Source organism: Indicator indicator, chromosome 1, assembly GCF_027791375.1.
Source record: "Indicator indicator isolate 239-I01 chromosome 1, UM_Iind_1.1, whole genome shotgun sequence".
Classification (NCBI taxonomy): Eukaryota; Metazoa; Chordata; class Aves; order Piciformes; family Indicatoridae; genus Indicator; species Indicator indicator.
The window spans coordinates 65,111,737-65,255,915 of NC_072010.1; the positions used below are offsets into that span (position 1 = coordinate 65,111,737).

Sequence of the window (144,179 nt, forward strand, 5' to 3'; positions counted from 1 at the left end):
TGTGAATTCCTGTGTCCCTAAGCACCATTGCTTTGTTATTCTCCTGATTGCCCTTTTTGTCTATATTTTGGGGGGAAGAGTCTGTATGAAGTGCTGCCTGCATAGCTTTCAGCCTTTCATTTAAAAAAAGGCAATGTTTGAAAGCTTTAGTTACCTCAGAAGTTAATTCTTTTGAACATTCAATGTGGCTGACAGGATTTAGCACTTCTGTAAATCTAACTAGCTCTTGCATACTGGTAGTGACTTATTTCTGGTCTTGTAATGTACTCTTAAGAAGTTTCGTTATAATCTGAGACTCAAAAAAGAAAAACAAAACCCAGAAAACCCCAGACACTAGCACTGCCCTCATAAATTATTTATTGCTGAGGGGGAATAAACATAGAGAATTGCATGGGCTTTGTTTTTCCCCTCCCCCTCTCCATTAATTAGACAATTTACACAAGAAAAACATGATTTCCTTTTTTCTTTTGAGAATAAACCAAATAGGACATTGTGTATGTAAAACAGCTCACTCACAGGAAAGCCAGAGTATGTATTACAAGCTGGTTGCTATTGACTACAAAATATTTCTCATCTGCACTCATCAAATGGTCTCTGATAGTAGAAAATGTTGCTTTTGGAGCATTTAAATTGTAGAAGTATGTTAGTGACTTAAAGTAGATCAAGAACTTCTAACCTTGTCATATTTAGCATATTTTCTGAGATGAGAGCTGCATAGTCACTTTTGTCTTTAGACAGCAATTTTTTTATGATATGTATGTGTTTATATATAATGTATTTCTGCTTTTATGCCTTTCCTAAAGCACCACAGTATCAATACTGAAAGCAAAAGGCTTTTTCAAAATGATTTTTAGGAATGGAGGAGGATGGGGTACAACTTAGCATGTTTATAGCTTACTATCTTTGGTGACTTTCTCACTGATTCTTTGCTCCTGTCAAACAGTAGTAATTGAAACAGGTAAAGTGGCAAGTTGGAACTGGATTTTCTAATGACAGCTTTTTAAACTGGGCTGACAAGTTAAATGTTCCACAAATACCATAGCTGACTATTGTTTGCGCTGTCTAGATAGGGTTAATAAACTTGCTAACTAGGTTTAAGTATGACTAGAAAACAGTTGTTGGTTTGTTGGTGGTGGTTTGGTTTTGGTTTTGGTTTTTTTTTTTTTTTGAGAAGCTGTAACCTGATTGATGGTGAGATGCCTCCTTCATGTCCCATGCAGGTGTGGCAGGGTGAGGAAACTGAGAAAAAACCATGGCACAGAAAAGACTGAGCAGATGTTTTAGCACCTGTTATGCAACTGGATTTAACTTTACTGTTTGTTTGTCTTTCTGTGGTTTTGTTTGGTTTGGGTTTTTTGTTTGTTTGTGTTTGGTGGTTTTTTGTTTGTTTTTTTTTTTTTTTTAGCAAAATAGCCTGCCTCTCCTCATGTAAATCTTTTAGTCAGATTATATTTTTCCAGAATAATGCTTCTTCTACTGGTTTACTATTATACAGGATAATGTAAGTATTTCTATTTGTGTAGTTATCAAGGGACATTTCAGTTGAAGTTCATCCTGAGCTATGAGGCAGACTGACACTGGAATGCCATTATCTGCTCTGCTGTAATTGCCATGGCAACAGCTGCAGGTAGACAAGGCAAACCAAGGATTCTTTTTCTGTATTATATGTACCCCAGTTGGTTGTTTTGGGGTTTTGTTCCTTTTTTTTTTTTTTCCCCTTCCTTTTCAGTAATGAAGCTAAGAAGCTTGTGGTACAAATGTCCCCTGAGTCGTCATGAAAAGTGTTTGGTGGGGTGTGGGGATTTTTTTTTTCTTTTCAGTTTAACTTTGATTTTAATTTTGTGAGTATTTGTGATACCATACTAAAATGCACTGTTTACAGAAAGAGCCTAGCCTGAATTGTTCTAGGAAATTGATGAGATGAGCCCAGTGGCTGGGGAGTTTGCTTAGAAGGTTGGAGACCACAGGCTGGTGAAACACGTAAATATCTTTGCAGATCAGAATGTAATTTCTGTGCACATTCAGCTTTCCTTGAGACAAGGCTGAGAGCGTTACCCAGCTCTTCCATAGAAGTTGTAAGAATAGTTTAATGCTTTCAGGTAATAAAGTTACTATGTTGCAAGAAAACTAGGTGTGGACTTAAGCCTATAATGACTGTGTCTTAGGGTTGCGTTTTTTTGCTGTTACTTCAGTGCTCTGTACTGCCTTTCCTGCTACTCACAATTGCCTCCCTTTATTCTTCCTTCTGTATACATGCACATGCAATTACATGCAAATGTGCATGTGTATTGCCTGAAATTGTATGTGGTTAATTGGCAATGTCAAGAATTGTACCAAGATTCATCTAGGATCCAGACTTGTATTGGTATTACCAAAGATAAAAAAAGGGAAGCTTTGTACTGGCTTTTTTGTCTGGTTATTGAGGTAGACTGTGAACTGTTCTAGGCTGCTTGCTCTTACTTCTGTTTTTCATGGCAATTAATACAAGCATGAAAATGTAACAGTTTGGGGTTTTTGTAGAGATGCTTTTCCATTTTTTCTGCACTTTCCTGTAGACTAATTTTCCTTTTTGAAATAGGAGACTGGTTAATTTGTTTCCTTCATTAATCATTGAATCATTTAGATATGGGGCATGGTGAGGGGGGAATAGTGGTTCTTTTTCCTGGTGGCACCGACTAATCTCTTTGCTTCAGTCAAAAGAGGATTTCATCTAACCTATTTTACATAGAGGATTGAGGACAATTAGGCTCTTCGTCTACTTTGCCACTAAGAGAGGATGTTGTGAAATCCTCTGAAAAGCATGTCTGCTGATGCTCTAGTGAAGTTTTTCAAAATTCATGTTAGCAGTCAAAATAGTTATGTGCAGAAAAAGAAACCTGAGTCTGAAGTTCTTGTTCAGAGAGAATTGTGTGCATGAACTGGGGAGAGGGGAAGAGTTGAACCTGCCTGAATTCATTCCTGTGTGATCTGGTACAGGTGATTCTGCTCTGGCAGGGGGGTTGAACTAGATGATCTTTCAAGGTCCCTTCCAGCCCCTAACATTCTGTGATTTCCCCAGTAGTTTTTTTAAAATATAATGCTTCTAATATATATTTTGAAATAGGCATGTAGATGAACTGAAATGGATTTTGTTATCTGAATTGCATTAGGAATTTGAGTTCATGCTTAACATTTTACATAGCCCTTTATGTCTTTTCATCAGGAAAAAGCTTTTCACCAAAAGATCCATCAAGCATTGGAACAGGCTTCCCAGAGAAGCAGAGTCAACATCCCTGGATACATTTAGGACACATACATGTATCACTTAGGGATGTGTTTTAGTGCTGGATTTTGCAGTGTTAGGTTAGCAGTTGAACTTGGTATCATAAAGGTCTTTTTCAACCCAAATATTTCTATGATTCAAAGTATTATTAAGGAGTTGTTTGAAGATACTATTGTAATAAAGTACAAATGCTAGTATCCATTATCTGAGCTCATGTAACTATTTTATGTCACTACAATGACTATGTGGCCTCTCTTCAGGTAGATGTAGAATCAGTAGTGGCATTTGATAGTTAACACTAAACTGCTATATGTGTCAGGAGGTCATTCCCAAACAAACCTATGAAAAATACTGCTGCTATTGAAACGTGTGTGACGTACATAAGACAGTATAATGATTAATATGGGGGGGGAAAGGGCTATGTGTATTTTGGAGAAGGTTTGGCTACCAAATTCATCCTGTAAATGGTAGAACTGGCTGACTTCCATGAATTGTGGGTAGTACACTGTGATGCTACAGAGATGACTGTTGAATAACACTTGCCCCTGAGAAACTGCTTTTGCAGTTCTCAGTTTATTACTAGTGAATACTGATAACCATAGTTTCTGTAGTTGTGTTTCCTGCAGAATACTAGTCTGGAAAGTTCAAAGTATTCTTATTTTTGGATTATAATACTTCTGAAGTAGGGTTGTCCAGAAAAAGCTGTAGTCTATTTACTTAATCTTATTCATGAGGTGACTTGCAGTTGAATAAACTTTAATTTCTCAGGCATAAACAGTTTCCTGAATGAGTGGAGTGTTTGACTCTGGGATCCCAAAGATGATTTCAAGGTGGGTTGTAGTCTTGTGTTTGTAATACAGCTGATGTATTTTCCTGTGGCTTTGACTTGATGCTCTCTGCCATTGTACACCTATCTTCAGCTGTTTTAATCCTGGTGCCTCTTAGGCTATCATTGTGACTTCAGCTGCGTAGATAGGCCAAGTATCAGATTCTACTGGTGAGTAACAGAAATGGCATACCAGTCACTGGATGCATTTGGAGTAGTGTAATAAAAAATGTGGAAGAGATGTTATTGGGAAAGTTGGTGTCCTCCTTATTCTATGGGAGGTGTTTTTGTTTGTTTTCTGCCAGAGGGAGAGGACATTTAAAATACAGGCCCTTAGAAACAAGGGTGCCATTTAATCTTACTATAAATGTGCCTGTGTGAAAATGTCTTCATTATGTGAAATGTATGTATGAGAGGATACTGCAAAGGTAGGCTAAAAACAGTTTAATGACCCCAGTGAAATTAAAATAATTAACTTTTATGGTGATAGCAGGAAATGCATTGTAAGTCAGTTCAGGCTGGACGTTTTGCTTTAGTCAAAAAGACTCTTTACCCTAGAAGTAGATTTTGATTGATTAATGTTGGTGCTTTTCTTCAGTTTAATGCTTAGCATTTTCTTGGTAAACATGGAATGTACTGAAATGTTATTCATTGGTGTTTTGTGTACATTGCAACTCCTTTCTAGTAAATTCTGTGGTTTTCTTTTCCTTGATTTATCACTGGAATTGCTGTAACTGTGTTGACTTTAAGAGTTATCTTAATCTTTTCAATTCTAGCCTCTTGATCACCAGTATGAAATCTGGAAAGCTTAACTGTTTAAAAAAACCCCTACCATTCGTCTATGCTTAAAACAACTCTCAGGTAACCACAAATATAACAAACCTTGTCATGTTAATGTTTAAAACCCAATATCTGTTTTTAAATGTGTTGTAGTATCTCATCTTTAAGAGTGTTTAGTATTTTTATTCTTTTGTACTGGATTCTGAGTACCTCACTACCTTAAACAGTTCTAGGTCTTTAAAGAAATTCACTCTTTTATGTTAACTTCCAAGTTCTTTGCAGGAATTTCTCCTTTGTACAACAGATATATAGCCACTTAAATATATGGATAGTCTTAAACATTGTAGTGGGCTGGATGAGGGCAGGTCTGTTAAAATTTTTATCTCAGCTTTAGTGACAGTCACTTTGTAAAATAAAAAATATCCCAAAACAAAACTAACCCACAGGGATGTGACTTAGCCTATGAATACTGTAGTATTAATTGCTTAAACAGTGTTAACTGACTGCTTACTATTTACAGTTGTCAGGTGACCAGATGTCCTAATTGGTAGGAGGTGCCTGTGCATTGGCACTGAGAGAGGGGGAGATGAAGGGAAGACTTTTAAAAAAACTACCAAACCCACCCACCACCCTGCAAAAAAACCTCCACTCAACAGCACCCCCCAACAACAACAAAAAACACCAACCAAAAAAAACCACCAAAACCCCTGCATGATCATTTGAAGGTGATTCACGAGTATGTTGACTTCTTGATGATGTAAACTTTTTGTCTGACGTATGGAGGTTAAAGTTGCATATTTAATGACATAGAAGAGTTTCACATGCTTTTTTGAACTAGTGCACCGTGAACACTGTGTTTATATCTGTCTATCTACACTGTGGTTTTACATCTTGTCTTGTTCTGTCAAAGAGGTTTCGAATCTGAAAGGCTTTTTTTCTTAAAAGAAAGTTCTTAAGCCTCTGACTTCGTCTTAAGAAATGAAACAGTTACCTTGAGCATTTTTATCCTGTTAATGGTTTCCACTCTAATTTCTTCAAAGAGCTTTTGTCAGTGTATATATATATGTATACATATAAAATAATTAAAAGAAAATTAAAAAGTCTTGGTTAGATTTCTGATGAAAATGTAGAATTAAAATACCAGTATGCATTTGCTATTTGCTTCCACATAAAAGCTGAAGATACTGCTTTTACATAAGCCTTTGCTTTTTTCATGCATTGGAAATGATAATAAAAGCCAAATAAAGTTTGATTGGTTCATTACATGCAACAACTGCAAATACTTGCAAACCTTTAAGGCTAATAAGACCATGGCATTGGCTTTTCTTCTTGTCTTCTCCCTCTGTCCTCAGACTGCTTAATTCTACTTGTAATGACTTGTTTTTGTTGCATAATAGCAGCTGCTTGGTTGAAGTGGCTTTTAGCTGATACTAGAAGAATATTATGATGAAGAGGAAAAGTGCCACTGCATATTCATATCAGTGTCTCAGGGATGCACAGGGGGAAAGCGGAAACTTGGCCTTTAGGACTCCCAGGCTTGATTACAGAGCTTCCCACCCAGTGCTGGGCAGTTAGACCAGCACAGAAGCGTAAAAATATCTTGAGGTGCTGCTGCGGGTCACAGGCAGCCACATCTTGTTGCATCTTAGTTAAACTGATTAAAGGTGTCATGCTCTTAAGTTTCTTGTAATATGTGGAAAAGATCGAAGCAGATATGTTAAGCAGGCTGATGCAGTGGCTTGTATTTATGGCATATATACGCCAGAAAGGACTCTGACAGTACAGACAGGTTTGCTTGCTGTGTTTCCTTCTATTTTGGACCTGCTCTTGGCTTGTTGACAGAGACAGCTGTTCTACTTCACTCTGAGTTATGAACCATTGGGCAATGAGTGTATGTGGGTGTATTCCTGAAAGTTAACTGCTCCTTTTGGGTTTGAAGTTGAAATGGATGAAATAGTAGAAAGTTTTGCTGTGAGGGGAAGAATGCTGCCAGGTGCTGCACTTCCATGTGGTTGTTCTAACTGGGATGCAGTGATGTCCCAGAGTGATGACTGAGTCAGAGCTGATTTGACAAGTTGCTGACATCCCTAGAACACTGACTTGTTTTGTGGGTAGCATCTGGCATCAGAGGAGGAGTTACTGGGAGAGGAGTGGGAGTTAACACTTTACATAAAAGCCAAGATGCTTTTAAAATTTATGGAATGAGGAGAAGCCTTTAGGGGACTACATACTTGAGGGAATGTAACTTCAGCCAACCAGGAAGTAACTCCAGCCTTTCCTCTCCAAACTAACCCTGAGATGTACTCTTTCTTGTAGCACTCAAGTGACCTTCCCAAAGTTCTAAGTGCAATCAAAGCATAATGATTTTGCAGGGAGAAATGGAACAGCCATTATGTTCTTAACGTTTCCTCCCATGTCTATATTAGAACATGTTATATTGAAATAATGATGCTAGCACAGGCATCCTTTGTTTAAATTATGAAAGCCTATAGCACCTTTAATTCTTTCACAGGCATCTGTGAGAGAGTAGTAAAGGAAGGTTTCTTTGGTTAAGTGTAAAGGTCATTGTCAAATGCATAAAAATCAAGGTTTTGTCTGCATGAAGACAAGGTGTATATGTGTCACTAAGGATATTTGGAATTAGTTTATTCTGAAAAAAATGTTTAAACTTGATATTTCTCAAACAGGTACCAAACCCAATTTGTTAATGTCAGACTAGTTTGAGAATGCTTCATGGTTTTTAACACTCTGTAAAAAGTGAATAGATGATCTGGTGAGACTCCTTCTAGCTTGTATTATTTTGATTCTAAAAGAAGAAACATTTTCTGCCAAATGTTAACTTAATAGAGAAAATATTCTCTTGCCTCTTCTGCAACTGTCTTGGTTTTCATCACTGAGATGTTGTAAGTTATAACAGGCTCTGTGGATAAAACTGCATAACAAAGTGATAACCTCAGAATGCCACAGGTTGTTACTCTCTGTAGTAATTATACCAAGTTTGTACATTCATGCTTTAAGATTGCCATAACAGAGGTTCACAACAACTTCCCTGTGTTCATCTGTTCAGTAAAAACTACTCTAGGTGGAGGTGAGGCTTTAATAGCAATGGCCCAGACCAGGTTAAAGTATTTATCCTGGTTCTGGTTGTTCCAGTTAAAATTACTGCAGTTAGCCTATACCCAGTTATTGCCCTCACTCCTTACTGGCTTTAACTGCTCACATATCTATTCTGAAACCTTTTTCCATTAAAAAATGTTCTTTCCTCAGACTGAGTAGTTTAAGCTGATTCATGTTCCTTAATTCCAATTTTGCTAATATATGAGGAAGCCCTAACCTTTGTGAAAGAGGATGGTAGTGAGTAGCTAACTGGGCAGGGAGCTGTGGATGGGACACTCTTCTGGAGCCTAAAGTGTCTGCATGTCTATAACTTAATTTGGAAGCTGCTCATGTGTGTGACTTAAAAGGCTGGAAAAGAAAAGCTGCTGGACTTCAGTAAAAAATAGCGTGAAAAAGCATTTGTTGTTGAGACTTAAGCTGGCCTGTCTTAGCTTTCGTGACAAGATAGATGTGTCACCATGGAGCACTGACTGTTGGTGCATATGCTCTGAGATGTTATTCTGGAACTAAATTTAGATATTGAAACTACATATGCATTCAGTTTGGGGACTATGGGAATGATAGTAAAACTGAAAATAGCATCTGTCTGTATAAACTTGCTTAAAGACTTATTCAATGCCATTACCATAAAAAAGAGTACTGGATCATGGTAATGGACTGTAAGCTGTGCTCTTTAAAGACTTCTTACTCTGTTATGAGCTGACTAGAGCTGGAAAGGTTCTTAGACCTTAATAATTTGAGTAAAAGGTAGTGAAGTTTATTTGACTGGAAGGAAAGTATGGAAGTAAACCCCCCTTGATCTCATCATACCTGTCTTAGGTTTTCTTAAAATAGTTTGTGGCATGTTAATGCAATGGGTTTCTATCTCCATTTTAAAATATCAGAGAGAAGAAAGGTGAAAGAATATTCCATAGAAGAAAGGGAGTCCTTGGCTGAAAGAGAAGCTGAAGCACTCGATACCACGTGTTTGAAGTCATGTATTGTAATGTGTCCTGTGGTTTCCGAGCTGGTGGTTGAGAGGGATCAAGCTATAAATACTTCATTGTTCTCCATTTACGTGGTCAGTTCAAGCTTGCTAGAGCTTTTATTTAGATTTTAACCACTAAATAGGTAAATCAGGCCAGAATTCCTGCTCCTGATTGAAGTTTGCTCTTAAAAAGGCAAGTGAATCTGATAGTTTAAGTGGTTTAAACTGTGGGATACACTCCTAAGAGACATTTTCTAAAAGAGGAGCTGGAAGCTTTGACAGACTGCTCCATGAGGAAGAATTGAAGAAGAATTCTGCAGGGATTGGAAGAGTTCCTTCCATGCTAGGCTCAGCCTTTTTATCAGTTTATATAAACAAGTGAGCTGTTGCTCTTCCGTAAAAATAGCAATATTAGCAAATGTGTTAAAACATTTGATCTCACCTTGCCCAGTTCACAGGTGTGCATTCTGTTCACAGCAGCCTTTCCAACATTGGAGGCATTCCTGAAAAGGCTTAAATTCTGAGCATGGCTCTTGCTATGATTGATACCAGAAAGTATGACACCCGAACTTCATCTGGCTACTGTAGTAAAAAAATTATGATAAACTGTTTACGTAATGGAACAAAAGGAGAACTAAGGAGAGCCTCCATGCTTTTTTTGATGCAGTGACAAAGGATGAGGAAACGATGATGTACTCAATACCTTTGTTGCTTGAGTCTTTAATAGTAAGACCCCTAAGCTGGAAGACAGGTACAGGGAGCAGTATGAAGTTCCCATAACCCAGGGGTCAGCCTGACCTCTCTGTCAGGGAAAGTTATGGAACAGATCATCTTGAATGTCATCACATGGCATGTAAAGGACAACCAGGCGATCAGACCGAGTCACCATGGGTTTGATAGGGATGTCCTGCTTGACTAACTTAATCTTCTTCGATGACAAGGTGACCAGCTTAGTGAATGAGGGAGAGGCTGTGAATATTGTCTAGCTGGACTTCAGTAGAGCACTTGAGACTGTTTCCAACAGCATTCCACTTGAAAAACTGGGTTCTCATGACTTGGACAGTCATAGACCGGGTAGGAAATTGGCTGGATTGCCAGTGCCAAAGAGTTGTGGTAATGGAGTCAGCCTGGCAGAAATGGTTGTGGGGGTGTTGATTGACAGCTGGCTAAATATGAGCCATCAGTGTACTCAGGTAGCCAAGAAGGCCAACAGCACCCTGGCCTCTGTCAGGAATAGTGGGGCCAGGAGGAGCGGGGGTGTAATCATCCCCATGTGCTGGGCACTGGTGAGGCTGTGCTATGAGTACTGTGTTTGGTTTTGGGACCTCAATACGAGTAAGGCATTGAGATACTGTAGTGTGTTTAAAGAATGGCAATGAAGCTGGTGAAGGGTCTGGAGAACAGGTCATATGAGAAGTGGCTGAGGGAATTGGGGTTGCTTAGTCTGGAGAAGAGGAGGCTGAGAGGAGACCTTACTGTTCTTTTCAACGACCTGAAAGGAGGTTGTAGGAAGGTGGGTGTCAGTCTCTTCTCCCCAGTATCAAGTGACAGCACAAGAGGATATGGCCTCAAGTTGTGCCAGGGGAGGTTTAGACAGGACATGTGGAAGTATTTCTTCACCAAAAGAGTTGTCAAATGTTGGAACAGGCTGCCCGGGGAAGTGATAGTGTCATGTCACTATTCCTAGAGAGGACATGGAGATGTGGCACATAGTGATGTGGTTTAAGTGGTGGACTTGGCAGTGCTGGGTTAATGGTTGGACTTAATTATCTTCAAGTTCTTATCTCAGGATAGTATATGAGTATTTAAGCCCAGACACACCAATTCCAGTGCCTTGGTTTTCCTTTAGTGCCGCTTCAGCTAATTTTACTACAGTTCCTGTCTCTCTGTTAAAGCCTTTCTGATAGGTCTTTTTCTGATCAGGGCCCTTGCTTCATTGATTCTCAGCTACCCTCCTCAAATCTGTATTCTTACACCACCAGGGTTTTGCTGTGGTTCTTTACTCCTGGCTTACCCATTTTTTCATGTCTCCCTTTCAAGAAGTTACAGGAAAAAACATAACTTCAAATGAATTCTCCTGCCTAACAGAAATTGCCTCTCTCCTTCCCACAGTCTGATGTGGATCATCTGATTCCCAGCTGATTAAATCAGTTGTTGCTGTGTGTGGGCTTTTTTTGCAGGAGACACAAATTGATCCTTGTTTCCTTTGAAGATCCAACTGACTTTGGTGCTTGGAAAACTACAGTCAAAAAAACATGCTTTTGTTATCCTCCTCAAACTGAACTGAAGCATGTGATGGAAAGGATTATGCCATACTAAGTTACTAAATGTATTTTTGCATGATTCTGTTGTACTAAAAACACCATGATAAGAATCTCCAGTAATGTTGGGAATACCTTCTCTCTCAGTGGCCATCAGTGCCAAAACTTTATTTTAGTACCTTCTCAGGTTATTGCAGAAAACGGTGCAGCTGTCCTGGCAGGCTGTGCTAGGAAGAAGTGCAGTTCCTTATTTAGTGGGTATCTGATTGATGCATGTGAAAGTGGTGGTTCAGACTGGCAGCAAAAGAGGATTGAAAGCTGGTGCTGAGCACAGTAGTGATTAGCTTATGGTAGCTCAGGGTTATTTAATTCTTTGCAATGAGGAAATGTTAGTGTGTTCACCCTATGCTCTTACAGAAATGGATTGCAGAATGGTCAGTGTTGCAGCCTGGTTGCTTGTTTCTCAGAATGCTGTTGGAATGTAAGGGCAGCTTTTGAAGTGGGTGCCTTGCTGTTCTGACACTGAAGGCCTTAAAACTTTGGCTTAGCCTACTAGGTAGAAAGTAAGCTTTGTAACTGTGAAAATCACCTGAAAACACTCCCAGTCAACATTATTTTAGCCTTCTCCAGGTCTGTTTTGGAAGATTTTTTTTGTTTATTTAAATAATGATCTGATGCTTAGGTTGAGAAGTTTTAGTGAGTGCAGTGATTGTGACTGCTTTACTTGAAGCACAACTTGATCTAAAAGCTTATCACTGGCACGTGGTTTTCTGAAGATTGCAATAGTTAATGTTCTCTTTTATTAGTTTTATAGAGGGAGCAGGTGGCTGTGGGAAGCATGTTCCTTTGGCCTCTTACTGGAGCTTCGCTGGGAAAAATCGTTACAGTGTGTGCTGAGTCCTGTCAGAAACCAATGATTGTGGTGGTTATTGCTGTAGTGCAAGTTGTAGGTCTGTCAATTGGGATAAGCAATTGTGCTTTTGAACCCAAAAATTTCAATGGGATTGCTGTGCCTTGTTGCTTTGAGATATGGTTATAGGAGTACTGACAGGACAGCTATGTAAAAGCATGGTGGAAAAATATATTTACCATAAGGTTGAAATGTTCCTTTGGTGAAAGGGGATGAAGACTGAAGATAGTACGGTACTTTAAGGCGCCTACACTCTGCATCATTTTTAGGTTGTTTTGTGGAAATCATACTCCAGGCTAGATTCATTAGGTTTGCTGTTTTGAAGGTAGAAATGCTGTTGACAGAGTGGGATAGATGCACTCATTGTGTACATGAAGTTAGTGAACGCTTGTGACTTTTCTAGGTTTGTAACATACTCTTAGGGAAATCTGTATGGAGAAACAAGTTGATTGTCGCTTTGTTTCATTAAAAATATTTTTACCTATTTTTTTCCAGGTAGTGACAAATGGTCATTGAATGGAAAACTATTTGATGTGTGTTGACCTTAAAGAAAAGGGTTAAGCTGTCTGTGGATGTTTTTCTGTCCTGGAAAGAATCAGCAGCAAAAGTCAGGCTGTCAGTTTTGTTAGTGTTTCTCAGGTGTTGTCGGCTTGCCAACATCTTCTAAATGTAGCTTTTATATTTTTCTAATGCATAACTTTTGGATGCCGTAATTCTTGTGATGATGCCAAAACAGCCATATAGTAAATATTTAATAAGAGTAGTAAAGATTTCTTGTTCTCAGCAGGCTAAAGTCCTCCTGATCTAAAGGAAATGAATTTGCCATTCTAAATTATTTATGGAATGCTTCACGTAAGATTTGGCTTGCTTGGTTTATGATACATAGATAGCAAAGAGTAATGGTCTTGACTTAGTTAAGACTTAAATGGTGAAGGTGGGTTTTAAAGTATGATAAAAAATCTAAGTAATCCCACTGTTACAGCAGAGGATGATACGTCTTTACCCAAGATGGTACCTGTAGTACCACTTAGCTGTTGGAAATTCTCCTGTTGCTCTGTACTTCAGCTGACTCAATTTTAAGAAAGTTTCCTTTGTAATCCTTTTTCTGAAAAGCATGAATTGTTTCCTTAAAAGTTTTAACAGTGTAACAATCACTTGTTAAAACCATTTATTTTTAAGATGGTAGGCATGGCTAGCAACTCTCATGGGAATGTAAATTTCCCTTGTGTCTTACCAGTATTTTAAGGTGATGATGGTTACTGGTATAGCTACGAGGAAAGTGTGTGAAGCAACTATGATTGCTGATTTGAATGTCTAACATCACACAAAAAGTAGTCTTTCTCCTGTTTGCTAAAATGCAAAATAAAAGTATTCAGACTGGGTGAGACCATGGAAGGAATGAAGAGAAGTGGTGAACTGTATAAGACACCGAAGTTGTTACAGAAGTAAAAAAGCCTATGTGGGTATCCCTCTGTTCTAAGACAAAGCTTGAAGAACAAGCCCTTGGATATTTAATTGGTTAAGGCACCCTGTACATGGCCCCTCTCTCCTCCTTCACTGTTACTGTTCCATTTCTGTTGAATGGAATGAACAGTGATAAAACTGATGAAAAATGTGAAGACTTCTTCAGAAGATAGGAGCTTACCTACTTCTCAGGCCAAGGGCCAGCCAACTGAGGAGGCAGCTGTCTGCTGAGTGTGCTTCCTTTCAACATTACTGTTTTCATAGGGATGTCTGTGTGTGTTTTTTTTTTCTTTCCTCCCCCTGGGGATAATAGCTCAATTTAGGGATAGTAAATCTTTATTTCAAAACTGAGTCTGTTAGTGATGAGAGGCATGTATAAAGATGGCTTTTACCCAGCTTACTTTAGGCTTTTAAATGTAGCCCTGGTCTGGTGAGAAGCTACTGTAGTTTTAAAAACATTATTGAAGAGAATAAACAAGATTTCCTGACAAACAAGTAAGGGCTGTACCTGAGAGGAATAATCCTTTTTTAAGTAAAAAGCTCAAACATAGTTTCTTTCATGCTTCAAATCTGCAGTTTACTTACAAAGTTGGGAATTATTTTCATGTACTACTATTAATTTCCTTTTTTTGCGTATTATGTACCAAACAAAAATATAGGTTGCCTTTTATAAGTTTGAGGGTATCTGGAGTTAAAAGCACGTTACCATCTTCAAAAATACATGAATGTATCCAGCAACTTTTAACATGAATTTTCCAAATTAACTTTTTTGCTAATGGAGAAAGACAGATGCAGAACACACCGTGAAAGTTAAGCAACATAAAAATGAAGTCACTACTTTATATTGCATCTCAGTGGGATGACAGTACTGTCTTTGCCTTTATTTCAAATAAATCCATTCTGAAGCCATTACAGTGTGTGTATTTAGCTGTTTTCCACTTTTGTACAAGAGAGTATTCAAAATAGTAGTTCAAGGCACAGACATATTGCTCTTCAAGTAATAATACCTCTGAAAATGCTGGCAATTACTCTGTTTCATGAGCCTGTTATGTTTCTGTTTTGGGTAAGACAGGAAGAAAATCCTTGTTATTGAGTTGCTTGGGTTTTTTACTTTTCTTTTTAGAGGCTAACATGGTCTTAATACATACATATCAATATTACAAAACATGTTGCAGAAACTTTAAAGATGTTTTATGATTTCTTTTTTTAATTGGTCATTAGATTTTACTTAAACCTACTGTTGCTGGTTTCAGAAGGTGGTGGTGACATGTATTTAAGTGGTGGGTGTTATGAAATGCAAGAAATGTGATGAAATCGAACTAACCTTTTTCATGGTGATTATCCTTCAATAGAAGAGGTATGAAAGCAGCTTTTGCCAATAGTATGCAGCCTTTCTGCCAACTGTTGATCTTTCCTGGGGGACTGCTAGGTAACGTTCTAACAGTTGTGCTTGTTGTATGCTTAGTGAAAGAAGTGATAGCAAATGTGTGCATGTTAATATTGCTGGAACTGGAAAAAGTTAAAGGACTTCTTTGTGTTTTGAAACATCCTATGGAATAGACCTGACTATTTTAAGCTTTTCTTTTTTTAGAAAGCTTTTCTTAGAGGGATAAAGGTATAACTCTATACTGTGCGTGTGTGCATATACACACATACATATGAAACCATTTTTGTGGAAATTGTGTGGTGTAAATACCAAGGATATAGATGGTCAGAGGAGGAAATGACATGTGATCAAAAGAGGTGCAACAACATTCTAAGTTTCCATATTCCTTCTCTGAGTAGGTCTCCCTTATTTGAATGCAACAGTTCTTTTGCTTTTAGAATAATTTGTCCTGTCAAATAACAAAATGTGTGGTTTTGTGTGGTGTGGTTGTTTTGGGTTTTTTTGGTGTGGGATGCTTTTCTGTGGGTTGTTTGTTTGTTTTTGTTTTCCTTTTTTTTTTTAATGCTGTCTTCTATGTCTACTGCAGAAAAAGCAAATGTCTTAAACAGCCAGTTCATGTCTGGCTGATTCCACACGGGTTTTCATGCCTCCTGAGCTTCTGAGAAACCTGTTTCTTTTTATAAGCAAATGTTTGCAGTTCTCTCCTGTCTTTTCCTGTCTGCATTTTGAGATGTCCTCCTGGTTCTGTTAGCATGCCATACTGTTAGTTTGCTCTTTTGTACTGTTCCTGTTATATTTAATTCCATGAATTAAGGAGAGAGACAAAAATAAAAGGGGAGAATCACTGGCTTGGGTAGCTTTGTGATAAAGCATCATCCTTGAGAAGGGATAACAAAGATGATTCTTCCAAAATGATCAGTAAATTATGCTTTCAGTAGAAAGACAAGCTTGAAACAGGTTGTCCATTGAGCAGGTACTTTTGTTGTAGAAGGTTTTAATATTCTTAAATATTTCTGGTTGATTAGTTGAAGGTGACTGCAGACTTCTGTGCTGTTCTTGAACTCTGCATGCTTTTAGTGGTTGATGGGTCATGCAGTTTTCCAATTCTGATATTATAAAGACAATTCTCATGGGAAAGTGGTAGGCAAGTGAAGAGCTTTGATTTGATGTGGAGGAGAAACAGGGAGAGTGTAAAGCTTTCAAAGTTACTTTAAACAGGGTATATTGTATTGTGGACTGGAACTTTAATTTCATACTTCAGCTATTTACGATATATGAAGAATTGAACACCTGTCACAGTTTAAGTGTAAAATTAAAAATTAAATGCCAGAGAATGCTTAGACCCAGTTCCACATGTCTGAAGGATGCTGTTCCCTGCATGGAGAGAACTCCCTCTGATACGTAGTTATCTGGAAAATACCAGGAGTTGAGAAGTGTGAGAAACTAAGCAAGCATTGGTTTTCTGTTTTTTTTTTTTTTCTGAAGAAGTCCCTGAAGGCTTCTTTTGAGGTACAGTTTGTTGAAAGATGCCTCCCTGATGAATACACTGTCAAGTATGTTTTGTTCTTTTGATTAGCCATATTGCTGTGTACTGCAGTACTAACATTAGACTTGTCTACTATTACAGAGATGTTGATAAAAGCCTAATCAGTAGAGGCAACTGCTCAGATAGTAATAACTCTGTCCTACAGTGTCATATTTATAACATTGATTATGTAGAGTAATGTGACTCTTGGTCTGATGTTGCTGCTGCAGAGGTGGAAATAAATGGAGAAGGAAGATGATGTTGCCTGCATAAATAATTAGAAAATATTTTCTAAAATTGATGTAAGGTTTCCTTCTCTTTGTATTTTCTGAATCTGGTGGTATTACATACTACCATGCCATTTAGTAAAAGGTACATTCATTTAAGTGTGGTTAACTAAACTGTTTGAACTTAGAATGAAGCTTTGCTGATTTACTTGGCACTTACTGCCCTTTATTCAGTATTGTATTCTCTAAGTTGTGTTTCAATCTTAGAGGATAAATCTTTCACAGTGTGTTGTGATCGTATGTATAGATACTTCTATGTATTAAAAAACAAATCCCATTTTCACGGAATCACAGATTGTTAGGGGTTGGAAGGGACCACGAAAGATAACCTAGTTAACCCCCCTGCGAAAACAGGATCACCTATACCCCATCACAGAGGAAGGCATCCAGGTGGGTTTTGAATATCTCCAGAGAGGGAGACTCCACAATTCCTCGGGACAGCCTGTTCCAGTGTTCTGTCACGATGACAAATTTATTCCTCATGTTTCCATGGAACTTCCTATGCCTCAACTTCCACCCATTGCCCCTTGTCCTGTCATTTGGCATCACTGAGAAGAACCTGACTCGATCCTCTTGTTACTCATCCTTTACATATTTATAAACATTGAGGTCACCCTTCAGTCCCCTCCTCTCCAAGCTAAAGAGCCCCAGCTCCCTCAGTCTCTCCTCATAAGGAAGGTGTTCCACTCCCTTAATCATTTTGTGGCTCTGTGCTGGACTCTTTCAAGCAGTTCCCTGTCCTTTTGAGGGGCCCAGAACTGGACACAATATTCCAGATGCAGCCTCATCAGGGCAGAGGAGAGTGGGAGGAGAACCTTTCTTGACCTACTAACCGCACCCCTTCTAATACACCCCAGAATGGTATTGGCCTTCTTGGCCACAAGAGCACATTGCTGGCATTCTCTAGGACTCTCAAGTCCCTTTTCCCTTCACTGCTCTCCAGCAGGCCAGTCCCCAACCCATACTGATACCTGGGATTGTTCTTTCCCAGGTGCAAGACTCTACACTTGCCCTTGTTTAATTTTGTTGAACTTCTCCCTGCCCAGCTCTCCAGCCTGTAAGTCTGGATGAATGGCTGCACAACCCTCTGGTGTATCAGCCACTCCACACAGTTTTTTGTCATCAGCAAACTTGCTGACAGTGCACTCTGTTCCCTCATCCAGGTAGTTGAATATATTGAATAGTACTGGTCCCAGTACTGACCCCTGAGGGACTTTGCTAGATAGAGGTTTCCAACTAGACTCCAACCTATTGACCACAACTCTCTGACTTCCTTTCAGCCAATTCTCAATCTACCTCGCTACCTGATCATCCAGACCATGCTTCCTCAGTTTAGCTGCAAGGATGCTGTGGGAGACAGTGTCAAATGCTTTACTGAAATCAAGATAAACCACATCCACTGCTCTACCTGGTTATGTCCTCATAAAAGGCTATCAGGTTGGTCAAACGTGACTTCCCTTCGGTAAAGCCATGTTGACTGCTCCTAATGACCCTCTTGTCCTTGATATCCTTAAGGATAATGCTGAGGATAAGTTGCTCCATCATCTTTCCAGGGATGAAGGTGAGGCTGACCAGTCTATAGTTACCTGGGTCTTCCTTCTTACCCTTTTTGAAGACTGAAGTGACATTTGTCCTCCTCCAGTCCCCAGGCACCTCTTCCCTCTGCCATGACTTAACAAAGACGGTGGAGAGTGGTCTGGCAGTGACCTCTGCCAACTCCCTCCGCACCTGCAGCTGCATGCCATCAGGACCTAGGATTTAGGGATGTCTGGATGACTTAACTGTTCCCTAACCCAGTCCCCATCAACCAAGGAAAACTCCTCCTTTGCCCTGTGTTCTTCTGGGGCCGCAGTGGTCTGGGGATCCTGAGGACAGTCTCCAGTGGTATAGAAGGAGACAAAGAAGGCGTTCAGTAACTCTGCCTTCTTTATATCCTCTGTCACCAAGGCACCCACCTCATTCAGCAGTGGGCCTCTAGTGTTAGTTTCTCCTGCAATGTGTTTGAAGAAGCCCTTCTTATTGTCCTTGACCTCCCTTGCAAGGTTAGATTCCAAGGAGGCCTTTGCTTTCCTGGTTGCCTCCCTACATCCTCTGATAGCTGTCTTATACTCCTCCCAAGTGGTCTGCCTCTCCTTCCATGATCTGTAGACTCTTCTTCTAATTTAGTTTGTCCAGCAGTTCCCTACTTAACTATGCAGGTCTCCTGGCTCCTTTTCTTGATTTCATACTTTTTGGAATGCTCTGATCTTGAGCTTGGAAGAAGTGGTCCTTGAATGTTAATCAACTCTCTTGGCCCCTTTACTTTCTAGTACCCTATCCCATGAGATTTCCCCTAGCAATTGCTTGAGAAGGCCAAAGTTGGCCCTGCTGAAGTCCAAAGCTGTCATTCTGCTTGGTATTCCATTTCTACTACTCAGGATTCTGAACTCTACCATCTCGTGATTGATACAGCCAAGGCTGCTCTCAACCTTTGCTCCTTCAGCCATACCCTCCTTGTCAGTGACTATAAAGTCCAGCAGTGCTCTTCTCCTAGTTGGCTCATCTACCATTTGCATCAAGAAGTTATCAACGCACTGTAGAGATTTCAGGTTGTGTCTCTAATGTAATTCTTACTCCTTGTGTGTGTGTGCTTCAAGTTTGTCTTGTAGTGCATCCTGTATGGTGGTGTGGTGTTAAGGGTAAGTAACAATTTTCTCCATTACTGGTGCAGCCTTATGCCTTATGGAATGGCCTTCACTTTCTGTGTTTTTTTAGCAGCAATGCTGTCTGTGAAGCATAGAATCACAGAGTGCTTTGGGGTGAAGGGGACCCAAGGATCTAGTCCCTTCTGCCATAGTCCAGGGACATCTTCCACTAGATCAGATTGATCAAAGCCCCATACAGCCTGGCCTTGAATGCTTCCAGGCATGGAGCATCTACAACTTTTCTGGGCAACCTATTCATTCCAGTGCTTCAGCACCATCACAGAAAAATTTCTTCCTTGCAGCTGATCTAAATATGCCCACTTTCAGTTGAAAGCCATTACCCCTTGTCCTATCACTACATGCCCTTGTAAAAAGTCCTTTTCCAGCTTTCTGTAGGCCCCCTTTAACTATTGGTAAGCTGTTATAAGGTCTCCCCAGACCCTGCTTTTCTTGAGGCTGACCAACCTCCACTCTCTCAGCCAGCCTTCACAGGAGGGGTGTTCCAGCCTTCTGGTTGTCTTTCTGAAGACTTGCTCCAACAGGTCCATGTACTTCTTATGTTGGGGGCCCCAGGTCTGGATGCAGTACTCCAAGTGGGTTCTCAAGAGAGCAGTGTAGAGGGACATAATCACCTCCCTCAACCTGATGATGACACTTCTCCTGGTGCAGTCAGAATATGCTTGGCCTTCTGGCATGCAAGTGCACATTGCCAGGTCATGTTGAGCATCCTTCCTTCTGACTAGTATTATACACTGAGTCTGTTTCAAGGGAAAAATGTTGCTTTCAAATTTCCAGTTGTCAGGCCTGTTATTGAAGAGGAGCTTGATGAATGTCTCCTAGTGGCAGATAAATATTTGTTCATTTAAATGTTTTGGGTTTTATTTGAATTGTTCTTTTATTATTATTTTTTATTATTTTAGCCAAGACAAGTTGAAGACAGCAAAAATTAATGAAGGGCATTTGGTGGGGTCTGGCATGCAGTTTAGATTTCTGGATCAAGTTTGTACTCATTTAAGCCCTTAAGAATAAATGGCTAAAACAAAGATTGAGGTATCACATCAGGGCATCTGAGCATCTTAAAGGCAAAAATGGCATACAATTGATTTTATTTTTCACATTCCCAAGAAAATTTGATGATTAGGAAGACTAAAAGAACAAACTTAGACATGTAGGTAGCTATTATGAAGCAAATAGTTTTGTTATGAGACAAGGAAGGGTATTAATCTTCAGTTTGATATTCTTGTTGTGTTACAGTTGGTGGGCTCAGTTGTAAGAAGGCAGGTATTCATACATACAACTACTATCAGATAAGCTCAAGTTTTTTTAGAAACAGACATTCCTCCTCAAATACAGTCAGTGTTCCAAGTGCAACTCATTCAATACATTCAACAATTATTGTGATTTTGACTTTGGTAGTCTAGTAAGGTCAGTACTGGGCATGCCTGAAGAATTAACAAGGAATTGTGTGCTAGTGAATTGCTGTTGCCAGGTCTGGGTGAGGTGGCCAAGTTTATTTCATTTGCAGTGTGAATGCTGAAGTCTAAACAGTGTCTCACAGACTTAGTGGTGTCAGTGGAAACTGGAATTTGCCTAGTTGTGGTCTCAAGAGACTGGGCCTTCTGATAAAACTGGCCAACTGAAGTGGAGGTTTTAATTTTTTAGCACCATCTGCTCAATAGGGCACCAGCAGTCCATGGACAGGAGGGGCAGAAGTGGCTTGGTGTGCTGCAGGGCAGGTGAAGCAAAGATGTCAGTGAAAGCACTCTGGAGTTACTTGCCTACAGTCACTTCCTACCCAATTTCCATTTAACCATTATGGTGGCATTAGCACTGTGAAGTCTGTACTTTGAAGACAAGAGAAAAACATCCATCTGCATAATGCTTTGAAATGACTTGTGTTCAAGTTGAGATTTCACATCAGCTGTAAGCAACTTTATTTTTCCCTGTTTACTAGCTTTAAAAGGAGAACTGAATGACATGTCTTGAAAAGATAAATGATGTGATACTGTAATTGCATCAGTGTATCAAAATTATTACACCATTCTAATCTGACATGTTCCTCCAGCTTTTAAGTGCTGAAGGGTGAGCAAGGAGTTAGTTTCTGTGGTAAAAGCTTGTCTGCAAACTCATGGAGGAGTGCAGAGAAGCAATGGCAGTTGGAGACACCTGAATAAGTACCTTGTTTGGCTGTATTTGGAGACCCATTCCAGAAGGCATTAGGCCCTCAAAGGCCCATCTCCACAAGCCAGTGGAGGATCACAGAAATGTAATGATGGGCAAAGAGAAACAAAATTAGGGAGTTGGAAAAGAGAAAAAGCTTGTCTAGGCTGCCCTGTTCAGGTCTATCGCCAAGCATGCTTGGTCACCTTGTCCAGGAAAGAAACAAAACAACATGGATCACCGCCGAAGCACCTTTTGGATTGAGGGGTAGAAGAGTGTTTCAGGATAGCACAGGGCTTGCTATGGGATATTCAGGGGGTGAACCAAAGTCAGGGAATAAAGAGGGAATTAGGTCTATTGGGGAGGAACGAGTGTGAGGATAATAGAGGGGTAAAGGAATGTATAAAGGCCGGTTGCATGCTTATTTGTATGCTTATCTATCGATGGCCTTTGTCCGATCAGTGAAGCCATTGCTTCCTTAAATTACTTTCAAGCATGTGGGTTTGAGTGTAGTAACTAGAGTGGGATCATAGGTAGGTGGAAAGCCCCTGTGTGCCCATGGTGCCAGCAACTACAGACAATGCAGTGAGCAGAAAGTACCAGCAACTGGAGTGGAACCTCAGGTCACAGGTTCTCCTGTGTCCCTGGTGTTAGCATCTGCAGTGTGTGGGAGTACTAGTGTGTGTGTTGAGCACTAGCCAAGGTCAAGCCTGGAAGACAGGTGTGCTTGTATCTCAGGATGACATGATGGGAGGAGCTGGGTATCAGGGGAGTCCTTCCAGCTGCTGGAGTCAGTGGGGTCAGAGTGTCTTTAAGAGCAAGAGATACACATATGTTTGTCTCTTAGGGGTGAGACAATGGGGATTTGGCTGCTGAGCGAGGAATCAGCCATGTTTGCATTTATTCTGAGCATGCTTTTGTTTGAAAAGACATTTGCCTTTTGTAATCTTGGTATTTTATGTCACTGTTGGGGAGATAGCTGTCTATAATGACGACTTTGGCAAAAAGCCAGTAGTATAGATTGAAAAAAAAAAAAAAAACCAAAAAGAACAAACCAAAAAACATAGCACAACGTAACAAATCCTACCTGCCCTTTCAAAAAAACTCTTTCATGGAGTAGCTGAGTTACACTGGACAAAGAGTGAAACCCAAAGTACCGCCATGCAAGATTATATATCTCAAAACAGATTTTTCAGTTTTGGCCTCCTGCCTAATGGGTATGCTGCTCCAAGTGCGCTGTTTCCTTAAATACCCTTTTAACATCTGCCTGGAACTTTGTGTTTTTGTTCATAGTCATGCCAGTGACTAGCATGTTGTTAGAAAAACAAAAGAAAAGTGGGTTATGTTGACTAAATGGCAAGAAAAGATGTGCTAGCAAGACATACACCTAGGACCTTTCCAATTTGTCTGTCTACTTCAAATGTACTGTTATTTGCAGTGTTCTGTATTGTGCTTGATGGTATGGTAATGCATAGAGTAAAGTATTTCAGAACTGCTGAGGAATTAGTCTCAGCATCTCAACTGTAGCTTTATGCTATGCAGCTGTATTTTTTGAGGGAATCGTAAGTCTTTTGTAATCTAAATGACTCTAAGATTATCAAGTCCAGCTGTAACTGAGCATGAAACCATGTCTCTCAGCACCATGCCTACACATCTTTCAAATACCTCCAGGATTGGTGCGTATCTTTGGATTTATAGGTTTCCTTAGGAGACCTTGCTGCTGGGTGAACAGCCCGAGGCCAATTGCCTCCTGGGCTGTATCAAGAGATGTGTGGCCAGCAGATCGAGTGAGGTGGTTTTGCCACTGCACTCTCCTCTGGTAAGACCTCAGCTGGAACACCACATCCAGGTCTGGAGCCCTCAGTACAGGAAGGGTGTGGACCTGTTGGAGCAGATCCAGAGGAGGGCCATGAAAATGATCAGGGCATTGCAGCACCTCTGTTATGAAGACAGGCTGAGAGACCTGGATGTTAGGAACAGGTTCTTTACCATGGGAGTGGTGGAACAGGTTGCCCAGGGAGGTGGTTGTGGCCCCATCCCTAGAGATATTCACTGTGAGGCTCAACAGGGCTTTGGGCAACCTGGTCTAGTTGAGGATATCCCTGCTTCCTATAGATGCAGTTGAACTAGATGACCTTTGGAGATCTTTGTTTTGCTTCTGTGATTTTAATACCTGAAATAGAGAAGCTTGTGATGGATGAGAGGGCACTCTTCTGCTTCCTGCCTGCCACAGTCACCATGCAGAATTTTTGAGCAGTCCTTGACATTATTCAACTGCTAGGTAGTGGTATTTGGTCTTCACCTTTTTTTATGACAGTTAATAATCTCTCATATTTTATATGTTGAGTTATGCCTAGGTGTATGTATCACTATTTATGCTTGCAAGGGTATTTTTTTCCCCAAAGAGGGGGAGGAAAGATGGTGCAGAAACTGGTGGGATTGAGTAGTGTCACAAGAATGATGAAACTCTACTAATTTTGAAGTTGAGAATTCTGTTTGACTATTTTCCTAAATCTTTCAATGCTCATATTTCTTCTAGTCACAATAGAAGGTTGAAATAGAATAAGAATGAAAAATTGTGATTAAACGGTTTAATTCTGTTTAATTTTATCATGCTTTGAAAGCTAGACAAAGATTCTAATTCTCTGTCCTTTTAGAAGCAATGTCTATATAATTGGACAAAAAATGAGCATACTGTAACTTAATATGTCATTGTTACTGTAATAAGAAAGCTATGCTCTACTGGCTTTCATGCTGTTAGTAAGACTGCCACATTATATTACTTAGTTTCTTGTGACTTAAATTTTTCACGTTTCAAGCAGGCCAGTTTGGTGTCTGATGCCCCCTACATTACTTCATATACAAAGTCAGATGAAGTGACAGAGTAGCTCCAGGTTATAACTTGGACATTTCAAGAGGAGGCAACAAAAGTCATCAAGAGAGTTTTGACAGCTGCTGAACTATACCAGAAACACCTGAAAGAATCGAAATGTTGCACTATAGATCAATTTGATGTGGTAATAAATGGCTGTATGCTAACATTTTTTATGGAAGCATATATCTAAATATGTAGAAGCCTACCCAGAGAGTGTCTGAGCTAAAGGTAATTCAAGACTGTAATCAAGGATTGTTGTTTGCTGTATTCTTGCTCAACCTTAGGCATTTGCTAGGACTTGTTAGTGTATCTAGCTACTTGTCTACTATCTATTTCAACCAAGTCTAGTTTTCTCTGGACTGTTACGGTATATGTTATGGAATCTTTTCAGTTGCTGAAGACCATAGAATCTAACTATTGACACTAGGTCCACCACTAAATCATAGTAGGTATGGGTGTAGTAATTCCATGCTCTTAGTAATTTCAAGCCCTAAAAAAGTTTAAATAGACTGTAAGACGGACAAGTGTCTCAGCTGACTAATGAGAAGAGCTAAGCAGTGATGACCAAAAAGGGAAATTAAAAGACAAATCTTAAACAGGAGCCAAAATAGAGCAAAAGGCATTTCTCAAGTAAGAAACAGAACAGGAATCTAGAGTGCTTGGGTGTAGCATGCTGGTGAAGATGCTAAAATGGTGAATGAAAAATGGGTGGCTGAGAAGGAGCTGTCATAAGCCAGTACCTGAGAGGCAGTGTTAAAGGAAGGTGTGCTGAGCTGTTAGACTTCCCAGGAACTTACAAAGGGTCTAAATGCTTTTTTTTCAGGGAAGAACTATAGGGAAGTGTAGAAGGGGGCAGTGAAACTGGGCAAGTGGATGAAAAATGAAATGATTCCTTTTTAGACCCTGGGACTGGAAACATATTCTACCTGCTGTCAAAATCTGCTCTAATAAATTGTAAAAATAATAGTAGCCTTATAGTGGCAAATTTTTATAATTTCTGAAACTGAAAACAGAAAACTGAAAGCTGTAGAAGAAAAGTTTCTTTGGATAATAGTTCACTGGCTGATGAATGCCCATGGAAAAAAACTTATTTTTTTTGCCTCTTTCCTGAATTTTAATATATCAGCAAGTTAAGTCCTCTTAAATGGTACATGTAAAAATAGACAAGCTGATTAAGCGCTATCTTGTGTACTTTTATTAAAATGCTGTGTGCCTTTTAAAATGAGTAGCAGACCGAAATAACTGTCTTAAAATGAGCATAGTGATTCTGTAAGTGCTTTGGGAAACTTGATGGAAGGTAATCAATGAGACAGCAGTGTTGAGGTGCAGATATATAGGAACTGGATTATAGATGAGTTGATTTAGTACAGAGGTGCCGTATGGTTAAGGAGAGAGAATGACATCAAGTAAGATTTGTTAATTGATATGTATTGAAATATGCCATAGAGATGGAGGAGTTCAATGATGTAGCTAGGCTGTTGACCACACAATCAGAAGACTGACAGTTTTGTAAAAACCCAGAAGACATGAAAGAATATAACAAAAGTTACAGATAGCAATTAAACTTAATTTGTTCTTGAGAGGCAGGAGGAACAACAAATCTCACAAATGAACGTGTAGAGACTATTTTGTCAACTGTCAAGGGTGTTCTTTGATCATCTGCCTCAGTGTGCAAAGAGGAAATTTTCATATTAAGCAATGCAGGAGGCTATCATTTTGTAAATGTTACCCCTTTTGTACTGCTGTTTGACATTGCTGTATGAACATCCCTCCCCCACCCCCTTAACTTATCTTAGTTATCTTCCCCTTTCCTTTTAATTAAGCCTCATAGACTCAGTGAAGCTACATTAGAAGCAGTGAAGAGATGTAGCCGTGAAGTTGTCTTGTGTATGTAACAGAGACCAGAAAGACAGCAAATTGGAGGCTTAGAAGTAACATGTATCAAAAAGAGATTAAAAAAAAAACACACCAAAAAAAAAAAAACCCCAAAAAAAACCCCAAACAAAACCAAAACCCCAAACCAGCAGAATCTGCTGTTTAGGGTGAAGAATGCCCATTATAGTAATCCTTCAGAGAGCAGAACTCCTGTATTTGAAAACTGGAGGAGGAAGAGAGTGGCAAATTTAAAATAAAAACCCTAAGGTAATATCCCTGTGTGAAGCATGTGAGGAAGGTTGTAGTCTATTAAGTTACTGGCGTGTCAGGGAGTTCTAAAGAAAGGTGCTGCTACAGCAGGCAAGCCACAGGAGTTCTTTGCAGTAGTGTTCACTGCAGAAGACTATAGAGAAATTCTGACTGAAGAGTTTCTTACAAGTGTGGGCAAGAGAAACTGTCTCTTAATAAATTTATTCAGAGTGGTCAGTAAAATGGAGAGGAGGGTATCGTGCAGACCAGATGATAATTCACTCAGGTTGTAAAATACCTCAGATATGGAAGTGTCAGGGTTTTTGTCGTAAGTATATAATCCATCCATTACATCAAGCTGTGTGACTTGGACGAGTGCAGGTGTGATGGGGCCAAGGAGAGAAGTAGAACAGAGTTTCAAGGAAGTAAAGGATCTGAAAAATTCTGTGAACGCATACATATTGTAAAGAGATTATAGGTTTTTTTTTTAAGATGGAGTCTGTGCTCCACAAAGCAGTTAAAATCCTTTGAAGGGGAAACAAGTGTATGGCTAGTATAATGCACTTCGATTTATAAAAAGCATTTGACAAGACCTCCTGCCAAAAGCTTTTAAAGGAAGTCAGCTGTTGTGGATTAAGAGGAACCACCTCCTGATATATTAATAAATGACCAGAGGATGAGAAAAGGATGAGGATAAATGATCAGCTTCCACAGAGGTCTTTCCAGTAGAATATTCAAGGATATGTGCGCTCAGCAAATTCATGCATCTTAAAGACAAAGGAACTAAGTATGGTGACATTCAGCTAGGAATAAGAAATCTCATAATCCAGAATTAATTTGTTCAAGAAGGATTAAAAAAATAAGAACTGGACAAAGAGTTGCTGCTGGGATTCAGCATTGCCAAATGAAAGGTAATGCATACTGCAGGCAGACAATAAAAGCAGCTCTACTTAGACAGCTGCCTTAACAGGGTCCTAGTTGTGGTCCATTGGGAGAAATTTTGTTATTATGGGTAATTCTTTGAAGGCGTAAGCTTTGACTCAGCTGTGAGAGTGAGGAGAAAAAAAGGAAACAAGGACAGAAGTGTTTAGGAAAAGAGTAGAAGATGAAACAGAAAGCATCATTTCTGCTTGGTGTACTTGGTATGCCTCAGACCTTGAGTAATTCTAGTAATGATGGCTTGGGTAATCACTGTGGCATGACTTCCTTTTGAAAGAACGCTAAATGTGATTGAGTGGTGAGCAGAAAGGTTGTGGGTAAAATCTGACGAAGTTCTTTCGGAAAAGGGACACAAAGGGTGTTCTTCCATGTTGTTGTGGTTTTGTTTTTTTTTTTTCCTAGCAAGTCCCACCACTTTATGGCAAGGAATTTACATTACATGGACTATTCTGAGTATAGAAAGATACTTCATTGGGTGAATTTTATAGTGTGGATTACAGAAGATCTGAGAGGAAGAGTCCTGATCAGTTGATGCTAAATATAAGACTATAAAACACTGCAAAAATAGCTAGTTTTTCAAGGCTGTCATGTAAAATACCAGTAATTGTTTTGTCAGTGAATGACTCTCTCCTTTGTGAAATTCTGGTTTCTGTTGTTTACCTGTAGGAATACAAATGTGGGTTAACTTGATCATGTGAACTTTGAAACCCGAAAAACAGCATTCTTAATAGAGGTATGAATCACCAGGAGAAGAAGCTGTAGTGAAAACTCCTTAGAACTAGAGCAGCTTTAACTTAGTGACTGCGCTTCAGGCTTCAAGTGACAACTTTGGCCATAACTCTCACTTTCATAAAAAGGAGGATTTTGTTTTCTGTCTCAAAATAGAGTGGGCTAGTTATCGCAAATGTTAAAAACCAGCTCTGTCCATTTTCCTGTTTCATGTTTTATCAACTATTCTCTATATTGCACGTACCTCCTTTTTACATAATTTATTCCCTTTCAGGTGTCATTTAACTGAGCCTTTCTTCTTCCCGTGCCTGACTTTTTTTTTTACTTTTCACGTAAACAAGCAGTTCTGTTTGTCATCTTTCCAAACCTCAGCTGGGGTCTGAAGTGGAGGTACAAGTTTTAAAATAACTTGGAATGTAGGTACTAGCTGTTGAAAGGTGGATAGCTGTTTTTTGCACATAATATGGAAAGAAATGTGTATGCACACTGTTGCTAAGTTAAGAATAGGAGTTTATTGATGTCCTTTTATTTTGACTGTATTGTTTGCTGATTTAATTTTACTGTTTCTGTTTAAGTATGACAAGCTGAGAATAATAAGTATATAAATAAATGGTTTCCACTGCATCTTTCTTACTACCTTTTGATTTAGGTTTGGGGAAAAAAGAAACAACCCACAACATTTTGGAGACTGACAAGTGCGAGGAGAAACACCTTGTAAAGCACAAGACTGTAGTTACAAACATAAACAAAAAGTTACCCAGTAGCTGCAGTACATAAACATCAAAACAATGTGGACAGTGAGTGAAATCTTAAAAATGTCACACTGTAAGCCTACTCTAGGGAGACAGCTGAAGATAACTGCCTTTTAGACCCTATGGTTTGACATTATCTCTGTGGTTTTACCTCTGCTCTTGAGGGAGCTGTTTAGGGTGGTTTTGTCTTTGCTATCAGTTTAGTACTGCTTACTTTTTGAAGGGCATAAAGTTACATTTATAGTAAAAGTTTTTTGAAAAAAACTCTCAAATCTTTCAGAATCTTGTTCTTTTGTTTTTAGGACCTGCTTTTAGGAGAGTGAAGGAGCAGACGGGGTAGCAAAAAAGTCAGTTACATTTTCAATTTGTATAATCCTAGTGGGTTGAAAATCTGTAGATGATGTCTTTATTTTCAATGCTTTCTGCAACTGATTATTTAAAACAGGTGCAATTAAGTAGTTAATATATTGGAAGAGATTCCTGAACAGTCTTTAGTGCAGTGTATGAAGGGAGATAAAATGGAGGTCACTTTCTTTTTTTAGTGGCAAAAAAAACCCCAAACTTCTAAACGAAGTTTATCAGGGAGAGTCTGGTTAAAATAATACTCTATTTCGAACCACATGCTACAAACTCAGGTGAAATATACTGAGATATAAACTGAGGATTTTTTGAATAAAAACAAGGTTTTCCAAACTTCGTATCAATTGTGTTTTCTGCAGAAGTGATTTATGAATGTTTCTGAGCTTAAATTCAAATACTCATTGCTATTCTGCTGTTACAAGTTAAAAATAAATTTAAAAAATCAAAAGTAAAAATGTTTGGCTTTATTTATAGTTTGAGTATGCAGCAGTCTTCTAGGTAAAATGCTTCATGAAATTAAATTTTGGCATTTACAAGACTTGAGGAATTATCTATTTAAATACTTAGAAATGCTATCATTTATTTTGTTTGCTGAGTCTGACCACTGAACTGCTTCTGTTCTGTTGTCTTTTGTGGTTTACAATTTAAGGAGTAGACTACTTAATCCCTTTTCCTACTTAAGTATTGTTAAAGCAGCTAATGCTGTGTAATGTGGGTCACTGGCTAAGACGAGGAATGCAACTTCATTATTATCTGAACAGAAGGAACAATATATGAAGAGAAGATTGATATATTTTATGAAAAGTAGGTTTTCAGTGTTTTCTGTGTTCTTCATGCTTGGATTTTTTTCTTAAGGCACTAGATGCATTGGTCAGTTGAGATTTAAACTCAAAATTGTTTTCCTTTAAGGACAGGGTTCAGACTATTCTCAATTTTTCAACTCAGAATAAGTATTGGTGATTCTGTCACTTTATATAGCTGTATTATTGGTAGAAAAAGTACTTTTGCAGAACTTCCTGTTCATGCCAGTGCAGTGGAAATTACCTGGAGAACTGTATGTTTCACAGAAGGATTAGTATTTCACAGTCAGAGAACATCCTCTCAAAGGTGAAGTCATCACTATTCTCTCATTTAATGTGTGGAAAAAACATGGATTCATATTATTCTGATATAACTTCTACGGCACCTTTTAAAAGTCAATATACAGAAACATCAGTGCAAATGGATTGCAGTATTTGTAGCAGTGCTTATAAAAGGAAAACCTCTTCAGTTGTGCCAGATGTTGCTATCTGTTTACTGCCATAAACAAACAAAAAAAAAGTCCTTAGAACATGACAGATAATTTTATAGATGCTTATGAATACCTTTATCTGCATATTGTTTGAGTGTCAATGCCACTTAGAAATTTGCTAGTAGAGCAGATCTTTCTTAAATGGGTTTCTGTCAGGAACAGAAGAGCTGTATTTGTGTTGTGTGTCAATTCAGATTGTAATGTGGCATCATATTTACCAAGTAATTTATTTCACGTTATTTTAGTCACATTTAAATGTGCCAGATTTCAATCACAAGAAACACCTTTTCTTAAAGAATTTCTACTAATTCTCTGGTTTCCCTTCATGACCCTTCCTTTAAACAATTTTTTTTCTTCTTCATTCCAGCTTCTCTTGCTTTTGATATTTAGTAATACGGTGCTATCTCACAGGTACTACTGCTGCCTGGAAGGGCACAGGAATTGCATGGAAAATACCAATGCTGGGCCTACTGATCTTCATACACTCACAACACTTTACCTCTTGATGATTCCCTTTCTTGACATTAATTCTTTAGCTCACTCTGTGCATGACAAATGTATGTTCCTATGCCCATCCTAACCTTTCTTTTTTGAGAATATATTTTGTTGAAGCTTGATACGAATGAATCTCACATTTATTCCATCTTGTGTCAGACCTGCAAACTTCTTTTCTCTGATAGCCATATAGATATGTGCTGATAGTTATGTGCCAATAAAACTAAACTTAACACAACAAAAACTTAACGGTGCCAGGAAAGTTAGGCAGTGTTTTGTAAACTTTGTCTCAGTTGTTTAGTAAATGAGCTTTTGTGGAAAACTTCACTGATAATTTTTATATTTATTGCCCCATTCTCACAGTAAACTTCCCATATGTTCTTACTGTCTTCCCAGCTCCCTTTGTAATACATGATGGTATTAGGCCTGAGTGTTGGGTGCATTTTGTGCATATACTTGTGTGTGCAGTTAAGTTACAGTTTAAAGCCTCGTTCCCAGTTCAGGGCAAGGTCTGGCCAAGCTATATTGCAAAATGCAGTGCCTACAGGACACAGGAATTATCTCCTCCAAGAGGCACTGTCACCTTCTGAGGTAGAAGAAACTTGGGTGGAATTACCTTTGGCCTCCATTCCTTTTCTGTATCTTGGAGTAGCATCTGTGTAGTCAGAAGCAGAAGCATGTTATTTATCTGTACTGACTCCATGACACAGGATTGCCTCAATCATACAGGAGCAAGAAAAGAAATAGCTTAGTTTATCTGTGTAGAAGGCTATAAATGCTCATATCAGAGTTGGGAGGGAATGTCAGACTGCCTTACAGACAGTGATGAATTTTTTCAGAGTGCTTCTTGTTCATCACCTTGGTAACTCTGAAAATATTTGGTAGAAATCCTATTACAAAACTAAGGTAATTACAATGTAAGTATAATTACAGGAAGATGTTTATGAGACTTCTGACATCATAGGTCATCCCCATATGATACTGTGGAGGTGCTCTCAGTCTCAAGCACTATTTTCTTGGGCAGGAATCCACTGATACTTTATGGATAGCTTTTTATTTAAGCAAAGAAAAGCCATGTAATTTGCACTTGCTTTTTTAACTCCAGGCTTTGCCTTTCAGTTGAATACTGCCACTGATCCAGGAATGCAAAAAAAAAAAATCTATAAAATGTTAAATTTAGTTGTGATGGCTCTCATCACAAGGGAGTATCCTCACTGGTAGCCAGTGATATTCTAATAACTCTTGTTAGTGTTCTGCAGCTTGAAAATTCTGGGATTGTGGTATTCTGTTGATGTATTTTGCTTTTGGGTGAGTTTTTTTTAGTGTTCAGGCTGTGCTATAGCAATTCAAAGAGGCTGTACTACTGCTTAGTGTTGAGGTGATTTTTGAGAATGTAAGCAATGTAACAGACAACTGGTTCAAGAGTTTATATTTATGGATTTGGAGAAATCCCACATGCACAAAACAGTTCATGCAGCACCCTTAAGTTTTTTGGGGACTGGGTATGAAAATAACATAATGGTACAGTGCAGTATGAGGTCTGATCTTGGACTTAGCTTGTGGTTCTCTTACTCTTTATTAAATGATACCATAAATGTCTATTTGTGAACATGAGCTTCTGCCTTTTTAATCTGTGAACTGGCTGAAGAAGTGTTATGTGGGCATCAAGCCTTATGACTGAAGTATGGATTTACACAGCTTGTGTCGACTCATTCTGATCTGTAGTGGGAAGAGTCTCAAGATAAACCTCTTGTTATGGTCAGGTTTTTTCATCTTTTGTTAGTCATGTATCACCAAAGAACAGGATAAGCTCAGTTGCAAGAACACTGTGTGACTGACTTTGATGGAAGCCTTTTGTCAGCATGCATGCAGGAAAATGCTTTCACAAATGAGTAATATAAATAGTAGAAAATTGAGAGTTTATTAAAATGCTACTATTCCATAGGCTAAAAGACTTCATGTGTGGCAGCCTTGAGGAAAAAAACCTGTAGAGATCTTTTCATATGTCTTACAAAATACCATTTCTGTTCAGATTATGCTGTGTGCTTTATTTCCCTTTCCATATATCTAGGTTATGGCAACTTAAACAATATTAACGATTGAGCAAGTGACATATTGTGTAAGAGGATGCTGTTTATTGTACTATTTCTGGGTGACTTAAAAGCTTTTGCTCTGTCTTTCTTTTCCTTCATGAAGAGGAACCATTTTTGGTAATAAAAGCTTTTTCTTCTAGGAATAATCCTGAATAATTCCTACCATAACTGCTTTGAATGCAGTTAGGAATGCAGTTGTGCAGGAAACTTAAACCCCTGAATTTTTTATTTTTGTTTTTTAACTTGATGCTGTGTAGCACTATATTTAACATCTGATGCAGAAGTTTTAATTTCTAATGCCTAAAGCAAAACCTGCAGTATTTGTTTTTGTGGATGGTTTGCTTTTTCTCCTTTTGCAAATGCTTGATAGAGGTTTTTGTGCATTAACAGTAGTAGACAAATTGTTTATTCCAACAATCAAGTCTTACTCTATGCAACTGTTGGTGTATTAACTTCTCATCTCTTATTATGTGATTACTAACAGAGCATAGAAACTGAAGTTTAAAATTTCAAGTGCTTTGCCATCTCAGGAAGAAAAAAGCCAGCATAGTCCTGTAACAAAGCATTTTAATTTTGTTTGTGTTAATTTTTCTATCCCTTCACTCTATTTTATTTTAGATCTCTAGATGGAGCAATATCTAGAAAATAGTCTATACATAAGGAAATAACATTGCTTACATCTTGAAATTGAGAACATGGACTTCTGCCTTTTTATCTAAAAGAAACTGTCTGAATAAGTTTTAATGTGGCCACGAAGTCTTGAGTGAAGGATGGATTTACATAGCTTGGTGTCTAAGTCTCCCAGAGAAAGAACATTGCCTTTTCTATAATATATATATACACGAAAATAAGTTTCTGCATTGTAAAAATTGTTATGAATTAAATATTTACTGTTTGTCTTAGTAGTTTAACTTTTGAGGGAGGGGAGGAATCTGTTCATATGCTAAAACCAGAAACCTGAGATGCAAATAGCCTTCCATCAATACAAGTAAGGTTGGGCACACTGAGAGTGTCGTTTACTCTTCTGGAAATTTTTTTATTGTTTACAGCATGTTTATATGAAGATAGTTACAACTGGGAGTGATCACATGTTACGGAAAAGAAGTGATGCTGACAGGGGGAAAAGTTGATTTGGTCTTTCTTATTCTATATGAATCAATTGAGATATGTAATATTTCTGAAGTTCTTAAATACCTGACCTCAGGAGTGAAGTATTTTTCTGATTGGCGTATGTCGCACATGGAAGGAAGTTTTTGGTGATAAAGAAAGTGATTTATTTCCAAGTCATTCTTCATCCTAAAATTACTTTGTTTTCTGTCTCTTTAGCTTATAGACTTAGGTATGATGTGGTGTGAAAGTCGTATCAGTTATATTGCCTATTTTATGCCTGGGTGATGTGCAGTGAAAAGCTGTCTGTGCTGGTTTGATTTGTGGAAATGGCACTGCATAGGTAAGTTGTTCTGGCCCAGTAAGGAATTAAATTAATCTATTGTGTCATTGACTGGGTTTACAGCAAAGTGAAGAATATTGGATTTAATTTTGTCCAGTGGTGTCTAGATCCCTAGTAGAAGATAGAAGTGAACTTGATAAGCATGAGGACATGGTCTTTTTTTTGTTGTTTTCTCTGAATTTATGTTAGTATGCCCAATACCTTATAGGAGCACTAATTAACACATCCTTCTGTCTGTGTATTCTAGGTTTTTGTTCTTGATGTGCTATGTAGAAAAAATTGCCCGCATTTTGTCAGCTGCAAATGTGTTCATGTTACCATACCTAACATGCTTCATCAGAAGCATTAAAACCTGGAGCAGAAATAGTCACTGAGCAGACAGGCATAACATTTAGCTCAGCGAAGTCTGACAACCTACTACATTTATAAGGTTAGCTGAGTTTTTGTAAAAAATCTGTGGCCAAACAACCTTTCCCACAGATATTATTTCCTTTCCTGTTCCCTGCTGGGCTTCTGTTTGTGCTTGAAGATTGGATATTGAATGTCCTCTAACCTTGGAAATTGATCCACTTCAAGTCTCTAGAGGCTCAGCTAGGGAACCTTTAGATCCTGCTCTGAGGTTTGGTAGCTCAGCATATGTAATTATTTTTTGGTTTGTTTTGACTTCATTTCTCTTTACTTGTCTGTTTGTTTTTAATATTGGATGTAGTTAAGGAAATGTACTTAATAAGCTGAACTGACCAAGTTATTTAGTTATATTTTGTGATTACAGTAAGTACAGTCTACAGAAATGGGATACAGTATTGGTACTTGGCTATGTCTGATAGTGGGAGAAACAGAGAAAAGTATTTTCAGCCAAATGTGATGATGAAATTGAGGGGTTTTTCATAGAGCAAAAAAGGTATTGTATGTTTGCCCCAGTCACAGTCGTTACTAAAGCTCAGAATCTTACTGATGTTTAAATGATCTGTACAATACACCTGTAAAACTTACTTTGGATATCTTTGAAATGAAGCAGCAGCAACAGAGACGTGTGTGGAAACACTTGTAAGTATTATATTTGGCCCACAAGACAGTGCTGGCCTGTAATCTTGGTGTATTGATATGGAATGTTCATTTAGGGATGTTTGAATAGAAAGTTTGAACATTTCTAGAGGGCTTCAGCAGGGAAAAGAAGTATTTGGAGAGGGTGCGAATTTCAAAATGTCCCAGTAGATATCTGAGGCTTAGACAAGTAGTAATAATATCTTTAAGCCAACCTCAGATAACTTTAGATTGAGTTTACTTGCATGACAGGAAGTAAATGTAGTCAGCTAATTTCCAAAAGCTGTGATCTGTTATTTCAGTACCAGAGAATGGAGAAAAAAAAATGAAAATAATAGATTTCATGTCTATTGTTCCCCGTTACTTGCTGCAACTTAAAGGAAAAGCATTTAAAATGGACTGTCACATTTATTAATTCTAAGGAATTGCCAAGGTGATTTCTTTTCTTAGCCTAACCCAGAGAATTTTTGTACTAAGATGATGGGACAATCCAATAAATGTAATCATTTGTCTGAATTTAATGTGAGCTCCCTGGAGCAGGACGTCTCAAATCGATAGGGTTTAGTGCTACTTATTTTTGAAGGAAATTGGCACCAACCAGTAATGACGAGCTAGCAATTAAAGAAGAATAGCCTTTTTGGAGAATTTTCAAAAGAGTAAGTGTGTTCTTAAATCTTTTGGGGTGTGATCATTTCAGAGACACTGGAACTAATTAACTCATGTTGAACAGACTCTGGCTAAATGTCTGCTCTGTGAAGCAGGAGAGATGTAAAATTTTTTTAAGAGATGATCACAGATGCTATCTGCATTTAGATCTACAGTACTTTAAAATACAGTATAGATCTACAGTACTTTAAAATACAGTATAGATCTACAGTACTTTAAAATACAGTATAGATCTACAGTACTTTAAAATACAGTATTAGAAGACTTTCAAACTTTAGTTTAGGGAGTTCGTTAACTTGTGGCAATGTAAGTAACAGTATAAAGGACAAAGCTAGCGTAAAAACAGTGTAAAAGTTTTGAATGGTTATGAACACTGGTTAGTTTCGTTAGAATTTTTTTGGTTGGAAAAGACCTTTAAAACTGAGGCCAACCATTACCTAACTCTAACAAGTCTGGTGCTAAACCATGTCCACATCTATGCATCTTTAAACACCTTCAGGGAAGGGGATTCAACCACCTCCATGGGGAGCCTATTCCAGTGTTTAATATTAAACTCTTCCAGTGGAGAAGATTGTTTTAATACCTAAGCTAAATCTCCTATGGTGCAACCTGAGGCCATTTCCTTTCATCCTATCACTTGTTACTAATGAGAAGAAACTGACCTTGTGGCAATGTGGCCCTATCTGGGGGCCAGATGCCCACCAGAGCTGCTGTAATCACTCCCCTTCTTAGATGGACAGGAGAGAGGGAAGATAGAACCAAAGGCCTGTGAGGCAAGGTAGAAGCAATTTAATAGCATGAAAAACAGGTCACTTGTGGATGGAAGAGCAAAGATGTTGTTCTCTGCTTCATTCATCTGAACATTCATCAGCAGATGATGTTCAGTCACTCCCAGGAAGCAGAGCTTCAATATGCATCGTGGTTGCTCTGGAGGACAGACACCATCAGTGAATATACCCACACTTACTTCTTTCACTTAGCATTTGTATCTGAGTTGATATCATATGGCATAGAATACATATTCCTTTTGGTTAGTTGGGTCAGCCTGCCCAGCTGTGTCCCCTCCCAAGATCTTGCCTATTCCTCAGCCCACTGTTGCAGGGGGGGGAAATGCTGGAAAAGCACAGCCTTGGTTGCTTGGCTTAGCTCAGCCAAAACACTTAGTGTATTATCAACACTCAGCTACAGCACTGCAAAACTATGAACAGAGTTAAATCCAGTTGGTGGCTGGTCACAAGTGGTGTTCTCCAGGACTCAGTTTTGGGGCCAGTCTTGTTTAATATCTTCATCAGTGATCTGGATGAGGGGACTGAATGCACCCTCAGTAAGTTTGCAGATGATGCTAAGCTGTGAGGGAGTTTTGCTCTGCTTGAAGGTAGGAAGGCTCTGTATGGGCTGGATTGATGGGCCAAGGTCAGTTGTACAAGGTTTATCAAAGCTGAGTGGCAGGGCCTGCACTGTTGGGTCACAACAACTCCATGCAATGCTACAGGCTTGGGGAAGAGTGGCTGGGAAGATTCCCATCAGAGAGGAACTAAGGGGTGCTGATTGACAGCCATCTGAACAAGAGCCAGCAGTGTGCTTAGGTGACCAAAAAGGGCAACAGTGCCCTGTCCTGTCTCAGAAATAGTGTGGCCAGCAGGAGTAGGGAAGTGGTCTTGCCCCTGCACTCCGCACTGGTGAGACTGCACACGGAATATTGTGTTCAGTTTCGGGCCCCTTGCTACAAGAGTTTCTGGAGCATGTCTGGAGATGCACCACAAAGGTGGTGAGGTGTGTGGAGAGCAAGTCTTAGGAGGAACATCTGAGGGAACTGGGATTGTTTAGTTTGGAGGAGGCTGAGGGGAGGCCTGCCTTACTGCTCTCTACAACTCCCTGAAAGATGGTTGTATTGAGGTGTGTGTTGGTCTCTTCTCCCTATTATGAAGTGATAAGGCAAGAGGAAATTACCTGAAGTTGTGCCAGGGCATTGTAGATTGGTTATTAGGAAAAATTTCTGTACTGAAGGAGTGGCCATGCATTGGAACAGGCTGCCCAGGGAAGTGGTGAAGTCACCATCCCTGAGGGTGTTTAAAAATGTGTAAACATGGCACTTTCTGACATGATTTAGTGGCCATGGTGGTGTGGTTTTGATGGTTGTACTCAATGATCCTGGAGATCTTTACCAACCAAAAGCAGTAGTTACTGATTTATTTCATTATTTGTTCCTTCCCCACCCCAGTTCACTGTGTGAAATAGGAAATGAGGGAATCAGTGCAGCATCTCATATTGGCATCACCTTTTTCAGATGCTGAGAGTGGACTGCATTTTTCCTGTTTCCCATTACAGTACTGATATTGTAGCTGTGTAGTGGTATGAAGTACCACAGTATTGAGAAAGCTTAGAACTGAAGTTTGAGAGATTGAGTAGCAACAAGGGACTCTTTGAGGTATACCTCGGGTATGCCAAGACTCTGTACCTCAGAAGACATCAATAGAAAACTATGCATTTGTCATGAGTATTCCTAACTATTGAGTATTTGGCAAGTCAAATGCAGTATTACTCTTTATGATATTTAAAAATGCTTGGTTTCTTGGGGTAGAGATGTCAGTAAGGAAGTTGATATTAAGATGAGGGGTTAATAGGGAAAAATACTCAGTTGCATCATAAACCCTAAATATTTATGAACGGATGGAATGTGGTTTGGTTCTGTTTTACCCATAATGCTTCCAGCTAGCATCACATTTAAGGAAAAGCCTTTTCCATCTGTCTAGTTTCCTATCTGTGCAGATGCATAAACAACGCACAGAAGGATTTATAAATAATATTTCAGTTACCTTAAGTATGTAACATTAGAAGAAAGTAGATTTCTCTACCATTTAAGAATGAAGCTGGTATGCTCTTTAGTCCTTGTTCTGGTATCTGCATTGTAAGAAATCTGCTTACATGTTGGAAAGAGTGCAATAAAAAGCCAAAGATAACATCTAAGAGTTAGAAGGATTACCTTACATTGATTAAATTGAGAGAATTGAAGAAACTATTATCTCATGGCATGGAACCACAGACTGCTGAGGTACTGTGTGTTCCTTACAATGGATAATAACATGAAGCAAATAGCATCACAGTTATGACACTAGTAAAATTCACATGCCATTTTTAAATCCAGACCTGATTAGTTTTTGGACTTATTCTGCATACTGTATAATGAGATGAGATTTAAATACCTTGAAGAGTTAAAAGTAATCTTCATAATATTTGTTCTTTTTTATGATGATAAAATAAATGCTGAGGTGCCAAAAATTTTGCCTCAAACCATAGCACATTAGGATAAAAATGCATGGCTTTCAATGTATTGAGTCTTTCTATTTTTAAATGAAAGCTTATATGCTTAGTATTCGTTGATTCAAAGTATTTCCAACAGTGAAATAGTTTCAGGCTTCAATATACTTCAGTATGCTAAGCCGATAAACTTTAGTTTGTCATGCTTAGCTATTCAACTTTATATTTTCTCCTGTTTCTGTGCTTTTTTTTTTTTTTGGTGTGTGTAAGTAATTCTATTTTAAAAACCCAACCAACCAAAAAAAAGTCCTTCTCTCACGGATCAGCAATACTACTACACCTTTCAGGAACTTGAAAGTAAAACAAGTGAAGAAAGAGTCTTGAAGGAAGTATTGGTTTGTTTTTTTTTTTTTTTTAATTGACATCTTACCATAAAGTAAAAAATCTGGTATTTTGAGAAACCATAAATCAGTTAGTAATGAATTTGTTATTTGTGTTTCTGTTGTTTATTTCTTTAACAGTTGTAGTTTACCAAAATAATTTGTTGATCCACTTTACTTAACCTCCTATTTCTATCATCAACTCTGCACTACCTCAAAGAGTAATTTGGAATATGATTTAATCACCTGGTATTAGATCTGCTAATTTTGCCATATGAAGACCCTTAAAATGGCGAGCAGCATGCAATTGAAAATCATGACAAGGAGAGGGAAAACTACTTGCTTGAGCATTATTTGGATGGCATGCATATCTGTCAGTTTCCCACTGTGTTGCATCACAATGCTTGTCCCTTCCTTCTCCTAAAGTTTCCCTTTGTATGTATGCATGAAGAGAAGTTCATCCTATTTCATCTTGCTGAGTAAATGTGTGAGAGTTCTCTTGGGGTGACAGTGTGGGGTTTGGTTGTGCCAATAGATCTGAAGCAACCACCTTCATTGTTTGGACATAAATAACACTGTTGGTCTTGAGTGAAATCCAGAGTTCTTTCACAAGTACTCAAATCTAGAAGTTTCTTAAATCAGTTAATGTTGATACTAAACTTACAGATTTGCAGAGAAGTGACATTTAAGAATTACTACTACAGAAATCTAAGCCACTTTTAAAGAATAATTCCACCCCTTTTTACAGAGCTGCTAGATCACTGTAACTCCTATTTGGGACATGGGACAAAGCAAGCTTATCTTTTCACAGTGTTTCCAAGTCTTTCAGTTGTAACACTGGAATAAGTAGAAGCATGTCATATATTATTTTACATTCATTCCTGTTAAGTTAACAGTACAATGTTGGCAGTTTCTTCCAAGGACAAACCTTTGCTTTTATCTAGTGCTAAGGCTTCATGTTTTAAATAGAATTTATGGAGAGTAAGATCTAATGTAAGTGATTTAACATGTTTTACATTTTCTGCTTTGTTGTCATTGAAGGTGCTGACTAATAATATATGCAAGTGAAATCAGGGGCGTTCTTTAATGGTTGATATTTTAATTCTACTTCACAGGTACAGTGAGTCAAGAGAGGATGCTGTGTGTATGTGGTACGATGTGTGTGTGCCCTGCAAACAATGTCTGTCTAGGATTTGTCTCCAGGAATTGTTTGTGTAGCATACTAAGGTTATTTAGAGGTCAATTTTTTTAATGAGAATTTTTGGTGGGACTTAATACTTTTCATTTGGAAGAATTTAAGTGCAAATATATTTAAGCATAATTTCTGTACTTCTACTTGTAGGAAAATTACCCTGCAGATGAACCTACTGTCTGCTTAATAGTCTTCTGTCAGTATCCTCACAAAAACATCTGGAGATCTTGTTTCCAGTTTTGTCAGTTTTCTTCCTTCTGTAATGTTACATCCTCACTAAAGGAAAAAAAAAAAGGGTGACCAAAAAACCACACAAAACAATGTTCTCAACTATTTGAACATTGTCCCTAATACATAGCCTTAAGGGTTATAAGCTTTCTTTTTATTCAAAACAGCACATTTAACTTTCTTCTGATAGAACTTGCCACATAATACCCTTATTCCTTCTATGTGCCAGAACTGGTGTGAACAGGACTTAACAGGAGAAGGAAAGTCCAGTGCATTTCCACCTCACAGTGCCTCATTGTCTAGAGGTAGTGGCTCAGCTGAAGTAAAATGTTCCAGCTGCCACCAGATAACCTCTTGCATAAGCACATAATCAACTTACATTAAGAAACTAAGTAATTATCGCTTCCATCAGAATACTCCATTTGAATTCAACTTACAATGTATAATTGACCCCTCAGGAGCCATGTGTACTAGAAAAAAATTTAATAGGCTAACTGTTAGAATCATAATATTTCTCTGCACTAGAATTAGAGCAGCTATTCTCTTCCAGTGCCATGGCTGTTGGATATGGTAACTGATGCTACTACTGTGGAATCTGCCTCAGGTGCAGTCAGATTCTAGAAAGGAAAATCAGTGTGAAAATACTTTCTGCTTTCCTTGGTTTTATTCATAGCCGCTTATTTAGAAGACAAAACATTGAGTTTCCTTTTTTTCATTTGTACTATGCCTCCAAAGTCAATTCAAGGTCGGGGCTGTACCTGGGATTCCTATATGCCTTTACTAAACATAATTGTATTTTATTTCCAAGCGGTTGTCCAATAGGTTGCTTCCTAAACCCAAGAAAGAGTAATTGTTTCTAGAAGGCAAACGTAAATTCCCCACCTGAAATTACCTCTCTTATTTATGGATTAAATCTTCTTATACTTGGGGGAAGAGGGGATGGAGAAAAAGGAAAGTATTAGGAAGTAGACAGAAATAACTCCAGTAAGATATTATACTATGGACCAGGGCACTGCCAAGGATTAGTTACCTTATTTGTACTAATGCTTCTTGGGCTACCACCTAAAGCTTTATTTTTGGCAGTGTAATTTTGTTACCCTGCCCAGTCACCTCTGCCTGCAGGACAGTTGATACTGCCTGTAGGATAAATGTCCTAAAGTGCGTGGTATGGAATGGAAAAAGTGTCTCCATTTAGAAACATGCAGATTTTACAAAACTGTTAATAGACACTTCTGTATGAGCTAAGTGACATTCATTCTGAGTGTGTATTTGTGATACAGCTGAAGTAGGATTTGTAGTATCTTGTCATTCAACTGCGTTTTTTGGGGGAACAAAAAAGTTTAGAACAGTAATTTGTGACTTGATTAGGGTTTTGCTTTTGGCTTTCATTGTTCTTAAAGGCTTATGATAAAAAAATTACCTTATAGAATAAATGTCTTAAGCAGTCAGGCTTGTGTTTACAAACATGGTTGTTAACTGAAATTAGCCTGGTAGTCAGTAAACTCGTGCTAGCTTGATTTAGACATAGCATAAAATTAGCTCTCCTAAGTCACTGAATTTATAGGCATTTGTTTGGTAGTTACACACAGTCGATTAAATGTCCGTGGAAGTTGTTTGGTCCAAACCTCTGCTCAGAATGCAGGCAATTGTATAGTTTGATAGACCTTTAAGTTGGATCATATTGCTTGGTATATTTCTAAGAATTTGAGAAAGGTATGAATAAGGAAGTGTGAATCGAAGTACAAATTGTTGTGGCCATGTTTTTTCCAAATAAGCAATATTGGAAATGTGTGTTACAGAATAAGAGTATTGAATACTCACTTTAGACTTCATTTCCTGCATACAGATATATTAAAAGAAAAAAAAGAAAAAGGAAAGAGGCAGGACAAGCTAGTTCAGAATTCCTCATTGCTTTTGTTAACTCAGTTTTTCAGCAACTGATTTATTTACAGTTGTGTTTTTTTCTTCTCTGGACTGAGAATTTCTAATCGAAGAGGAAGAGGCAGTTTGAAAGGCACACTGTTTTCTGGGAATAGATGAATTTTATAAGCATTAAAACTAAACTTTACCAAAAAAAAAAAACCCTATCTGTCTGTTGTATTGCCTTGAAAAAGATGACACTCCTTAGAATGCTTCTTTAATACGAAAAAATCTTACTAAAAGTATTTTCTTGGCTGTTGTCATAACTCAATCTATTAAGCATATAAATTTTAAATAAAATGTTGTAAGAGTAACAAATACAGGTATTTTTTCCTTTTTATGATTACCTAGCCATTTAAATGTGTAAGTTTTTTAGCCTGTTATACACAGCTGATGATTTCTGGTTTAAAGATTTTTTTTGTTATTGGTGGTGGTGGTTTTGTTTGTTTTAATATTTGTTCAGTTGAAGTAACACTTCTTGGGTGCCCTTCTTCTAAATGAGATGTATTGTTGGTGGTGTTTTTTTTCTAAGAAAACCTACCATACAGGCTATCCACAAGCTACATACTCTCAACATGGTTCTTTAAGGGCCTATGATGTCCTCAACTATATACATGCTTTTTTGAATTTGCTAAATAAAGATGCTTCCTTCTAGCATGTACTTTGTACTTGGGAGTTTATTTATGGTAGGGGTTCCAAACATGCCTCTAGAATATGGGAGACTGTCAGCCTGTAAGCCACTCTTGGCTAAGGCTGGATTCCTTTGTGATCTTCTCTTGAAGAGAAGGTTTAGTTGTTTTGTTTGTGTGTTTTTCTTATTTATTCTTTGCTTATTGTCAACAAAGGGAAGGGATAGCAGATCACCCTTCAAAGTCTGCGAAACATTTCTCTAGGGAGTAGTTCAGCAACTTCTTAAATTGAGTTAATGCTGTGGAGTATGTTTATCCAGGGGAGAAAGGGAGAACTTTTTAGATTTTTTTTATAAAATCTAAAAGTCTTAGATTTTTAATAAAAATCTAAAACTCTAAACCTCAGAGTTTTTTATAGCAAAGAGCCTATCCCATCACAAGGTCATTTTAGGAGGCAATGAATTTTAACTATTAGCCTACATCCCTCTCCACATCAAAGAAATCACAGCAGTAAATCAAAGACTGACAGCAGGCACCTTCTCTTGTGCTTATGTATGCTTATGCTTTTGAATAGAAACCTGTCAAAACATTAACCTTTTCTGTATCACTGATTGGCAGGCATGTGGAGGTTGAGATTACACTTATCGTCTCATCCCAGACAAAGCTACATAACCTCCTTTGCCTTTTATTATCAAAATCATTGCAGCTCGGAATGTATTAATCTCAATATACAGCGAAGTTCTAGGCTTGATAGGAAAATCTTTCTTTTAAAATGCCTGTTTTCCTGCATGAAGGAGACAGAACAATTTTGGAATATGAACCTTTCTTCTTCCATGTGTAAATAAAGATATATGGAGCACTGAATGCTTTCAAAAGCATAGTCCACATGTTGTATAGTTATATTGACACGAGTCTCATAGCGTCATTCAGGACCTTGCTTGTGGAGCTATAGGTAAATGCTGCAGTGTGTGATTTACGTTTTAAAGTTGGAAATAGCTACTGATTTTACTGAATTAATTTTTGCTTTCGCTACTTTTGATCAGGAAATGGTGATTGAGTTGTTGAGTATACAGGAACTGGACTACTAGTATGGAGTGTGTATTCATGATATGGCCAGTCATTGGGGATCAATTTCTAGTGTCTTAGAGGTCACCAAATATATGTTGTAAAAAAGAGTGTTTAAGTGTTTCTCAGCTTTGTTATATCAGAAAAAGTTCCCTTTGAGTATTTAGTGATGTTCTGGTTTAAACTTCACCCATTCTTCACTGAAGTACTTGAGACTGTAAAAATCCAGAGGTCTGTCCTTGATTTCTGGTGTCTTGTCTTGTTCAGAGAGTAGCTAGGTATTGCAGTTTGAATTTATTTACCATAGAGTTTAGTTATAGAACTTCCTTTTCACAGATCTGACTAACAAACATTGGTTGTTTTGATTTCTGAAGCTTGCTGTTTAATTACTTGTACAATGTATGTTCTGTACTTTAGATGTTTTTGGATAGCTACTGGCATTAGCGTCATCTGACTTACTGGTCAACTTAATTTCATTTTTTTCTGTGTTGCAACTTTTTTAATGTTGCTTTTTCTTCTGAGATTATGTATGTCCAAGGAAATAGCTGTCATGTAAAATACAACAAATAGTAGCAAATAGTGTTAAGAGTTTACTTTTAGCGAATATTTGACTGGTTACTGTAGAAGTGTTCTTGAGGTAAATCTTCTGATGTTTGTAAAAGCGAAGTTGTGAAGTATTTATTGTACTTCATACTGTTCAGTTGCAAATCTGTAAATCTCTTCTTTGAGAATAAAAGTAAATACTAAAATGCTCATTGCATCAAAGGAATAGTCAATATTTAATCTTAGTGGAATTCAAGAGCAGTGGGTTCTGAAATCTTGTGGATGTTGTTGTCATGAAAGGTTTTATGGGTGAGGTTTACCCATGTTCCTAGCATGAACACTCTAGGGTAATGTTCTTCGTGCCGTTTTCTAAGTTTAAAGTTGTTGGGTTTTTTATCAGTATAGACTTTATCTGAAGTCAGATTTATGATCCTGATGCCTGCTACTTTGGGAAAGTGTTTAAAAGATGTTCAGCATTATGCATGGGGATTGAATGTGATATTTCATCAGCAACCTGTGTGATAAGAGGTAAAACCATAAAATAGAATTTGTTAGCTCTTACTTGAATCCGCATATGCCCTTTTCCCTCAAATAATTCAACACAGCTTTGCAGTGCTGGAAGAAGTAATAGGAATATTTCATATGTTTCATGTGCCAGACCTGTATTGGAATACTGTTGCGTAATTATGTAGGATTTTGAAGTTATTTGAAAGTAAGTTATTTGAATAGCTTCAAATAAATTATATATTAGCCTGTAGTTAAGGTCCTTTCTTGTATCAAAGGGTGTGTGGGGGGTTGGTCTATTTGTGTAACATGGGATTTGCTGCTGGTGTGCAATAACAGGATGAAGGAAAATGCTAGATAGCTTCTAATGATATATAGTTAATCAGCTATCTGAAACAGCCATGCTACTTTCTAAATATAAATGCAAGATTTCTTCAAGATAAAGTACAGATATGCTGAGACTTTTAAAGTAGTTTTAAAAATCAGTTACATAAAAAAGTGAGATATATAATTTGAAAGCTACAATGGAGGGAATATGGCAAAATAAAAATACTTGTAGTAGAAATTTGACTGTTCGTCTTGTGGTTTTGACTGATGCCAGAGCTTCCAGGCTGCTGGTAAATTCAACAGTTTGTTGTTTGTAGCTTACCTATTTACTTTTGTGGGTAATTATGTAGACGAGCACAGTTAGGCATTAGGGGAAATAAGTTGCAGACCCCATAGTAAGTGAGCAAGATTTTAATTTGAAAATTTGTTAAAATGTGACACCTGCTAATTTTGCTGATGATTTAGGTTTCTCCTTACAGTTGTGGGAGACTTAGCAGCACTAACTATGTTAGTTTATAATCACTTTGAGCAACACACCTGATATGTTTTTTCTCTCATTCTTCTTAGGGTGTTTGCTTCTGATAAAGTGGTAGCCTGACCTCAAGCATAGATACAGACATAAACTGGGAAGTTTTTTTTTCTTTCACTCTGTGTCTCAAAACCCCCCAAAGAGGTGTTAAATAGTAGGTCATTTGTAAACTGTAGTTCTACAGTGTAAGTAAGTAAATATGTAAAGATGTGTAGAGATATGAGTTTGCAATAAATATTTTTATTAATCTGAAGTAGAGATATAACCTGAAGTCTTTATGTTACTTTATTGTTACAGGAACTCTTCTATCCATATTTGAATGTTCTCAGCCACTTCCATGGTAGCCTGTAAGACCAGCATTCTACAGATTGCTAGACTTGTTAAAATATATGATGACAAGGTAGCCTCATCTTTCTGCCAGAATCATGTTTTCACTGGTTCTGTATGCACTTAGGAATGAAAATCTTTTTAAACTCCAGCAAAAAGTGGCCATCAAGACAGTTCACTTGCAGTAAACTTATGTTTGGACATATAATGTGATGACAACAGTTAAGGGAGAAGGAAGATGTTTTCTCTAGTGAAAGTACAAACAGAGGCCTCCTGCATGGCTTTTGGTCAGTAGGCTTCAGAATGCATTAGGTAACTATTTAGTCAGTAGCTCACCTGAACAGTTTAGAAACTGGCTAACCCATAGATAAGACGTTTTGACAGCCCTTGTATTAAGTGTAAACAAGCATATGGAAACCCATGTCTTAATTATCTTTGTTCCAGAATCCAGGCCAGAAATAACTACACTTCCCCTTGCTTTATGCATAGTCATAGCATGATTTGGGCCTGAGGGTCTGACAAAATTGCACTGTTGAGGGTAGGGTAGGTGTAGTACAAAACCAGTTTTGTTGAGTCCTTGCTTGAAGAAACGCAAGGCTTATGAGAGTGAAGATACAGAAATAAAATTCATGTTGAGTTCATTGTTTGCAAAACCCTTGGAGAAGGTGATGTCACTCTGGGCAGTTCTGATCATGTCTATGTGAAGGCTGATGGCAGAGTAATTTACTGCTCTGAATTTAAAGTTTAGTTTAGACGTATGTCCCCTTTTGAACAACCTGAAGCTTTTCTAAGAACAGCACTTAGGAGTGACTTTTAGTTGCATCTTCTCTTGTCAGTCTTGCCAGTGCATGACAGCAGGCGGTTTTGTTTTAATTTTTCTTAATAATTTAGTATCTTCATTAAAAAAAAAAAAAAAACAACCCAAAACACCATCCCCCCAACCAAACAAAACCAATTAGTATGGTGTATCTGTGGTTTTATTACTTATTTTTGAATGTATAGAAAACAGTCTCCTGCTTGTCTTCCTCCATCCTCTTATTTCTTTAGAATTTGTAAAACCAATATTTAAAAAAAAAAATCTGACCTGAAAGTTTTTGATCTCCTTAGAGTGTTGGTGAATTACTGCAAATAGATTTCCTGACAAACTAAGAGAGGAAAAGACTCCTGAAATCTGAAATATATGTACAGCTCTCTTGAAAATTATCTCCTGGAAAGTATCCTTACTGGAGACTCTTCAGTTTGACCGGCACTGCATGCAAGTCTCAGTAGTGTTTAGCTGCCTTGCAAGAAATAAAGGTTTTTTTTCTGTTTTGTATCTTTTGTTAGCACCTAAGGAAGCTGTAAATTTTCTACACAAACCTTAATTCCAGCTGTTGGTCAGGAGCTGCTTAGATATAAACTTAATTTATAATTGATCAAAGTGCTAAGGCTGCCAAATATCATGTGTCTTACTGTGATACTTCCCTTCCAGCTTCTCTTATCACTTGTGTTTGCAGTATGGTTTGTTTCTTATTTGCCTTTCTAATTGCAAGTGAGACACTCCTGAAAGGATTTCCATGTAGCAATTCTTGACTGGGGCTAGGGAAACACAGAGAGGCACGTTGTCTCCCTGTCCCACTGGCACCAAGGAGCACAATTGTCAGAAACTGTACAGTGGAAGGAAGAAAAAGAAATCAAGCTAAAGCATTTTTCCAGCTGTATAATAATTCACGTATTTCACAGATGTCTGTCTATGATTCCAGTGATTCTTTGAAATTGATTGAAGATAGCATGTGTGAAAGGAATAGATTTTTATCTATATCTCTTATCAGTATGTCTCATGGAAATTAAAAAGGGAAGTTAATCAAGATTCTTTTTTTTTTTAAGAGGAAGCCCAGACATCACAAATAGCTGTACCAAATGGACCGGTAAGATAACAATATTTGGAGTTTGAATTGACCATTTATGGAAGATCTTGATCTTGCTAGAATAACTTGGGTTATATTTTTATGTATTTGAAATAGAATTATGTAACTCTTGTAGGAGGAAAACAAATCACTGACCTTGTTGTCAATGAAGTTGAATGATTCAAGTACAGAGTATGTGGAATTCAATTAAAGGTGATGCTCTAAACTGGAAATCAGAAAGAGAAATTGACTGTTTATGGAGTGCTATATTAGAGTGTTCTGTGCAAACTAATGTGACATGGTTGGAATGAAACTGTACTAGGATAGGTTCAAAAAACTTTTATTCTAACTACACTGCTCAATGAGGCATGAAATGGAAGGCTGACATAAATTTTTATTAAGTACACGTAGAGAAATGTTAGGTATTTTACAGAAACCGGAATTTGTGTTGTGTCAATGTTTTTTTTCTAACTGGTGTGGACTGCAGCACTTTATGATATCATTGCCATATTTCTCCATTGCCTCTTTCCAGCTTCAAGCCACAATATTTTATGTAGCTTATTGCTAGGAAGCCAATTCCTCTTCTGCCTGCATGTACGAGGCTTTTGCAGGAAATGGCAAGAAGGATCAGGAAATCAAGATTCAGCAGATCATAAAGGAATGGTTTGGTCAGGAAATTTTCTGAATTTAGCACCATTTTCTGGGTTTGCTTCTAATTGCATCCGTTGAGTTTATAAATAAATGTTATTTTTGGTGAAAATCTCTTTCAGACATTTTTGTGTGTCTGTTTGCTAAGAAGAAACACAGTAGTAAATACTCTGTAGCAAGAGATCCCATGACAGTGACATCTCTCATCAGAAATGTGTTAATTAGTCATAGGAGTTACTGGGAGAGAGTTCTGGGTTGGTTTTTTTTTTTGTTGCCTCTGAAATGTTGCATTTTGCTGTTTCATTAAATTTGTGACTTAATGGCATCTGTTCACGTGGTTTATAGATCCATGAAATAATTTACTTTGTAGCACCTGATATGAAAGTAGTTCTTCTTCAGATTATAAAACGTGATAGGAAATTTATAATTTAACGCTTCCTTTCAAAAGATTCTGCATTTTATGGTCAGATCTACTTTTAAAAGGTCATCAGATGGAATTTGGAGAGGTTAGGTAAAGATTTGCACGCTGTGCCATTGTTTGTATAGGGAGGTGGCTGCACGATTACTTGCTGAATGGTGCTGGGTCAAGAATAAACAAATGGGTACCTGTATATTTGACAAATAAAGACAAAGATGAGTTTATATGATCTTGTGGTTTGGTAAATAATGATGGCAGTTTGCTTAAGGTATTGGAAAGAAAATGTTTTAAGTTCTGTTTTTGTTTTCTTTAGTGAATTACAGATTTCTGAGATGGGAAATTTTAATAGTGGTTAATTGTTAAAAAGCAATTTCAACAATTGTTTTATTGAGGTCAAATAGTAGTGTTCTATTGAAACACCAGACTGTTTGCCAAAGCCTGCCTGTAGGAGCATCAAGTATTTCTGTGTGAAAGAACATGAATTACAACCTGAGAAAGTGAGGCTTTCAGATCCGTGGTTAGTGTGTACTGTACCCTTTGAACTTTTTGAGAAAGCACTGAGCTTTCAAAAAGTAGGAGAGACTATTATTCAGCAAAGTATACTTACAGCCTGGCCAAGGCTCATTTTGGCTGAGTTTTCAGCTGTATTTAATGCATATTAATTTATTTTAGTAGTGTTTGTTTACATTATTTGAAGAGAGAATATAATTTTGAACAGAAGATTATTGTTACTAGTTACATCCAAATTACTAGTTTAAGGGGAGAATCAGGAAATGTTGTACAGTGTTTCCACTGATTTCCAAATCATAGATCTCTTTACTTAGAATCTTTTGAGGTCAGTTACTTTTCTGAGAGCTACCACTAGAATCTTCCTGCCATCCTTTTGCTGTCACCTGTTGAATACTAACCCATTCGTCTTTTCAGATAATACATCAACAGAGTAATATGAAGGTGAATCTCAAGCTGGTTTCAGTTTGCTTTTTTAATATCAGGAAAATAAGCTGCATGATTATTTGAGCTCATACATGCATTAAGGTATAATAAGCCTGTTAACTGGCTCTGCTTAATGTTAAGTAAAGATGACTTAGTCTTTTATTCATATTTGCTATCCATATTGTTCACCCTGATTTGAAGAGAAAAAACAAAGAAATGCTTCTTCATTTATGTGCTAATGAAACTAGGTCTCAGTACATTGAGCTTTATACTATTAATGGAAACAAATAATGCTAAGGTTTATTTATGGTTTCTTGGACATATCCTTAATGTGCTTAGGTAATAAAGTATTAATAATGAAAATAGTGAATATAGCTAATTATTCTGGCAGAAGCATCAGGTGTCTTCAGTTACCCTGGTGTCATTATGCAAATGATCTTGCATGTGCAGTAGCTGAACATTAAAAGAACTTCGCAGGTGAGCCGTATGAGGCATTCAATTTGTGTGTTTGGATTTCTTCAAGTGGCATGTGCCCTGACTTCTGTTTTCCTAAAAGCATCTATTTTCTGTTTTTCATGCAAGTGAGTTTCCCTGCGGTTGTACTGAATAATGCATGTTACTTGTTGTATTGCAGTTTTACCTTGCTGAAAAGTTTGACCTTACTCTTCCCTCATTAAATTTTTGTATGTTAAAAAAAAAAAAAACGAACTATGCTAGCAGGTAGTTGTTAGAAGTGCTTTTGTACCATTGCGCTGAATTTATCAATTTGTGATAAAAACCAGATCCAGCTAAGCTAATAGAGTTGGTCTTGATTTTTATATCCCTGCTCAAAGTAAATTTTACACAACCTTTCTTTAGAGATACAAATGTCAGGTTGTGACATTAAATTGGCTTACTTAGTGTTAGCACAATACTCTAGGGCTGTCAGACCTTTTAGGACTAATAGAAATACAGGAGAATTCTGTTTAGAGCTCTGTCATTTGTACTTCCTAGCTTGATAGGACTGTTTTATGTCAGCTATGATAAACATCAGTTGATACTGCAATTTTTGATTCAATTTTTTTTAATGTTCTTTTGAACTGATATAATATCCTTATCAAGAGTCTTCAATTGGCACAAAAAAATGAGAATTTTCAGGCTGGGCCTGAAGGAGAAGCATAGGGATTTCTTCATGATGTTCAAAGGTTTGTGTTTAATGTACTGTTCAGGAATATCTGACAGTCCTGTGTTTCAAGAAGTATCATTGGCACAAGTGTCAAAAAATCACGTATTTGCATTCAAATACACTTGACAAGGTAAAATATATTGTGTTCCAATAAAGTGATTAAAAACACTGCATTTTGTTCTTGGTGTGGAAGGAAGGTGGAAGGAATCTGGAAATATTTTCACTGCTTTACCTTCCTTTCAAAATATTTCAGCTTGCTGAAAGATTTCTGCTTGGTCTTCAGAAGTGAACTGAATGACAGCTTGGTGGTTAGTTTTTGGTTTTGTTTTGTTTTTTCACTTTTGGCAAGTCTAGTAAGTGATATAGGGTTGTCTGGCTGGAAGATCTGATATGTGACAAATGTTGCATGTGCACTAACACTGAGTCATGGATAGTTACAGAGTTTAGCATACGATGTGTCTAGGCCACCGGTGTGTCTTATGAACAATTGGCACTTTTATTTCCTTATATGAAGACAAGTTTCATGTAATTCAGTGATTCGTAATTATTGAATACTGAATATAATTTAAAAATAGCTAAGAAAAAGTTAGTGTTTACCTTTGGTTTTATACTTAGTTTTGTTATTTTGGCCTTTATTAGCTTCTAAACATAATGCCTTCTTTTTTTTGTAATGTGCTAGAATTAGTAATGATTTAGATCCTTTTTAAATAGTTCTAGTATAAGCATCTGGGACAGCCAAAATTGCTTTTCTTTAAGCCTCTTCTTTAATGTTATGTTTTACTACATGACTACTCAGCTATTCTGTGCTTAATAGTCTGAGTTAATTAGGTTTTCTATCTATATTTTTGATGTTCCTTCCCACTCCCAATAAAGTTATGTACATCACAGATCATTATTTTATAAGTTTAACTGTTCCAAATTTTCAGAATATTGCAAGATTTTATAGACTTCAGCAATTTCTGTTGAAAGCTTGTTCTTTGCATGTGTTGTGAGACAGTAGACTAATGCTAATGAACTAGTAAGGGTAATGGTAAGGCGAGTATGTGTTTCAGAAATTAGTTTTATTTTAGACATAAGAGCCATTTCTGTACTAGTAAAGTAAATGGGCCCAGAACAATTGGTAGCAAGGTTAGCATAGAAAAGAAAGATACCATGTCTGTGGGATTAAACTTTCTTCTAATGTCCTTAACTGCATGACTACATCTAGCTGCTTTGGGGAGTGATGCTTTGGTTGGGTTAACTATTAAACTGTTCCTGATACTTGCCTGATGTTAGTTTGCTAAGAAGCAGTCTGACAGTTCACTGTTAGAGCCAGGCAATCAAGCATCAGTGCCCAGGTGTACTTTTGGGATGTGTTTAATATACTAAATAGATGCAGAAGATGCAGAAAAGAAGCATCCTTTTAGTAAGCACAATGAAAGTATGTGTAAAAGTATCATTGCAGCATTAAGCAGAGTTATTCAGCTGAAAATTATTACACGTTTTGGTATTACTCCAAACTTGACCTAGTGGTATTGAAAGAGTTGCTGCCAGAGCTTCTTTGTGTAGGACAAAGTATTAGCAATGTATTCTACAGAATTGCTGAGATACTATTTTTCTTCGTGTGGTAGATGAGAATTAGTAAAACTATCAACTCGGGGATGAGCACTTTGTAATCGAAGTTCTTAACAAAAGACACACTTCTAAAAAAAAACCAAAATTATTTTTATGTAAATACTTGGATCCAATGATATGCAATGATACCCACTTTTTAAAAAACAGTGAATAAGAAGTATAGAACTTCTAATTTTGAACAAGTTCTAAGTGTGGTGGAGTTTCATGATGTAAATATACAAACATTTACTTTGACTTGCCTACCTTTTTTATTTCTTTTCTAGACACAGCTTTTATTAAAGAGCAAGGGACATGAATTGACAAGCTGAGGTCTTTTACTGATGATCTAGGAATCTATAAGTCCATTCATGGTTGGGGAAATTGTTGAGATGCAGGGTTTCACTGTGCTACAAATAAAATACAAAGTTTTGGCTGGCTAGTCTTAAAAATAAGGTGTACTTGTCATTTAACTACTACTGACTAGTAACCACATAAACACTAATACCAAATTTGACAGAGTCTCTTAAGTAATTTTTTTTCCCAGCTATAAAACTATGAAGTCAGAAAAGTCATTTTCATGGATTCTCTTTTATTGCCTTAAGGGAGGGCAGAGTTTTGACTACTGACTTACATTTATATGGTTTTGTGGTTTTGAGGTTATACACAAAAGTGAGGGTTACCAACCAATGTCTGTGTTCATTATCAGATGCATTATTAGTTAATTCAATGTGTGATTTATCTTACTGCAGTAATACTGAGTGAACTGTGACACAATCACATTTTTTTCCTCCGTAGTGTGCTGGAGAAGAGAATTGGGTGGACAGTCGGACTATTTATGTTGGACATCGTGAACCACCTCCAGGCACTGAAGCATACATTCCACAGAGATTTCCGGATAACCGAATAGTCTCATCAAAGGTAGTAGCGTTTTCTTTTGTTCATTAACATCAATCAGCTTCAATTACTCTTTTTGTATTCATCTTTTTCCTCCCAAGATATTCTAACTATACTTCTTACATATTTCTCCTTTACCATGACTGGCAGAGTGAAAAGGAAAGTATCTCAAGTTTCTTCCACAGAAACTAATTTTGAAATTACCTCTTACATGAACAGGAATAGAATGACTTCTTCAACATTTACCCTCATACATAGTAGTCTTAGAATGACACTGTGCTTTTCCACAAAGGAGTGAGAAAGCAATTTTCATTTGGGGCAACCCTGGAGTAAAGAAAATCTTCCCAAGGAAAGACCACATCCCTTGTAGTCTAAGGCAATACCTCAATTACTAGAAATAGTATGATCAATGTAAGCAGTCAACAGTTGAATGTCTCCACAATAATAGTGCCATTCCCTTCAAAACCTTACATTGACAAATGAAAATAGTTCTTAATCTCTTAGTATTGTGATACACTTCAGAAACCTTCCAGTTGCCCCTTGCTATTACTAGCAATTTTTTCTGTAAGCTTCATCATCTGTGAGAATTTGGGTGTTGGTACTTCCCACCTGGCCTGCTTTAGCTAAAGATTTTTACTGCAATGGCATGGAAAACTGAACATTCACAGCTTATTATATGGTTAACAGCCCAAGAACTTAAAGGTTTTAATATACTTAGGCTTCTGTCTTCACATGCCACAGACTTTCAACCACTTGTGAAATAACTACTTCAGTAGTAGCATTGTCAACATGAGGAAACAAGTGCTTGCCATCATGGATCTGAATGCTTGCCATCCATTTAATATAATGGCAAGGCTGCAATAAATGCCACACTTTTCTCAAACAATGTCTCATTTCTTACATGAAATTTTATATTTTACTACCTTCCTTCACTGCTGTTTTTTACTCCCTTCTTTCTATACTTCGATTAAAAGACAGTACAATAAAAACCAGTATAGCATCTGGGCATCTTTATTTAGATGGAATGTTTGAAAGGTAATGCAGTAAGTTAACCAGATGGAATAGAGTAGACCAGTGCAGTGAGAAATCCTATGCCCTACACATTAATTTGTGTTGCCTTCTGGATTACTGAAGAGTAATTTATGGAAAGATTTTTTTTTGTCACTTCTGAGACAGTTATGTTTGTTCATCTTGTACATCTCATCTGGGAAAAATGTAAATAAAACCATTGAAGTTACTGCTGATGCTTTTTGAAATAAAAACGTCCTACTCATCTCTGCAAAATGTTTGACATCTGTTTTGTGATGATGAATTTAGTGGAAGTTTCAAGTTATCATGCTTCTCAGAGTAAGATTTCTTTAAGTATGACTTAAACCTGGATTGAGCTGAGGATACCTGCCAGCAATTTATATATATGTATGTTTTCAACTAGTTGAAAGAGACATCACTACGTTTTTATTTGGATATAAAGTATGTTCAGTTAAATGTTTTAGATGTTAAACTCTTGAGGTGTGAACTGTGTCTGTATTTTTACATAAATGAAACATTGGAAATAATTTTTTTATATAGTGTTTCTCAAGTTATCTGTTTATTGATATAAACTTTTCACACTTTTATTAAGTCATCGTTGTGAAAGTAAATACAGTGGAGATGTTTCAGGAGGGAACAGAATTCACTTAAGTGCTTTATAATATTGAACAGTTCCTTAGACTGCTGTGAATTTAGTATTAATGACAGCTGTCTTTATATGAGATCTTTCCATGCTTTCTTACCAGTACTGTCACTTTCAAGTAAACTATTATTCACGTGCTCCATCCCAAACAGCCCAGGTAAAGTGCCATCATGACTTGACTTGCATTCATTCTGGTTCTGTAAGCTAGCTAGCCAATAACCTTTTGCTCTGTCCTTGTCACTTGTTCCTTTATGAATTCTTTGGAAGGGCCACCTTGCACATCTTAGGAAACACAGACCTAAGCTTCCTGAAAAACGGTGTACCAAATTAAGATGGGAAATCCATAGTTCTTAGAGTAAAATAAAAATAACATGTGTCCAAGCACACTGTATAATGTTATCTCAGCCATGAAGGGTATTTAACCTTGTGTTTCATCAGTAAAACTGACAGTAAGTTTCAGCTGTGATTTTATAGGTTTTTAATGCTTATGTAAGAAAGTATATGATCGCTCTTCAAGGATGAGGAACTCTGATCTTGCAAGCACATTTTACCAATTTAAGACAAACTGAATTTCTAAAAAGGGTATTTGAAAATCACGAGGAAACCTCATGAATTACACTATACCTGTACTAACAAATATCCTCTTATAAAGCCCTGAAAAAATACGACAGCTTGAAATAACAAGGAAAATCTCATGTTCTTGTTATTTGCTTCCAAACGTAAACTTTACTGTGCATCACCAAAGATTTCATGGTGTTAGCAAGATGATAATTTGATTCTGGTACAGAGGGATATTTCTTGTATATTGTAGTGTCACTGTGGAATGTGGTTAATGCTCTGTCTGCCTAACGACATGTTCCTTGTCATGAAAAATACCTGGACAGACCTTGGCCAGACAAAAGTGCTGTTTGGATTTGATGTGTTAATTCAATAATGTTTTTTAACAATGTATTACAAAAAGGCTGTGTTGAAATAAAAAAGGCAAAAATTTATGTTGTTTGGATTGTGCATGCAGTTTTCTTATGTTCTGGAGGTGGTGACGTTTGTAAGGTGGATGCTTGTGTTGGCCTTACTTTTAGCTACTTCAGCTGCTTAGGGTGTTACCTGTTGTGTACCCTTGATTGAGTTTATCATATGACAATGATGCAGCCTGGCAAAATATCAGCTAGTGGAAAATCCTGATGTTTCAAAGAAGTAGTAATTGAATTGGCAGGGAGTTTGCCTTTTTTTTTTCCCTTTAAAATTTTTTTACATTTTAGAATTATTTACTGATTAGTAGAATTAGTATGCTAAAAGGAAAGTGAGTTTAAGACATGCAGCAACAGCACTTTCAGAACATGGTGAGAAAGAACTTTTCCCCTTCTTCTGAAAAGGTAACAAGCTTTCTGTTGTGTTGTTATTGTGTTGGGTTTTGTTGGTTTTTTTGCTTGTTTTTGTTTGTGTAGGGTTTTGTTTGTTTATTTCTTTGCTTTTAAGACTGAATTACAAGGTAACTTACTAATATGAAACTTCCTTAAGGTCCAAGCTTTATATTTTTATGCTGGGAGTATCCCAGTCAGTATGCTAAACAGATTCTCCTTACCTGCATAGTAATATGTGGGTATGCCTGACCAGCTAAGAATTTCCACATGTCCATCTGGTGCAGTATGTTGTCACCAGCAGTAGATGCCGAGGGAAGAATGCAAAAAAAAAAAAAGCATGGAGTGATGCTTTCCCCAGATACTCTTACTATTGGCTGGTTTATGTCTTAGCCATTTGTGAGTTGAAAGCGATGATCTTTGTATTTAATAATTCTTTCATGGATTTCTCCTTTGAATTTTTTATTACTTGCTCGGACCATGTAAATTTTCTGAATGTATGTCTAAGGCACAGTTAAACTGTAGAAATATTAGCCAAAAGAAACAATTGTCATTTTGAAACTTCTACTTGCTAATTTCAGTTCGTGTTCCAAGTTCTTGAATCTGAGAACAGCTATTATCTCCTGTTTATCTTCTTGTTTCTGTTAGTGATCTCCCTCCACATTGTTCTCCAGGCTGAATTACCTTAGTCTGTTCAATAATTGCTTGTGTGGAAGCTAGTTTTAACTTTTCCAAAGACAGAGAGTTTTTAAAGATGGAAAAATGCACAAAGCATTCAATGTATAAAACAATAGATTTATACAATGGCATAATGATGTTTTTACTTCTTTAATAAACTGTAAATAATTTCTAATATTCAAATTACTTTTCCTGATGTTGATATCTTTACAGAACTGCTATACTTAAAGGGTCTTACTCATTTTCAGAAAAGTAGACATTTACATCTCCTGTTCTAACTGAATCAGTCAACTGAAGATTAATTGGATGTGTGTTTTTCTCTTGAACAAAGGGGAAATTTGAATAGGAAACAAAATCTTTTTTGAAGCGACAATATGAAGTTCTGCAAGAGTGTGTTTAATTGTATCTGCTTACTGCTTTTGACAGATCCTAAAGAATGAACCACAGGGAAAACCTAAAAATTTCAGAGATTCCAGGATAGCAATAGCCTCTCAAATGAGAGATCAGAAACTTATCAGTGTGACAGAAATAATTGTAAGTGTCAGAAGACCTAGGATCATTCTGCAGGAGGAACAATTGTTTTCTTTGCATACCACTTATAGAAAAAGCTAGGTTAGAGAGACTTAGAAAGTCTTTTATTTTTCTTTTCAGTCTGTGGGTAATCAATACATATGATTTTGCCTTGATGATCCTGTTTTGAAATGCTGTACAAATGTATTCATTTTGCTGGGCCCAGAACTGTTCCCAGTTTTGTGGGGTTTTTTTGGTTCAGTTTTTCCACAAATAATACTGTGTTCTGTTGTTTGCATGTTTCCTTGGGATTTCTCATCAAATACTGGTTTAAACATTGATTTGTATGAAAATGGCATGAAACAACAATGCTGCATGTTGAGAAGCCCTATAAATTGCAAGGGAAACCCTAGCTAGTTTCAGTGCTCATCTGATTAATTGTGAGTCATCTCAGCCACAGTGACTAATAGTTAAATAAAGTTAAGCAATTCTGATATGTTTCAGTGGATGTTGTTGAAGCATTCTTTTCTTCCAGCAGAAATTCATGCCTTTGTGCTATATCTCTTCCCTGCAGCACTCACTCTTAGTGTCTTTATAAAAACACAAAGATGAAGGGGGTTCTGATTTCTTGTTGGCATATTTAGAAGAAATGTTAATACTGAAGCTTAAGGAAATATTAAAATGGCCCCACCAAGATGAGCCCCTTCGAAGCCAGAAGAGACCTATGTTGTCCCACACCTCTCCAATGTGAAACTTTATAAACTGGAAGAATTTCTCTGGCCTCTCATGGGTCATGACATAGCAGTTTGGAGATAAGGAGTTCAAACATAGCCTCAAGCAATGGCATTCGAAAGTCAAAAAAGCATCCAAAGCCCAGTGGCAGCTGGCATTGTCATGTGTTTGTGAAGCTGATAAATATGTATGTGTAGCAGGCCATGTGGGGGCAGGGAGGATGAGTAGACACAAATATGTATGGGATGGGTACCAACGCATGGAAAATTGTGTGTACCTCTTGGTGTAGACACGCAATCTGCTCTAAAAGCAGCTGTAACATAGAGGGTAGATGGATTTGATAGTCTGTCTCTGTCTGGTGTCACCTCAGGAACAGCAATACCTGGGATGGGATGGGAATTCATGAGCATGCAATTCTCCTTCCAGGCATGATAATAGTTTCCTTCTGTGGACATCTGCCAGTGCCTAGAGAGAGCAAAGAGCTGTTAAGTCTTTATGATTCTGACTGGGATGGGATTTCCAGGGCAAAAGCTCTCTGCAGCATCCCCTGCATTCCCCGGAGAAGCCATCTACCCTTCCCCTGCCTCAGCCCAGGATCAACAACAATCTTCTCTTTTCTTCTGGTACTGCCTCAAACAGCTTTTAAGTCAGATTAGTGTGGAGGCTGCATGCAGCAAGAGGGAAGCAAAAGAAAGGAAGCAAGGCAAGCTAGTTAAAACTCCACGCCAGGGGGGACAGGTTGCTCACTTGCACCCTTTCACACTTTCTTCTGTTTTCCTAATGTTCTCTGTGACTTTTATCTTTAGTCATCCTTGCTATAAGTTTTTTGGGTTGTTTTTAATTAGGTTATCTTCCAGATGTTGGGGGATGTGTTTTTCAGAGTTGTTCCTGGAGGTATAGCCACTATTAGCTGATGGACTTGCTGCACAATAACTATGAAAGACTTTATTTGCAGTTGAAATTCTGTTTTGCCAAGGACTGTTATTAGGGAACCATATGACAAAATACATTCAAATAAATCATCTGAACTGATTTCCCCAAATCAGTTTCTTTTTTGTACTTTCTCTGAGTGTGCAGGTGATGCTTAGTCACATGCAAAAGCCCTTACATGCTACAGAGCTTACAGTGACCTGTGTTGTAAACCATCCTGTATCGTGTGGTGTGGAGAAATGAGTCTCTCCCTCAGTGGAGTGATCAATGCTGTGCGGGTGGCATGCATGTTAATACTTTCATTGAAATACCGTTAACTGTGTATTTCTAAATTAATTCCAAACTGTCCTCAATATTCTAAAGTTCTTTTCAAAATTTCATGGATATTAGTATTGCAGTCAGACATGAGCACAGAGGTCTGAAGTTTTCCGTTTGAGGAAGATAGACTTGAAACTGATTTAATAAATCAAAGAATACATACCAGTTTTGCTGTAGGCTTCCTGTGTAGTTATAAGCAAGTTACTTAAGGTAGGCAAACCACTCACTCACCTCAGTTCTTAGGATTTTAGGTAATTGTTCTTTTTTTTTTTTACACATGCTTTACTGTAGCTTTCTCAGCAGTTATTAGAATTCAACAAATTATGTTTTAGTAAAGTAACTTTTTTATAAGTAGATCTAATTTTAAAGAAATTGCTAAGCTTTTGATTGGACCTTGTTCAGCTATTTTGTTGAAGGACAATAACTATATATGTAGTATCTTTACTTCATTGTTTTAATAGCATAATAATATATAAGGATTTATTATATATGTTACATGCATGCATATACCTACAGTCCAGTTGCTAAGCTGGTATCTTTGTATCATCTTTTGGTAATTGATCAGAGCTTTTATCTGTTCTTCAGGGAAGAACAAGTATTACTATCCTCAAGAAGGATTCTGTTTTGTAGAAGGAATGAGAATCAGCATAGCAAGATGTCTACAAACGCAGGGCTGAAGCAATGTAGTAGATATTTTTGTTGGAATGGTTTTGAGCGTTTACAAGAAACAGCTGAAAAGGTTGAGGGAAAGGAGTGAAATCAGAGCAGAGAGGTGGTGACTACTGTAAGAAACTGAGATGTTGACACAACTCAGTAATGCAATGTGAAGTGCTTTTTTCTTACTTTCAGGCTTTGAAGTCAAGTGATTACTTAAAATCTCCTCTTACTTAAGAAAATATCTGCCTTTTAGGACAGAAAGAGAAGCTTGAAACATGAGCCAAAATTTTGGCATACAGGTATCAAATGAAAAGGTCAAAATACAGTGCTTAGAAAAATTTAATTGTTGTAAAGAACACTTTTTTTTTTTTTTTTTTTTAGTTCATGAGACTGGCTCTAACAAGTGTTGGAGCTGGGAGCAACACAGCATTAACAAAGAGTATGCAAGAGCTGATGAGATGGAACAGGGGCATGAGTACTATAGGGGCATGAATACTGTAGAGGTGTGTATAAGTAGTCCAAACACATGGTTACAGAAACACACCAACACTGCAGGTGCTATTTTATTATAAATGGAAAGAAAATCTACTTCAATTATGCTGTTTTGAGTTGAGGCAAGCTGATTTTACAGTCCTTCGTGTCACAGTGCTTCAGATGCATCTCTTCACACTACGTGTTCATCTCTTGAATGCACATGTAACTCTGCTATTAGCTATCTGACACAGTGCACGTCCTGTATGCAAAGTGTATCTGTGCTCTGGCCTTCAAGTCTTTTATAGCAATTGAAAAAGATGCATTAAGCTTTCCCCAATTTAAGCTTTAATTGTGTAACCATTGGATATCCTTATTTCCTTCAGGTGAGTTATAGTGGAAAATGAAGTTTAAATACACACAAACAGCTTTTCAAGGTTTTCAAAGACTACGACTAGAAATTGTTTGAATAAAAGAGATGGTATTAACTCTGGGCACGAATAAATCTCTTGCATTCAATGTCTTAATTTGCAATATCTTTTCTTCAAAGATTTTTATGTTTCTGCTTAAGTTAGAGCAGAGAAACTGCCTTGAATACAGTCATGAGATAAATCTTGTTCTGAGTGGCAGCCACTCTGTTGTTTCTCCTGGGAGTAATTATGTTGGTTAAACATTAGTCATCAATTTGTAGATACTGCTCTGAGCTACTGATGGCTGGGGAAGGTCTGTCTAGACATTTTACTAATCTGTCTTTCTTCCCTAAACTCCTTCAAAAATTATTACTTTTCCTTTGATGTATATCCAAAGATGTACTTTGTATGTCTGAAACCTGGTATAATAAAGTGCTAAAAGTCTGTCAGGCTGATTGAAAATAAAGTCTTAAGGAATTCTCTGTGTTTAAAAAAGCATCCATTTTAAGTTAACACCTCTCAGACCATAAAGGAAAAAAAAATTATTTACTCCCAGGTTATTTACATTTATTCAGGTAAGAGAGTTGCTGACCAAAGGTGGACCTGTAGGAAGGTCCAGTGCATTCAGTGAACTGAGGTTGGAATATGATGAGGGTAAAGATGAACATTCAGCCTTTTAATAGATTGCTTTAACTATTTTACTCAAGTTGCTGTTGAAAAGATTGCATTTTATTAATTAATTGTCATTCAAGGAGCTTGTATAAATTGACTTTAACAGTCAAAAAAAGCCTTTAACATGGGAAAAAAAAAACACTTTCTGTCAAAACAGCCAAACAGAAAAATGTTCACAGAAGTGTTTCACTGGAACTTTTATTATTTTTTCCTTTTTATCAGGCAGAGATTCACAAAAAGCTTGAGGTTAGAAAACAGATGATGTCCCTGATAATTATTGTCATTATCATCAGTATCATCTGTATTGTTATATAGCAGGACAGCAGCTTTGAATGATTGGGACTGTTGTGCAAGGGAAAATAATTGAGTCTAACCCGTTCTGTTTTGAAATTCCAAGATAAGTAGCTAAGTAGTGGGCAGTGCAAGCAACATTCCATTACAATGAAAAGTATTCTGATTGTAGGTTGAGAGCACTTGACTTACCAGCTGTTGCACATATGCCTGCCTGAGTTTTGGTTTGCTCACAAGTGATTTAATATTGAGATAATTCTTAAACAGGATGAGTGTTTGTTTAGGACATATTTAGAATAGGTACTGATTTTTAGCACATGATAGAAAAAGAACATTTTGTTCTGATACCCTACGCATATACAGGCTTTAACCTCTAACAAGTGAAAAAATACTTAAAGGATTTAATGTACAACTGAGACATGCTTCTTGGGGATCCTTTGATCCTGCAGATGTAATAGAGGTGTTTTCCTTCTAGAGCTCTGGCTGGTTTTGCTTTCAGAGCCAACTTCAGAAGACACTGTGCTCATGGCATAATTTGCAAGTGCAATCTGCCAGGAAGAGTCAAGGCACATTTATAGCAGAACAAATTAAGAGAAACTTCTGAGCTTATCTCCTTTGAAATGGAAGTTACATTAGAGTTGTCATTTTATTATGTGTCAAGTGATAATTTAGATAATAAGATCATACAGTGTTGTTTTCTGAAGTAATTTTTCTCACCTTTTCACACAGTTTCAGCTGACATTTTTAGCTGATTTGGTAACCAGTCCTTGCACTTCTTAGACTGAGCTGTGTTAAAAGGGTGTGGTCGTACCTGCTGCATGGGAGGGGGAAGGACTAAATGATGCGAGATCCTTTTTTATCTAATTTTTGATTCATTTTTCCCTTTGAAACTTTTACGTTTTCTATTTGTATTTCAATATGCTATTTCTCACTGATACGGTTTGAGAAGTAGGTTTTTGTCCAAGGAAAGGAACAGAAGATGGACTGGCAGCTCTTTAGTCTGCTTGCTATGACTGCATAGTTAACTCTCAAAGTGCCACCTACCTTCTCAAGTCATGCATAAAAAGTGGAATTAATTAAAAGTGCTCTTTGAAGTGACCGGGATGTTTTTAAAATCCCATTAATGGCTTGAAATAAACTGTTCTGTAAAGGACTCTCTGAATGAGACATTGCTAGTCAAAAGCTTATTTCAGTCCCTAGTACCAAGATTAGTTCAGAAGATTAGTATGATTCCAGGAATACATGATTGCCAATTTAAGATTCCATATCAGTACATTATTAAACAAAGTAACAAAATCGCTACTGGTTGTAGCAATTGTAAATCACAAATGTGTTCATTCTTCAGAACATGAAATGCAAACAATTTCTCTCACAAATACTCATACTCTGTGCGGTTTTTTTTTCCAGTACACATTTTGGAACTTTGTACCAAAAAACTTGTTTGAACAATTCAGAAGAATAGCTAACTTCTATTTTCTAATAATTTTCCTTGTTCAGGTAAGCTATGCATGCTTCAATAAATTTCTAGACTTTTCCTAGAAAAACCCAAAGGATTTAAAAAAGGTTTTGATGACTGAAGAAGTAAATGGTTGAGCCTGGATGGCCTTTTTCACTGATGATGTGACAAAAGGTTTTTTATTTCATTTCCAGGTTGTAAATGTGAACCTAAGCTAAAGAGAAATTTATTCCATCACTGGTTCGATGGCAAGATGTCTCTTGATAAAATTGCAAAGAATGAGTGTAATTTTTTTTTTGTAATATGCATTCTGTTTGGTAAAACAATTATTACAAATTATGTTGATTGTAAACTTTTGTTTAGTTTGCTAAATATTATATTTTTATAGCAGAGTGATTCATTGGTGGAGATCTTCCAACTCCACCAACATCAAAGCCTGTAGAGAAACCAAAATATAAACACTTGTACAATGCTTACTTTGGGTGGTACATAAATACTTGCTTTTGTGATAACGAGTTTGCTTCTTTCTAGGTGTCTTTTTTTTCTGAAATTTTCAAAGTCATTTAAATATGTAAAACAATAAAAATCATTCTATAACTTTGCTCACTAGGTTGCATAGAAAGAAAAGCTATGCTGATTTCCAGGACAGTTAGATTTTCTTCTTGTTTGAACTCCCTCTCTGGATTTTCTACATCTGTATATAATTGCAGAATCCACAGTTTACTCTTTTGGTGCATAAGAATTGTTGTGTCGTACAATTCATTAAACCAGTGCCATGCTAATTTATAACTTTGCTTAGTAATTTTTCTGCAAAGCCAAAGCTTTCCAGTCTGGAAACTTACTAGCTTACTAGGTGTTAACACCTAAACATCTTAATGTTAAAGTGATCTAAATAGAGTATTATTGCATATAGTTATCTTTCAAATTTTGCTGGCATGGTATATGTTCTTAAAATTGTATTAAAGGACTGTTACTTAATTAAGATTCCTTAGTGTTTTGTGACATATTGGTGAAATGATTACTTGAAACACCTTGCTTGAAAAGCTGACTGCTTAGACTCAACAAAAGTATAGCCAGCAAATATTTGTTCTTTTTGTTGCAGTTAATCATTGATACACCAACTAGTCCAGTTACAAGTGGACTTCCACTTTTATTTGTCATCACTGTAACAGCTATCAAACAGGTGAGTAATTTAGTGTGAAAAAGTGCAACTAAGGAGAATATAATTGTTTTGCATTTCAGTTTTCCCTGCCTTTTTTTGTGCTAGACATACTGAGTAATTACAGTAAATTTTGACAGAGTAATTTTATTTTTGCTTCTGTAGTGAGTGAGTTGCTGTATAATGATGTCTTGCTAATTCAACGCAAGCTTCTATAATTTTGATGGCCTTGTGTTGCAAGGAATCATTTATATTTCTGTGTTAACTCAGCATGCTTTGACTTTTGTCTGTTTCTGAATGGCAGTCTACATTCTATTATGTTTTGTTTTTTTCCACAATGACTGAAAATCAATTTAGTAAGAACTACGAAAACTTCACTCTTACCACTACTATTGAGGTCCTCTTAGCCTTTACAATATGAACAGATACTGAAAATTATTTTGGTTCAAGTCTTCAGTATATTCCAGTTATCATCTACAGTTCATAATGATAGCTGCAGTGCTATCTTATTTTTAATATGAAAATCAATCCATGAAATGGAAGTGTGTTTCAGAAATCAGTTTTTGCTCCATCATAGAGTATAAAAGATTCTAAGAAAAGTTGCTCTCTTGAAATAGAATGGCATAATAGTAGTAAAGAATTGTGCATATTTAGGAAAACATTATGACTTTTTCAGCTGGCTTTGCTGTAGTGGTTCAGCTAGCATGAGCACTTAAGTATAGATGGGATCTTAGTGAAGTTAGTGGGATCACAGGTGAATAAAGAATGTTTTAATTCATATGGAGATATTTTGATCAGATTTGTTTGTTATTGTAATATCTGATAGGACAAATTTGATCTGGATCAGGAATAAGCATGTGGTTGCTCTTCTGTTGATTTAGCCAGAGCTGAACTTTCTGACTTTTTAAATTTCTGGCCAGCTGCAGGATGACAGAAAATACCTGATCTGGCACAGACCTTTCTAGTGAAAGGGTAATTCATCAAAAATTTTACTAAATTTGAACTAGGAAGTGAGTTTATTAAGCAGTACTTTGCATTTAGTGCATACAATACTATCCTGCATTTGCTGTACCATCTTACCAGAGCCACAGAGTAGGTTTTAAAAATCTGTTCTCCTAAAGTAATAGTCACAAATTATGGTCTTTTCAAGGATTCAGTTGTGTTTGGCTTTTTGCCTTCAGTGCAATTTAATGATAATTGCTCCTGCAGGACAGCTATAAGTGTAGCTGAGTAGCACAGAGTTCCCTTTCATGGTTCAATTGTCTCTGTGTCCAGACACCAGCTATTTCTTCCCTTTGTTTTAGTGAGTGGGCTGCCAGTGTGAAAGGAAAATTTGTGCAAGCAGCTTGATGTTCAGCATCTTTTCCTGGTCACATTTCATGGTTGTAAAAGCACTCTCTTGTGTCCTTCGGGTGGAAAAAAAAAATCTCAATGAGGTAGTTGAACATCAAGAAAGTTTCTAAGGCAGAGTGCTTACTTCAGCTCAAAACTTGTTGGGAAAATGTCTGTGCTTCTTATGTACCTATGATGGACTATGATGATTAAAACAGTAATTGAGGAAAGTGAAGATGTGGTGGGTTGACCAGCAGCCAAACACCTACCCAGCCTCACACTCACTCCTCTATCTTGCAGGATGGGGAGAAAATAGAGGGAAGGTTAAAAGACTCACGTGTCACATTAGTGACGCTTTGATAGGTAAAGCAACAGCTACACACACAAGCCAAGCAAAAGAAGAAATTCATTCACTACTGCCCATCGGAAGGCAGATGTCCAGCCATTTCCTTGAAAGCAGGGCCTCAGCTCACTTCAGTGCTTGCTTAGGAGGACCTATTGCCACAAATAACCCCCTTCTGCCTGCTTTTCCTTGAGCTTTTCTGCTGAGCACTGTGTCATGCTGTATGGAGTATCTCCTGGATCAGTTTGGGTCTGCTGTCCATGTAAGTGTGCTCTCCTAGCCTCTTACCTATGGCCAGACTACAGGTCTCTTTCTTTCTTTTTTTTTTTTTTCCTTTTCTTTTCTGTTTTGTTATGAGAGGAGGTTAGAGAGAAAGTCTTAATGCTGGGCCAGCACTGTTCAGCAGCAGCCAAAGCACTGGAGGGTAACCAAAACTGTTTTATCCCCAAGTACAAAGCACAGCAGTATGTGGACTGCTGTGAAGTTAACCCCATCTCAGTAAGACACATAACAAAGGGTAACTTTTTTAATAGATATCTGATCACTTTCAGAGTCTTTACACTAAATGCAGCCTTTTCTTTCATTAATTTTCGAGGAAGCTATGGACAACAGCATTTCCACTTCTTTAGAGTGTTAATGTATATGCACAATTGAGTATATCATATAGTGGAATTCAGTTCTTACTGGTGGACAAAAGTTGTGATACATGCAATAGCTAGTATATAAAGTGTGGCTTTTCTACTCTAAAATATTACGCTTCAGAGTCTTACTGTGGTTTAATAGTAGTGTACCAAAGCCTGGATTATTAAATGCTTTGCCTAGTTCTACAGGTTCTGTCTCTTAGAGTTGTTCTCCCAACATCTGGTATAGATTTTGGGACCTGCTCATGTTGCTGTACCAGTTCCTGGAGGTATATTATACTAAAGGTACAAAGACTCTGAATTCCCAGGTTATCCAAGGTAGTGATGCTACAGCGTTCTGCACTTTTGATCAAGTGACTTAGATAAAAAATGCTACGGAATACAAGTGGTTATTTTCCGTCTCTTAGCCATTGGTGTCATTGTAAGTCCCAATCTTCATCCCACAGGACCTTCTGAATGAACATTGATGATTACCTGTCCTTTACTTTGTGTAAAACAAATTTGTAGGATAATAGAACAGTCAAAATAGGTTACTCTGCAAGGTCTCTTGAAACAAAATTCTTCATGGCTATATATATTGTATATGGAATTAAAAAGTGATAAAAACTGTATGGTAATTAGGAAATATGACCATCTTCAGTCACGTTGTCACTTTATCATCTATCAATATAGAGTCCCAGTCTTCCAGAACAGAGCATGAGCAAGAGATGGTCACTTAAATACCAGAAATTGTTCTGCATATTGTAAACGTCCCTATTTGTCAAAACGTTTTCATCAAAATATACAATTTTGTTGACTAATTGTAACCTTAATGCTCTTTTTTTATATATGTCCAACAAATCTGTATTACTAGCTTGTATCACAATTTCATTTTTTCTGGTGAGAATGTTTTTCTTTTTTTCTTAACTTCATCAAGGATAATTTCTACATATTTCTTTTGCAAGCTAGAGCTTTTTCTGTGTCTTTATAGCCAAATGTGCGTCACTTCATCATGCCATTTCACTGTTTTCTAGGGTTATGAAGATTGGCTTCGGCATAAAGCTGACAATGCAATGAACCAGTGCCCTGTTCATTTCATTCAACATGGTAAACTGGTTAGGAAGCAAAGCCGAAAATTAAGAGTAAGTAACTACGACTTAATGGGTGTTTAGGACTTCATAAATCAATAGTTTTTTTTAGACTTCATTTCATGCTTCTTGAAAAACAAATTATGCAGAAATGTAGTGTGGTGGTGGTGTAGTATTTATTGTATATAACAGAGTTTAGATGTACAATATACTAATGACTCTCAGAAAAAAATTAGAACCTAGATGTGTACTGCTTTATCTCTAATTTCTCAAACTGTGCTGTTCATTTTCCAATTTTTGCTTGGAATTTCACCTATGTTTGTCTTGTCTTTTCTCCATTTTCAGTCCTCTGTGGTTATGCACATTAATCTATTGAAGCCTGATTATGATAGTCAATGCTATTGATTTATTCCATGTATGCAACATGTCTACATCTGTAGGACACATTCAGAATATTTCCATTGTTACCCATCAAATCACAGCCTCTTCATTTGCATTCCGAATGCTGCTACATATTTTTTCTGCTTTTTTAAAGGTTATTTTCAGAAACTAATTTCTACTGGGGTGTTTTGGGCTTGGTTTTTTGGGGGATGAGGGAAGAATATGAACTTTTATTATTCTCCTTAGAAATCAGCAAAGTTGGTAGATAATTGTTTTGAATATCTTCAAAACTATACAAGCTCCCTGAGCAGCCTGTGCTCAGTGAAAAAGTGTCTCCTGATGCTTAGAGGGAATCTGCTGTGTTTCAACTTGTTTCTAGTCCTGTCACTAGTCCTATCTGAAAAATACCCTGGCTTTGTTCTCTTTGTACTTTTAGCTGACACAGTGGCAAATGTTATCAGAATATCTTCTACATTTTACGTAAAAGATGGTCTTTACTAGTACTTTTAATTGGTTTATTGGGTGTTTTTTTTTTTTTTTAGGTTTTGGGTTTTTTTTCATCTCTTATTCCTGCCTTTTTTTCTTTGTTTACATTATTAACTTCTATTTTAATAGACTGTTGTATTATAGATTACTCCTGGCTTGCAGGATGGCTTGTTTGCCATGTCTTACAGAATCTAGCTAGATTTAATTAATAAATAATAAAGGGTCATTCAACACTATGAGCTGTGAAAATTGAAAGTAATAGGGCTCTTCTGTCTTTATGAATTGGACCTAAAAATTCACTTCATGATTTGTAAAAGTGTTCAATGGCAACTTAAACTCCAGACAGAGCAGACTTTTTCCTTTTTCTTTCTCATGCTTGTTCTTGTAGTGACCCTTCACTGTCAGAAGAGGTTTGTTTTCTAAACTGGCCTCCTGACTTTCTGTTTGGCCAAAGTCAATGTTCTGAATAATTTTGATATTTTTACTGTTGTGGAATCTTTAGATTAAACTTGCAGTAGTATTGCTGTGTTTGAGGTGGCTGGTAATTAAATTAATTTTGTTTTCAGTAGTAAAGAAAGCTAGTAAAATATTCATGTTGTGTTCTTACAGTTTATCTAGGAATAGGTGGGTTCTTTGTCACTACCAATTTATTCAAGATAATTCCCTAACAGTATTTGGTGTTTTGGTAAAGTTCTCACTTTGAGGGCTTTGTTATGATTTATCACATCACCATTCTTCATAATTAATGGTGTCATGCAAAAACAGCAAGTACTTTTAAGAACACATCCTGGAAGGATAATGCAACTTGAGCATTAATCTCATCTGTTGGGCTCTTATGCTCTTCAAGATGAAGTGTCTGTATTGCTCAGGCTGGCTCCAGCCAGGGCATTCACTGCCACCAGTTCTATATCTATCCCTTCACTCTCTCAGGATGTTATCTTTGCTTTCCTGTGTCTGCACAATAATACATGAGTAGTCTTAGTCAAAAGGAAACACATGAGGAAATTCAGCCCAAAACCCTTTATTAGTTAGAAGTGTAGGGTTTTTTTTTTTCCCCTTGAGAAATGGAGTAGCCAATTGTCATTATGTTTTGGGGTTTTTTGGGTTTTTTTTAGTGTGTCTAATTTTTGTTTGGAGACTGAAAATTAGATAAGTGTACAGCATTAGAAGTCATGATCTAGATAATATGCAATTTTTCATTGCTGTTGGTTTAAAAAAAGGCCTAAAAGCCTTTTTCATATCTACAAGAAGTCTCATTTATTATCGTTATTCTAGTTCTTCAGTGTGTATCTATCTAGTGTGTCCTATCTAGGCTGTCAAAATTTTATTTTCAAGTATTGCTATTGCTTATAGTTGTCAGTTTGTTTTGCTTGACTAGAATTTACAGACTCCTGCCAACTGTTCAAGGATATATGAATTTAGCTTTGTCACAAGAACAATGGTTTAAGCTGAACTGCATGATAATGAGTTATGACATAAAAGTATATTTGAATAGATGTTAAGTGATATGAAAAATATTTTGGTTGGATTTTGAGACTTTGATATTCTTAAAACATGTAGTACTTGCAAAATTATTATCCTGAGAGGAGAGGTATTACACAGAAGGCCTCAGTCCTTCTGTAAGTTGTTACTCCATTTTTCAGGTATTTCTGTAGTTCTTTACTCCTGTGATAAAATCCTGGTGCAAATATGTGAGTGAACTTAGGTTTTTGTTTTCAAGTTGGAAATTTTGGCAGCTACATAAATGGTAAATGCATTTTATTTTGTTGTGTAATTTTGGTTTGTTTTGTAGGTTGGAGATATTGTAATGGTAAAAGAAGATGAAACATTCCCATGTGACTTAATATTTCTATCAAGTAGTAGAGGAGATGGAACTTGTTTTGTTACAACAGCTAGTTTGGATGGTGAATCCAGTCATAAGGTAATAAAATGTTCTACATTTTCTTAAGGAAAAGTTTGCATGTAACTTCTTACGTAGATCACCGTATGATTTCATAGTTACATGTGTGAGCAAATAGAGTAAGTTGTGTAACTACGTTTTACCAGTTGACTCTAATTTTAGTTTGATTATTTTATGGAAAGTTTTTAAAATTTACTTATTTATGATTTTGTCTGTGGCCAGTGTAGGCATGCAGATTACAGAGGTAATGCACAAACATTTTTGTATTTAAATGCTTTCACATTTGTGAGTATGTTCTAATTTTCTAATTTGTGAATATGCTAGGAGGTAGTTGCATACAATGTAAGATGTCCAATTAGGAGCATTTAAAGGTGCATCTTTCTTGAACTTATGAGTTCTTAAGTAAAAGCTAGTAAATCTGTTTTGTGCTGAAGTGTGCGTGCAGGTTAATGTCTTTTATATCTGTCTTTAACTGTTTTTATTTTATTTACACCTTTTTACTCATTTCAGACATACTATGCTGTTCAAGATACAAAGGCATTTCACAGTGAACAAGAAATTGATGCACTGCATGCTACCATTGAATGTGAACAACCTCAGCCTGACCTTTATAAGTAAGAAAATAATTCTTACCCATTTCATTTTAAGGTACCCAACCAATAAACTATAGGAATATCAAAATGAAAAGATAAGAGCTGCATCTGCCTGGTGAGTGTGGGCCTCAGAGTGAGCTTGAAGTCAGGTTACTCTTCATTCAATGCTCTTTTCCTGCAGACAGTTCACTGGTCATCTCCAGGGCAGTGGTCTCCAGCGTGGGGTGAACAAGATGATCTGTTGGAATGCATGACCAAAATTGTAGAACTTCTATTAATTTTTATATTTTTAAACCAAAGGGGACAAAAAACCAAACAAATCAAACAAACAAAAAAAAATTTAAGATTTAATAATACGTGATATTGACACTAATCATCTCTATCAAGAAGAGGCTGAAAAATGTTGAAGTTGTCAAGACTATTTGAAATACAAATTTACATCTGCTGTCATTAGTGATTAACCTCACCCAACATACTTTGAGATACTAGATAATGATAGTACGAAACCATCATGTTTAGCAAGATACGTCTCATTCTGCCCCTCCAGCAAGTAGGTTGAGGGTCGGCAAGAGGCTGGGAGTCAGGATGGCTGATCTCAGTTGACCCAAGAGATATTCTGTGCCATACAGTGTCATACTCAGCACTAAAGCTCGAGGAAGATCTTTCCAAAGTAGCTGTTGTTTGAAGACTGGTTGGGCACTGCTTAGGGAAGGTGGGGAGTGGTTGCCTGAGTCTCTCAGGTTTTTTTCCATGACTTATTCAACTCATTATCTTGCTTCTGCTTTTTCAATTGTCTCTCCTATCCTGCTGCAGAGAGAATGAGCAAAAGGCTAGGACATGCCTATTTGCTGTTCAGGAACCCAACTCACCACATAGAGAAACTGTACTTGGGGATAGCCAGAGGGAAAGTTGCTTATTGACTTTATGCTTTTATTTTGTTTTTAACTCAGTTGTAGGTTTTAGGTTATGTAAAGGATAGTAATTACACTGGCTTATTTCAGGTAGTTTAGGGAAAAAGATTTCTTGTTATTTCTTGATAACGGATCTGCTTAGATGATTTATTCCTGATTTATAATCTCTTATTTTTTTAATATGCAACTTTAACATCTGTATGTTTTTGCATTTATGTATTTTTAATATATCTGTATGTTTCTTGTTTATTTTCAACTGGAAACTGGTCACTGCAATAAATACTGTCTAGAAAATATTTCTTGATCTATTATTGCATATATTTTTAGAAGTGAGAGTAATATGTTTGTAAATATGTATGTAGTATGTATATGGAGAGAATTACATGCCCTTGTAATGTACATTACAATAACTGAGTTTTGGGGCCATATATGCATGTATTTTTACACAAATTACCAGAGCTGATAAACTACTTGTATATTTTCCTTGCAGATTTGTTGGTAGAATAAATGTTTACCATGACAGGAATGAGCCTATTGCAAGGTAGGGGTAATACTTCTTTCTGTATTTCTCTCATTTTCTTCTTAGAAATTTAAGGAAATGTCCACAACGCTGTGTGTTCAGGAAGGCAACATCCAGAGAGAGGCATCTTGTATGCGGTGAGGGAGACAGTGATCTGTTATCCTGGGTCTGGCACCTACAAGGGTCTGCCTTGTAGTAGTGCAAGTAGGTAGGGTTCATTCTGAAGGGACTGTGGTGCTTTCTACTTGGGAAGCAGTCTGTAGCCCAGGACATTGCTTGTCTAGCAAACAGAGAAGAAAGCAGCACAAAGGAAGGATGAATCTTTTGTCCTTTCTGCCTAGGCTCTTCTGTCTACCAGCAAGATAAGCTTGCACTTACCTGCTTTTGTTCAGGTCCTTGCCACAAAGAGGGCAGAGCATTAGGATGGAGAACTTCCCACTTAGGTGATATCCTAGACCTCAGCATGTGGGGAGCTGCTCTCTTCTGGCTGAGTGCCTTCCTAGCCTCAATGTAACTGTTAAATATATGATTTTCTATCAGTCTGCTATGAAAACTTTTTTTACTTTTTCACATAAGAGATTCTTTTGATAAATAAATTTGGTTAGACATGAACTGGTGTGGGAGAGGAAAGGAAAATAATTGGAAAATAACTTTTAATCTTAACAGCAATAAATTGATCTGTTTGTAAGACGAGAAGAAAATCTGTGGCATTAAGTTTTGGGTTCCTTGGACAGCACTCTGAATCATATAACATCATTCCACTGGTTTAAATGAGACTAATTTCAGGTTTTACATCAGAGTTAGGGCCCTGGTGGTTGTGTTTTGTTTGGTTGGTTTTTATTTAGAGTTTTCTGGTTTTGAGGTCTTTCATATCACAAGAACAATTTCAATAACATTCAAGAATACAAAAGTTACTTCTGCATGGTTGTGCGTGCTTTTGGGGTTTTTTTGTTTGCTTGTTTGTTTTCCATTACTGTGTAGATAGTCTGACAATTCTGCATGCTGCCTGTCTGTAAAGTAGTCCTTTCAGCTGCATGGGGATCTTCACATTAATTACTTTAATCCTTAATAAATTATTTTTCCTATATTAATTTTTGTGCTTTGAAGTATATAAAGTATTGAGCAATACCTTCTATGCCATTTATGCCTAAAAATGCAAGACTATATTGTCCTTAATAAGTAATTCGAACATGCAGGACACTATAGATTATATAAGCCTAAAAAAGACTTCAACCAGTATTTTAAAAGAATAAGAACCTTGTAATTAGAATGATGAGTACTTGGGTGCCTACATACATAGTTCTCAGATGTGTTGGATTAAGACTTGAATTGTGAAATTATGAGCTTAATATATAGGCATCTATATTTAAAAAAAACCCCAAACCTGTAAAGCTTTAAATATGTCTAGTAGTTTCGCTTCATGAAATTAAAATGCTGGAATAAAACTAATGTCCTGTTTTATGTGGCTTCCACTAAAGTCTGCTCTTTCTTTCTTAATGTTTGTTTTGTAACACTTGTATTTTGCAGGCCATTAGGATCTGAAAATCTGCTTCTTAGAGGAGCCACTTTAAAGAATACAGAAAAAATATTTGGTAAATATTTATATTGATTATTTAAATGGACCGTAGTAAACATACGACAAGGTTATAACCTACATTTACTACTGAGCGTATGATTTCTATTGATCACTTGATTTACAACTTTCTAGGAAGGTTTACTGTTGCTACAATTGCAGCAAAGTTGTTATATACAATAACTGTAGATGTTTGTGAGAGGGGGATTTTATAGTTTTGTCTTCAAGGATTAATGAAGATGACTCAATGAGTTGACTCATCTTCTAAAAGTAAATATATGCATTTTGAACAAGCACTGTGAATTAATTTTTTTGTCCCAGAGCAGTTAATGAGCCTGTTGAAAAGTGTTAAATCTGCTTTGCTCATTTGTTAAACAGCTACTCCAAGCAGATATAAATATACCTGAGAAACCAAAATCCGAAGACTTAAAACAGTTCCTGACAGAAATTAGAGTTTCTGTTAGACTTTCTGTTAACCAGTATGTTCTGTATGTTTGAATGTTTTAGCAGAACTAGGAAGTACAAACTGAAAGATACATTTTTGGAAATTCTTCAAGAAAGCATAGTGGGAGTATTATATAGTTGTATAATCTTGCAAGTTTTTCTCCAAATAGAATGTAAAAATATATATCAATTTAAACTTGCTCTCTTCACTTTTAGTTGTAATCTAAAACAGGTGAACTAATATAATGGTTTTAGTGTTTCTGTGAACTTGTGTATCAGGCCACTGATGTTCCTAATACGAGTGGTTGATTCTGGTCCGCGTAATGCATGCAGTGTTTGCGATTACCTCAGCGCAATCCATGTCCTAAACAATCCTTTTTAGCACAGTACAAGTGGGCTGGTTTCATAAGCATTTTAAGTCCATCTTGTTTACAGCTTCACTTACTTGTTGTGTTTGATCTTCTGAAGTTTAGTCTCTCAATCTGCGTTATCAAGAGGAAATTGGTAATATCACTCTTTTTGTTAATTATTTAAATTTCCTGAAGCAAGCAAAATTGATGGCTGCCTTCTATTGTTTTTGGATGTACCATGTAGTTTAGCCCTATTGATGTTCTTTTACAGCGTATGATGTAGGTTTAAAACTGAAGCCTAAAGAGGAACTTGAAAACACAAGGGGATTTATTCATAACTCAGCTCTGGTTTGACTTCAATGCATAGCAACATGATAGCAATTGGGAACTATAGCTCTGGAATGGTTTGTAAATGCTGATTAAGGTTTACCTCCAGGTACCAATATATTGAAGTAATTTCTAGGTTTTTTATTATCACCCCAATGTATTTGTTGTTTTTCTTCAGAGTACAGAGAATTAAAGGAATGACAAGAGTAATGTAGCGAATTGTGCTTTTTTTTTTTTTAAGTTACTGTACTGTGGAATTTGTAGTAAACCAAGTTGTCTGATTTCAGGTGTTGCTATCTACACTGGCATGGAGACTAAAATGGCATTAAATTACCAGTCAAAATCACAGAAGCGATCTGCTGTAGAAAAGTAAGCTTTCTAATACTTATTTTGGGGGTGGAATGTATTTTGGGGTGGAAAAGAGCGGGTTTGAATGTTGAGTAAAAGGGGACTTCTTTCTTTCTCTGTGTGTATTTCGTTGATTTGAATTTAAAAAAAGAGGTGGAAGGACTTCAAATTTTCCTTATTTTCCTTAATTTTTTTACTTGTAAAATCAGTTGTGCAGGGCCGTGTTTTTTAAAAAGCCACCTTAATGCAATGCTTACCTTTTCAACAGATATGTTTTACTATTCTGTAAGACTCTTCTTGCACTGGTTAGAATACCCCTGCTGGCAGTTTTCCAAGGTTATGTGCTTCAATATCCTTTTCATTGCAACTAAGACTTGAATTCAATAAAAGTAACTTTTTGAATCCACTTTCGATCAACTACAGTAACACAAAGCCTGTCTGTCTGTAGCAGGTTTTCCATAGTTTAGCTAAAATTAAAAGTTCCATACAGGCATATATGATGGGAAAAGGCAGCACAGCTATCCTCAATGAATGAGCTGACATTTGTTGCTTATTTGGTAAAAATAGATTCATTTTCCTGCACTACTCTGCTATCTGAAATTGTCAGTACTGTGCAAGGTGTCCAATCTTCTCAAAAACAAGAGTGCCATTGGTTAAGGCAAGATTGGTGAGTGACCAGCTGATACTCTTAATGCAGTGGCTAAGCAATGATGATGCATCACTTTCTGTTATTGGTGTATGACATACAAGCTTTTAGCTCATGCCCATTATTAATGAAAATAAATTTTTTAAGGTAAAGTGTTCTTTTTTCATATCTGCTAGAAAGTGATTACAGTTACACCTAATATAAACTTAAAACATGTATAAAACATGTAACATATGTATAAAATATCTACTGAAAAACTAACATCTACATAGCAAAACGGTTTTGACTGATTTATATTTCTATAAAAGTACTTAGGTAAGTGTTTTTATATTGGCTCAGAGAGATGGCATAAAAAGGTCTGGAAATATAAGCCTGTTTATTCTGATTTCATCTATGCCATTATTTCAGCTAATATGCTAGATTTGGTAACGTATCACACACATTTTGGATACAATTACAGCAGTTACCATTTTAAATAGAAAATGGTCCTAATTTTTCTTCATTAAGAAAACACTGTAGAAAAGTTATGAACAGCATAGCATTGTTAGACTTGCAGCAAATGTTGGGCTGAAGCACGAGTCTAGCATTTTTTATTCAATTGTAGTTTATATGCTAATGAAATTCTTATTTTGCCTTTCTTTTCATAGATCTATGAATGTATTCCTTATTGTATACCTCTGTATACTCATCAGTAAAGCACTAATAAATACTGTCCTGAAGTATGTCTGGCAGAGTGAACCATTTCGTGATGAGCCATGGTATAATCAGAAAACTGAGCCAGAAAGGAAAAGAAATTTGGTATGAAAATAAATTAAAAATATCAGAAAAATGTCACTAAACCCTTAATGTATAATAACCATGCTGAAAAGTACATACAGCCTACTTACTTACCATTAATAAAATGTTGCTTTTTTTATGCTATACAATGGTGACTATTTGTAGAAAAGCTTGTATGTTAAGTATTTGTACTTAAGTCATATGTGTAAATTTAACTAATGAGGAAATGCCTGGTTAGTATGAAAAGCCTCATGAAAGCGTTTGAGAGTTCCCTGTCATTGATGTGAATTACTGAAGAACTACCCTGTTACAGATCGAGAGGAATGCCATGACTATTGGCAATCATATAGCAAATATGTTCAAAAGAATCCTCTGTAGGAGTCTGTGTAAAAATACACCTCAAAAGCTTAGTTTCTTACAGTTCTGTAACTCTGCCATGAGTACTAGAGACCAGTAAGAGCTGTTAGTGTCTGGTGCCCTTATGGGAGCAAGGACATAGTCCAGAACAGGTACCACGATGATGCAAAGTAATGAACGGAACTCCGCACCAAAGAAAGCATAATGTTATCACTGAATCTTCATGATCAGACATGGGGAAAATTTCCTTTTTTACCTTAAATGAATGATGAGCATATAATAGCCAGGCATATTCTAGATATTTCTTTATAACCACTAACACTATGTCAACCTGCTCAGCAGGCTAATTATACCTCCAACAAGTCTCCACCACTGAAAAAATCAAGCCAGGTTATTCTCTGTGCATTGAGAGAAGGAAGGGAAACCCTTTATTTATTAATGTAATGCTGCCTGAAATTATGTAATTTGGTAATCCTTGAATGAGTTACTGTAGTTTTGTGATATTTTTGTGTTAAATTAAGAATGCACATTTTATTTTCTGTTTCAGGTATTTTCCATTCTCTAATATTAGTTGCTCTAGAACTTTGCAGCAATTATGCATAGCTGTATTCTACACCTCTGTGTCTGTAAAGAAAACTACAAATTTAAAACAAGTTTGGTTTTTTGTTTCATGCCACATTAGTTGTTATAAATCATGAAGGTATACATCCTGTGCTGAACCATGAGCTGTGAAAAGGTGTTGCTTCCTGTTTGAAAGTTACTAGAAAAAGTTAATAGACAAATATATGAAGTCATATTTTGGGGTTTGATGGTACATGAACAATCATTATGTTCATCTTGTTTCTTTGGCAGTTTCTTCGAGCTTTTACAGACTTCCTTGCCTTCATGGTTCTTTTCAACTACATTATTCCTGTATCCATGTATGTCACTGTGGAAATGCAGAAATTTCTAGGTTCTTATTTCCTTACATGGGATGAGGAAATGTTTGATGAAGACACAGGTGAAGGACCACTGGTGAATACTTCTGACCTCAATGAAGAGTTGGGACAGGTAAGTGATGATTTTTTTTCTACCATATTTTTTATTATAAAATTGTCACTTCAATTTTTATTTCTTAAGCTTAGTGTGCATTTTCTTTAGTCCTGATTAATTATTAAAATTATATTTGAGGTCTCATTTTCAGAATAAAAAATTCTGATTTCTCAGCCAGTTGGAGGAAGTCAGTTACTATTATTGTATTAGTAAAGGATAAATGCTTTTCCTCTATTGACTGGAGAGAGAATATATAAGCATCTAACTTCCTGAGAGTGAGTGTCAGATAAAAAGAAAAAAAAACACAAACCGAACAAACAAAAAAACCCAAACCAAAACCCAAAAAAAGCCTGTTTAATCTGACTATACTGAGACCAAATCTTTAGACACAATTTGTTTCATTCCATAAAATGATTCTCATTTAAAAAAAAAAAGAAAAAAATCTTTAGTATACTGTGTTGAAAAAATCATCAATGGCACAGATATGTAGGAATGGTTTTTTTTCAGATTTTCACGGGTTTTCAAGTAAATTAATATGATGGTGTATTTCTTTATTTTTCCACAACCAAATTTGTAATTAAGCTTTCGGGGATGTATATCTATTTGGATAAAAGGTGGGGTGAAGTTCTTTTATGGGAGACAATCAGCACTGTCTCCCATAAGATCCTCGTAGAGAAATGGTTGAATTATGAGCTGGATGAGCAGACAGTCAGGTGGACTGAAAACTGCTTGAACAGCCACGTACAGAGTGTGGTGCTCTGCAGTGCAAAATCTAGTGGTGTACATCAGAGATCAATACTATTAATGCAATCAATCAATACAATCCAGTGCTGATCCTTAGTGATTTGGATGATGGGGCACATTACACCCTGAATGCCACCCAGCTGGAAAGCAGCTTGGCAGAAGAGGACCTGCAGGCACTGCTGGACACCAAGGTGAACCTGAGCCAGCAATGTGCCCTTGTGGTAAAGAAGGTGAATTGGTATCCTGGTCCTCATTAGACAGTGTATTGCTGGCAGGTAAAGGGAAGAGAACTGCCTTCTCTACTCTGCACTGGTAGGCATACTGGAGGGAGTCCAGTGAAGGGCCACAAAGGTGGTGAAGGGACTGGAGCATCTTTCGTGTGCGGACAGGCTGAAACAGCTGCGACTGTCCATCCTGGAGAAGGGAGGGTTTGCAGAAGATTTTATCCATGTATATGAATACTTGAAGAGAGGGTGCAAAGAAGACGGAGCCAGGAGCTCTCTGGTAGTGCCCAATGACAGATCAGAGACAATGGGCACAACCTGAAACACGAGGCTCCATCTGAAACGCAAACACTGTTTTGCTGTCATGGTGACTGAGTTGCCCAGGCAGACTGAAGTCTCCTTCCTTAAAGATAAGCAAAACCTGCTGAACCTGCTGGGCAACCAGCTCTTGGTGGCTCCAAAATTGAGCTTGTGCTGGTCTAGCTGTTCTGGTTTGTAGTTCAGGTTTTTATTTTATTTTTTTATGTTGTTACACTTAAATGCTGGGGCTCATTGTAAAAGATAAAATTAATAACAATTTTTTCGTCTCAATATTGAGACAGAAGGAATGCTTCTAGGGCATTTAACAATGCCCATGTGTATAACTGTATGTGACCCTTAATTCAGAGTCTTCATTTAAACTGACTTAATTGTAGTGGAGAATTCTGTTACTACCTTAAGCACCATTCTGACAGTAATTGAGCCAAATCTAAGCATACACATCAAATAACAATCCCTGGGAAATGGAATTTGTGTGCGTTTTGTTTCTGTATCTGTCTTGCAACCAGACATTAAAAAGGAGCTTGAGAGAAAAGTGAAAGTAGGTTAAACACAATTTAGATGTGTTACAAGGCAAAAGATGGTTTTGCTAGTACTCCTATGTGATAAAAATCTTTCAGAACCCAAATGCCTGTGGAAGATGACTAAAACAAATTTTTGTCTTCCTTTTCTGAAAGAGTCTGCCTAAGGATCTTTGATGGAAGGTGCAGACCAATAATAATTTTAGTTTTCTTAAGAGACCTTGGAAAAATGTCTGTTCATATTCCTGCTCTATTTAATTTGTGCTCATTTGCAGATTGAGTATGTCTTCACAGATAAAACAGGAACATTAACTGAGAACAACATGGAATTTGTAGAATGTTGCATTGAAGGGCACATTTATATACCACATGTAATCTGCAATGGCCAAATTCTCCATGATTGTACAGGCATTGATATGATTGATTCTTCTCCAGGAGGAAGTGAAAAGGTATAATGAGTCTTTGTATGTTCTTGGAAACAATGAAAATTGAACTGTGCTGATGAAGGGAATACTAGAAATACAACATCTCTGAATGCATCACAACACAGACATTTTCCTTTCCTAATTTAGAGTAAGATTTATAGAACTTTTTCTGGTTAATAGCTGAAGCGTAATATATGGTTTCTGTTTAATATTAGCCACAATAGGGAAATGAAGGCAGGAAACTCCTCAAGGGGGAAAATGAGTGCTCAGTGCAAACACTTAGTCATCACTAAGTGAAGATGTGGCCAGAGAATGATTTATGGTCAAATTAAATTACTTTTAAATGTCACTTAATGCAGCCATGTCTAAAGTGTGCTACACGCAGCATTTATGTGCTGTGGCTTTTTTTCTGTGTGTAAAGCAAAGTTACTTGAAAGTAAAGAAAACTTCAAACATCAACTGATGAGCAGGATATAAATGGGCAGGGTAAGGATAGCCAAAGGACATTTTATTTTCAACTATATCAATACAATCTTAAATCATACTTTGGCCATACCCTTCACTGTGGCAAAACAAGGCCTCTTAAAATATGTTGGTGTAATTCAACAGCCTTATGACTCTCGCCTGCGATTCTCAGAATGTGGTCCCCAGGTATATGGTGTTTTTGTCTTGCAATTACAATGACACAGACTGTCACTCCCCCAATTCAGGGTGCTGATGTAGTTCTATTAACGCCTGATAATGGGGTCCCATTGGGTGATGAATGTAGCACAAACCCTGCTGCTGCATAGTGAGACTCCTGAAATGCAGAGGGCAGAGAATCTCAGAAGTCCTTTATTACTGCTTTGTAGAATCCCCAGTGTTACTGAGCTTTAGAGTGTCCTTAACAGAGGAAGTCCCAGAAGCCCTTAACAGATGAACGGGTATATAAGCTAAAATCATTCCCCAGTAAGAGGTGCCAGCATCTCAGGATGTTGTTCGTGGCACACATATGAAAACAAATTTACAGCTTGTAGTTGGCCAGCTAGAAAGTATTTTGCAATCCCATGCACTCTGCACACATCCCAGTTAGACAGTGGCTGCAACAGACAGTTTGTATTGAACAGTACAAAAGAATAAGGTTCAGACACAAAGAAACAAATACAACACAGCCAGGTATCCATGAAATAGAAGCCTCTTTCTGATGTCAGAAGCTATCTTTACCAGCCCTGTGAAACTTGATAGAAAGTTACTGGCTCCAGCTGCCAAAATGTTTACACTTGTTTTGTATAGCTCTGAGGGGTGTTCAAACTGTGTTAAGGCACTGAAATGTGTAAACCCTGTTGACCTTTTGCTTCAGGTACTGTGCCCCTCTCTCTGGACTCAAAACTCCTGAAATTGTCGTTGACTAGTATTTAATACAGGTTGTTCAAGTTTAATTAAAGTAGAAAAAAAACTCAAACTTCAGCCACATCCAGGCACTCAGGAGGCAAAAGATCCATGCTGTCTTTTCTGGGGACCAGCAGCTTGACTTGCATGGTAATACCAGTAACAGTGCAGCTCTTAAGCAGTTGTATGATTACAACTTGTTTCCCCCTAAAGGGCAGGTGACCTGTGACACTGCCTTTATTTGATAACAAATAATAGTAATCAGTGACTTTGCTAGCCTTCCAAAAGAAAAGTTTTCAAAGGGACACTTAAAAGTGATCACACAATGACAAAACATTTTTTTTACTTTTAGGAGAGAGAAGAACTATTTTTCCGAGCTCTTTGTCTTTGCCATACTGTTCAGGTAAAAGATGATGACAGCGTAGATGGATTGAAGAAAAACCATCTCTCAAGAAGGTCTTGTATATATATTTCATCATCACCTGATGAAGTCGCTTTAGTTGAGGGAATACAGAGGTATGTGTGTAATCTAGAGATCTAATCACTGAAGCTTGAAATTATTTTCAGCACAAAAAATCATAGTACCATAAAAACAACTCATCTAGAGCTGATGATTTTCTTAACATAGTCATACTATTTCCTATTCATATATGAAGTAAAAACAGTGGTTTGGGTTTTTTCAGAAGACACTCTTAAATCTGTATGACATGCTTCAAATGGGTAATGATGTATTTGTTGTATTCATTCTCTTTCATTTTGCAGACTTGGTTACACTTATCTAAGGCTGAAGGACAACTTTATGGAGATCTTAAATCGGGAAAATAACATAGAGAAGTGAGTGGTTGAAAATACAGCAAAATAGAATGACGAGGAGTTTTTACTGATGTGTTTAATAAATCATCCTTTCCCTATACATTAATTTTTAATTTGAAAAAAATCCAAAATAGTAGACCATTTATTTTTCTATTTCAATTTACTAATATTTATAATATGGATCAGCCTTGTAATTCTGTATTTTCACTTAGTCTGTTAGTTTGACAGTATATGCAGTATGAAATATTAATGCAAAAACAGGAGTGGTGTGGGATTCATGATCTAATCTAATAGTTCCTAAGAGCTTTGGGGACTACAGATATTTTCCCTTTGTTATATGTTAAATAATATTTTCTTAATTGAAGATGGTATGTACACCATCGGTTATTCACAAATAATCCATATAATTTACATGAGGGCAATATCTATAGAATACATTTTTGTAGCAGGTTCAAAGAAAAATTTAAACTGTGCTTTTTTAGGTTGTTTGACATATAGAATAAATCTTGCAGACCACAATATGAGAAAAATTTTCATTAAAATTTAAGCAATACATCTGTTTGATGGATATACATACTTTTGAAAATGTTACCTTACACTTCTGTAGATGTCTAATGGTTAAGCCTATTGTATATCTATCTCTTCCTGCATGTATATTCTGCTAACTACACAGGGACTCTTGGACAAAAATATAGGAAACCTGCTGTTATTTTCCCTCCTTTTAGGAGATTGTGAAGGACTTATCCCAAAGATTACTTCAGACTTTTGTGGCTCAACTCCTAAGAACTGGAGTCAGTATTGGTGATTTATGAGAGCACAGCAATTACTAGGAATTTTCTCTAAAATGCACCGCAGTTTGTAGACAAAGGCTTGATCCAGCTCCTTATTAGAAACTGTTGTGGCTTTTAATGAAATGAATACTGTGGCCTTGCACATGTTTGAATCTCAGGCTGTTGTAAGGCCTTGGAACTGAATGATCTAATTAAATAAGCAGATGTATTTTACAAGCAAAATATTACCAGAGATGAATCCTGAAGGGATTGAGATTAATGAATGAGATATGCTTGAGTTTGTGCTGGGCAAGGGGGTCTTTCTTAGATAAAAGGATATAGGTAAGACAGCAAATAATAAAAATATATAAGCTGATGAATTACCCAGAAACAGTATAACAGGAGCTTGTGTTCATTTTTCCTCCTAGAGAGGAAAGGCATGGATAAAGTCAAATCATAAAAATAATCACAAATATAAAGCCAGTAAAAAGATAGGGTTTTTTCATTTGAAAAACTTGTCAGTCAGCACTTGAGCAAGATTCATGAAAATAGGTGAGCACTTCTGTGAGATAGGAATAATCAAAATAAGAGTATTAAATAAAGACTTCTGTGTAACCACTTACTCATTTCAAGTTCCAAGGCTATGCCTAGCTAATAGAGGTAGGAATTTACCTATTTTGTAAGCAATATAATGTTCTATTGCAACGTTTCTGGTCTTCTGATTAAATAAATTATATAGACTATATATCCAACGATACTTAGGAGCATCCCAAAGACAAATTCTGTTGCAAGTAGTTAGGAGCTGGGGGCTTCCCCATTATTGTTTGTAACCTGCTGTTTTATTCTGTACTAGTTCCATATTCTATAGTACATCATTTGCCATGTTAGAAGTTGTGTTTTAAGTGATATATTTGAAGTTATTCAGGGATCTGGAAAAGCAGAGTTGTTTAAAAAAAAAATTTCTGTTTCAGGTTTGAATTATTAGAGGTTTTGAGTTTTGATTCTGTGAGGCGACGCATGAGTGTAATTGTTAAATCTTCAACAGGTAGGGCTGTCATATTCTGTTTCCTCTCATATGGTTGTCCTGGTTTGAGGCCAGACAGATGCTCTCTTGCCCCGAAAGGGACAAAATAATGAGACTCACACAAACGGATTGGAGAGTGATGGAAAGTTTAAATGGACAAGCAATTGGTGAAATTACAGAAGACTACAAAGCATAGTGGCAAAGAATATCCCAGAGCCTACAGAGCCCCTTAGATAATCCCAAAGCTTCCCAATCCTTCCCTTCTCCCACCTGAGGGTATACCCAAACCCCCAGGGCTCTTTCTTCCCCCCCTCCCACTGCTAGGCAAGTCTCAGGCTGGCCAGATCTGAGACTGCCCCCCGCCTCCATTCTCCTCCTGGCATTAGGCCTAGACAGGCCTAAGAGGTCTTGAGGATACTCCCCCAGCATTACCTGATAAGAGAGGGCATCTCCCGTGGGAGCAGAGAGGGAAGAAAGAAAGATAATGACTTTGCAGATGGATTTATAGGGCGCAGGATTTATGGGTAGAAATACGCCGTTTCCTGTGTCCACCCCATTGGGTGGGCACCTGGGACACCAGAGGTGTAATTTATGTGGCAGTAGGAGGGGGCACCCAGCCTAAACTGCCACAATGGTTTTGTTTCACTTGGATTTATTTCAGGTTTATCAAAGAGTTAATTATTAATCACAGCTTATGCACCTTTCCTTATAAAAGAAGGGGACCATGCACTAGCATACGTGTAAATGTTAGAAAACAGCTGGAAGAAGTCTTTTTGAAGACTTGGTGATTTTGAATTCCCTATGCTGTGGTTTGTTTTTTTTTTTTTTTAGGTGATATATTTCTGTTTTGTAAGGGAGCAGATTCTTCCATATTTCCTAGAGTTAAAGAAGGCAAAATTGAACAAATACGATCCAGAGTTGAACGCAATGCAGTGGTAAGATTCCATTTCATCTGATCACGGGATATGGGAGTACTGGTGGACAACAAGTTCACCATGAGCCAGTAATGTGCCCTCATGGCCAAGAAGGCCGACAGTCTTCTGGGGTGCATAAAAATGGTGTGGCTGGCAGGTTCTTCTCCCACTCTACTCTGCCCTGGTAAGGCTGCACTTGGACTATTGTGTCCTGTTCTGGGCTCCTCAGTTTAAGAGGGACAGAGAACTACTGGAGAGAGTCCAACAGTTGGCCACAAGGATGATGAGGGGACTGGAGCATCTCTGTGAGGAGGAAGGGCTGAAAGACCTGTGGCTCTTCATCCTGGAAGAGAAGACTGAGAGGGGATATTGTAAATGCATATAAATATCTAGAGGGAAGAGGTTATGAGGATGGGGCTGGGCTCTTCTCGGTGGTCAGTAATAGGACAAGGAAGAAAAGGCACAGACTGGAACATAGAAAATTTCACTTGAACTTACAGAAAACTTTCTTTACATAGAAAGAAAGCACTGGAACAGGCTGCCCAGAGAGGTGGTAGAGTCTCCTTCCCTGGAGACTTCAAAACTCTCGTGGACACCTGATCTAGGTGTACCTGCTTTAGCAAGCAGGGTTGGACTCAAGGATCTCTGGAAATCCTTTCCAACTCCTACTATTGTATGGTTCTATTATATCAATGTCAAAAAAAAAAGGCATTAAGTATCCTGACCTGCTTGATGGGGTAACGGATCCAAGATTATTGTATGCCAAAGTGCACACAGGCTGTATGCATAGCAGAATGTGTTACTCCCTTATTTCAATCTGATCTCCATCTCATCTTCCAAATGGCATTTGTGGTGAGATGAAGGCATTAGATATGCACAGCTGTCTGTTACACCCGAGGTAATCAATTAGCTTTCTAGTATGGCACTGTGGTGGTTTGAATTAACTTTTGAATGAAAGTGAAAAAGTTCACTGAAAATCTCATCTCTTCTTTCAGTCCCTTGCCTTAGCAATTGTGATTTGCTGCCTTTGATTGCTTTACAAGCTAAGGAGAAAATCCATTAGATCACAATGCAATGACAAATGTACTTGTTATGGGGAAACAGTGCAGTGACCATCTTTATACTTACATTTTTGCTTGCTAAAAATTAGCTTTGAACTGCATGATCACCTTTAAAAAAAAATCAGAATTTGATTTTACCCAAAAGTATTTGGAGTTGTAAAATACTGAATTTTGGTATGTCCAAAAATATGCAGATGCTTTGCAATGGAATATGACTGCCAGCCTTATAAATAGCATAATGTTTACTTGCAGACAGTACTTGAACTGAAAACAAATTATTTTTAACAGGCATGTGAAAAAAGTACCTGCAGTGCTTTTGTGAAAATTCTTTGCGAAGTTCTACTATATGAAACAGCTGTCTGATAATTACAAGTGAAGGAAGCTGAGGAAACTGAGACAAGTGTTTACATAGCATATCTATCCAGTGTCTGGAGATCCAGACCGACAGCTAATTCTTCATCCTGAATAACTTCAAATAGGGCTGTCTCCTACAGATACAAGCTTCTGAAAGAAGATACAGGCAGCCACCTGGCAACTGTCCTTATTGATAGCAAAACTCGAGCTTCTCGCAGAATCACAGAATGTTAGCAATTGGAGGGGACCTCCAGAGATAGGTCCAACCCCTCTGCCAAAGCAGGATCACCTAGGCCAGGCTGCACAGAAATGCATCCAGGCAGGTCTTGAAAGTCTCCAGAGAAGGAGACTCTACAATCTCTCTGGACAGCTTGTTCCAGTGCTCCATCACCCTTGCTGTAAAATGTCTTTGTGTTGAGGTTTCCTGTGTTCTAGCTTGTACTTGTTCCTTGTCCTGTCACTGGGCACCATCAAAAAGAGATCATCACCTTCATCTTGACACTCACCCCTCAGATATTTATAGATGTTGATAAAATACACTCTCAGCCTTCTCTTCAGAAAACTAAAAGCCTCAGGTCTCTCAGTCTCTTTTCGTAGGAGAGATGTTCAAGTCTTGCAATCATCCTCATAGCTCTTTTTTAATACTCCTTGGGCTGATAATACGTAACTATACTTTCTGGATTGAAGTTTAAGAGGATAAAGTACCAGTTAACTGGTATTGTGTGAGGCAATATCTGAGGTGACAAACTTTTTTTTCCCCTGCCTTAAGCAGACTATATGCTCCTTTTCTTTACTCATCACACAGTCCAAGAGTCTGATCCAGTCTGAAATGCCCACAGCTTAACTCTAGTTTTCAGCTGACTGAAATGACAGATTTTCCACTCTCTGATGTTTTGTGCCTGTCTCTGCTGCAACAAGATATCAGAATTAGACTCACCCTGGCTAATTATACACACAGGAAAGGAAACCTTTACCTTGACTCTTCTTTCCCTAGCAATCTCATACATCTAGTTGGGTCACTGTGCTGTTTCTGTTCTGGAGGATTGAGTCTTGTTCTTCAGGTTGTAACTGCTTCCAGGGCGGCACAGAATCAATGTGACCCATATTCTAACCTATACTCTACTGCACTATACTCACTTCATCATAGAAGTAAGTAAGGGGACTCTTAATAGTAAATTCATTCTATTTTTTTTCAACTTTTCCAGCATAAACACCAGCAAGAAATCTGAGAAGAGTTTTCTAAGAGACTTTTTTTCTTTTGATTACATTCTTTAGGAGGGACTGCGAACATTGTGTGTGGCATATAAAAAGCTCACAGCAGAAGAATATAGCAAGGCACAGAAGCTGCTTCAGAACGCAAAGTTGGCCCTTCAAGGCAGGGAAAAGAAATTGGCAGAGGCCTATGAGAAGATAGAAAGAGATTTTATTTTACTTGGTGCTACAGCTGTTGAAGATCGGTTAGTACCTTTCTGAGTTTCCTATGTGTAGTGATGTAACTCTTTTAACTTTTTCTGGATTAGAGATTGATTTGAGAAGTCCTTTATTTGAATCAGTTCCATACCCTTAGCTTACTGAAGTCACACAACTTCAGAATGTAATAAGCTAACAATAGTGAAGTTTAAAAAAATCAGTATATTCAAGCCATTTACATGCAGTTCATGTAATACCTTATTGATGAAATTGTGGGAAAGTTTTTGAGGAAAGAACTATGAAATGAGTATTAAGGAAATGGTTTGTTAAAAATTTAAAAATGGTATGTTAAAATTGGGAGGTAACTTTAATAAATCAGCAGTACTTCAGTGTTGGATGGCATTAGCCGAAAGCACTAAAATTGAAATACTTCTCTGAGGATTGAAGCATCTTGTCTTTTAGGTGATATACATGAAAGGTGAAACTTTGAGCACTTCAGAAGTGTTAAATTTAATTATTTATAATGTACTACTCCCTTAAACATTTTTAGATTTACACCTTGGGAAAATTCTTAGATCTGATGACTTCTAGTGAAATTTTTTTTTACTTGGTTGTAGAAGTGTTTCTATAAGGACTTCTAAATTTCTCATTCCCAAGCAATCTATCAATGCATGTCGTCCATTGACTTCCACAGACTACAAGAAAAAGCTGCTGACACTATTGAAGCGCTCCAGAAAGCTGGGATTAAAGTTTGGGTTCTCACAGGAGACAAAATGGAGACTGCTGCAGCTACTTGCTATGCTTGCAAACTCTTCCGGAGAAATACGCAAATACTTGAGCTAACCACAAAGAAAATTGAGGAACAGAGTTTACACGATGTGCTTTTTGACTTAAGCAAAACTGTCCTAAGACACAGCGGCAGCTTAACCAGGGATACTTTCTCAGGGTAAGGAAAAAGTTGTGTTTTCAAGCCAGGAATGGGGTTCTGTGCATTTCATAAACAATGAAAAGATTGATTACCTTAAGAGGAGCAACATTCTATGTTTCAATTTCTGTTGTTAGTGTGAGTTATTGTATGGAAGTTGATTATAAGCTTGTTTTTCACATAAGCTTTAAATTTCAGTCATGTGTTTAACTGATTTCTGGTACTGCTTTCTTTTGGTAAAAGAAAAATCACAACTGACATTGTAAATAGGTATATTTTTCCACTGCAAAAAATACTTGTGGGGAAAAATGACAGTAAAGCAAAATACTTTTAAAAGGAGGTATATTCTTGTAATCAGAGTAAGTATGTGATTTGACTTTCTTGTTCATATGGAGACCACAGAGTGCAACAGTGTAGGGCCCTCTTTTATAGTGAAGATTATGCTATGTTTACAGACAAGTGACAAGCAACAGCATAGTGCCAACTCTTCTGGTGTGCATAAAAGTACTTAAAGTGCCCTAAATTATAAACAAATCCTTGACTTGTGTCTATTTTCAAAATCTGTACAAGTATGATGTATACAGAAGTGAAACATACAATGGAATAATATACAAAATAGCAGTAAAAAGCAAAAAAGCCAACCAGGTATAATGTAAGTTATGCCTCATACAAGCAGAAATTAGGGAGAATCTTTATTTAGGGGGTGACAGAGCACTGGAACAGCTGCCCAGTGACGTTATGGAGTCTCCATCTCTGGAGACTTCAAAACTGGACACATTCCTATGCAACCTAATTCTGGTGTACCTGCTTTAGCAAGCAGGGTTGGACTCAATGATCTCTGGCAATCCATTCCATCTCCTACTATTGTATGATTCTATTATATCAGTGTTAGAAAAAGCATTAAGTGTTCTGAACTCCTGCTTGATCTGTTAACAGATTTGACTTCCCCAGGCACTAGGATTGTTGTATGCCAAAGTGCACACAGGCATGTTTAAAGTGCCTGAAGTACTTCAAATGCCCTAAATTATAAATAAATCCTTGACTTCTGTGTATTTCCAAAACCTGTACAAGTATGATGTATACAGAAGTGAAACATAACACGGAAGAATATACAAAATAGCACTAAAAAGCAAAAAATCTAAGTTATGCCTCATACATGCAGTGAGTTAGGCTACTTATTCAAAGCCTCATAGCTGGGACACATTACTTACTCTTTTTCTACTTTAATAACCTAAGAGTTGAACTCTAGAACATTTTTATAATCTTAAGATGTTAAGAAGTTACTGGTTTTCTGGGTGTAATGGTACCCATTTGATATGGAAGTATATTTTATATGTATTTTTAATGTTTCCAGTAAAGGAACAACAAGCTAACAGGCATTTGTGATATTATTGTTTCTGTAACTCAGTGTTACAGCTTGAAATTCTGGGCCAGAGCCTTTTTCTTGCCTCTGCTTACACTTTAAACCCCGTTGGTCCCATCAGGAACATTTGTATGTTTAGTTAAATCATATTTCTTTGTCATCTGTACCACACTTAGCTTAAGTCCCACAAGTCTTACAAGGTATGTTTAAACATGTTTGTTTAACTCCTTGCACAACAGACACTAAGACTCATCAGAATTTTTTGTCTTTGACTCCAGAGTTGGAGAATATGCTAAGAAAGTAAGAGCCAGATTCTGCTTTGATGTTCTAATTCAGGCTAAAAAATCTTTCACTGGAATACATCAAACATTCAGTACACTGCCTGACCTTAATACATTTTTGGCTGATAGGGTATACAAATGGTACTGCCCAATTTGTGCCAATGGGAACAAAGTGCTGAAAATTCCTATGAAGTGTTACTAAGTATAGTTTACAGTACTTTATACTATTTGTCAAAACCACCTTGTATTCTAATAGTGAAGATAGAGATGCTTAAAATACATTAATATTATAACTCTGGTGTTTGCCTCACAAACACTGGTCCTGGTGAAAGCATGTTTGTTGAAAACCCACGCACAGAGTATGATCTTGGAGCACAGAGACTAGAGCGCAAATAAACCTCAGTGTATGTTTATGCAACCCTTGCTGCTGAACTGGAGCCTGAGGCTGCTGTGTAATGAAAGGGTGCTCTGAAGTAACTAGTTCAGATGCCTCAGAAAACTACTCCTGTAAGTGCAGACCATTTCCTCTGTTGCACAGCAGATGGTGTGGTAAACTGTGCTTCATGTGACCATGGTTGCACTCTTAGCAGTGCCCAAGTCATTGTAAGTATGCTGGTAGCTGATTAATATATATAATAATAACTTGAGGTATCAAGTATAAGATATATAATTATTATAATTTTATATTATAATTACAGGTATGCCTGTATCAGACTTGGCTGCCACAGTAAATACGAAGTGTACATACTGTACATGTAGACAGTGGCCTTCTCTCCAAGGCAGCGAGGGCTTTTCCTTCAAAGCATGATTTAGTTACTTGATTGTAGACTTTTAGAAAAAGAAACAACAAAACCCCACAACATTTTCCTCATCAAAATAGATTTCAAAGTACCAAAGGCCTTTCCCCTTAACTTTTTTTCTCTGTATTATGGAATGTGCTACAAAATGAACTTTACTTCTGCAACTCAGTTTACCTTACTTGGAGGTTTTGGAGCCCTTTCAAACCAAACTGAAAGGTCATTAATTATCCACTTTTACTCACTGGTGAAGTCACTGAAGTGTAAATATTTTTTCTCAGAAATGGTGAACCTCTACATATTTTCAACAATAATGAATCTTAAAATGTCATAAGTAGCAATCCTATATAAGGAATTCCCTGTAGAAGTGTATTTGCAGTGTTACATGCTCATTATTTTTTTCAGTCATTGATTTCCACTGTTGCCAAATTTAAAATGTCTGAGAATGTTACAGTGACTCGTAGTTTGTATTTTATCTCTGAACAGGCTTTCAACTGATATGCAAGATTATGGTTTAATTATTGATGGAGCAGCTTTATCATTAATAATGAAACCAAGACAAGATGGGAGCTCTGGTAACTATAGAGAGCTCTTTCTTGAAATTTGCAGGAATTGCAGTGCAGTGTTATGCTGTCGAATGGCACCTCTGCAAAAAGCACAGGTTTGTATTTTATTTTGTAATTGCTTGTTAGCTGTGCACATTTGTAAATACTGAAAGTTAATATTCTGTGTGTCTTACTATGATAACTTCAAATAGTAGGATACCATTCACATTTGTATTTTCTAAAATGGAAAAAGCAACAAAAAAAAAAAGAGGTGGCACAAGAGTAAAATTTCTACTGGTAAGCAATTTAGATAATGGTATGTTAAAATGGCACCCAGCTGTGTGCCTGAATTTGATTTATGTACATATTGTGCAAATTTTATGGTTGGTACATGCTGATAAATGAACATATTTAATGAACTGAACTAATTGCTTCCTTTTTAACCTAACAAGCTTTGAGTAGTCTACTATCTCTTGGTGCTACATAATTCATTTCTGTATTTTTAACATAAGTGGGAAGCCAGGAAAGAACAATCCAGACAGAAAAATCTGTGCATTATAATTTTTAAGTACTTCTTAACTATGATAGTTTGTGTCAAGTTAAAAACATATCTTTCCATTAATGAAACATCTCAGTATAGCTGATGAACTTTTTATGGAAACAAACATTAGAATATACCCTTCTTTTTTTTCCTTTCAGACTATCATGTCTTTCTCTCAGTGCTGAGTGATAGCGCATATAACCCTTACTCATTTTAACAAATAAATTTATTTAGCTGGCACTTAACTGTTTAGAAGTTTGTGGAAGTTTGTAGTTGCAGCTGACTCAGTACCAAATTCACGGGGTGATTATTAGTCAGTGGTGTTTAGATATATACAGAGTCCTATTAGCTTTTTCTTACTATTTAAGAAAGTAGAAGTCAGCACAGTTAAGAAAGCAGAATCTTTCAGTTTTTAGTTTCAGTATTTCTTTGAAATCTATGCTCTGAGTTGTTTTAGTTTACTAATGCACTTACACAGCACTAACCTTTCTTCTGCTCTTCCTTCCTCTTGTCCATCTGTCTCAAAGTAGTTTGGAAGTATTTGAAAAAATGTTATTTTGTATTTGAAACAAATATTTTTCATGTGAAGAAATTACTGTGATCTTTGTGTATAGCAGTTGCATTAGTTAATGGCTTTGTGTCCTTTCACAGAATTATTTACGTGATCGTGGTTGGTAGGTTTTACTTAATGGCATACGCATGCAAAATAAGCAAACCATTCCAGAGAAGAGTTTTTAACACTATTTTTTTCCAGGTTGTAAAATTGATTAAGTTATCAAAGGAGCATCCTATCACATTAGCAATTGGTGATGGAGCAAATGATGTCAGTATGATACTAGAAGCACATGTTGGTATAGGTAAGTGTGTTTTTTATAATGTTAATTCAAGTGAAAGGAGAAAAAAGTATTTCCTCCTTACAAACTGGCAGTCTTGGAGAAAGATTATAGATTTTATAGACAACTTTTAGGGAATTTACCTCAGGGATTTTGAGATACAGTGGTGATCTCTTTTTACATTTCTTATATTATTACTATATATTTTTTTAAAATAATTATGTCTTTGAAATAATTCTTCAGTTATTAAATAGATTCATCCTATTTTTTTTTAATAGGAATTATTGGCAAAGAAGGTCGTCAAGCAGCAAGAAACAGTGACTATGCAATACCTAAATTTAAACATTTGAAAAAAATGTTGCTTGTTCATGGGCATTTTTATTATGTTAGGATATCTGAACTTGTGCAATACTTCTTTTATAAGGTAGGAAAATGTTTATTTTAATTATGTAACTTGAAAAACTTGCATGGTAGTATCTAATTATATGCAATGGTACAAAATAAAGCAATAATTCCATAAAGAGATTTTGTTGTGTGTCAAATGCAATGCTGCATGAAGTGAAATAGCTTTTACATAGTTATAGTCTGTAATCCATATCTGCCTAAATATAAAAATTGTTTAGTCTTTCCCCTCCACCCCCTTCTCTCTCTTAAAAATTCTGGCACAGACTGTTCTACTTATTTTTAATACTTTCTGGATGATCTCTACAGTGGTCTTTTACATCACGTTAGAAATAGTACTTGAGAACTTAGCATAACATAATTTACATTAGTTTCTAAATTCTTTAGGATAGTGTAGGAGGAGAAATTTTATAATGTTTAGGCAGTTTTGTTATGTTCAAATGTTGGGATCCAATCAAAGTTCTTCAAATGAGCAATGAAGATTATCAAAAGGAACCTCTGGAAGAGAATTCAAGATCTTAGTGTTTGACCCTATGTAGCTAGGATGACATTTGGGGCCATAGCTACAAATATCTTAAAATTACTTTGCTGGGAACCATGCTAACTGAAGTATACCTGCTTGTCACAGTTTGTGTCCCACTGCGGATTGTCCCTTATTTATCTTGCTTTAACTCAGCTGTGCTCCTGGATCACAAAATCCATTGTACTTGAATTTAGAGTGGTAGCCTTTGAAGTTTGCTTTCAAAATATTTTAAGTACTTTCTCATAAGAGTACTACTGTAAGATGAGAATGTTTACGTTTATTATATGTAGCTCTTTCTACTGTTCCCTCAGTGTTTAGTATTACTAGTGCTATAAAACTATGGTATATGTAGGTATAGCATTGTATAGCGTATAAATTGGTGCTTGTATTTCACTTGACAACTATGTCACTTTTTTCTTTCAGAATGTCTGCTTCATTTTTCCTCAGTTTTTATATCAGTTCTTCTGTGGATTTTCACAACAGGTTAGTTTTGTTTTTCCCTCACTGACAGATTTCCTCTTTGGCAATTTTTGTTAAAAAAATGGATCCTTAAATACTGTGTGAGTTCAGCTAAGAAAATTTCTAGATTAATCTACACATAGTAAAAAGAAGTGCATCACTTCTGGTTCATACAGTTTGCAATGGCAATTCATTTTTCTGAATTGTCATAAAAGCTGTGTTATTTTCAAAGTCAAAGAATACAGGAACCCAAAAATTTGAAACAGCAGTAGAAAGTGAATCGACTATGGGACATGTGGATTCTGTGAAGTTTAAACTAACATAGGTAGAGACAATTGTGAAAGATGAGTAACTGAACTCATGTAGAATGAAAGTTTGGGTAGCTGGGAGTTGATCTTAGAGTGGGAATGATAATAGGAGGGGCTGATATGTGTATTAAATTGATCTTTAGTTGACTTTGTCTTCCAGAAGTGCTGAGTTTTGGCTTATATCAGTTAGCAGCTGTTCAAGGATATTTTGCCTCCATTGTTAAGAGATATAGCTTTGTTTATTTCTGACACTGACTCATTCCTTTTAAAATCAAGTGTCATGTAGTGCTTTTAAATTAAAACTAACTGTTTTGATTTTTTTCATCTACAGACTTTGTATGATACTGCATATCTAACACTGTATAATATCAGCTTCACTTCCCTTCCTATCCTCTTGTATGGTCTAATGGAACAACATGTCAGTGCAGAAACACTCAAGAGAGAGCCTTCCCTGTATAGGTAAAATTAATATATTATGCCCCAAAGTCTGACTGTTCAGTGACAAAATATATTTCCATTTATAACCAAAGTCCTCGGGATTTCTGTGCAGGGTTGCAGTAGAAAATCACATACAATGCAACAGAGGGATTGAAGAGCACATGCACAGTTTGTAAAACTGCAGTAGGCACATGTATATTTTTATATGTATATTTGCATAGTGCAATGCACACCATTCATTTGCCACATGAATGAGTGAGAGTGAAATAGAAATTACTCTTTTACAAATCAAAATGTGATTTATTTTAGTACTCTATTTCCTCCAGCCACAGGGAAAAGATGTATTTCAAATATTGAAAATGTACTGTTTCTTTGACATACCAATTTTATTCTGGAAGAAAAGAGGACTGAGCAGTGGAGTATTATATTGTAGGATATGTTCTGTGTGGTGTCCAATATTGTTCTCTGCATATTGTTCACTCACTTCTGTGCACTGAAATGGTGATTGGTTTAGATTCCTAGCTGCTTGAAATATGGCTATCTAAATTGGGAACAGTGCCCAGTTTTGGTTCTTACACAGTGGGCAGTAGAAACAGTTGCAGATAGTCAGAGTGAAAATGTTTTTTGAGAAGTAATGTGAGGTGCTCAAAGTTTAATCAATACAGTGATATGTTTTTACCTATGAAATTAGAGGAATATGAGGTATTACTGTTGAGACCCAAACACACACTGTCCTCTTTCTTTTCAATATTTTAAATGTTTTCATTTTAGAAGCAGTCATTGACTTTTTCTTTTTGAAAGCTAGCAGAGGTTGTTTGGTCAGAAACATTTGATTTTTTTTTTTTTTTTTAATATCCAACACAGTCTATTGCTAAGCTGTTTTGGGCAGTAGTGCAATTGTTCTGAGACGAGGTTATCATTAGCCATATATGGGTTTGCACTGTATATTGGTCATCTGTGGGAAGGCATTATTTCATATGGTCATCATATGGTCTTTAAAGTACGTACGGTGAAAGTACTGGTTGGTAGTAAATGTTTCTATCATGCAAGGTTTTCATTTAACTGTGTTTTGGTATGACTTACAATATATGCCTAGTTGATATGTACTCATTCTGTGGGCAAGAAATAAAACTGTAATATTTTAATTTTTCTGTAGTTTGAAAATGCACAAAGACCAGTCTTTATGAGTTTTGTGGGAAAACGTTCAAGAAATACAATTCAGTTTCAACTCAACTGCAAAATCCTTGTTCACGTGTTCCACATCAAATTAATATTTTGTTTTGTTATTCTGTATAAAAGTACCTAATGAGAAATAAGGCAAAGTCTCCAGAGACCTCTAGTGTTTCGATTTAAAATCTACAGTGGATCATCACATGCACAGCCCATAGTGGAAAACAGACATCTTCTGTAAAATAATTGAAAAATAAATGGGTGTAAGATGGGAGTTTTTTCGTACAGTTGAAATAACCAGAATTACAGTCAGTGCTTAAAAGGACTTAGTAAAAATTAAAGGGGGGGGAAAAAAAAGAGGGCAGATGATCCTTGTGGTCCCTTCCAACCCTGATTGATTCTATGATTCTGTGATTCAGGAAGGATGCAGTTGTCACATGGAAATACAGTTGGTTTGCATTCAATCTCTTAATTGCTTTTCCTTCAAAAAACAATATGAGCGACATCATTTGTCTATGGTCTTTGAACATGCTGATAACAAATGCTCATACCTTGGTTTACAGAGATGTTGCCAAGAATGCTTTGCTGCGCTGGCGTGTGTTTATTTATTGGACATTCCTAGGAGTGTTTGATGCTGTGGTATTTTTCTTTGGTGCCTATTTCCTGTTTGAAAACACAGTTGTGACCAGCAATGGACAGGTTAGTGTCAGATTTGATCAGTCAATCAAAGGTAATCTTTTTAATGTTGATTGTGTTATGAACATAGTTTTAATTGTTTTCTTCAAAATTTCCAGCACAGATGGTAACTGTTTTATGAGTTATGGTGAGATGGATGGGTTATCTGTTATAGCAAAGTCTGAACTATGCAATAAGAATTGTGTATCAGTAAACAAAGGTATAGGAGTAAAGACAAATGAGGAGAAACGAGTGTACTGTAAGTTCCAAGTATTCCTTCAGAATTTACATAGTAACTTTGTTTCATGCTTAACATGCATCTGATGAGTCTCTGATTAACATACCAAAAGACTCTTGGTAGAATAGCTGTAATGACAATAAAAACCCTTACATATTACAAGATTTTAAATATCTTGATTATTTTTTACATATGGCAGCTTAAAATAATCTGTCTACTTGCTTTGCAGTCACATGAATGCAAATTTTAAGAACTTTTGCATTTTATTTATTTTACCCATTGATATTTTGGTCTGTTTTATTTGTGTGCTTTTTTTTTCCTTTTGCTACTTGCTTCTCTTCCTATCCTCAGCTAATGACAACCAGCACTCACATGGTAAGACTATTGTGGATTTGTCATGATACCCATTTCATCTTTCACTGTTCTTTAATTAAGGTGTTAAAGAGCAGTTAAATACTTCCTATAGTTACTTCAAAGTATCACTTAAACCTGTAGATAGAAATGTTCGTTAGTGCTACTTTATAAACACTTTAATATATTAAGAACTTTATGTAGGGTATAAGGCATGTGAGATGGGATGATTAGCCATGAATAAGTAAGCTTTTTGCTTCCTTGCATTTTGTTATTTTGTTCTATGCTTTTCTGTAACCTACATTTCGTTGCCCACTCTTCTCTGCCATTGAATGGCTTTAAACAAAACTGTCAAAGTGAGAGAGAAAATAAACTGGGCGGAATTCTGTTGCCTATATGTAACCTACATGTTTGCTAGAAGTGCAGCATTCAAATATCATTAAACACTGTCTTTGTGACATCTATCAAGGAGATGAACTTCTAGTGTGTGAGAGAACACTTGTTAGAGCTTTTCTAAGGACAGAATGCATTTCCATTAGACTTAACTGTACAGTGCAGCACTTCTTTTCCTAGTACTGTTAGGCTCTCTGTTAGATACTAAGAACTCTGCATCAGCATATATTTGTAGGCCTGAATATTAGATTTCTCATAATTGCACATATTTTGTAAAAGGTTTGTATTGCAAATATTCTAACTGGGTTCCTTTCTGGAATTTGAGTCTATTTCTGTTGCCCACACTGAATCAAATTCTTCTTAATAAAGCTCTGAAGCCAGGCTAGTGCCTAATTTGTACATTTTGAATGTTTATATCTATAACTAGATATCTATGTTAATATTTTATGTTAAAATGTGTTGTTTGATGAGACAATTTGAGTCTTGACTGTCAGTGTGGGTATGAACATTAACCATTATTCAGCGTGCATGCTTGTATGTATGAATAAAACACATACTGAGTTGCAATTTTGAAACGTTAGAGTTCAAGAATAGTCAGATATACATGTGCGAGTTCATACATATGTGAATACTAGTTGGTGTTGATAGTTATTTCCAAGTATTTAAATTATGCTCACATCTGTAAAAAGTCAATGAAATATTTGAAGATTTGAAAGGTTTACTGCAACAACACAGTTTTGTGGCACAGGGAAAAGGTAGGAAGCTGGAAAGGGGATAAAAGGGCTGAAGGTAACACTAATACTGTAAATGATGTAACATGTTAGGTGCAAATTTGGTAAAATGGGTGCTGAAGCAGAAAACTCTGATATTTCTTTCTCTTCCTAAGTGAACTAGTAGCCAATATTGCAAAACTAGTAAAAAGATAAGAAAATCAGTCTGTTTCACTTAGACTGATGCCTGTGTCAGACTAAAATTTGCATACCATTAAGCTTGCTTCCAAATATAACCCTCCCACTTAAATACTGCTTCTCAGTATTTAAAAATTTGGTTGAAACTGTTTGCGTGCTGTAGGGTGGTATTACTAGAATAATGGGAAGTGTACTTTTAATCTCAGTTATTTACTTCATAAATGCCTGCATCAGTCATTTCTTGGTAAATAAAACTAAGATGCCAAGAATTTATCTCTTATTAATTGATACTAATTCATGGTACTGCTTTGTGTATGGTCTTCTGCTTTGGCTATGACATCATGGTTGGTGGTGTAAAAAACATGTAGTTAGCGACATAAGGAAGGTAAGAAGAAGAGAAGGCATAGTAGAAGTAATTGTAAATGTCATCTTTGTTTACCCATATAATGAAATATATTTCCTGTGTGGTGGTTTTTTGTTTGGTTGGTTTGGTTTTGGTGTGTTTTAAAAAAAAATATTTTAACCTTTGATGTGGAGTGGATTAAATATAATTGTTAAGGTGGACTCAGAGATAGATGGGAGAAACTAAGTTAAAAGGAATTATCAGAATGTGAAAAACCAAATAACAGGAAGGAAGATAAGTGAATAGAATGATCAATTGAAACATGAAACATCAATAGGTAAAGTTGCACAAGGAAAGGGGGAAGTCTCAGGTAGGCTGGGAGCATAGCATAGAAAAGTATTTATTAATAAATTATATGCTGACAGACTTCCAAAAGAATGATTCACAGCTTGAAGACTAGGAGTAGTACCTTCAGCGTACTCGATGCTGAAAATAAATTCTGCTGGTTTGTAACTCGCACCATCCATAATTGCTCTGCTTACCTTTTTCTGTACCAAATTAGCAGCTGTATGCAGTCTGATGTCTGTGTGCTATGGTTTTGTTTTCTGAGTCAAAAAGATGGGTAGGTGAAGGGTTTGGTTGAAGCCTGATGCTTTCTATCTAACCTGACAAAGAGAGGCAGATGAAGGTTGTTTCAACATTTGTATTTAATCTAGCTGCTTTGATTTGGAGATATACCAGAAACATCTGTTCAGTACACATAAATGGACAGTAGGCTCTCTGAGAGATTCCAGATATGACTTGAGTGTTGTAAAATGTAACTGCAAGAAGTCAGTAAATAACATAATGTGAAGTTCCAGAACCAAATTCCTATCCAGTTTTAACTGCACCAATTTTTTTCCAAGGGACACAAAATATTGTATCAAAAGCATGACCCTATAATATTATTACATTGCATATCAAAGTGAAAGGTCAAAATGATGAAGGCTTTCTGCACTTCTTGTATTCTGTATACTGGGTCACACATGGAGTAATTTAAAAATAATTAAATAGTTACTCAGCATAATGAATCTTTATTTTTATTTTTTAAATCCTTCTCTGTTCACAGTTGATCAGATTATCTCAGCCTAGTTTTCTACAGATTTCTGGCTTGTGGCTGGCTGTGGTCTCCATTCAGAGGTTTTCGCTCAGCAGCACATTTGGGTGATCGCTTGCCCATGTGGATCCCTTGTCATCTAATACTGGGCAAACTTGCATAGAATAACACAGACGGGAAAGGAACCTGGAGGTGATCCAGTTCACTGCTTCATGCAGGGCTAATTAAAATTAAGTTGCTAGACTTTGTGTGGGTTTTTTCCAAGTTTTTAATATCCGTGAGGTCAGAGATTACATAACCTTTCTGGGCAAGCCATTACAGTGTTTTTCTGCCTTCATGGTAAAGAATGTTCTCCCAATACCTAAGCATAATTTTTCTTGCTGCTGAAGAAAGATCATCTTCAGCTGTTCTTCAGATATTTGTGGGCACCTACTACACTGTTCCTTAGTGTGCCCCCCAACAGACAAAATTATTCCTTCAACCACTGTTCCAGGAGAGCTATAGATTGCTAACCACCCTTGTCAGCTGCCACTTGATCCTTTCCAAATTTTTTGACATCCCTCTTGAACTGAGAGGCTTAAAACTAGGCATGGTGTTCCATGTTCAGTCTCGCTACAGCTGAGTAGATGATATTAATAACCTGTCTCCAGAGGCCATGTTCTTCCCAGTACACATCAGTTTGCAGTTTCCCATATGTAGAGAGAGAGAGAGACCATGGTATTAGGCTTGTACAGTGCTTGGAGTCACTGTAACCCCACCGCAACTTGCTTTCAAGCAGGGCTGTTGTTCAGCCAGTCAGTTCCAATATATGCTGTTACTTCTCCGTAAGTGTAAAACTTTCTGCTTTTCCTTCTTTAATTTCATAAGGTGTCTTTTCTCACTTCTGAAATTAATAGAGGCTCCTCTGGGTTGAAACTCTGCCATTTATTGTGCCAGCTATTCTTTATTTTTGTATCGCCTGGCAATTTGCTATAGAGGTTCTTGATGTCAACAGCCAGGCCACTGACAGATATTCAGCAATGTCAGCCCCCAGCATCAGTCCCTGGTGTAGTTCTGATTACCAATTTTGAGTCCAGTGGTTCAGCCAGTTTTCAGCTCCAGGTTGTCTAACCACCCTGGTCTTCCTTCCAAATGAGAATGCTGTTTGAGCATCAAATGCCTTGCTAAGTTAAAAATAGGCTGCATCAGCTGCTCTTCCTCCTTAACACCTCCTCCTCCCATGTATTTGGCTACTCCTTTCTTTCCCAAACATTGATGTTAAATGTAAGGAGCAGCTTTTGCTCATGAAGACTAGTATCCAGAGTATTGAATATTTCAGCTTTTTTTTAACACTTTCCACTATGCTACCTTACCAGTCTATCAGCAGACTTACATTTTCACTTTGAAACTAGGATACCAGTAAATATTCTTTTTGATACTCTCAGCATCCCTCACTACTCTTAGTTTGACCTGAGCTTCAGTCTGTGTGCTTTTGTTCCTTTATTCCCAGGTACCCATTTGCTGCCAGTCCATAATGTCATCTCTTGTATGTTCCCATTTTGCCTTTTTGTTTGTTGAGGAATGTCCTGGTTGGCCAACTGGGTTTTCTGTTTTAATTTTATGTCTTCCTGCAGAAGAGGGTTCATGAGATCTAACAATTTTTCTCATTCAAAGTAATTCATTTCTTGGGCACCCTTCTCCTTCATGGATGCAATGCTCTGAATAAAACAAAGTCTCTTCTCTTAAAATATAGTGTCCTAACTCTATTGCTTATTTTCCAAATATTTCTCTGCGTCCAGAACTTGCTAATCTCATAGTTGCTGCAGTCCATGCAATATTTAAGACCATTTTCACCACCAGTTCTTCCCTTTATCAATGTGAATGATCATTTCTGCCCACTTGAGAAGCTGAAGGGTTCTTTACTTCATTATGCAAGAAAATCAACCACAATTCAGAAATGTTTTATCTTAAAATGTAGGTAGAACATTTACATATTTACATGGTGTTGATGGTTACCACATTCTTTCTTATACTGTTAGTCGTCTATATAACATGCTGTTGATCCTGTAAGAAATTGTGGAATGCCAAGGACAGCAGACAGGGGAGATCAGAGAAAAAATATGTCCAAGAAGATTTGTGAAAATACTGCAGTTTGTTTGTGAATCTTAGTGATTTGTTAACTGTGCCACACTTGACTTTATTAAGAAACATGCCTATGAGCTTCAGGTTGAGTGCATTGTTTGCAGTTTTTTTCCTGTGTGTATGAAATCTGAGGTGTGTGCACACAAGTGCAAGAAGCTTGCACTGAATTGATCATGTAAGAATTCAGGGATTTTGTTTAAGTCTCAGTTCCTCATATAAAATAAGACATAGCTTTAAGAGGTTTAGTCTGGACAATATTGACTGTAACTGCTTTGGATCATTTTTTTTATAGATGTTTGGAAACTGGACCTTTGGAACACTGGTGTTTACTGTGCTTGTATTTACAGTTACATTGAAGGTAAGGTATGCTGTATTCTATCCACTCAACCTTTCTTGGGGCTTGTATTGTAAGTGATGCTTACTCATATCACTGTATGACCACACACTGTCATATATTAAATCTGTTTAAATATGGATTTATATTAATTTATATTTAATTAATTTATATTTATTTTTATATATTTATATATTTAATTTATATTTTATTTAATTTAATTTATATTTATGTTGTCTTAGCTGTGGCCAAAATTGAAATTTTTTTTTTGTTGTTAATGCTGTGTAGAATTATTCCCCTTTTCCAAAGGACGTCATTTTATTTCATCTTCTGAGTATTCTGTTGCTGCTAGATAGTAATAACACCATATAATCTTTTTTCCAGCTTGCACTAGATACACACTATTGGACGTGGATAAATCACTTCATGATCTGGGGATCACTAGTATTCTACATTATCTTTTCTCTGCTCTGGGGAGGAATTATTTGGTATGAACCCTAATATGACTTGCATCACAAATACTACTTCTGAAACAGTTTTTATAAAGTTGTTACTTATTTAACTTTTTGTCTCAAACAAAATTAAATTTAGCTTTTATGTATCGCAGAACTGCCAATATCAGTCGTCTTTTAAGTACACCAGTGATGGTAATTACAGAGTGCTTGAATGGTTGCTAAAATATTCTTAGAGTAGGATGTGAAGGACTGTCAGATCTCAGACCACCACTGGGGCTATTTCAGTAGTGTTGGTCAAAAAGCAATCCAAGGCTTGATTCAAGGAGCTGAGGCTGCCTGTCTGAAGCAAAATGTCAGAGTATATTACGTCTATGCAGCTTGAGGCTAGCCACTAGGCTTGTCTTGGGTGAAACTAGCTTGTAGCAGTCTAAACTACTCCATGTGAGTTCCAGGGAGTGGAACTCACATTGAAGTAGTGTGAGTGGCCATGAGTCCTGTGTCTAAGCTCGTTATTTGCTGCCTTTTCTAGCAAAGCAGATTTACTGTAGATACCTGAGCACCTATTTATTCCACTGGTGGTAAGAAGCATTTTAAGAATTTTTTTGTTGTTGGGGTTTTGGTTGGTTGGTTTTAGTGTTTTGTTATTCTGGGGTGTTTGGGTTTTCAATTAAGAATTCTGCTTACATAAAACTGAAATTTTTGGGAAGGAGATACTTTGAAACAGGTTCCAATTCTTACTATGGGTCATTTCCATCAGAAACTCGAATTTGTGTTTCTCACCTGCAGAGTGCCCAGTTACAAGGTTATCTTTACTAACCTCTTCAGCTGGAACTGTTGTACTTTGTATACATAGGTAAATATTTTGAGGGACTAGAGAGAAAGCAGAGGCTAAATGTTGCATGGTGATTAAGGTGACATTTAATTTGGAGTAAGGCTTTGTATTTCAACATGTCCTTTGCAAATGAGTACCTGCCTGGCAACATCTTGGATATTCAGTAGCCTCTTTTCAGTAAGATCAGATCTCAGTTTCTTCATCATTGGAATGAAAACAGTTTGCAGAAGTGATGTTTTTCCCTGCTAATGTTTTACAGCCAGCTAGCATTGCTGCATTATTAGAGACGTAACTATTTACATGCAGCAATGTTTCTTAGGATTACTTTATTAGATTGCAAAGACTTCTATCCAGTTTTGGATATGTTGCAGTGTTGCTACTAACTGTCTAGTGATCTTTGCTCTTAGTAAACATGGTCTCTGGTTGCCATTATTATACAGTGATGGCGTTTTAATGGCCAGACAACTGCCATGGAGATACAGGGAAACACAGAAGTGAAAGCAGTGAAATTGGTGGCAGGTAGAAATGTGGTGAATAGATTAGGGTGAATAAGAAGAACCCATCAGAAACTTAGAGGAGCTTGAGAGGTATGAAGAAAGGTCTGCTAAGTGAGCTCTAGTTTGAGGACACATACTAACAAGTGCATGATGGAAAACAGGAGGTGAGACACTGAGAAGAAAGGTGGAAAATATCTGGGACAAGATAAGAAGGAGGTGGAAGAACATAAACAGAATAAGAATGTAAGTTAGTTTATCTTTGCAAGGGAGAGGCAGCTTGAGAGGAAGGACAGCGTGGTATTTCCTGCAGCCTGGAAGACAAATGTAAGGTAGTTCCCTCTACTTACCGGATGTTTAGATCTTTTGAGAAAACTGAGATGGATGAACTCCCACAAACTGGCAAGTTGAACATACTCCATCAATGCCACAATTTTTGTATGTAACATTGCCAGACTTTTTGTGTATTCATGTGCGATATCTGTTTACTCTTTTTTTTCACTAGGCCTTTTTTCAATTATCAGAGGATGTATTATGTGTTTATGCAAATGCTGACTAGCGGTCCTGCATGGCTGGGTATAATTCTGCTCATAACTGTTAGCCTTCTTCCTGATGTTCTCAAGAAGGTCTTATGCAGGCAGTTGTGGCCTACAGCAACAGAAAGAATCCAGGTAACAATATTTTTCATTGTGGAATTAGTTTTTGTATCACAAGTCTCTAATAATTATACCTCTTTCAAGATTGGAGATAAGATTAGAACAGGGGTTCCCCATCTGTGGTGTATATCCACTGGTTGTATACCAGCCACTTCTGAGCACTATGGTGAAAGAAGCTGCCTGTTACTTATGGTGGTATTTACCTGAATCTTGGGGCAACCCCTGTGCCTCCATACCAGCAACCAAGGGGAAAATCAGCTGATGAGAATTGTGGGAGACAGGTACAAAGCTCAACGTGATTCCTGATTTGAGAAGATAAGAACAATTATAGGAGATTGGGAAGTTGGTGAGGGCATAGATAAGAGGCACTTACATTGGCCTGGACAACAGTTGTTCCTGCTGTTGTGGAGCATTCAGAGGCCCTGAATTGAGGCAATTGCCTTTCATTCAAAGTCCATTCTATAATGTGAACATTTTAGCATTTACTGCGTAAGCTGAGCATACTCCCAGAACACCAGCTAAACTAATCTAAACTCAAAATAAAACCATTAGGAAAGGAACATATCGTTTTACTGAAATCCTCTTTAAACCAGGGATTTGCATAAGTAGTTATCATCCTGTACCAAGGGACTCTCGAACTGCATGTGTGTTCATTATTGAATAAGTCTATAATTTGCACATTTAAAATAAATGTGATTAATATATAGTTTTTAATAAATTCATGCCAACATTCATGTTACATGGTCTGTGTAATAGAATGTTTCCTTAGCAACCTGTGCCTGTTACCAAAAAAAATATTAAAATTTGTTAATAAATTTTTCCTCTTTTATATTTCAAGTTACATTTTGCCTGTTTTGATACATTATCTTAATATGTGCCTTGCTGTGCCAAGGGGAAGAGTATTTTAAAATCTCTTGTTGCCTCTCTTCTGATATGCCTAAAAGGAGAGACCATTGTGTGAATAAAAACTTATTCTGATGAGGCTAAAAGTTAAGTCAGGTTCTGTGGGATGTATGGTACTATTCTGAGGTTAACAAACCAGCCCCAATAGATAATTTTACCTGTATTATTTACCTCAGCAAACTTTCATATATATATGTTGGAAGGTGAAGGACAGTACAGGTGTGTTCAACCTGAAACTTAATGTTATTACTCTTTGACTTTTTCAGCCCAAGTGCCACTGGTAGGCTAAAATAATGAGTCACCAGAGACTGTGTAGTGATTAGTTAGCATTTAGGTGTTTAAGAGGAAAGAAATAAAGGAACTTTACTTTCCCCTTTGGCAAAGGTAAAAAATTCTTCTCTCATACCTGCAAAATAAAAGCCTTTGCCACTGTTTTGTATTCCTTGAATGTACAGTTGTGAAGGAAGACAGGAAAGAATAAAGAATATCAGAAAAAACATTCCTAGTCAGGTCAGCATTTAGCATCTTTAAGTGCCTTTAATAGATGTCTCTGCCATATATGCTACTTGTAAAAGAAGTTGCTCTCAATACAGGTTCTGCATGCTTACAGTCCAAAGAGAGAGAATGTCAATGAGTTAATGGAAAGAAACAAGCTAGGAAACAAAAGCCCCAAACAGGCATTCCACATTTCTTACAGACATTGTATGTTAGTGCTGGAAAACGAATCTGTTGTAGAGCATATTTTGGGCTTAACAGTGGCAATATTCATTTTTTTAACAGATCATAGAAAAATCTAACTTTTAACCAGATATATCCCTTGTGTTTCTTCTTCCCTCTCTTTGTTTCTTCCTGTCTTCCAATCTGCTTTGTCTAAATAACCGCTACCTTGCTTTACACATAAATGATGTGCACGGTTACTTCCTACCATCTTCTGGGGAAATCAGACTAAACATCAGTGCCTTTCTGTTGAGCAGTCCACCATCTTTATGCTTTCTCAGACTTCAAGCAGTCTAAGTTTCTAATGGAACAAAAGGTGACTTTTTTTCTGCCTTTCTGCATGCTTAGCCATTTCATTCAAAGGACAGTAAGAAGTTTATCATCACAAGTTATTTACCATACTCATCTCCATTTCTGATTCATATCAAGAATACTTTTTAGTGCACTTTTTACTTCTGTTTATCTCAAAGATTCTGTGAGTCATTGTCACAATCCATCACTGTCACTATCACTATCATTTTTGTCACTGTTGTTACCAAATTTTATGTGATGTTTCTGTCTCAAGAATCTAGGATACTTAGATCCTCATTTTAATCATTGATCTTTCTGTAGGTGAATGTATGTCATGTTTGTGTTATACCTGAGTAAATGGAATACATTTTGCCACACAAAGTGATAATTATGATTATGCTGATGTTTCTAGCGTAATACAGAAAAATACAGCACTGGAAGCCATTTAAGCAATCTTTGTAATATATTCATACATCTGCTCTGCTGTAATGAAAGAAAATTCAGCTTTTTCATTAATAAGTTACTTCCAGCATGCATTTTGAAACTGGGTATTCTTTATACTCCATTCTACAAAATTCTGTGCTCTGTAAGAAATGCTTATAAATCTTGGGTTCCCTACAGTCTGCAGGAAAAGTCCTTTTGACTCAATACTAGGAGACTGTTGGTTTCTGTTGTAGATTGTATATCTTTATTTATTAACTGGTTAAAATAAAAAATACATTTTCTTTCTTTCCTCCCTTCAAAAATGTACAGTCAATAAAAATTACTGTAGTTATGTAAGTCATGGGGAAAGCACATCAAGTTTTTTTTCACTGCTGAAAATTCAGGCTAAAACTGGCTTTTAAGCACCTTAGGACTGGTTTGAGCTAAGCTTTAACCAATCACTTTTAAACTTACTGTATTCCTATAAACCATATTGCTTCCTTTGTATTAAAAGGGCTTCTGGAACAGTTTAAAAGCTTAACACATGTCTAGCAGCCACTTCCCAAGGTGACTGAATTAGTTCTTCTCAGACAGCAATCATGTAATGCTTTGGAAGCAATTCTTATGCTTCTAAATTTTTCAGTTATCTGAGTGGGTGATTGTTTACATCATTATTATTCAGAGGTTTTAAAGTATTCCAGATCCAGTGCTGAGTTTTACTGGAAGTGCTTTTCAGTGATTGATTTACATATATATATATATATATATATATATATATATATATATATATATATGTATATATATATATATATATATGTATATATATATATATATGTATAAATAAATAAATATGTATATATATATTTTTTTATCTATGTGTATATGTATATGCGTGCATGTATATTTATATATATACACACACACATCTGAACTGTTGTCTTTCTTGGGCTAAAATGTTAATTCTGCAAAAGCTTTGGAGGAATCTGTTGTCTTTTGTTAATTCCAATCAAATTCTGCTCAGATATGCCAGTGACTCAGCTCAATGAAATAAGCTGAATTTCATGCTTTAACTGGACATTGTGCTGCTGTGAGGTTCCTTTCAGCCTTTTCTGTGAAAAGAAACAGTATCTTTTTTTTTAAATATCCAATCTGCATTAATTGACTGTTTCCTTTTTCTTTATTCTTCTTAACAGCAGAAGCTCAGTTCTGTTGTGGATAATATAAATTCACTTTAAATTACTGTCTTTTCATTTTTGTAATTTTCCCTTCAATTGACAGTGTTTCAGCAATCCCAGGTATTTCACAACTGAAAAGTCAAGTATTTTGATTCTGAGCTGCAAATAACTTCTCTGCTTTCATCCCTTGCAAGAAATATTTTTCTTTTTCTCTTCGCTTCTGACTGATGCTTTTTTACCTCACTTTCACCTCAGTCACAAGATCGGCTCACCATCCTCATTATGAGATCTCTACCTTTTGCTGTGCTTGGGGAATCGCAAAGTGGTACTTTGGCCTGGGGAAGCCTCTCTGTGGATTCATCATTCATTTCTTCCTTAATGGGCTTAGCTGCTATTGAACAACTGCACAAGGCTCTTAGAAAACTGGTCACCAGCAAACTGTTTCCATTGTCCTGTGCTGGGCACCTCTTCCATGGAAAACAAAGAAATGGATCTTGCTGTTACAATATTTGAATCTCATGGAAGAAGTTACACTGGTAACTCCTTTGCCTTCTGTCCCCATGGTGCAATGACTAAGCTGTAAGTGAGCCTTCATTAGCCCCATCACCTCCATGTGTAGCACTCCCTTCAGTGTACCAGTTGTTCTAAGGAGCAGTGAAGCAGCACATCTGCTCCTTAATTTGAAATCAGTTTGTCCTTATATCATAGGGACCTCTCCTGTTCTGTGCAGGTTCTTGTCAAAGGGACAGGACACAAAGCCCACAGTACTTAATCATGGTATGGTAAAAAGTGCTTTTGAGAGTAATTAAGTATTTTTAACAACTTTGATATGTAATGAAAAACTTCCTCAGATTAGCACAAAGGATTAACCTCAGGATCAAGAAATAGAAGCCTTGTTCTACACTGGATAATCTTTCTTTTTTTAACTCTATCAAAAAAATCATCACTTATACAGGACTTTGCTAAAATAGTTACATTTGTGCCAAATGGTACAATTCATTCACATTTCCCTCTTGTATTCAGCAAGTGTCTCACTGTTTTTCCTCATCCTTGCAGAAGAGTATGAGACATAAAACAGCCCTAAATACACTGGTGAGCAGCGATGCGCCGCTTCTTGAAGGAAATGTTTCAGCTTCCGAGCCGTAATTAGATCAAAGCTAGGTAACAGTACTGTACGTGTTGCCAGTTTGGATTAATTTCTATTGGTGAACTGTGCTATTTACAAATCACCTGTTTCCTCCAGAGTTTTTGATGTACTTTTATCAATATTGATACAAAATCAGTATTTCACTTGGAGGGCATAGTTTTGGCAAGAGATGTTCCATGCAACAGGTAAGATCTTTTTTGTCTCAGACCCTTACTCATGAAGGCAAAACAGTGAATCAATGCACCTGTATTAAAGTGCTATAAATACAACATTATGTATAGGTGTTGTGTGAAATTTCTTCTATAAGAACTGGAGTGGTTATTGTAGTGTGCTCACATTACCCCATGGTGTAGAACATGAAGTCAGAAGTAATTCTCATACAGAAGCAGTTTATCCATCATTTCTCATGCTCTTGAATACATACATAGACTAAATGCAAACAGTAAAAGAGGAAGATAACCACACAGAAGGGAGTGAGTTACTTACGAATAGGACCTTGAGTCAGGAGGCTGGAGCTGTGTATCTGACAGTGTCTACCACAGTAGTGTTGCCTGTAGAGACCAGTGCATTGCTGCGTCACTGCCCTGAGTTGAGAGAAGTGTGGTAGTCTTGCCAGAGACAGCAGTATGAGTGGTGAGCTCCTAATTCCTCCAAACATTAGGGCAGCAGAATGATGCTTTACATGATCTCCTTGCTGTGCCACTGATTACATGAACAAGTAAAAGTGAGAAGTACACTTTTTATTCAGATACATTCCCACATGGATGTTGCATATGCTCCAGTGCCTTCATGTGCTCATGCCCCTAAAACAGCACATGAAAAATTAAATGAAGGTACAAAGTACCAGTATGTGAAGAGGACAAATGTAATGTGCTGGTGTGGGCTGTTAGGGCATTAAGTAACTGAGAAGTGCTTTTGATTAATTCTTATTGACTACTAAATAAGTAGTAGAAACCCACAGCTTTCTTGAATAGCTTCAGACATGGCAGATTGAAAGAGCTTGCTTTGGAGCTATGTGTAGAAAAAACGTGTTTTATTTTTAGAAATACATAAGTTAATTAAAATGCTTCACTTTCTAGTTGGAAGAATAGGAAAAGTAATTACCATGCAGTGAATGGATACTTGGATATTTCCAAAGCAAAGTCTGCTACCTACATTTTTCTCTGTCAGTGTTGGTATTTGGTCTCTACATACGTTGAAAGAAATCCAGACTTCAATGTCAGTGAACAGTTCAGTAAAGTTTGCTGGCTTCTCCAAGATTGATTCCTGTAGGAGAGCTTTCTGATTGCTCTTATGCAAGAGTAGCATTTCACACTTGTGGTTGTCACTGAAAGTGTAAGATTAACTGTCAACCAAACCTTTATAAGCAACATCATTAATACTTATTTTGTGATTTTGTACCTTTTGCTACTGTTGTTGTTAATGGAGAAGGAGCAAGGAAATGATTGAGAATAGAGGATTAACTGGTTTATATAGTGTTCATGGAGAGAGCAATTATAACACGGGTTTGAATCATGCTTATAATGCCTTTGTATCTTAAGTACCATCACAACCTCCATACCTCTATACCTGGAAGTTATATTTGCACATAGTAAGAAGAATTAGGTAAACTCCTTGAGGAAAGTGCTGTGCTAATTTTCTTCTAGTTTGAGTGTTCCAGGGTCTTGTGGTGTTACTGTAGTCCTGAGGAGTTCCTGAGAGGAAATGCTGATTCTGCCAGACTGTGGAGTTATTACATGGTACAGATACATTTTAATGGACAGTTAGACCAAAACAGTATTGTGGTGGGCAGTGTAAATTGCCTGTATAGCTGCTACATGTAATCTACACAAGTCCAAAATCAGATGCTGCTTAGAAGTACAAAAATAAGTGCATATTAAACCTCTGGAACTCCAATATATTAGCACAAACCTACCGTAAAGAATTCCCTGTCTTTGGAAGTACAGAGTGAAGTACTTGAATCTGTTCTGTCTTAAAATTCCTCATAAGAAGTCTTCACTGAAGAAGTTCAGAGATAGAGATATATAAGGAATGATTGCAAATTGAAATATAAACTTGATTTAAAACAATTCAACTTGAAAGCAGTCTTCTGTGTATTCATCTGTTCTCTAAAGAGCCTGTAATCAGGTTTAGATATTACGTGTAAAATTATGCCTGGTTCTGTGGGTCTTATGTTAAGACTAATCATGTTGAAAGTGGATTGCTCAACAACACGAAGGGTTATACCTTTACATGAAACAAACAGGCGCAGAGTGGTGATCTAGTGAAAAGCTTTATTAGGCCAAGGGCAGAACAGCCTTACAAAAGAACACAGTTGCACAGTTTTAGCTCCGAAGTCATCTATTCACTGTGTTTGTTTGTTTGTTTTTCCATTTAACAGAATGCATCGCAGCACTGTCAGGAGCATATCTCAGAATTCACACCTCTTGCCTGTCTGAAAAGCCCAAGATACAGGAGCAGTGACTGCAGCAATTCCCCAGCAAGAAGGTCTAATTCTCGTTCTAAAACAATGCTTACGCACTGGAGAGGCATCGATTATTCAGTACTTCCATCTGTTTTTGGCTATTCAAATAAGAATTGCCGTTCCAGTGCAGGCTACAGCTACAGTGGGTCAGGTTTGGAAACGTCTGTATGACAGAACACCGAGTCAAGCCTTTAAAAACTGTATTTTTGTTTATTTCTTCAGTAAATGAAATGTGTCACAGAAATATATTAAACTATACTTGGGTTTTGCTGTCTGAGGTAGTGTTCAGGCAAACAGGATCAAGAGCTAGAAATAGGAACACTTCCAGGCCGATAGGCCTCTTTTTATGTTTTGAACTACTGGAGCAATGAACAATCTGCGCAGTCTGGTACTGTGAGACTAGTAGTACTAAAAATTCTCTTCATCCTGTGTCAAGACTTCTGTGCATTTACTGCTTCTGTCATCTTCTTTATTACTTGAAGTGTATAGTTTCAGTCAATTACCTACATTTTGAGATCAACAGTTTTAATTTCAGCCAGAAGTAATGACCTCAGTTGTCTCCCATGAAAGTCTCCTAAAGCATATTTAACAAGTGCTTTTTACTGATTTTATTCTGTCCTTTTTCTTTCTTTGCTCTTTCTGTAGAACAAACTGGTGTTTCCTCTGTGCAAATCTGCTTTCAAGAAATACTCTCTAATGTTCACTTCCCTGTAAGTGGCCAAATCAGGGCGATGTTCTGGTTTTCAGTTTTCCTCTCGTAGAGAGGCAAAACAATCCTTGAGTAGAGTATGTACAGGCTGTGTGAAGTCAAGTTGGCTGTTAAATAGGTATCTACTCAAACTGAATGTAAGCATTTTGCCTATAAGGCCTTTCTAAGTTGTCAAGAAGCAGATTACCTGGTGTTCCCATTTCCTTTCCCTGTGAATGTAAAATATGCGTAACTGAAAGTGTTGCACATGACGCTTTTTTGGGACACTTTTCTTTTTCCCCTTAACTGAAGAAAGACTGTTTTTTTCCAAATAAGTGTCTGAATTACTTTTCTGAATTTCGATTTTTTTTTTTTTTCCTGTGCGTATGGTTACTACTGGCTTGGTAGATGTGTTGCAAAGCACACAACTGTTGACTTTTGCAATCAAACCACAAGGTGGCACACAGCTGTTTACTAATAGTTGGACCTTTGTTGTGATACAGAAACTAGTCTGCGAGGATTCTGTTCACATCGCTTCAAGAATGACAGCCAACTTGCACTTCTCTTTTCTCGGCTACGTTTATGCTACCTTGCACTAATTCAGCTATTAGCTGTGTCCTTGCCCTCTTCCTTTAGTCCAGTGTTTTATTTTGGGGTACAAAAATATCTGTAGGAGTAATCTGATTCCAGTCAAGTTCAGACTGCTCTTTAGAACTGGTTTATAACCATAGTTATTAAATACCTCTGGGGGACAGTAGCTAAAAATTTATTTCAATGTGAAAATACAATGTTTGGAATTAGTGCTGCAGACATTATTGGAACATCTGGCCAAGACACTGTTAGTTGCCTTTTGAAAGCACTAGGGTGGCATGGGAAAAACTTTTGTGTTAAATGAACAAAAAATCCACAACAGAGGCAAAATAGTTTGCTTAGTAATTTACTTTTTAATAAAAGGAAAATTAACTTACTAGGCAATGTTTCTCACAATATTCCAGGTAATTTTCACATTAAAGAGTAAAATACTATTAAAATGCCCTGGGACAAACAGATATTGTAAAGTGAGTGTGAAATTTTCAGTATACCAAAGATAAGAGAATTGTACAAAGCCTAACGGTGAGCACCACCAATGAAGGTATTTTAAACATTTAACATGTAGCACTTTTAATTTTCAAAGAATGTCTGCATACTAGTAACATTTTGAAATACATACTTGTGTGTGGCTGTGGGTGTGTGTACATATACTTGCCATTACAGACTTGAATGTTGGTCAGTTAGAGCCGTCCCCTACATAAAACACTGGTGTATATATTTTTAAAAAGTTAATATGGGTATAAATTTTATACCAGTAGCAGTGACAAATTTCTTGTGTGTAGTTAACAAATTATTTGTAATGTATTTTTTAGAAATCTTAAAATTGCCTTTGCACTGAAATATTTTTCATACTGTAGCTATTTATAAATCTGGTTTATGTATACATTTGTTAACACACCAATTCTTTTTTTTTAAGTATATGTTTTGAAGGCGCTTTTTTTTTTATACCTATGAGTTTTGGCCACTTAAATTTAGCTTAGAGTGGAGTTGTGGCTGAATGTGAAAATTCTAATGAATGTCAAGTTAGAGATACAGGTCTGCTGCTCTGTCAGTCTCACTCAAACTTGATATTTTGTTGGTATTTGTGGTAGCGGTGGTTAGAGCGCTGTACTTGCAGTGCTAAACTATTATTGCTAGCTTTTTTTACTCTATAAAGCCTCCTGCTTTTTTATTTTTCTGATTTCCATCTTTTAGCCTTAAATAAAGAGATTTTTGCTTGATGTTTTTGAAAATGCTGCATTCCTGTCCTGCCTACTAACAAAGCAGTTCACTGCAAGCTTTGTGTAGCCCTGCGCTTAGAAATTGACACTCTTATTCAGACTGAAACGTCTACATAACTGCTTGGGAAATTTTAGTTGAACATGTGAAAATTTGGAGTAGAAAGGATGTTTGTATTTAGGTAGAAGTTTCTGCTTTGGTTTAGCAATACTTTTATCTTTAAAAGTTGGTACTGTATGTTAAAATAGACTGTTTAATGGGGAGGAGAAGGAAAAACAAAACAAAACAAAACAAAAACAAACAAAAAAAAAAACCACCAAAAACACTGCAACACCAACACATGAAACATCAACTCAGTTTCACTTGATGTGTTTTTGCTTCAGGCTTTGTTACTATTGCCATGCAAAACTAGACCACTGCAGCAGGGTTAACATTGAAGTTTCATTGTAAATGGATCAGACAATACAAAGACTGAAAAAGTAGAAATTAGGTCAAAATGCAGTAGAATGCTTTATTATGGATGAGACATTGAAAGGAGACAGATTATTATTTATTAAAAATCAAAAGAGTGAAAGGGGGGAAAGTATAAATGTCTATATAACTTCCTAACTTGCCTTGTTTGAATTGTTGCAGCTTTAACAGCATAGTGTCTCCATAACTGCTTCTATAAATGTCTTGAAACTGGTAAGCACTAACCAAATGTATGTGAAGACTTAGAAAGTATTTCAAGCTTTTCAGCCACTGAAGTTCATATGTTCCTGCAGTGGCTTATAGCAAAAGATCTCTTTTGGTTTACCATGTACAATAGTTCAGCCACTTAATGGAAAAGCTTACAGTTTACTTTCTTGCTTGCTTTAGCCTGTTTGTCTTGACCCAACTGGCTTGCAAATATAAAAAGAAAAATTAGTTTCGTTGGGCAGCTGCACTACTTTTCTTTTGGAAGCCAGTTGGATCATTGTGCTCATGCTACTGTCTCTGTTAAAAAAGCTTTAATGGAAATGTATGAAAGTATTATGAAAGTGAAAAAGTATGTGATTCTACTTTGCAGAATAATCAAACATGAGTTTATATAGCTTAATTTTTTTACCTTATTCACAGAATTTTAATCTGCATTGTGTCTGACATCAATTCCATGCTAGGTTCACACTGCATTTTAAATGTCCTTTCAGGAGCTCATGTAAAGTAGAATCCGTGAAAGTTGCTGTATAGGGGCTGGGGGTAGTTACCTGTGCATTATACATTTAAGATGTCTGTAGTCATCAGCACCAAATACTGATGCTTATTTTTAATTGTACAATTGTAGGTGCATTTATTTGAAAATAAGTCAGCCTTCAAATCTAATGTTTAGATTATCCTATACCACTTCATTTATTTGATTTGAAGAGTCAGTGTGTGAATAAATTACTGTAAGGTTCTTTTCAGTGCTATTTTCAACTTTTATTTCTGTAGATAACCAAATGTTACTTGTTTATATTCAGTCACATTTTGGATCCTTATGTAGAATATATAAGCAGGGGACATGAATCTGCTTGCAATAAATGTAAACAAACAAGACTGGTTTAAGTTTGCTTATGCATAATTAAAATAATTCTACTATTAATATGGTTTCATATTAGTCTGTAATAAAATGTAAGTAGATAACAGAAAATGGTATTTGATTCTGTTATTGAATATGCTTGTAGTCACGTTTATTTTCAGAGGTTGTACGTAAGCCAGCTAAAAGAGCAAGCTAACAAAAAGGGAGAGAAAGCTGGAACACGAGCAGTGTGTGGGGCTTGTTGCAATGTGAATAGAAATTGGTAGCAGTCCGGGAGAGCTTTGTCCCTCCTGCACAGATTGGGTAAGTGCTAAAGTTCTTTCCAAACTAAACTTGTAAGGTAGAAGAGAGAAGACCTGTGTTCGCTCACAGTTCTGTTGTGTGGGGTGCTCAGAGGTATTTCTCCTCTCCTTTTCGTGATGGTCATTTAAAGAAACTGAATTAAAGGTGAAAACAATGTGTTTTGATATCTGAGTTGGTAGCAGCGTTCACAGATCTTCTAGAAGAGGCTGAGTGCACAAAAATACCATCCAGTAGGTTGAGGGAGGTTCTCCTCCTCCTCTGCTCTGCCCTGCCCTGGTGAGAGCACATCTGGACTACTGTGTCTAGTTCTAGGCTCCCCAGTTCAAGAGACGCAGGGAAATACTAGAGTCCAATGGAGGGGGAGGGCTCTGAAGATGATTAAGGGACTGAAACATCTGTTTTAAGAGAAAAGGCTGAGACACCTGGGGCTGCTGTTTAGCCTGGAGAAGATGAGAGGGGATCTTATTAATGTTTGTTAACTATCTGAAGGGTGGGTGTCAAGAAGGAAGGGGCCAGTCTCTTTTCAATGGTGCCCTGTGATAGGACAAGGGACAATGGGCAGAGACTGAAACACAGGAAGTTCCACCTCAACAGGGGACAGCTTCCTTACGTTGAGGGTGACGAAGCACTGGAACAGGCTGCCCACAAAGATTGTGGACTCTTGTTTCTCTGGAGACTTTCAAAACCCACCTGGATGTGTTCCTGTGGGGGCTGCCCTGGGTGATGCTGCTTTGGCAGAGGGGTTGGATTTAATGATCTCCAGAGGTCCCTTCCATTCTATGATTCTATGATTTTCTTTCCTTTGGTGCTACAATATTACAGGACTATGCATAGCTTCAAAACAATTTCAGACTATACAGTGCATCAGTGCAGTCAGACTGAAGGTATCCTAGACAGCCTCCACAAAGCAATTCAGAGCATTAGGTTGGAAGCTTTCTTCTTTCACTACATAAAATGATGAAGCACTTTGATTTTGCACTTCCCATAATAAAGATTTCTGAGTAATAGAGGTTTGTTTATATGAACATCTTATGCAAACAATATTGTACCCATCTCCCTTTTGTATGTCAAGAAAGCTCAAGAACGAGCTTCTGGAGAAAGTAGCTTGAGATGAAAAGGTAAATATGGAAGATGTTTTCCTTTTATTCGTGCAATGAAGAAAAATGCATGAATTGCAATCAATATAGAAATATTAAATTGCAAGTTTTTGGAAAAAACAAAATGTGATGGTGCATCTGGATTCCAGAGGAAACACAGTAGCAAGAGGAACAAACTACCTCATAACTAGACAACTTCTATTTTGCATGCAAAAGTATGTTTACTTAAAAGAAAAAGTGATAGCAAGTGGTTTCTGAACACCATTCTAAACTGAATACTTTCTTTTGCTTTAGCTCTGTAAATTGTGCTGTTGTAGTAAGTTTCATTGTAGGATGAAAACTCTTCTGCAATAAGGCTGCCTTTTTTTTTTTTTTTTTAAGCAATGTATGTGGTACTGCTGTATAAAAATCTTCCCTGGAGGTTATTTTGATATGAAGTGAGAGAGGTTGGAGACAGACTGAAGTTTTGGGTTTGTTTTCTATGTATTCCTGTTTCTTCAAGTAATACTCTAGAGAAATTTTAAAATAGTATTTGATCATTCTATTAAAGCTTTATTGTTGTGTGTTTCCATTACACATGCTTACAGGTCTTACCATTCTAATTTCATTCAAAGCTAAAGCAAAATTTGTAGCCATTCAAAGGCTTCATTTGCACTCTGAAGTGATAGGACAAGCACAAAAAATATAGCCATCAACAACCCCTTTCATCATACAGAACAGTTTGTCAGCTGCCTAATGTGGCCCATCTAGGTGTAGATGTGTTTATCAGAAAATTGCCCTGTGTGATCAGCTCTTTTAACTGATGAGTCTGCAGTACGGTAATAGCAGCGATTCTTAATGTGTTTATTTTCCACTGAAAGGAGTCAAATAGGAGTAGTATTCAATTTTAAACTACAAAAATACTTGTTTTCAATTATTCATTTCAATTAAGAAATCTCATGGTGCACTAAGCTTTTAAAAATACGTATGATGCAGTGTCCTGCTAGGTTCAGAGGCTGCCTGTTTAGATTATATCAGGAAGAACTGTTAACATCCCCTGCCCTTATTTGATGTGGGAAAAACTGAAGTGCTTCTTGTTCCTAGCAAGGAAAGCAGTGTTGTTCCAAAAGCAGATCAATACTTGCCTTGAGATTTTAAACATATTCTGTGAAAATATGTCACATGAAAATGTTAACCAGTTGTGAAAGCTACATCTTTCAATCTAATAAGCACTGTGTTTTAGAAAAGGAAAACAAATCCTGGCTGAACATTCAAGACCAGCAGATGGTGTTATGCTGACTTATTTCAGAAAATACTTCAAGTACGTAGCCTAGAGGAGTATTCTTCTAGGAAGTGCTGATCAGCTTGCTTCTAAGATGATTATAAACTGCATAGCTAGAAAAAACTGTCAATAATAATTAGGTTGAAGTCTAATCATTTGTTCCCAGCTAAGAAGAGATACTGTGTTTTGTTTTAGCCTGATGAAACTCTAGCCCAGAGAAGACAGACCTTATCTGCTAAGCTTAACACTGATGGCAGTGATACAGCTCAGTAACACTTGGCTTTTAAGTGGTCTCTTCTTAGAAAAAACAAATTGTGTATTAGTGTAAGCCAAAAGCAGTGTTTGTGCATCCTTATGCTAAAAGGAAGTAGTCTGGATGGGGGGAAAAGGGAGGGAGGGAAAAACAAACGAAAAACCCCAAACAAACATCCCTGAGGATCCTGACTTTGTAGATTGTGCTGCAACATGAGTCAGGCTTCTTTCAGTTGTATTGGGTAAGGCCCACAGCAGATGATTTGGAATCTACCTTCCTTGGAGGCCCTGGACTTCTGCATGCTGATGGAAAATGCTCAGCTACCTTACACTCGATAGCCTCACCAGCTGTTTATTAGAGCAACTACATGGAAAGTGTGCTTCTGTCTGTTGGTGTAGTGTGTATCTAGGAAAACATTCTTGTCATTAACAGGTTTGAGTCCAACATTGTCTTACCATAGGATAAGTACTATCTACTGGTCAGCATGTAACATAGTAACTACTTGCAGCAAACACTGAGCTGTTGGAGATCTGGGACTTCATTTAAAATCTACTTTTCTGGGTGTGTAAGTTTACAGATTTGTTCCCAACCTACAAATAGGAGATTATCTAAACAAGTATTCTATTCGGTTACTTCTGTTTTCCATTCTGAAAACATCAAAACAAGGAACAAAAAAGCCACAGCATTACCACTTTACACTAAAATAAATCTGATCAACTTCACCCCCTGCCCTTCCACATTGCTTGCTGCTTTAAAGTTATTTTGGTCTTCCGGCTATATGTTATACTAGGACCTTTTACTAGCAGCTCAAATGCTCTGTACAACCATAAGGTAAAGCTTTGGAGAACATCTTCTTTCTTAATATGAGATTTTACTCCTAAAGCTGATTATTTAGTTGAAATCTTTGTAATTGTGCCCAGTTTACAGTCTTTTCCTGCCATCTGCACAGTGAAGTTGAATTCATGGTGTTGCAGTGAGTAGCTTTTAACAGGCAGCAATTAAAAAGATGGTTCTGTAACTCATAGTACTGGTGGCTGGCTGAGGCAGCTGACATAAATCTAGTAAGTCCCACTACAGCCCTTTCAAGAGTATTAAGGGGGTTGGGTTTGGGGGTTGGGTTGGGTTGGTTTGTGGTTTTTTTAACATCTCTGATCTTGTTTTGTTGTCATAAAACTAAACAAATGTGACTCCCAGTATGTCGTGCACCCATGGAACTTCTACTGATACAACTTTAAGGTGTTCCCCTGTGTCCTACCACCAGGCACCAAGATCATCAACATTGCCACCGCCTTCTTGTGTGGTAGTTATAGCCAGCAGTAAGGTTACCGTTCAGAGAAGAGAATCCTCTAAGCTTTTAAAAAAAAATAAAAACAACACATACATATATATAACAAAAAGTCTTCTCAGATGCTTTCAGAAGTCATGCTGTCTAATCCTCTCACCATCATCGTTGCCCCCCTCTAGGCATGTTCTAATATTTTCCCATCCTTCTTATACCACGAGGCCCAAAACCATACACAATACTTAAAGGAGGCCACACCAATAGTGCACTGTGTGTAGTCTGATGTGCTGAGGGATAACAAGGAGTATGAAGGAATTTGGAGAACAGCAACTACTTTGACCAGCCAACAGGAAGAACTTAAAAAAACCTAAGTGAACATACACAGTTAAGAGCTGGCTAGTTGGGCACACACATTTGGGTAAGTAAAAAATGTGTACATGCAAAGAAAAGATGTATGAATTAAAAATTGTCTATCTCCTCTACTCTTGTTCTTCCTCTAGGCAGGAAATGACATACATATGTTTATATCTCCTCCTCCTTTCATGCCTCTCATCTACTACCTGACATTCTGGGGTACCTCCCTTTCCTGCAGAACTCTATCGAAGCACTCCATGCTTCATTCTGAAGGGAAGCAACAGTTCCTTCCACTTTGAGCAAAGTGTAGAGTGTAACGAGATTTCTCATACTAAGAGGACTGTTCAGCAGGCAAATGAGTAGGTCTGAAGCAATATGGTCACCACTTCAGTAGTAACTGCCTTGGTTACTTCCATACAAGAAATACTTGAACATGTGCACAAAAACCACCACAACCCTGCTCCAAGTATCACATGGTGGATAATCTCTCATGCCTTCCTTATGCATACAGTGCTGTTACTTCTCCCAGTTCCCTCATTTGGGTTTTTTTTTTTTTCTCCAGTAATATGGTGCTTGTTTTGGAAATTAACCCTCTCCCTCTAACATTTATGTTATTTGCTCCAAAAGGGTACATGGTGAGTGCCAAGAGGATGGAGTCAGGCTCTGCTCAGTGATGCCCAATGACAGGACAAGGGGCAATGGGTGGAAGTTGAGGCATAGGAAGTTCCATAGAAACGTGAGGAAAATTTATTTCACTGTGAGGGTGACAGAACACTGGAACAGGCTCCCCAGGGGGGTTGTGGAGTTTCCCTCTCTGGAGATATTGAAGACCTGCCTGGATGCATTCCTATGTCATCTGGTATAGATGATCCTGCTCTGGCAGGGGCTTGGACTAGATCTCTCGAGGTCCCTTCCAGCCCTCAATATTCTGTGATTCTATGGTGTTTTGTTGTTGGATTTTATGTGATTTGAGAGCACTGGGAAAAAATATTTTTAACCATCTTGAGTTTATTGCAGACTATCTCTGTGACACATTACCTGACCACTCACATACTTGAGGGTCTCCAAGGAGAAAGTTTTTTTTAAAGCGATAGTATTTGTAAGACAAAAGATCCATTTTTATATATACCCAAAACTGTGAAGGTAACAGGGAATAGCCATTTAAATCCTAACACACCCACCCACTGCCCAAGGAAATTCTTACCTGTGTCTGGAAGGTACATTTCCCTCATACTTGATCTGGTTCTGCATCAGTCATTATTATATCCTTCAAGTGACTGTGGGCAATATGCCACTATCTTGAGCCCATGAATCATTCCATCGTAGCCTATCTGAATAATACTCGTGCTTTGGCATCGCCAATTTTCAGATGTAGCACAGAAGAATTATTTGCCAATTCCTTATTTCCAAATGAACATTAAAATACAGAAAGTTGAGAGATTATCTTTCACTGGCAATTAATCTGCTTATTTGAGAAGTCTCTACCCCTTACTCGTTTTGAAGCTGTTGCTGGTTTAGAACAGTAAACAATCAGGTTCTAGAAGATACTCATGTTTTTCATGAGGTTAATCTACAGCCATCCTTTTAACTTAACCACTGCAGTTTATGAAGGTTTACTTTCCCCTTATATTTTGCAGAGATGCGCATTTACCAATTCTGATTTATTGTAATTAATTTTATAACCAGGTGTTGAGCCAAGACAGTACGCTTGAAATTCTGCTGATTGAGGGAGGAAAGTGCATGTTGTGCAAAAAACCCCAGACTGCTGCTGCTAGGCACTATAGATCCCATGATACTCTTGTCAATGATCTGCTTTCTCATCTATTTGTGGTCAATACAGATGTTATATTAAAATACATTGGCTTGGATGTTAGGAAAGTATTAGGGTGGCATTAAAAAAATTGTTACTGATCCCCAGCAGAGTTTAGGCATCCTTTCAGATGGAATGACTTGTCAATCTGATGATTGTCCATTCTGAATATTTGCCTCATCTTGCACATTACTGTTTTACAGACGTTTCACCTTACTGTGCCTTACACCACTTTTCTAATAGGGTTGATGGGTTGCACATTGTGCAAATCCATTTATTCTCTACCACCACACTGGATGTAGTCAAAACTAACGTGCTCTTCTTTACTTATACACACACACACACATAAATATATGTATTTTTTAAAAGTTTAATCCCAAACTATTTCTTTCCTGAACTATTAGTCTTCATCATTACCTTTCAGCTGTTTCATGGTGCACAGACCCAAACCCTTCTCTGCAGACAGTGCGTCCCACAGAAAAAGCAGCACGTATGACTTTGAAATCCCTTCCTTACATACTGCAGACCAAAGGAGTATTTCTAGTCTCAGGAACTTTTCCACTCTCCTTTCCTTCTCTGCTGCCAAGTTTCTGCATAACCCAAGGCAGGAATTAAGTGGAAATCTGTGTTTGAAGAAGTCAGCATCAAAATATGATCCAAGAAGTAAAGCATGAGGATCAGGCACAGGTACCTACAGCTGTGCGTGTACAGTGCTGGTGTGTAAGCTCCCATTACAGTCAGCAGAAGATTCTCTGTTGGAAGTACACTGACAAGAAGAGGAAATAATACCTACAACAAATTTTGAATCATGACATATATTCTGTGTCCTTTAGCAAGTATTGTATTTGTTTCTCAGACATTTTAAAAGTATTTATTCTCTAATGATACCAGATGTAACAAGCACAGTGAACTCCAGCAATTCCGGATCTTTTTCAAACTCTTGGGAAAGCCAAGGGAAAAATGGACTGCAAAGAGAAACATATGGCAAAGGATGTTTTGCACCATGCCCAAGAAAGAAAAGATAAAGTACTCCTGGTGCCTTCTGTCACTATGACAATGTAGACACAGAGAAATGCAAAATTTGAAACATGAATACTGAGGGCAGAATTTGGGGCTCTTACACAAGTCATTAACAGGATGGGTTTGCAGCTTTGTCCTCCCACATGATTTTTGTTGCTTGTGGCCATGTCCCCAATACACAGATTAGAACTAATCTTATTTGGCTGACAGGGTCTGGACCTTGCAGCCTGAAGCTGTGGGGTTTTGCAGGACCTAAGCATCTTTAGAGTTCCAGGTCTCTAGCCAGGGAATTTTCGTCCTTCCATTTAGATGTATTCCACACTCAAGGGTACAGGCAGACCTCCCTGTCTTCTCAACACCTTTAATGACTGTGGAACTGCTAACGGGACACCTGGCCTGAGTCTTATAACCCTGAAAGGAAGAAAGGGAGGAAAGAGAATCATGTGCTCCACACATCACATCTGCTTTACATGCACCAGAAGTTGGAAGAATCTGATTCTGTGCCAGCCACTGAGGTAAACAACAGGACAGATTTTCCATGGCCACTTCCAGTATGATTTTGCTAGAAATCCCACCTATTTGCTAACTCATCATACAGGGAGATGCTTCCCCTGTAGATTTCCCCATGTCTGTAGGAAAACACCTTCTGTCTTGTGACAGGAATTTGAGATTGTGTTGTTGTGTTGCCATATCCACCCCTTTCAGCCCCTTTCTGGAAGCTTTGCTACAGGGAAGGTTTAATCGGGATGAAAAAGCACAGAGAAAACATTTCTGGATTTCAGAAGAGTTCAGAGTTTTTAACCTGCCTTTGTAGAGCAATATAAATTAAGAGTCTTCCTCCACATATATAACCTACTGTTTCCCTCAGTCCCTGGCCTTGCTGCCACAGATTTCCTAGTAGCTCCCAAAAGGAAAGTCCCACCAAAGGATTTCCCTTGGCAGCTGATTCCTTGGAGGTATTGTTCTTCCTGGTTTATTCATTCCTCTTACATCTTACAAGATTAGAGTGTTTCTTCACTTTTGTTCCAGCTACTAGCTCAGGGAATCATGGCAACAAATGGTAGAAACATAATGAATGACTTCACAAATCTTCACACAGGTTGTGAATGTTTAGGAAGTTTCCCATCCTACCATCTGGGTTTTAAATCCCAGGCCTGTATACATTTTTTTTTTATCAAAATGAGCCCAAGAAGGGCATCAAAGAGCAGTTGGTGTGCACATTTCTTTTTCTTTATAGCTCATTAGTTTTCTTCCTATTTAACAGACATATTTGAGTGTCTTGTCCATCTGATTCTTCCTTAAGCCAGTTCCTTTCAATATGTTCCCGTTTGTTATGGAAGTCATCCTGTGTTTCATCAGGAAGTCTGGTTGGGCACAAAAAGATCATCTAGCCGTAAGAACCTAAATCTTCAGCAGTGCCCTTTCAATAGAATCTAACTTACTATAGGCTAAAAGGACTATGATGAGCTATGCCTGTATTTCTAGCACATTCTGCTTGAATTTTCAGCCACAGAATGACCCTGAAATCAAGAGTCTTTCTATTATTTATGAGGAGGCTGCTATTTTTAGTGAGTTCTTAGGATTTGTGTTAAGGTAAATATTTCATACCAGAGGAGGAGGAATTTCTGGAGATACTTTTACACCATCAGAAAGCAGAGTTTGATTGCACAGTGTCCCCTGAGCCTATGAGACATGTTTGTTAATGTTCACAGTGTAATAAGAAGACAGGCTACGTTTTCTGGTAACATATTTTGCTCACATCTTGCAAAAACGTGGAATTGTGCAGCCTGCCAATGGGATTCTTTCAAGTCTAGACTCTTCCTTTTCCCAGTTTATCACATTTCCATTTTATTTGCCACTAATAAATCTTTCATTCCAGTGCTTTATTACACATATCTCAGTTGCTCTTATTCTTTTTTTTTCAGACTGCCTTTGTTTTAGTCAAAATTGTTTTATAACATTCACTAATTACTGCCACAATTATAAAAAATATAATTATTGTCTAACTAAAAAAAAAAAAAATTGAATTTACTTTTCCATGTGGACAATTTTATTCTCATCATGTTTCAAAAATCTTCCTAATGTATCCTGGAGACCTTCTCCAAATAACAGCTTTGAGGTTTAGTTTTCTGCAGATTTGTTCTCAGTAGATTACTATGATTTTACAGACAGTTTCTGATTCAGAACAAGACATGGCTTAGCCTAGTTGCTCAGTAAAGAAAGGCCTCAGATATTTGATAGGCACAGTTCATGCAATCCCTCCCTGAAAGCCAACATGTTGTCATTTTGTAGCCCCCTCCAGACTTCATAACAGGCAGAAACGTGTACAACTCGTACTAGGATAACTCCTTCCTGTAGCACCGTAGTTAGTTCTGCTCTCGTTTGAAATGCATGCATGTAGAATCACACCAGACTGTGCAGGGCACATGGTAACAATTCCCTCTTTAAATACCTTTGTAGAGCAATTCTTACTTCCTACAATTTAAAGCAAATGTGTATTTTAGAGCATTCTTCTGGGTAACTTTGGTAACAGGCACAGGGCATTAGATCATGAGAAGTTAATACCTTGAACTAAAGGTCCTTCACTGAAAACACTGTCACCTCTCTTCCCAAAGCGCAGCTACGCCAGCAAGTCTCAGACACCTTGCAGAGTCTGTCCATAGTCTGCAATGTCTGTGCAACAGATGAGCATGTCCAGCACCTCAGAAATTTTTAGATCCTTCTGGGCTTTCTCATCCCAGCTTTTGTTTGAGATGAAAAGTTACTTAAAAGACAAATACATCAGCAAAACTATCCCCCTATTTATTTATAGCACTTTCACACTGACAGGGCACCAGAAATACAACATGCATGCATTTGAAGGAGGTGATCCATGGTAGAGATTTTGCCAAAGCCCTAATGATTTGTTGGTTTACAATTCCTGTGAATCCCATCCTACTCCCCCTCTTTAGGACAGATATCTTAAGATATCTCAACCTCATTCGAATTCACTCTTACCTTTAGCTGTTGTAATGTGAAAGCACACATTTGGACTAGTGGTTTACTTGCTTTCTTTATAAATTTCTTCAGAACTCCTAAATGCCATCTGTTCACAGAATTAACCAGGTTGGAAAAGATCTTCAAGATCATCAAGTCCAACCTACCACCCAACACCATCTAATCAACTAAACCATGGCACTAAGTTCCTCATTCAGTCTTATTTTAAACGCTTCCAGGGGTGGTGATTCCACCACCTCCCTAGGCAGCACATTTCAATGGCCAATCACTCTGTGAAGAATTTCTTCCTAACATCCAGCCTTAAGCTTCCCCTGGCACAGCTTGAGACTGTGTCCTCTCATTCTGTCACTGGTTGCCTGGGAGGAGAGACCAATCCCCACCTGGCTACAACCTCCCTTCAGGTAGCTGTAGACAGCAATGAGGTCACCCCTGAGCCTCCTCTTCTCCAGGCTAAACAACCCCAGCTCCCTCAGCCTCTCCTCATAGGGTTTGTGCTCCAGACCCCTCACCAGCTTTGCTGCCCTTCTCTGGACACATTCCAGAATCTCAACATCTTTCTCGAACTGAGGGGCCCAGAACTGGACACAGTACTCAAGGTGTGGCCTAACCAGTGCTGAGTACAAGACAGAATGACTTCCCTGCTCCTGCTGGCCACACTGCTCCTCATACAGGCCAGGATGCCATTGGCCTTCTTGGCCACCTGGGCACACTGCTGGCTCATGTTCAGCCTACTGTCAACCAGCACCCCCAGGTCCCTTTCTGCCTGGCTGCTCTCCAGCCACTCTGTCCCCAGCCTGTAGCACTGCACGGGGTTGTTGTGGCCAAAGTGTAGAACCTGGCACTTAGATGTGGTAAATCTCATCCCATTGGCCTCTGCCCATCCACCCAGCCTGTCAAGGTCCCTCTGCAGGGCCCTCCTACCCTCCAACAGATCAACACCTGCCCCCAACTTGGTGTCATCTGCAAACTTACTGATGATGGACTCAATCCCCTCATCCAGATCATCAATAAAGATATTGAACAGGATGGGGCCCAGCACTGATCCCTGGGAGACACCACTAGTGACTGGCTGCCAGCTGGCAGTGGCACCATTCACCACCACTCTCTGGGCTCGGCCCTCCAGCCAGTTCTTAACCCAGCACAGAGTGCTGCTGTCCAAGCCATGGGCTGCCAGCTTGGCCACAAGTTTGCTATGGGAGACAGTGTCAAAGGCCTTGCTGAAGTCCAGGCAGACTACATCCACAGCCTGCCCCACACCCACCAGGCAGTCACCTGGTCATAGAAGGAGATCAGGTTGTCAGGCAGGACCTGCCCTCCCTAAATCCATGCTGGCTGGGCCTGATCCCTTGGCCATCCTGTAGGTACTGTGTGATTGCACTCAAGATGACCTGCTCCATATTCTTGCCTGGCACTGAGGTCAGGCTGACAGGTCTGTAACTCCATGGCTGCTCCTTCCAGCCCTTCTTGTGGATGGGCATCACATTGGCCAGCTTCCAGTCACCTGGGACCAGTGAGCCAGGACTGCTGATAAATGATGGAGAGCGGTTTAGCAAGCTCATCTGCCAGCTCTCTCAGCACCCTAGGATGGATCCCATCCAGGCCCATAGACTTGTGGGGATCCAAGTGGCTCAGCAGGTCTCTAACTGCTTTTTCCTGGATTACAGGGATACTATACTGCTCCCTGACTCCATCTGCCTGCTCAGGAGGCCAGTTGTCTGGAAGACAACCTGTCCCACTATTGAAGATTGAGGCAAAGAAGGCATTAAGTACCTCTGCCTTTTCCTCATCTTTTGTTACTATGTTCCCCTCCATGTCCACCAAGGAGTAGAGATTGTTCTTGCCCCTCCTTTTGCCATTAATTTTTTATTGTCCTTCACAACAGTGGCCAGTCTAAGTTCTAAATGGGCTTTTGCCTCTCTCATTTTTTTCCTACATGACCTAGCAACATCCTTAAACAGTTCATGGGTTACCTCCCCTTTTTTTCCAAAGGTGATACACCCTCTTTTTTTCCTTAATTCATTCAGAAGCTCATTGTCCATCCAGGCCAGCCCTCTTCCAGCGGCTCCTCTTCTGGCACATTGGACAGCCTGTTCCTGCACCTTCAAGATTTCTTTCTTGAAGTAGGTCCAGCCCTCCTGGACCCCTTTGTTTTTAAGGGCTGTTTCCCAAGGTACCTTCTGACTTAGTTCCTTAAGTAATCTGAAGTCCACCCTACGGAAGTCCAGAGTGGAGGTTTTGTTGATGCCCCTCTTAGTTTGACTGCATATTGAAAATTCAGTTATCTCATGGTCACTGCACACCAGGCAGCCTCCAACCACCACATCTCCCACCAGCCCTTCTCTATTTGTAAAAAGAAGGTCAAGCAAAGCCTTACCCCTGGTAGGCTCACACAGCAGCTGTGGTAAGAAGCTATCCTCCAAACACTCCAAGAACCTTCTAGACTGCCTCCTCTCTGCTCTGTTAAGTTCCCAGCAGATATCTCATAGGTTAAAATCACCCATAAGAACAAGGTCTGGTGATCGTGAGACAGCCTCTTGCTGCTTATAGAATAATTCATCATCTTGACATTTACTCCAAACGTAACTGCTTCCTTGCTGAAATTCACTCCAGCTTCTTTGCAAAGCTAGAAATTAAGTATTTACCATGGAATATTGCATTCTTATGAAAGCCAGTGTTTGTGAGTATACTTTAGTTAATGCAAAAGAAAGGCTATTTGTAATGAGATACATTTCTTCTGTAAACTCTGATTCTACTAGCCAATGCAATCATATCTTCTTTTGAGCAAAGATTTCTGCAGAAATCCTGAGTGGTCGAAAAAAAAGCTCAGATATTCTTATCTGACTTCTCATTGCTTGAAACCAACCAGTGCCTAAGGCTCTTGTTTGACTCAGAACACAGCAGGGATCACAAAAGTCAACCCCCTCTTGTTTCTGCTAACAAATAAAGCAGGTCAGGAACTGTCCTTTGGCACGGGAACCAGCTGGCACACCGTGGCTTGCCTACGCACAACTAAATTCTCTTATCTCCTGAAATAGGTCAGCTACATGGAGACGATCTGCTGGGAATGGCCCCTGGCCCACACTGAACCATGAGCTGTGCTGGAAATTGTTTCAGAGACTGATAGCTTGCTAGAATAGAGCCATGCTGGGGACACCACTACCCCCAAAGAAACAGTACAGAGGTTGACCATGTGCCACAGCTTAAACCTGAACCTTAGACCTGGTCAGTTTGCCATCATAGGGCAAGCTACAGGAGTAGAGATTAAAAAGTGCCTGCAACACAAAACAGAATTGAAATCTAAATTGTTTTATCAGTGCCTCCCTTGTGCTTCACAGATTCTTTACAAAGCTATTTTTTGACAGTGTCTTCAAATTAAGGCATCCTTTCTGCCCTTTCATGTTATCATTGGCTCTTTTCCCTGGACAGCCAACCAGATCTTTGCAACCAAAACTGAAAAGATCCTTGTGAGGTACTCAACAAATGAACAAACACACACCCCCCCCCCCAATGATTTTTCTGAATCTGTGCTTTCTCTCTGCAGAGTACCCTGGTTTGCATTGAAGTGTCACAGGGTCACTTTTTTCCATGACATACTCATGGAGAACAGCATGGCTTCTGCTAAGGCAACTAGATTACCTATCCACACCTCAGGTTCTGTATAACCCACGTTTTGGTTTAAGCTGCTATAAGGAGTTAATAGATATTGAAATCTTGTTACTGTAAGCCATCTCCTGCCACTACCTTGGGTCACTGGGCTTTAAGAAAGAGCATTTCAGGTATTAAGGAGACAAGTGTACATGGCATATCTCTGTCACCTGATGCATTTCCAAAAAATCGGATGCTTTTGAAGTAGACATATAGATGAATTTTGTTACCTGAATTGTGTTAGCAATTTCAGTTTGTGCTTAACATTTTACATAGCCCTTCGCATCTTTTCATTAGGAAAAACATTTTCATTGAAAAGGTCATCAAGCACAGGAACAGGCTTCCCAGGGAGGTTGAATCACTATCCCTCGAGGTATTTAGGACACATAGATGTAGCACTTAGGGACATGGTTTAGTGGTGGATTTGGCAGTGTTGGGTTAACAGCTGAACTTGATGGTTAGGTTAACATTTGAACTTGATGATCTTAAAAGGTCTTTTCCAACGTAAATATTTCTATGATTCTAAGAAAGAGAAAGTGCCAAGAAATAACGCAGTAACCCTCCTCTGTCAATCCTTGTGGTGGGTTGAAACTTCCGTGCTGTCCCCCTCACATTAACTTTACCAGACTACTGTAATAAATTTTAAAGGCATAGCCTCAAACTACCAGACTCCTAAATTACTCTTCCTGAAAATTTTTGTTCCTGAAACTAGGAATTTGGTTATCATAAATGCAAACACCACCACTGTTGCAGCAGGGATGTAAAGAGAAGCATGGAAGGCTGCTGAGAAGAAGGGATTTGAAAAGTCTGGGATTAGTTGGAGTCACACACACATCTTGGGTGCTTCCCTTGGTGCACACACACCATCTGCAGCACCTGTTTGCCATGTGTTTATACATTCAGCACGTGGAAGCACACACTGCAAACTGGTTTGCTTATAGGCAAAATTTTTGCTGTTTAGGGATATACCTGGAAAAGAAAGCAAATACATGTAGTTGGTTGGTTTGTTATCTTTGCTTTTTTTCTTTGTAATAGAAAAACAAATCCACCTCCAGCTGCTCAATTGCCTGATCAAAGTGTAAACACAGAAGTGCCATTATCTTCGTACACTCATTCCTATAAAAGCAAAGTTAAATACTGTAAGCCAAACACTGAAATACCAGGAAACGTCAGAATCAAAAACTTTCATGTGGCACAGCAAGGGCTGTCCCAACACCAAGGCAGGCAATTAGAGCTTTCCTGCAAATAATCCTTTCTCGGAGAAAAATGCACTTGAAAGACCCTAATTCCCCCATTTCTTCTTCCTACCTGGTGCACACCCGCCCTTGGGAAGCCGGGCTCCTCGCGGGGAGGCGGCGGCGCCTCACCAGCTTTTGAAGCAGCTGCTCCACAGGTCTTCACAGCAAAGACCACCCAGCCGCCTCCCCACACACCCCCGAAGTGGCCGCTCGGCCATAGTATGTCGGTGGCCGTGAAGGGCAAGCGCAATTCAACCCTCAAGTTAACTGATCCGCTTCAAACACACCGGTAACGGACCAGCTGGGTGTGGCGCGAAGTCAGGCGCTGCCCCCGGCCTCGCCTCAGGCGTGTCCGCTGGGACCCCGCTGAAGTGGGAGTCCTCGCAGGCCATCCCGTCCCCTCTTGGCAGCCCAGGGTTTCGCACGGGCGGAGGCCAGCAGCTGGCGGCGGGGCGGGCGAGGCGTTACAGGTGCTTGAAGGAAGCGCGGCCGGCGGGCCGGGGTCAGGGAGGAGCGCTCCGCTTCGCTCCCCTTCCCCGCCCCGCCACACAAAGGGCCTTGTGGCCGCCTCCCTCGGGGAACACGTACGGGGCGTGGGGATGCCGTGCTGGAGAGAGAAGCGGAGCCCTGACAAAAGGCAGCCCCTCTCTCCACAGCCCCCGGCTGCGGGCGGGGCCCCGCGGCGCCACCCCCGTGCTGCCAACCATCCTGCTGGCCCCCGGCGGAGGCGCTGCCCCACTGGCCCGGGCGAGGTGCTGAACGCCGGCTCCCGTGGCCACCTGGTTCTCCGGGCAGGGCTCTGAGGTGAGTGCAGGCGGGCGCCTCGTGGCCCGCGGGCAGCGCCGCCCCGCCCGCCCGGCCTCTGCTCGCCCCGGGGTAGAGCGCCTCCATCTTGCCAAGGGCAGCGCTTCTCCGCCAGCAGAAGGTGAGGAGCCCCCAGGCAGGAGGACAGCCAGCTAGCCAGCCAGCCAGCTAGCCGGGCCGGGTCCGCGCCAGCCGGGTAAGGAGCATGGGTGTGCGGGCGCGTCCCGTGTTGCCGGCAGTCGGGGGCTCTCCTGACCGGCAACCGGTAGTGGGACTTCACCGCTGGGCATCCCGATTCGTCGGTGGGGTTCTTGTGTGTGTCAGGGTTCTCTTTCTTAAATTTCTTTCTTTCTTCCTTTTTTCCTCCCTCCTCAATTTCGGTAGCGATAGGTCCGGACTATGGGAGGAAGGGAAACAAAGGCAAGCACGGTAACCTGCCTAGAAACGAGTGGATGAATAAACCGATGTAGCGGGCTCCACGGTATGCCCTCCCCTGACTGGTGGGGGGCGGCAGGGGCTGCCCCGCCACAGCCTGCACTGCGCAGTGGTGATGAGAGCGGGGGTTGTGCTGTTGGGTTTCTGGTAGGTTAATTAAGCATCCCGGAATTACAGAAACAAAGCAGTCCTGTCGTGTGAGGATGTTGTAGATATGGGGTCTTGTTGGCTGGTGTTGACTGCAATGGTTAATCACACGGACTGTAAAATAGTATGTTTCTGCCGCTGGCGGTGTTTATTTACTTTTTGTACTTCACGGGGGCTGGACTCTCAAAAGAAATTTGTCAGCTGCGATGTCTGTATAGATGTGTTGTGTTTGTTTGTTTTTTTACTTCTCGTTGTTTTTGTATCTGCAAAAGGAAGGAGACTTAAGTGTTTGTAATCCAAAGGCCAGAAGGGTTTGTTTAAAGATATTTTTAGCTGAAAACCTTGAAAAAAGAACATAAAACTTTATCTTGATGGGCTTGGCAATAGATTTGGTGTGGCAAACCCTCAATTTCATTTTTAAAGCCAGTCTGACTTAGTTCAGAGTAACTAAGAATGTGAATAATAAAGGCTAGGAAAGCAAATGCAAGAAACATAAATGTATTTTCTAAAAGATCTTCTATAGCTTGCTTCTTTATTAAAATATTAAAATGCTTCTCAGAGTTTATTAGTACGTATGCAGCTTTTATAGTTTGGGGAGCATAACAATCAAAATAACATTCAATACAGGGTCTGTGTTTATAAAATGGACTTACCCAGTGCAAGTTTGGTTACCTTATTGAAAAATAAAGAGTATCATTCGAAACAAAAGTACACATCTTGTCATTTAAATAGGAGAGGAGAGGAAAAAAATCAGGGAAGATGCTAGAGCACATGCCTAATAAAGGCACAGTTGTCAGGTAGAGAATTGAGCAATGTTGATATTGTATGGCATTTTGTGTGTTTTGGGCCCAGCTAATACCACACAGCCCTCTTGTCTGTCTTTAAACCTCCTGTAGGGACATCTGGGCTGCATCCTTGTGGTTTTTTTTTGCTCTTGAACTTTTAAATTCTTGTGTTTCAGATGGCTTCCAGCGGCAATATGCTTCACTGATTCAGGACTGGACTATACAACAATAATTATGGAAGTTGCATAAAAAGGCTTTTTTTGACACAACAAGGATGTCTGTAAAATGAGTATTGAAGACAACCACCTGTGCACCTGTGTGCACTGTTGAGGCTTTGCAGGAGCTTCAGAATAGATACCAGGTTTAATCATCTTAAAATGTACATCTACTTGAAGCTATTAATACAGTGCTCCGTTCAAGATGGAAGTTGTAGTTAAGTGCTATTTCTAACAAAATTATCCTGCTGGGTAAATCCATAACAGCTTCATTAGAAAGTATTCAGCATGGCTACTTAACAAAATTGAATCCCAAATAGATCATAGGATCATCATAGGATGTTAGGGGTTGGAAGGGCTTTGAAGATCATCAAGTCCAACTGCCCTGCCAGAGCAGGACCATAGAATCTAGCACAGGTCACAGAGGAACACATCCACATGGGTCAGAAGAGAATTTACCCCTTCTTTCCTAAAGGATCTCTCTTATCTTGCACTTCCATTCAAAAAATTCTGCAGGCACAGGACGTTGACAGTGCCCTCTGTCTCTGTAGACAGACAGTAGGGAAAGGGGTTTTGAGCCTTAGGAAACCTCAGCCATGCCTTTCTCACCCCGTGTGTTATGGCAAAGGGCTAAACACTGAAGCTACAAGTCTTGAGGGTTTTTGTGGGTTATTTGCAAAATGCTTTTGATCTGGAACAAACTGGGGCTGAGAGGGAGGAGGAAGAGAAGGAGCTGGTAGAGTAGATGTTCTGTGAGCCCTTTGAAACTGGACACCTATTATATGTTTGTCAGCAAGCCGGTGAGATGAAGTGACCCAAGTGATCTCTCGGAGACCTGTGTCCTCTAAGCTGAGTAAAGTATGCACTCCTGTTAGATGGTCACTGAACAGAGTCGCTTTCCTGGGAGCTTTCTCCAGAGAAAGGTTTTTGTCATTCCAAGTTCTGACTTCAAGAGAAACTGCTAATATTCTAATGCTTTTTTCCATAATAAAGAAATTAAAAATAAGGAGAACATGCCACATAATTCGCTGACCCTCAGAAAGTAGCATGTGTTTTGCTTCTTGCAACTGAGCTAGTCTAGGATTTGAATGATTGGCCATGGGTACCTCTGAGTTAAAACAAATGCTATTTGCATAGTTTCTTCATGCTGCCAGCAGTGTCTTTTGTTTGCTTGGCTTTGCATGTGCAGTAATAACACGTAGGTGAGATGAGAGTTGGTATCATGAGAACAACTTGTATATGAGGAGATTTATCAGCCCCTCAAAGGGTCAAGCACATAACCACCTCATTCTCCACAGAATGTGGTGTAGGGATATCACTTTCTGTTGTGTTTCAGGCTTAATTTAAAAATCAAATCAAGCTTGTCGTTCTCTGGGGTCTTCAGAAAATTGTCTGAAACGTGATCTAAGTGGAAACAGATACAGATCATGAACGGTTTTAACAAAATGTAAGCTGTTTTAGAGGACACCACATTCAAGCAAGTATAATGATTTGTTTTCTCATGGACAGAAGCAGAAATGAGTGGGAAAGAAAACTGATGTGTGGGTGCAGTATGAGGGGGTACGAGGAGAAATTTAGATACTTATTCCAAAAGCTCAGTTTTCAGGAATGTAGGTGGTTTGGTGGGAGTTTTAAAGACTAAGGAAATTATGCCTTTGCTAATAATGATCTCTTAGCAACTAGAATTCTGTAATATGGTGCTTTTCTCACATTTACATTAATATTCCTCAAACTCTGATTTTTCTTTTGTTGTCACTTCATTAGGCATGAAGTTTGTATGAAACAGACAACAAGCTACTTTACAAATCCAGTACCATCTCAAAGTTGAGGTTCTCTGTTTTTTCCTGTGGTGGATCCAAAGTAGAACTAATGTGTGTGTAGTAAGATTGAGATTTCAGAAGGACTTCAGATGCAGCACAGGTTAGGATGATTGCAGATGGTCAGGGAGAAGAAGGAACTTCTGGCTTTGTCCATGCTTCATTTTATACCTGCAAGAAACTGTCCTCTTTCCCTTGTGCTCTGCTCTGGCAGTCTGTGGGCAGCTTGGTCTGCACTGGACCTACAGCTTTGAAAAGGGAGAGAGAATTTGACTGTGTACTTGAAGCTGTTCCTGTGCTTACATGCAGAGTGATGTACACAGGCAGTAGCAAGGTTGCTTGAGGCTTGGGAGCACTTAGCTATCTTCTGTGATATGTGTATGTTTACCTTTTTATTCGTTTTGTTAGATGTCTTAAAATCCAATGCATGGTTATGAGTTAACTAATTAAAGACAAACTTTTCTTGTGTGGTGGAAGGAGGAAGGAAGACAGCTGAGGAACTTTATTGAAACTTTCAAGTGTTCCTCAAAGTAGTGGCTACCTATAAGATGAGAAGTTGAATAAATAAGGAAATATTTGTTCTATGAAATGTGTTTCACTTTTGATTCCCCCCCCCCCCTTCTTTTGAAGAGGCCTCAGTTTAGGTATTTCCTACATAGATTTGTTGGTGATTTCTAATGCTTTGTGAAGGGCTTTTAAATAAAAAATGAGAACATTTATCTCAAAAGACTACTTAGTGCTCAAGTTAAATGTTGATCACAGTAAAGTTCCAGATGATCTAGTCTTTAAGTTGATTTTGATTAAAAACATGTAAGGGTATTCTACATGCCCTAGAGAGAGACATGAGACTGGGGCTTTGTTGCTGCTGGTTCTTTCCCTCCATATTTCTGACCAAAATGTGAAAGGACTTGGGTGGGAGGGGCAAGATCAGAAACACACTATCTCTGTAGGCAGAACTTGAGTAGTTTAATAGGCTTTACTAGAATCCTAAAATGCTTTATTGTTTTCATTACATGACTCATTCTTTGTGGCACTCTATTTGTAATGCATACAAAAGTAGGACTTTACATCGTACAAACTCAAGTTCATTCACAACTGCCTTGGGCTCTCTCACATCAGTGTGAGGGGCCAACGAGCCTCAGGAGATGCTCATCTCTTTTACATCAGTGAATGAGGAAGGCACATGAATCAAGTAGGTCTTTAGCGTAGACCTCTCAGTTAACATCTTAAATTAGGTGGAAGGAACCTGGGCTACAATGTATGTATGTCTTAATGTGTTTTGCATTTTCTCCCCACTGCACAATACACTGAGAATGACCAGTATTGCAAAGGACAAAATCAGAAACAGCATTGGAGCATTTATATATTTGTATTTTATACATGCACTTAAAATAAGATTCTCATCAGAACAATACTGATGGGTTTAAATGCTATTCAGTGTGTTTTAATCCATTGTAAAATAAAGGAACACTAATTAGTACTGGACAGACATTGGTGTGTGATGTACACAGATGAACTCTTTGTCAGCTGGATTCCACTATGTCTATTGATATGGGTGTATTTGGCTTGCTGAATTGCGAAGTTTAAACCTGCCTTGTTCAGGCAGGCTGGGTAACATTAAACTTCTCTAAGAATATTGGAAGAAGTGTTACTAAGTATCAATTATGTGTGTGTTCAGTATGTACTAAATGACCATTTTTCCCCACATAAACACATTTTTTTCCCCAGCCACTTAAATGCAACAATGATGAAAGCATGGTAAAGCACTGTTGTGATTAAATGCCAAGTGAGGTAATTCATAGAACAATATGAAAATATTTGATAAATGGCCTTAGAAGTGAGATATGTTTAAATGTTTGTGTTACACCTGACTAGAAACAATGACCTGCCTAAATAACCAGGGAAATACCTGAGGAAATTGTACCATGTGGCAGCAGCAGAGATCCAGTAACAGTGTATTGAATCAGAACAGCATCAGGTTTAACTGTTGTGGTGAAGTGGTTGCTGAGTATCAATTTAAGTTTCTGAGATAACTGGATGCCTTATGTAATCTGGTTACTTTTGAAGATAATTATTAACTAGTCCCTTTGTAGTGCAATACTTGAATTAAAAGGAGGATTTCGGGTGGGAAACCAAAGTAAATTCAGTGAAGTGTGTGTGAAGTAAAATAAGAGGACTCTTCCTTTCAAAACCTGCTCTTTTGTCTGAATTTCATAAGAAATGCTTCAGAAAGGGTTTGCACCTTAAGTGGTATGGATTGCTACATAAAAATATTACATACTACTTCTTGCATATAAATGCACTGTTAGCTCCATATGTAGTTACCATTTCAAAGCTAGGATCTTACCCATTTAGCACGCTGACAGGCCTTGCAGACTAAGCCTGCAGGTTCCTAACTGATATCAAAATAGCTGGCAAGTATTTGTAAACAGTAGGGATGATAACCCCTCCCCAGTGTTTGGCAGTGAGTGCTGTCACAGGGGGAGAAGGGAGCTTTTGCATGAAGGCTGTGAATTCACAGTTGGAGACTCCCTCCTTCCTAACCTGCAGCACATGCCGAAGCTGTGACATACCTGAGCCTGCTGTCCCACAGCAGTAAGGAACTGTCATGTTCCTCAGAGGCACTCTGCCACTAGAATCGTGGTTTGATAAAACTTCACTGACAAGGAGGTCTTTGTCTGGGTTTGTATAAGTTGTACCTTAACTGGGGTCAGAGAGCAAAAAGAGCAGGGCTGCTGCATGAGAGGGGCCGAGGCAGGAGAGGAGGGTGGCCCCAGCACAGACTTGCCAGCCAGGGCACTGTTCAATGGGGTCTGAACACCAGAACCAGACACTGGGCAATAGGCCCTGCCAGTGAGCAATGAACCTGGCCCCTCCTGGGAGTCCAGAGCCAGAACTCAAACCATGGCTGTGATGGAGGCCTGTCTGGGGGACAGGGCTGTAGACAGGCATGCCAACAGCATAGCTTAAGTAGGGACTGAATGCCTCAGGCTGAACTTGTGCTCTTGGGCCCTGTCTGAGGCTGGTGAGAACCTGTGAAGTCTGCCAGTGGCTTCAGGCCCTGACAAATGAATTCAAATTCAGCCCATGCTTTTCCTTGGGTATTTCACCAACTTTGATGTGTGCACTCTGGTTGAAAACAAACCAGAAAAACCCAAACCCACAAGCAGTACTGGCTTTACCATGCACAACTGAGATTCACAAGCACTTGGTTAGACCTGTAAATGTCAAATGGAGTTTTTTATTTGTTTGTTTTTTCTTGGTTTTTTTTTTTTTTCCTGGTACATCAGCCTAGTTTTTGTGCTGGTTGAGGGCATTAGTTTATATTTGGATGATTTGAAATAATAAAGCAAATCACGTTTGCAGTATAATTGCAGTGGTCCTAGGGAGACCTATAGGAAGGCTAGGAGGGACTGTTTAGAAGGGCTTGTAGTGACAGGACAAGGGGCATTGGTTTCAAACTGGAGCAGGGTAGATTTAAGTTGGACAGAAGCAAGAAAGTTCTTTACAGTGAGAGTGGTAAAATACTGGAACAGGATGTCCCAGGATGTGGTTGAGGCCTCATCCCTGGAGACATTCAAGATCAGACGTGATGTAGCCCTGGGCAGTCTGCTCTGGCTGGAGGTGTCTGTGCACACTGCAGTGGGATTGGACAAGATAACCTTTGAGGATCCCTTCCAACCCAATGCAATGTGTGAATCTGTGGATATATATGTCAGGGATGCTGTGACTATTTGGAACATTTTTACATTTGCCCTTAAGACCAAAGAAGTTAGGTCTGGGAGGATTGGGAGGAGGTGTGTGTGCTTCCTCTTCTCTTATCTTTTCCTTTTTATAGGCAGTTTTGGTCAAAGTCAATTTTGTCAATGTCTCTGAGTTCTTCAATAAAAACATGCGCATTGATTATGTCTCAACCCTCCCATTTTTTGTTCTCAAGTTCTTTGCCCTCCGAGTCCTTGAGCTGTTGGCTTAAACACACATTACTGCTTTTAAAATCAAAATAAAGATGAAGAGTTGGTCAGAAAGCTAATTAATTAAAGTAGGATTAAGGTTGTATTTATGTGTCTCTAACTTCATATTTGGATATAATTACTTGTCTTCAGGACTTTCCATTCTTTAAGGAAAGGTAATAAATAAAAAAATATACTCCTAGAGAAATTTGCTGACTACAGAAGTATAGATCCACCCTAATTGAAAGGACCCTTTCCTGTTCCCACAGAATTAGAAAAAAAAACACCCACGAAGCCCCTCATTTAAGCACTATGAAATGCTTCTTTTCTTTAAAGTCCTGTGCATGTGCTGCTTAGAATGACAGAATGGTCTGGGTTGGAAGGGACTTCCGAAGGTCATATGGTCCAACCCCATCTGCAGTAAGCAGGGACATCCTCAACTAGATCAGGTTGCCCAGAGCCACGTCAAGCCTTACCTTCAATATCTCCAGGGATGGGGCCCCAAACACCTGCCTGGGCAACCTGTTACGGTGTTCCACTACCCTCATGGTAAAGAACTTGTTCCCAACATCCAATCTACTCTTCTCTAGTTTGAAGCCACTGCCCCTCATCCTATCACCACAGGCCTTTGTAAACAGTCCCTCTCCATCCTTCTTGTAGGCTCCCTTCACATACTCCACAGATCATAGAATCACAGAATCAACCAGATTGGAAGAGACCTCCAAGATCATCCAGTCCACCCGATCACCCAGCCCTAAGCAATCAACTAGACCATGGCACTAAGTGCCTCATCCAGTGTCCTCTTGAACGTCTCCAGGGATGGTGACTCCACCACCTCCCTGGGCAGCACATTCCAATGGGCAATCACCCTCTCTGTGAAGAACTTCCTCCTAACATCCAGCCTATACCTCCCCTGGCACAACTTGAGACTGTGTCCTCTTGTTCTGCTGCTGGTTCCCTGGGAGAAGAGACCAACCCCCACCTGGCTGCAACCTCCCCTCAGGTAGTTGTAGACAGCAATGAGGTCACCCCTGAGCCTCCTCCAGGCTGAACAGCCCTAGCTCCCTCAGCCTGTCTTTGTAGAAGAGCTCCAAATCCCTGATCATTTTTGTGGCCCTCCTCTGGACCCACTCCATGAGGTACCTGCATGAGCACACTTGTGCGCATCATTGCATGTGGCCTGTCAGACATCTGCAGAGGAAGATGCAGCTTTAAAACCCACACTATGTATTACAAGCATTTAGTGCAGCTGTGTTTCATTCTACCTGTGTGACAAGAAGGTGTGTGCACTGAACCCTGGGGGTTCAGCAGTTACAGAAAGAGTTGAGTGATTTACTTTTAACTGTGTTACCCATTCTCTGATAAATGTTGCAAGTGAAGACTAGCTGAATACTGGCTAAAGTAAACAAAAAATTGCTGTCTTTAAAGTGGGAAGAAGATGCATCTTGCAGTCATATTTGAAGAATGTTTACCTGGAAATCCTCTCTTCTCTTGAAATAATGTAGTAAGTGATGGAGAGAGAGGGGTTTATTCTTTAGTCCTTCATTGAGTTTACTTTCTTCAGGTCTATGAGACTGCAACCTTTAAAGTGGCAGGTTTTTGACACTGTCTCCCATAACACCCTTGTGAGCAAGCTCAGGGAGTGTGGGACAAAAGAACAGACGGTGAAATGGATTAGGAACTGGTTACAAAACAGAGTCCAAAGGGTGGTGGTCAATAGTGCCAAGTCCAGCTGGAGAGCTGTAACTAGTGGAGTCCCCCAGGGATCAGTGCTGGGTCCAGTGCTGTTCAACGTCTTCATCAATGATATTGATGAGGGGACAGAGGTCTGCTCAGCAAGTTTGCTGATGACACCAAACTGGGAGGCTTGGCTGATACACCTGAAGGCTGTGCAGCTATTCAGCGAGACCTGGACAGACTGAGAGCTGGGCAGAGAGGAACCTAATGAGGTTCAAC

The 144,179-nt window shown here is 37.9% G+C and overlaps 1 protein-coding gene across 1 annotated transcript; it reads left to right on the forward strand.

Annotated features, from left to right (window-relative positions):
- Positions 1-53,427: 53,427 nt before the first annotated feature.
- ATP11A (ATPase phospholipid transporting 11A) lies at positions 53,428-114,947 on the forward strand. The gene is made up of 30 exons (XM_054381774.1): positions 53,428-53,439; positions 54,789-54,911; positions 64,994-65,083; positions 66,145-66,225; positions 69,531-69,638; positions 72,244-72,372; positions 72,862-72,965; positions 74,346-74,396; positions 75,903-75,967; positions 77,357-77,438; positions 78,711-78,861; positions 80,050-80,247; positions 82,312-82,485; positions 84,182-84,345; positions 84,592-84,663; positions 86,384-86,457; positions 87,268-87,371; positions 90,041-90,222; positions 90,870-91,121; positions 94,028-94,202; positions 95,382-95,484; positions 95,739-95,884; positions 96,809-96,868; positions 97,484-97,611; positions 99,324-99,459; positions 100,025-100,048; positions 105,178-105,243; positions 105,604-105,707; positions 107,506-107,671; positions 114,693-114,947. The coding sequence occupies exons 1-30, from the start codon at positions 53,428-53,430 to the stop codon at positions 114,945-114,947; spliced, it is 3,579 nt and encodes a 1,192-aa protein (XP_054237749.1).
- The last annotated feature ends 29,232 nt before the right edge of the window (positions 114,948-144,179 follow it).

Excerpts from the sequence above, each read along its gene's own strand:
- ATP11A (XM_054381774.1), top strand. Across the intron at positions 72,373-72,861 it reads ATGGTGAATCCAGTCATAAG|ACATACTATGCTGTTCAAGA; the intron begins GTAATAAAATGT and ends TACTCATTTCAG. Across the intron at positions 84,346-84,591 it reads TTAGTTGAGGGAATACAGAG|ACTTGGTTACACTTATCTAA; the intron begins GTATGTGTGTAA and ends TTCATTTTGCAG.